General features: G+C 39.3%; 2 protein-coding genes, 1 long non-coding RNA gene and 1 other non-coding gene across 7 annotated transcripts; 3 read left to right on the forward strand and 1 right to left on the reverse strand.

Annotated features, from left to right (window-relative positions):
• The first annotated feature begins 6,035 nt into the window (after window positions 1–6,035).
• ERCC4 (ERCC excision repair 4, endonuclease catalytic subunit) lies at window positions 6,036–21,840 on the forward strand. Its single transcript, XM_059484748.1, has 11 exons — window positions 6,036–6,209; window positions 7,717–7,897; window positions 10,566–10,761; window positions 12,106–12,313; window positions 13,388–13,568; window positions 13,917–14,051; window positions 14,634–14,744; window positions 15,880–16,471; window positions 17,164–17,256; window positions 17,909–18,021; window positions 19,032–21,840. The coding sequence occupies exons 1-11, from the start codon at window positions 6,036–6,038 to the stop codon at window positions 19,763–19,765; spliced, it is 2,718 nt and encodes a 905-aa protein (XP_059340731.1). The 3' UTR covers window positions 19,766–21,840.
• Window positions 21,841–34,751: 12,911 nt separating this feature from the next.
• On the forward strand, window positions 34,752–101,243 carry MRTFB (myocardin related transcription factor B). Of its 4 annotated transcripts, XM_059484484.1 has the most exons (17): window positions 34,752–34,785; window positions 37,762–37,806; window positions 51,504–51,677; window positions 74,834–74,899; window positions 75,878–75,933; window positions 76,497–76,572; window positions 77,088–77,249; window positions 77,760–77,944; window positions 82,035–82,175; window positions 83,248–83,495; window positions 85,066–85,222; window positions 87,360–88,382; window positions 89,711–89,866; window positions 92,147–92,305; window positions 92,597–92,734; window positions 94,101–94,161; window positions 95,828–101,243. In XM_059484484.1, the coding sequence occupies exons 3-17, from the start codon at window positions 51,524–51,526 to the stop codon at window positions 96,364–96,366; spliced, it is 3,321 nt and encodes a 1,106-aa protein (XP_059340467.1). In that variant the 5' UTR covers window positions 34,752–34,785; window positions 37,762–37,806; window positions 51,504–51,523; the 3' UTR covers window positions 96,367–101,243. The 4 variants fall into 4 exon arrangements, with proteins under 4 accessions (XP_059340467.1, XP_059340469.1, XP_059340468.1 ...); XM_059484486.1 differs by lacking the exon at window positions 89,711–89,866; XM_059484485.1 differs by lacking the exons at window positions 34,752–34,785; window positions 37,762–37,806; window positions 51,504–51,677 and adding an exon at window positions 62,267–62,606.
• LOC132081018 (uncharacterized) lies at window positions 87,723–106,348 on the reverse strand. The gene is made up of 4 exons (XR_009419630.1): window positions 106,010–106,348; window positions 105,689–105,891; window positions 102,906–102,996; window positions 87,723–87,869 (listed from the first exon to the last, which is right to left on the reverse strand). It is a non-coding gene; the product is annotated as an uncharacterized LOC132081018 (long non-coding RNA).
• Window positions 105,398–105,469, forward strand: TRNAT-CGU (transfer RNA threonine (anticodon CGU)). Its single transcript has one exon. It is a non-coding gene; the product is annotated as a tRNA-Thr (tRNA).
• Window positions 106,349–144,179: the final 37,831 nt, after the last annotated feature.

The raw sequence follows: 144,179 nt of genomic DNA on the forward strand, positions 1-144,179 counted from the left end.
TACAGATGTGGGGAGATAATAGAGGTAGTTTTTTAATTGCCAAATTATTCACTGTGGTTTTGACAAATGGCTAAGATGGCTGGTCCCTTTCCCAAAAGCACTCAACAAATGCCCTTTGCAGCTCTCTTATAAAGTCACCTTGCACCATTCATCTGGTAAATAAAAATCCTTGGAAAAAATGGAAACAATGAGAAAGCAGTTCCAAGCATATTGAGACAGTTGTAATTGCTATGGAAACCATATCTAGTAATAGTCTTGCTTCAGAGCATCAGAGGCAAATCATGATAAACTGACAGCAAAGCAAAGTGTAACACTGCCTAAGAATTCAAAGTTCAAGATTCAAGAGAAAATTAAACCAGTGCATAGGAAAAGCTTTCATGGCCTCCCATCCTCCAGGTTCCTTTGCAGCACATCTCTGTGGATGAGCACTTTGAGATTGATTTCTGCCCAGGCTTCCCAAATTGCAGCTGAAGCAGCACTCAGGGCTGGCAGCATCGTTACAGGTGTTCCAAAATACAGGGATACAGTTTCTTTAGCCTAGAAGGAATCCTAATGTTATGGCTAGAAAATTTAGGAAGCCTGAAAACATGGAACTCCATTCAAGCAATGGCAATTTTTTCAAGCTCCAAGGAGACTGATAATAGGGTCAAAGAGGGTAATGGGGTCATGGATTCAGAGACCATCAATGACAGCAATTTGCTTTAATGGTTTACCCACCTAAATTAAGGTGGGTAAAATAAGAAGCTACTAATCTTAGACTAAAAAAATCAAATTATTTTAGAATATTGTTTATTATAAGAATATTATCATTATAAGAATATTATGCCTTGCTTTCATTTCTGTATATGAAATATTCTCAATTTATTTGGCTGTGTCTGTACTACACTAACCTGTTAATGGATAGGTCAGAATATTTCCAACACTTCATTTCCTTTCCTTGCAGCAGCTTACCTGCTGATACACCAGAGGTTATCTCCCTACTCTTCCTCATCAACCCCAACAGCTCTTTCTGAGTTTCATCACACCAGTTCTCAAATCTGTGTTCTGAATAAAATCAGACAATGCAAGATGCAAATATCTAACCACTCCAAATTCTGTCCAAAAGTCATCACTGCTGATGTGCCAGCCTTGATTCTCCCTAGGGACATCATTCCCAGAAAGACAACCAGCTCAAATATTGCTGCAGAAGAGCACTGCACCTGCACCACTAACACTCCTTTTGCTGTCTTCAGGGACATCCCCTTCCATTACAACCTCAAAAAGTAAAATTCCACAAACACTTTCATTTATAAAGGCTTACAGTAATAAATCATTATTCTTGTTGTTCATAAGCAACAACTTCTGCTTTTTAAAAAGTTACTTTGTTTGAAAATTCCACACAGCTGCCCATAAATGGTATTTGTGTAATTAGGGTTTGGGTTTATGATCATCTGAATCTTGTCTTTCCCACATTTTTTTTTAATTAGGGTCTTCTAAGCCATAGAAAGCAACCAACTTCCCACAAAAAAAAAATCTATAAACACCCATTTTCTATGCTACAATCAGTTAGATGGGAGCAAACAACTCCATTTTGTCAGGAGAAGCACGGGATGCAAATTTGTGCTAACATGATTCTGATAATCAGAAGGCAAACAAGAACTATTTCTCCTCTAATGCCATTTGTTTCAGCACTAAACCACCAACATTTTTTTACATAAATGTGGACAGGCAGGATGTGACCCTTGCAGACCATCCTGTCATGTGGTCACAGCCTTTCCATGAAAGCTGTTGTCAGTCACAAAGGTGGATTTATCCAACCACAAATCACACCCTGGGCTTTCAGAAAAAAGAGTGACCAAAATTTACAGCAAGTTACACAATCAGCTACACACAAACACTTGTTCACAAGCCAAAACAATGTTTGGTTCTAAAAATTAGTTAAATAAAACCCCCTTTTGTTCATAAAACATAAAGCAATGTAGCACCAATATAGCAAGAACATTAATTTGGCTTCTCTAAAATCAACCATTGGGATATCACCAGAGTTATCAAACTAATGTATTAAAAGTGGCAGGAACATTGACACTTCTAATAACATACATAACATTCTATAGTCATCAATATTTTTTTTCATTTGGGATCAGAAAATACAAAATTTTCAACTAAAATTGAAAAAAGCAGATTTGCATTGCCACTACCACACAACAACTCTGCACTGGCCACAATGCTGCAAGTGTTCCCCATTGCACCATCAACTGCTCCTAAAGAGGCTTTTTGTAAAATTACTTCTATTAAATGAGCACCTAAACATCACTGAGTGAATATGCCCATGGCCCTCAGAAATGTGAGAGACTTGAACACATGGAATGTATTAAAATGTTTCCTCTATCTGATATTTCTGTATATTGCTACAATAAAGAAAACTCTTTGCATTTCATGACTTTTGCATCTAGAAATTATTAAGTAGGATAGTCTACACAGTCACCACATCTATTATTCATATAAGATGCAGAAAGAGGGGGGGGGAAAGTCAAAATTGAGGTTGTTCAGGATACTGAAGTACAAACTATACGTATGTATCTTTGAAGTTTTAAACTTAGCTTTGTATTGTGGAGAAAAAAACAAAAACATCCTGTGGAAAACATTGACAGCTGCTTAAGTCTAATTCAGAGTTTACTTAAATGATACTGAAGACACTTGCTGTGACTTGTGTGGCAATTACACCTAAGGGAAAAAAGGGGGGTTGGTAATTCCAGGGTGTCAGGGCAGGATGAGAACTCACCCTTCCCTCACTGATGCTCCCTATCCATCAGACCAGAGCCCAAATATCAGTGCTTTTATTGCAGTTCATTCTTTACCCAGCAAAACCATGTCACATTTCATTTTTACAATAGCCTCGTTGAAAAAGAATAATTAGGTTTTCTTTTATAGGGGTAATATTTTTTAGCTTATAAAGAATGTTCTCTATGTAGACTGATGGAGAAAAATCAATTTCAGCCAATTACAGATCACAGAAAGTGCCCCCCTCTAAACTGCCTGTTCTGAGAATATGAATAAATGTGGCTGAAACACAGGTCCTAATCAATTTCCAGATTATAAAACACAATTTTTTCAATTTCCAATGTATATCTAAACAAAAGACAAATACTAATATTTCTAAATCCAAACAACAAAGCAAACCATAGACACAAAAAATCCACAAAGTTGGCAATCTCACCATGTTTTTTATAGAAGTTATTTAAATGTTGTTTTTCTTCTCACAGGGAGTCCTCTTCAGCTCTTTACATGACCAGTAATAAAAGTTTATAATTATGGCACAAAAGATCTGTTACTGTCTTCAGCCAAGACTGTTGTCATTACCCAAGAGAGCAGATTAATCACTTAGTCATGATTTTAGCATTTTCCTCTTTCACAGTAATGAGAAAAAACTTGTAAACATTAAAATTTAAAAACAAATTAGTTGTCAAAAGTGTAACATAAAGACTAACATTAACATTGCTGCTCCAAATAACAAGGAGTGAGCCAAACACTGATCCCCTCTGCAGGGATTTGTTCTATTGCACTAGCAGGCAATTAACCTGGCTTGCATTTAGTGTTGATATGATAAAATAAATAGATCTGTTCATGCATTTTAAAAATACACAAGTAAATGTCTTCCTTGGGATGCTGATAATGGGCTGCACTGATCATCTCACATCATCTATCAGTTTGAAAGTAACTTATCATTTGTGTGCTTACTATTTTATATGGAATGAAACTCCGAAAGTTACATTAAAAACATGTTTAAAATGAAAAACAAACCTTGATTGTTGGATATAGAAATGTGTTCATGCACTCCCCTGAATAACATTCTCCCAGCCTATTATTCCCAAATTTAAAATTAAATGAATAATTCTTAGACAAATTTTATTTATCTTGTTCTTATTCAGGTTATTTCTTGTATTTTTATGAATTTTTTTCAATATTAATCTAGTGTTTTACAAATAAAAACTGCACAAAAATAAATTGCAAGATTTAGGCCAAAATTCTGGTCTCCAAAGGTAAGAAATGACAGCCCTCTACTGGCTAACAAATATGTACCCACGAGAAGGACATCTCACAACAGCTTTACATTGATACAACATTTGGCCCAAGTAAAAGTATATAAAAATATATTGAGTAAAAATAAAATTGTGATACAGGGATGCCTGAAATATTTTATCTGGACCATTAGGAAACACTCTGTCTATCCTGTAGGAAACAGTAGAGCAAGGAAATGGCTGAATCCTGAATTATATGGACAATTCTGAATATTGAAATTCCTCAAAGAAGTAACTTTATTGGGCTTCAGTTTCCCATACAGTATTCAAAACCAGCAATACATGTTAATGTAATCATTGTGTTAATGTGCCTTTGTTTTGTTCAATTAAATGACCTGCAGTCCACAAAAATAAAAAGTTGTCCAAAAAAACCCCAAAACTGTTTTTCTGACATTTTTATGGTCTTAAATAAGTTTTAAATGCAAACATCAGAGAGCTTGTTGGCAGCCAGATAAAAATGAGAATCACAGCATGGTATTTGCCACAACAGTTAGCAGTGTGATCCAACTTGCAAAGAAAAAATGGTTTAGAAATCAGCATAAAATTTCATAAACATGAAACATGCATGAGAAAAATCAAGACCCGTCCCCATATTTTATTAATCTTTGCCAGTTTTTAAAGACTTGTTCTCTACTTTGCCCTGAGGACCTGTACTGCATTCTAAAATACAAAGACATACATTGTAAAGAATCTGCATTTTTCCTACATTAATTTAAAATGTTCTTTAGCATAATTCTGACTGTGTGGAAAATTTACAAATAATGCTTTACAAAGTGTTCCTTCATTAACTGCGCTGACTGGAACCGGTGTGCAGTAAAGGAACACATTGGCAGCATGTGCTTTATTTTCCCTCATTAGAAAAACACAGAAACCCAAAGGAACCCTCACTGCAGCTGCCCACAGGTGACAGCGTGAAACAAAGAACTGAAAGTGTTTATTTGAATATATTTGACCGTTGGCTCAACGCCTGATAACGGCATTTTACCCAAAGCAGGGATTATTGACAGACATAACCGGAGTAAATAGGAGTGATGGGAGCATTTAGCGCAGGTTCCCGGGATGGAAGGAGCCCCCCAGCCCTGCACACAAAGCCGGCAGCTTCTCCTTCCCTTTCCAGGGCGAGATCGTGAACCGAGGCCACCCCGGGGGCTCTGAGCAGCCTGGGCCACGGGGAGGCGTCCGTGCCACGGCAGGGCGTGGAACTGGGAGATGTGAGGGTCCTTTCCACCCCAAACCCTTCTGTGATTCCATGATGCTCGGTGAATGGCAGGGGAAGTGTGAGGAGTGCCCCGCATGTCCAGCTGTTTCTGAAAGCAGCTCTGAGGAGCGCCTTCACCCTCTGCACACAAACTGCATCGTGCGCACTGACCGGGGCGGGCACCACGGAAACGGCGAGGGGCCGATGCCTTGTGAGAGGAGTGCTCAGGAGAGTTTGCGTTTGGTGCTTAAAAGAACCCAGTAAAGAATAATGGAATCACAGAATATTCTGAGTAGGAAGGACCCACAAGAACCATCGATCCTGGCCCTGCACAGGACACTCCAACAATCCCGCCCCGTGCCTGAGAGCGGTGTCCAAATGCTCCTGAAGCACTGTCAGCCTTGGGGCCGTGCCCACTGCCCTGAGGGCCCTGTTCAGCGCCCACCCTATGGATGATAAACCTTTTCCTCGTATCTAACCCAAACACAAAATTATTGGAGAGGACCGGCTACCTCGCATTTCCACTCGGCACACACTCTCCGCACGAGGAGAAGCGGAGGCTTATCTGGCCGCAGTGGGAGCCCGTGTGTGGGGTCCCGTCCCCGCCCGCTGTGGGATCCGTGAGGGGACGGACATTTCCCTGAGGGACCCTCCTGCCCGCGCGCCTCAGGACTCCCGCGCGCCTCGGGAGCCCGTCCGTCCTGGAGGACCGCGCGCGGGGCCGGCAGGAGGCGCTGTCACTGAGCGCGCGCACGCGCGTGCGCGGGAGCGGTGCCGCGATGGCGGCGCTGCTGGAGCACGAGAGCCAGATCTTCCTGGAGCTCTTCCACCGCGACGGGCTCGTCGTGTGCGCCCGCGGGCTCGGCATCGACCGCCTGCTGCTGCGCTTCCTGCGCCTCTACTGCGAGCCCGCCAGCCTGGTGCTCGTGCTCAACACCAGCCCCGCCGAGGAGGTGAGGGCAGCTGCCAGCTCCCGCCCCTTCCTCTCCCGGCGCGGCGGGCGCGGCCCGGGGACGGCCGGCGGCTCCCCGGGCTGGCGGGAGGGTGTGCGGGCTCCGGTGAGGGCAGCGCGGGCGCGGGCCGGGCGCTGTGCACCGACCCCGGCACAGAACCACGGAACGGGTCAGGCTGGTCGGGAGCACAGTGCTCATCTGGTGCCGCTTCCCTGCTCAGGCAGGGTCGTTCCAGAGCGCACAGCACAGGATTGTGTCCAGATGGGTCTGGAATATCTGCAGCGAGGGAGACTCCCCAGCCTCTCTGGACAATCTGTCCCAGGGCTCGGGCACTCTCAGGGAAGTTCTTCCTGGTGCTCAGGTGGAACTGCCCGGGCATCAGCTCCTGCCCGTTCCTGCTGTGCCATTGCTGGGCCGGGGAGCAGAGCCCGGTCCCTGCTCTGAGCCCTCCCCGCTCACACTGACAGGCACTGCTGAGGGCTCCTCTGAGCCATCTCCTCTGGAGGCTGAGCAGCCCCAGCTCCTTCAGCCTTTCCTCACAAGAGAGAGGCTCCAGTCCCCTCATTCTCTTTGTCACCCTCTGCTCCCGCAGCTCCCTGTCCCTTTTGTCCTGAGGTGCCCAGAACTGGTCCCAGCACGCCATTGAGCAGAGGGGCAGGGTCACCTCCCTGACCTGCTGGCAATGCTCTTCCTGATGCACCCCAGGATCTTCCAGGACTTCTTGGCCACAAGGCACTGCTGGCTCAGGGACAGCTTGTTGTCCACCCCCAGGTCCTGGGGAAGCTGTCGAACCACGCACATTCAGGATTGCAGCAGTTGGATTTCTATTCCTGCAGCACAATGAAGTCCTAGTAACACTAATGACCTAAAACAAGTACATAACATAAGTAACCAGTAAGGAGAAAGGGATGAAACATGCTTGTCACACTTGATGGGTTTGTCCCTAATTGTACAAAAAAAAGCTGCTCTTTTTCCTCTGGAACCAGGCATCAGGAAGGGGAGGTCTTCGGGAACCTTTTATAGCAACCATAGGTGGATAAAGATCAAAGCTGTAGTTTATAAGATTGAGCTTGATGTATATGATCTGCCTGCTGTAGTCATGACTATAGGTGATGGCACTAAAAGATGATCTCTTCCCAATTCTCTGTTCTTAAGGCAGTATTATAATTGCATTTTCTCTGAAAATGAGATATTGAAATATAAGAAAATGTAAGCTCCTTGAAGTGTCAGTTGCTCATTTTTATGTAAGTACTGTCCAGTTACTATTGACTATGTAGATTTTTTTAATCACCTAGATGAGTTTGAAACTGAAGAAAGTATGTCAAAGAAGAAAAAAATCATAATTATTCTGACTTATTCTAGTATGTTATACTGTCATGTTTTGTCTTTGACAGCTCCTCAAAATTACCAGAGTATTTAAATTACCAGAGTGAAACAAAGGTGCTTCATGGATCCCTTTCTCTGGATACCACAATAATGTCTTGTGTTTTCATTGTGTTTGGTTTAGGAGTATTTTATTGATCAGCTGAGGTCAGATGGAGTTGTTCATCTCCCTCGCCGTGTTACCAATGAAATTGCAAATAATACTCGATATGAATTTTATACACAAGGAGGAGTCATCTTTGCAACCAGTCGGATCCTTGTGGTGGATTTCCTTACTGACAGAATCCCTGCCAATCTCATTACTGGTAAGAGCTTAATGAAATAAAGGTAAGAGTGTTCTGTTTGAAAATACACAAAGCTTAAAAAAAAATTCTATATGAAGAATTCTGCTAACAGATATTGAGGTCGAAGTTATTCCTTTTTTTTTTTCCCCCACCAAGACTGAGGTGAAAGAAGCAAATATGTAGTTCTTTTGTTCCTTTTTTTCCCCTCTCAACTCATTTGATTTATTTAATCATACACTTTAAAAAGGCTTTCAAAGAGGAATAATTGATTGCACTTGATGAAATAGTGTCCTGGGGTCCATTGGACACTGGCCTATCATTAAAACAGATTTTAGATGTCATGCTTTATGAGCCATGCACACTACCTGTATTTTTGCATTAACAAATTACTCCTGATGACTTATCATAAAAAAATACCTTTGTGTTGACAGCCTTGGATGCTATGCAAATACTAGTATTTTGAAGTAATGCTGTTACTGTAATTGTAAAGATTTGGAGAATAACTTGCAACCTTTTTTTGTAGTTATATAGAAGCTATACATGGAAGATGTGAGAGTTACCCTTCTCTTCTCATGTTCTGTTCCCCTTCTCCCCCAGCCACTCTTGTTTTTATGTTCCTGGAAACCCTGTTACAGCCTGGAGAGCTGGAAAAAGAGAGCCAGGGATTTAAGAATATTTTACTGTTTTCTAAGTGTTAACATCTTAATGATTAAACATAGCTGAATATTATATGCTTAGAAGAATGTGATTTTCTGCTTCAGAAGCTGTACCTCCTTCCTTTTAGTCAAGCTACAGCAAGTTCTACTGTAAAACATTTTGAACACTTTTATGCTGGAATCGAAGAACACCAGATTTCTAAGTTCAAAAGAAGTGAATAGATTTTATGGGCAACCTGTGCTAATTTCTCTATTTCTCTTGACTCTGTCCTCTCTACCCTACCAAAGAAGAAGAAGAAAAAAGAAAGATGAAAAGAAGAAATACTGTAAAGTTTTAAAACTGGTGCTGTCCTTTAGTACCACAGAGCTGTGACAGGTTTTGCATTGCCACCAGAGGTCGGTGTGAGAGCAGCTGCAATCGACTGCTGGCTTCATTCCCAGCCTCCCAACACCTGGCTCTGTGTGCCTTGTCTATGTATGAGATGGTACAGCAAAATCTTGTAGTAGTGTTTCATGAGGAGATAACAGCAAAAGCCTTTCTAGGTGTTAAAAATGTTGTTTGTAAAATCAATGTGAATTAACATCTGATGAACTCATAAATCCAGCTAAAGAAAATAAGAAATGATCCCTGCAGTGAAGCAGAATTATTCCTGGTGGTTTTAGCTTAGTAGAAATGATGTACTTGACAGCACAGTGAAACTGATGCAAGTTGCTGTAGTAAAAAGTGGCAAGTTGTTTCTACCAAGGCTTACAGAGCAGATGTGAACTCCCTGCATAAGCAGATGTATGTTGACTAAAAGCAGGAAGGTATTACAATAAACACAGTCTTACTGACCTGTTAGAAATTCTGTCTTTCCTGTCGTGTCCATCTGCGGTCACATCTTGAAAAATTTGGAAGGTGTTCAGAGATGATCATTATTATGTACTGAAAAATTTGCTTTATAGGACAGATTTAACAAATTCTAGATAGAAAAATACCTTGTAGTGGATTATTTCAGGACTTAATTATGAATGGTGAGCAGTTGTATTTTCTGGATGCTTTTTCATTTAGCAAGCAAAGGCATATTAAAACCAATGCCTGTGTGCTGAGTTGAGGAGACTTGTTACAGAAATGAAATGCTCTGTAACTTTATTAGCTTATGTAGGCACAAGGTAAAACCTGTGGTGTTTGATGTCCTTTGCTTCCACTTTAGAAAGGCATTTATGATTCCCCTGGAACAGATACCACATAGGCCTGAATTCAGTAGGGGGAGAGAGAAAATAATGCAATGTGCTGTTTAACATGATTAGCATGAGAAAAAACAAGCCTTGGTTTAGCAGGTCTTGGCTGAGTGAACTGTGAACTCCAGAAATGTTTGCCTCAAACACGTAATTAAATTAAACTCTTGTTTCATTTGTCCTTATTGAAATGTGCTTGATAAGTCTTTTATTCCTACTGCACCTATAGCCATGAAGAAAACTGGTGGTGTACTCATATATTTGATACTTACTGTCCTTGAGTGTGAATATGGGAAGGTAAAGCAAAATAAACGTTTTCAGAAGTTTTTTTATTATGTAAACACTTGAACTGTTGCCAACTAAAGTTACTTGACAAGTCTGTAATTCCAGAATTTCTCTAAACAAAAGAATTCAACTATCACATGTGTTCACTATCTCGAACACATGAAACTTGCTTTGTTGTAACAATGTGTTATGTCATGCATCTGCTTTTCCTGCTTTTAAAGGACTCAAGTTCAGGTTGTGCCTCAGGAGTAGAGAATTTTCCTAGCTAGTAAGTCCTGCCACTAATTCACAAGCTTTTTTTTTTCCTGTTAAAGATGCATTATTAACCCAGTTCTGTTATTTGGCAATTCCATGGTACTGAAACTGAGGAGTCACTTGTTTCAACCCCAGAAAATTTGTTCATTTTAGAAGACTTAAATTCCTGTATTTAAACAACAGTAGAAGAATAAGACAGTTGTGAGGAAAAATCTGTACAAACTTGGACCTTTCTATATTTTTTTTTTAACTTGATTATTTTTTTCTCTTGCCAGGCATTTTGGTGTACAAAGCACACAGAATCATTGAGTCCTGTCAGGAGGCATTCATCTTGCGACTTTATCGCCAGAAGAACAAGCAAGGCTTCATTAAAGCTTTTACAGATAATGCAGTTGCATTTAACACTGGCTTTTGTCAAGTGGAAAGAGTGATGAAGAATCTTTTTGTTGGGAAGCTTTATCTGTGGCCAAGGTGAGGCACTTCTTTACTTCACTGGACATTTACTCTTAAAGGAAAGATGAAAGATGTTACAGTGGGTTTCTAAGAAAACGAGGTGTGTGCAGTCACACTGCTAATCTGTCTTGCCTCCTCTTTCCCAAACAAAACCTTTTCAGTTTTTGACAGAAATAGTCTTAAAGATGCTAAATTTCTGAGAGTGTTTTTGAAAATGGACTTCAATTGACTGTATTATAGGAATGAACCTTATGGCAGAGCTCTCCTGTTAGTCAGCAGAAATTGCAGCAAAAAGTGACATTCTTAACAGTTTAAGAAAAACTTCTCTTACTAAACAAGAGTACTTAAGCCATGAAATGACAGGAAAACAGTCTCTCAGTTCTGCTATTCATGGACGTGTTTGTTTCCAACTGTTATGAAACTCCATGCATCTCTTTCTGCATGTCAAATTATTTTAATTTTTTTACACACCTATGCTGTGTATGAAGAACATTTCTTGATGACTGTTAAAAAACGAATTGCCAAAATGTAGCATGCACGGAGTCTTCCAGGAAGATCCACAAATGGAATGAACACTGATGACCCAGTCAGTGCTTTTGCCCTGGGCAGGGGCTCTGCCCATTTGTTCTGTTAGTCCAGGCTGGAATGTGTTTCACTCCTTCTTAATGACTGGCTCCTCTGCATTGTAAATTCCTGAAGAGTCTTGCAGTATCCCAGGGAAGTAAAAGTGGACATACCTCGAGTAGGAAAGGTTGAGTAGAAACTCTCTAGATTTCCTTCCTTGACTTCCATGAAAAGACCTGGGGCTGCAGGCTGCAGTAAGGGAAATGTGGAGTTGCAGAGGTCAGCAGCCATGGGGCTCCCTGAGCCTCCTCCTGTCAGGAGCAGTCAGGTGGCATCTCTGGATCTGTGCAACTGGAGTGGCTCCAAGGACAGGCTTCCAACAAGGACCTGCAGGTTGGCATTGCCAGCTGGAACATCGTAAAATCTGCTGGTGCAGCTGTGTGATTTCACAGAATTTACGAACCCCTTCCAGTTTCTCCCTTATATGATTTTTTAGGTTTGTTTTAATATTTGTTATGTGTGATGATGATGCAGAATCCAGTGCAGTAATTTTCCGTGGATCATTCACCAGCACTGTAGGCTCACATGACTAGAATGACTACAGTCATAATTGTGGAACAGATGGTTTTCCAAGGCTGTTCATAAGATTGCAGTCTTCACATCAGTAGAAACTGATTTTGGAATAACTTAGTTGTTTACATTTTAAATAATTGTAATTGTAGTTTGTATAAACTTTTGAGTAATTCTAAGTCAAATAAAACTACCCATGTAAATCTTAAGAAGCTGTTTTTCTCTTAGATTTCACATAGCAGTGCACTCGTTTTTAGAGAAGCATAAACCTGAAGTGGTGGAAATCCACGTGGCCATGACCCCTGCTATGCTTGCCATCCAGACTGCAATCCTGGACATTCTGAATGCATGTCTGAAGGAACTGAAACGTTACAACCCAGCTCTTGAAGTAGAAGATCTATCTTTAGAGAATGCTATTGCTAAACCTTTTGACAAGGTAACAATTTTGATTGTTCTGCAGTGTCTAAATAATGGGCTATAGATCTCCAAAGTGCCTGCCATGCAGACAGAAATGTTATTTGCAAAATAAATAACCAGCAGCAGCTGAGTGTTCTCCCATGACATGTTTATTACTGGGACAAGGGGATGGAGTGGTGATGTGACAGTTGTCAGTAGGGTTTTTGATGTATTGGTGTTACTGTTCTTCCTTCATTTCCAAAGTCCCAAGAGTTAAGAACATCCCAGTTCATGGTTATAATAATCGTTGCTGCTGTTATTAAAAAGATAGCTGCAACTTCAGCTCAGAACACTTTGTAGATAAGTATCAGTAATTGCCATACACATACTCCCTTTTTCCTTCTGAATTTCTGGCTTGTGTTTTTTTTCTCTAGTAGGAGAAGCACTGTGTGTACTAGACAATATGTACATGCATGCATCTGCTGTATCTTTAATCATTATGTATGTCAATAACTTTGGGTTCACTGTTATTTTTGACAGATCTGCAATGTGTGGCACACATATGCTTTTGTTAGGGTGAAATCAACTGTCATAGTGCAATACAGTTATTGGTTAACTGATTTAATCTGGATGGAAGGCCTTCTGAACTTTGAATATTTGAAGGTTCTTTCTTGGGCTCTATAAGTTGCACATCTTCATGGTACCTATCTTGATTTTAGAAACTAAATGACATTATAATGGTTTTTTCTGTACCTAAGTAAAGGACATTAGATACTAAATACAACAGGCCAGTACCAGTAAAATAAGGGTGTTTTTTTATAATTTTACCAGTATTTTGTTATTAGATGGAGAGGAAGAAGTTTACTGAAAGCATTAAATTATATATGCTAATTGCTGAAATGCGTTTCATAAAGACATCTATATTATGTTAACTTTGCTAAAATATAGTAACTTATATCAAAACAAATATCTCACCAGTACATATTTATTTTGGTATCTGTAATAACTTTGGGAAACCAGAGCCTGTAAAGTTAAAATGGATTCTCAGCTTGTTAGAAGCTATAATGCAATACTGTATGTTTGACACTCCAAACTTTCCAATTTTAATTTCCAGACAATCCGCCACTATTTAGATCCTCTCTGGCATCAGCTCGGAGCTAAGACAAAGTCTTTGGTGCAGGATCTGAAGATCCTACGTACTTTGCTACTGTATCTAACCCAGTATGATTGTGTCACTTTCCTTAATCTCCTGGAGTCACTGAAAGCAAGTGAAAAAGCTTTTGGTGAGAATTCAGGTAAACATGGAATAACCATACAAGTTAATGCATGAAACGGTGCAGTGTTGATGTTTTTAATTATCATTCCCAAACATATGAAGGTACCTAATTAGGTTTTACACAACCAGCCATAAGGACGTAGGTTTTTATTGACAGATAATTCTTTCATCTTCCCACTTAACTGCTGTTACTTAACAGAGTGAGATTTGCATCACATTTTTGTCATTTATTAAGCTGGTGATTACACAGCAAGCAGGTAGGGCAGGTATTCCAGCTGAAGATCTGGGGCTTTTATTGCAGAGGGTTGGAAGACATAAACATTGCAGATGTCAAACTACTACTGCTTCCTTCTCATTTCCTCCCCAGGCTGGCTGTTCCTTGACTCCAGCACTTCAATGTTTGTGAATGCTCGAGCTCGAGTTTATCGCATTGCAGATGAGAAACTGAATCAGAAAGGCAAAGGCTCAGGCTCTGAAAAACGTGATGTAAAGAAGGAAAATGGTACTGATCATTCCTAATTTCTAATTTTAAGTTTAAGAGTGTCACACGATTCCAAGTGCTTTGCATATTATTACTTGTACTCTGGTTCCCTGCATGAACTTCCACAGCTCAGGATGTCAGTCTGTTAGCTGGGATAAATTGAGATATAATCTTAGTTCCAAAAGCATATGATCAACAACGTAAAAGAGTCACGACGTAGGGATTCTCCTCAGCTTGCTCAGCTGATCACTGGAAGAGCTTTTGTGAAATTGTTCTTGCATTACATTGATGTTTAGCTTCATCTTTATTATCTTATGTGAAAGAGTAGGAGGCTGTGGTTGCTTTTATTAAAAAAATATATTCAGGAGTTTCAGAATTGAAGAATGAGTGAATACTTCAGTGTTTTGCTTCACAAAAGCATTTATCTCCATTTTTAAATTTAAGAGTGTTCTCCACCTGATTAGCATAACAAGTTGCATATGTAGGCTGTTGAATATCATATGTGCCAACAACCATCACACTAATGACATCTAACCACTGCTTTAAAGTCTGAAGGATATTTTGCCTGCAAGAGCTGCTATGTTCAATCTTACTTTCTTTCAGAACTGAAAAGGGAATTGGTTCTAGAAAGTAACCCAAAATGGGAAGCTTTGAGAGAAGTACTGAAAGAGATTGAAAATGAGAATAAGAACAGTGACAACCTTGGCGGTCCAGGTGAGAGAATATGAAACCCTGCAAGTTTTCCATGAATCCTGCTGGTTTGTACTTCTACTTGACCTTGGAGAGAAGGAACTAACCCTTTTCTGTAGTTTTATCAAAGAGCTGGTTTAAATTTAGTAATTTGTGGCCTCAAGATGAGGAATTTCTGTACATTATGTACATAAACTATGTAAAATTAAACTTTTATTAGGTCTTGCTCTAAAAGAGAAATGCTGTTCCTACAGTGCAATACTTTTTAGGAAAGAACCTGCATTATTCTGAAAAAACATTTTAGGTTACATTTCAGAAGTGTACTGATACCTTAGTTCCAAGCCAAATAAAACAGATATGGAGATTTATAATGATTAAGGTGCCATTCACTCATTTCTGAAGTTTGGGTTCAGAACAAAAATAGGGATTCTGTCTTACACCCTTTCTGACTTGCACATTCTTCTTATGCACCTGAAAATTTGCTTTGCATGGTTTGCATATAAATGAGGTAGAAATTAGCAGGCAGGGAAGAGAGTCTAACTGCTTTGCTGCCTTTCCTAATTTAGGGCTTTTCATTCCCTTAAAATTCAGCAAGTTTTATTTTAGGAAATAGTAAGGGTAAAAAAGTGCTCTTTTCTCCCACCCACAGTGTTCTGACTCTGGGTAAGAACTGGCTCTCTCTCCTAGTGTTGTAGGAGTTTATCTGAGTCAGCTTGCAGAGAATTGTTATTCACCAATGTCAATAATACTGTGTGAAACATGTGTTTTGTAGATTCTCGAACACAGCTGACAAATTAGAATGGTCTAAATTAAGTTCTCTCTTATTCCACATCTTAAAAATGAATAGTTGTTCAAGTATGTTTCAACATGCACTGTATCTGCCTCATTTTCAGTGGTCAGAAGGAAAACTTTATGAATTTAGATATTTTAAGAAAAAGGAATGTTGAACTTCCATTAATCTACTCTAATTTTATTTGGTACAAAAAGCCATGTGATTTAAATTCTCTCAAAGTTCAGAGCAACTGTGGCAGCCGTATGTGAAGGCATTTGGCAGGCACAGGGCTTGGATCAGTGCAAACCATTGGCTCGGGAGGTGCTTTAGCTGGATAAGAAGCACAGCATTACAGGCTGTAAACATGGTATTGTTTCTTGACTGCAGGGCAAGTGCTCATTTGTGCCAGTGATGACCGAGCCTGTGCACAGCTCAGGGAGTATATTATTACTGGAGCAGAAGCTTTTCTAACAAGACTTTATAACAAAACCTTTGGAAAGGACGAGAAAGCTGGAGAAGTGTGGATTAACGACAGAAAAGCCACGAAGTCCAAAGGAAATGCCAAACCAGACACAGGGCCTCAAGCCAAAAAAGCCAAGCTGACAGCTTCTTCAAAACAAAATAAACAGAAGAAGCAGCAAGACCGGACTCTAATCCAAATGATAGGGAAAACTGAAGAGGAAAAGAGAGAGGAGGTCGAGGTGGAAGACAACAAAGAATTAAGTGGTAGCCAAGAAAGCAACACTGAAGAGACCATTCCTGAAGATTTTGATTTCAGCTTGCCCTCAGATTGTTACTATGGGATCTTCAAGGACCCACTGACAATTATCCACCCGCTACAGGGCTGTGGGGATCCCTACGCGCTCACTCGGGTGCTGCACGAAGTAGAACCCAGATATGTTGTGCTGTATGATGCAGAACTCACTTTTGTTCGGCAGCTGGAAATCTACAAGGCAAGCAGGCCTGGGAAGCCTTTGAGGCAAGTTGGCTTGGCCAGGGTAATTCTAGTCTGAAAAGAAAAAACTGGAAGTGCACTGTCAGCAGTCAATGCAGAACATGCTGCTGTTCAGTTTCATTAGCTACCTTCCAGTTCCTGTTGAGCCCTTAAGTTTAAACAAAAGCAGAATGTCTGGTGTAACCAAAAGATATTTTTTACTTTCCAGCAGGTATTTAGTCCCTTAACAGCAAAAGCCTATCTGTTAAAAAAAAAGAAACAATTCCAAGATCTCTGCTTCAATGATTTTAGTGGCAGTAGATCATTTTCAGGTGGTGTAGTCTCATTTTAAACCATCTCTGAAGATACGATTTTTAAAGAAAAGGATTCATCTTGGGTTTAATTAATTTTCACATTTCCTGATGTTCATCATGCTGAAGACCAGTAATTCAGAAATTGTAACAGAGAAGCAAGTAAAGGAAACACAGTAAAGAAAATTAGTGTTTGCAGTTATAGCAACTGACAGAAAGATCACCACATTATGTATATGTATTTAATACACCTGGAAATTTCAAAACTCAGTTTTATGAATAAATGTCACATATAGAAAACTTACTATGCGATTAACTAACTTGTCAGGCATTTACTGCTGCTAACCTTAAATTTACTGGTGGTGAATTTTTTAAACTTAATACCAAGTTTTGTGACCTCTTTTTTTTTCTCTTCTATACCTACAGAGTTTATTTCCTCATATATGGGGGCTCCACAGAAGAGCAGCGCTACCTCACAGCTCTGAGGAAGGAGAAGGAGGCCTTCGAAAAACTCATTCGGTAACACAGTTTAACTGCCCTTAGAATTAGGGTTTCATGTAATTCCCCAATACTAATTCAAGTAATTCAATATTAATTCATGTCATTCCCCAACATTTTAAATAGAGTGATGTTCTTAACTGTGTGAAGGCTTTAAATAAACTTTTGATTCAATTCTTTGTCAGATGTAAAGACTACTTTCCTATTGAGAATCACCAAAAAGTCAAAACTTTCCTTTTCAAAGCACCTGGTATTTTGTTCATTAATTTTAGCAGGATTTAATATTAACATAAAGGCTAATCAGCATTGCTTGAATTTTTTCCTAATTGTCTATGAAGTTCATTTGTGTAATTGTGTTTTTGCAGCTAACATTTCTTGTAAGATAATTTCTAAAGCTCTTATAACCTAAGTTAATTGGGGAAACAAAACATTTCCTTAGACTGTATAAGACAGTATTTTTACTGACAGTGCCTTCTCACGGGTTACAGTGCTATTGCTAGTCATTAGTTCCTTTGTAAAAGGAAAAACCTAGAAAGACTCAGAAAATTGCATTTCTGATCGGGCTTGCATTTAGTATTAAACTATATATAATTTTACATCTGGATGAAGGGTATTTCAATCTTCTTTACTCCTGCATTTGCAGTTTTTAGTGTGTTTGTTTGTGGTCCCTTAGAGAGAAGGCCAGCATGGTTGTTCCTGAAGAAAGAGAAGGAAGAGATGAAACAAACTTAGATCTCCTCAGAGACGCCAGACCTGCCTCTGTCTCTGCTGACACACGCAAAGCAGGTGAGCAGCTCCTAGGTCAGCCTTGCAGCCCAGAGCTTCCCAAAAATCCCTGAACTATTGCACCTTAAATCTCCCTCAAACTGTCTGGGGCAGAGACACATTGTACATTGGCTTCATGCTAAAGAAACATTATTTCCTAGTGACAATGAACTGTGGTTTCCTTTGAAAGTACAGGTTAATGAAGTATTTGACCATTAAGATGGATACCATTTGGATTGTTCCTAGACAGATTCTTGGTTATGAGGCTGTCTAGTGCTACTTGTAGGAAGAGAAATTAAAACATAGAAACTGAAGTCTACAGATGGTCAAAGGCGGTGTTGTCCTTGAGCTAGTAAATGATGGGGATTTCTTTTCATCTTGACAAAACATGCTGCCTGGGTAAACAACTGCACATTATGGGTGTGATCACTTCCTTTGTAGTCCTTTTTATTTTGTTGCAATTCCAACCATATTTTTGTTCTTTTCCTCTGACAGGTATGCTATGCCTCTGCTTTTCTTTACTGTTGTTTCTGTAATCCTGCTCTCCTTTGCCACGTGCTCTCTAATCTTTGCTATTACATCTTTTGTGGCCTTGGTGCTGCAGTCTCTTTATGTCCTGGAGATCTGTAGAGCGCACCACATAGTTTCCACAATAAAGTGCTGTATTTCTGTGGGAAAGAGCTAGAAATAAAAGGATCAGCTTCATTATCTTGTTTTGCCTTTTAAAGATTTCCCTGATCCATTTAAATAATTTTCATCTACAGCTTAATCTATTTCATTGTCACCTATACAAAGCTTTCAGCAAGCAGAATGGTAGTTCTATCAAGCTGTAGAGCATGCTCCATAAACTACAGTATATGTTTAAGCAAGTAAAACAGTTAAAAATCAAATGAAGTCTGTATTTATTGTACTGCTGAATTTGAGGTATAACTTAAGATGAGAAGTCCATCCATTGCAGAAGCCTTGGCAGCACACAGGAAAACCACCAGAGCAGGATGTATGGGGATAACTGTGTTTACTTTGCCCTTCAGGTGGACAGGAACAGAAGGGTGTCCAGCAAACCATAATCGTGGATATGCGGGAATTCCGTAGCGAGCTGCCATCCCTGATTCATCGCCGTGGCATCGACATCGAGCCCGTGACTTTGGAAGTTGGGGATTATATTCTAACCCCTGACATCTGCGTGGAGCGCAAGAGCATCAGCGATCTGATCGGGTCCCTGAACAACGGCAGGCTGTACGCGCAGTGCGTGGCCATGTGCCGCTACTACAAGCGGCCAGTGCTCCTCATTGAGTTTGATCCTAACAAACCCTTCTCCTTGATCCCACGAGGCTCTTTACAGCCAGAAATTTCCAGCAATGACGTTACTTCTAAACTGACCCTTCTCACACTGCACTTCCCAAAGTTACGAATCCTGTGGTGTCCCTCTCCCCACGCTACTGCTGAAGTCTTTGAAGAGTTGAAACAAAACCATCCCCAACCCGACGCAGAAACGGCGATGGCCGTCACCGCAGACTCCGAAATTCTCCCCGAGTCAGACAAGTACAACCCTGGGCCTCAGGACTTCCTGCTGAAAATGCCAGGGGTTAATGCAAAGAACTGCCGTGCCTTAATGACCCACGTTAAAAGCATTGCAGAGCTGGTGACGCTGTCCAAGGATGAGCTGGCCAAGATTTTGGGTAATGCTGCCAATGCCACACAACTCTTTGACTTTATTCACTTGACCTATGCAGAGGCACTAGCCAAAGGAAAAAGCAAAAAATGACTCATGAGATTGTTCAACACACAGCACAGATAAGCTTTTCTGGCACAGTACTTTGGCAAATACATGAAATATTTTAATAAATGCCCCCCTAAGATAACCAGCTGTTTCTTGCTCATGCTATTCCATCAGTTTTAATATGTGAGTTAATTATTACTAAAGGCAAGTTTCAAGAGGAAAAAATATTTTTAATAGAGAAATATGAATTATTTTTATTCTTTTTAAAGCACTTTAACCAATTCTATAATATCACTGAATTAACTAAATTTCTAACTGAAATTAGAAATTTCAGTTAGAAAACTGAAATAAATTTCTAACTGAATTAACTAACTTTCACCAAGACCATAAGAATTAAGTGCTAAGACTAACTGATAAAGGTGTTTTCTTGTGAAAGTTATGATGTCTTGTTCAAGCTAAAAATGTGCTGTGTTTTGATTAGTCTGGGTGACCTGCTGCATGATACAACACTGCTTTTGCCATTTTTAATGTCTCACTCTCTGGCAACTGCCACTTTTTGATTGACAGTGATGAAGTTATTTGAAACACATTGTGGTCTTTGCTCAGGAGTTTATTTAGACTATACTGGGACTGAATCCTGAATTTTAGAACATGACCATAAGCCTTTGTCACAGTAAAATCCATTTGTATGCTATGCTCTGCATTTTGCTTGCTTACCCTACTAGCAATTACACTTTTTACCATTACAAAGCCGGTACAGCTCTGTCCTGCTGGATTTTACAGAGTGCTTTCAAAGTGCTTACCAAGTTAGACCAAAGTTAGACCTTTGGTCTAACTGAGTAGAAATTCTGTGGTGCCACAGAGCAACTTAATTTTGAGCGTGCCTTACTTACACTTTTAAGAGGCTTTGTTTTTTACTCAATTTTGATAGCTCTTTCACTTGAAAGTGAAAAATCTGGGTATACCATCAGCACTGTTCCTTTATACCAAAGAATATTTCCTCTTGTATAATGCAGTCATTTTCAAGCTAGGTTTTCCAAAAGTGTTGAAAGTTCTTCCAATATTGGCTTCTTTTGTGTCCTATTGCTCTTGTATTTTTATGTTCCAAATCAACTGTCTGTCAATAACCTCAGTAAAGCCATTGTCACCTACAAGATAATACTTTTAGTGTTTTGTGTAGCATAAAAGAAGGAAATGTTTGTGAATATGTGCATTGTTAAATTATACATTCTACATTGAACTTTGATACAACTGTGTACAAACTGCCATTGCCAAAAGGGTTGGTCCAGTGTTATTCCATGCTAATGTATTTACATTTGTTATTTACAAAACCTTTATCTATGATTTGCACATGTATTTATATGATTCTAATGGGAACAACAGACCAATATTATCTCCTTTGTGAAAGAAGAAAATATTTTTTGTGTTCAGGTTTGGTAAAAACAGTACTGTGAACTTTTAGGTTAAATGTTTATTGTGCATTTTATGTATGAATTATGAATTGTTAACTTTAATCTGTGGTTGAGCTATGACAAATTTCCAAGGGAACATTTTTCTGCAGATGCAAATTTTAGTATTAAATACACCCATAATAAGATTAAAATTTGTTCATTATCTTGTTTTGCATTTGGCTGTATTGATACCCAAACATTTATATTTTTAGTGTGTGGTTTACAATCCAGATCTTTGTGTTTCTATTGCTCTAGATTCTAATTTATTTAGTATGAGAAGAAGTCTTTCCATTTTGACTTTTGTGTATTCAAACTAATATTGTCAGATGTGCAGAGGTTTGAGAATGCTGTAAAGTGGTGCTAAGAGAACTGGAAATCAGAGTAAGATCCAAGTGCCCTGAGTGCATGGCCTTGGAGCCTGATTGAGAAAAGGGCAGCTGAGCAGCCTTGGAGAACAAACATTGCCTCTGCAATGGGGTTAGGGTGCTCCATGAACTGTGGCTTTGGGGTTTTTCACAGATGCTGCCTCAGCTGTCAGTGAGGTTTGGAGTTTTTGCATTGATGTGTATGGGGTGAAAATGAAGGGATAGTAATGGGAGATAAAGTTGTAGCTTTGTGTTGTGTGCTAGATCAAAGTTACATCATGCAATTAAATAATTATTTGCTAAACATTTTAATGAAATTGCCTTTTGATTATAGGTGTGGAACTTTCCTTTTTCCTTCTCTATGCAGGGTTTGCCCCTTTTCTCTAGAACAGCCACAAGTACATGTTGTTGCATGTTATTATTGTTCCTGTGCTTTGGCATTTCACTGCATTAGGTGTGATGGCCAGTGAGAGCTGTGTCCTCCTGGGGCAGGAGGTACAGACTGTGCTCCAAGGGGGAGAGGTCCTGTGTCCTGAAACCACTTACACCTGAAATTATAGAGCCCAAGGCTCTGCCTGAATGCAGTCACACACAGGGCTGGGTGAATGATGAAAACCCTCTCTTCGACCAACAGTCATGGAATTTGTACATCTTGTCATTGCTGATGTTTTAAATTTGTGCTTTTTTATTAAAAAAGCAAACACAAACACCCTCTGCCTTCAGTTTGGGAGTGTCTCAGCTTCTTGCTTGTCCCCAAACCAAGACTCCATGTTCCCAGGTCCCTCAGTAGGTGAAGCCTCTCTGTGAGGCGTTCACATGCTAGAGAGTTGCCAAGTTGCTCCTTTCTGCAACTTCTCCTGGGCTGGGATCACTGACAGTTCTTCTGGAATAACCACACAACCTTTTAGAAGCAAATGTAGCTTGTATTAGCAAATCTATTTAGCCCAGGACCCTTTTATGTGCTTCATAAGTCTTTAATATTTTGTTAACTGTTAGGTACCTTCTTGCACTGAAAATACACATACCAATAGTATCTGCACCTTCTTAATTCTCATGTCTTGATAAGGTTTTGCAAGGAAATACTCAAATGTTATGAGTTTCAGGGCCATTTTTTATTTTGAGTACAAAATGTTGGGAACTCATCTCCCAGACTTTCCAATACAAAGAGGCTGATTGTTTTTTTATTTGAGTTTTGATCTGTATTTTGAAAGCTTCTCCTCAATAAATTAAAGGGAAGAAATATCCTCTGTCAAAGTCTTGAAAACCGTGAAGTAGCTTGGCTGGCCAAGACTTAGCTGAGAGATGGATTCTTACTGAAGTTAGTGAGGGTAACCAGGGCTGTTGCACTGCTATGGTGATTTCTTGTCTAAACAGAAGATGCTGCTGCAATATGTCAAAATGGGCCTGTGTATGTACTAAGTTTAGCATCATTTTTTTTAAAGCATGATAAAATTACCTTAATCCACAACTTCTGTAAAGCAGACTTCCTAGGAATATTTAATCAGGGCTAAATAGGTACCAGTTTCTCAGCTTGCATTTTACCCTAGTTCTGTCTGTGAGAGCTTCCCTCTATAAATTAAAGCATCGTTTTCATTTCTAGGGTCCTCAGTTCCTCATTGTTACTTCTTTTTTCTTTCACCTTAATCATCTCCCATCAAAGAGCAGGAGCCTGGAATTATTAAACAGCTGACATTGTTTCCAAGCTGGCATTTTCAGTCAGCTGTGCAATCTTGTTCTTGCACGCTCAGCTTCTTCCTCAGCTCTCAGAATGGCACTTAGACCATTCTTATTTTTATTGGTTTTTGTTTAAGAAAACACAGTGGCTATGTGACAAAATCTTTGGAACTGACTTGCCTTTTTTAATGTAACCTTTCTCATGTAAGTTCTGATCACAATCAATAGTCAGAGTAAAACCACATGTAAGTCTTCCTGTTTATGAGATGCTAAGGTGCTATTGCCCACAGAAACATGCTAACCTTCAAATTTCAGCACATAAAAACCATCTCCCAAGTGATCCAAAGCCCACGAGTTTTCCCAGTGAAATTGGCACAAGAAGCCTAAACTTGACAAGGCTGCATTTCAGCCCCCTAAAAATAGGCAGCATAATTCTAATCTGAGCTCTTTGCACAGAGCCCTGCAGTTCCATGAGGATACACAGTGGGACATGTGCATTGTCCCTCCCCTGAACATCCTGGGGTGAATGGGGTCTCCCAGCATTGTCCCTCCCCTGAACATCCTGGGGTGAAGGGGATGTCCCAGCAGTGTCCCTCTGAACATCCTGGGGTGAAGGGGATGTCCCAGCTGTGCAGCTGCAGTGGAGATCTGTGAATCCTGTACTTATAGCACCATTTAGCACTGAATTAAGTAACATTTTACAGTTTCTTCATAACTTTTTTCTTGTGAAAATGTAAACTCTTGTGAATTTACTTTATTCTGAGATTCTCTATTCAACTTTTATCTTTCTTCTATTTTTCCTCTGGAATTTTCTGATTTATTTCTTTTTTACATCTCTTATCCTAACCATGACTGTCTGTATTCTTGTCCTTTTGTTTCCCCTCAAGAATGCTGCTTAAATATTGTGGCAATTTGTGATGTCTGTTGAGCACAAAAAACACTGAATTCTTTGCAAGACTGGCTGCATTGGAGCCTTGTCCAGTACTTATGATCAAGGGGATTACATAAAAAGAGTATTGTACTCTGCTTTCATTTTGGCCCCAGCCTTGAGGCGTGTCACATTTGGAAAGCTGACACTCAGGGAAAAGAGAGAAGCAGGTTGGCAGTTCTTGCAACATTAAATTCTCGGATTTGCCTTACATTTCTTTTGAAACAGATTAAAAGCAGTCCAAATAACAGACACAATAAAATCATAATCAGTTGATTTTATAAATTTTTCCCACCCTGGAAAAATTTTGAAGTATTTTTTATAAGTCACAAAATTCTTGGAATCTTATTCATAGATAGCAAAAGTTGGAAATTTTCTTGTGGCATTTATATCCCACAACCATATTTACATATTGCAGTACTACAATTGGCAAGTTCTCAGATCCTGCAAAATCTCTTATTCTATGCTTAAGCATTTACATTAGGGTGTGGGAGATCTGCAACAGCAAAAATATTAACTGCATGTCTTCTACTTTTGTCTAATTTTTCTTTATCCCCTTCTCTAACTCCTCCTATTGTCAAAATATGCTTTATTTCTGCATCATCTTAAATCTCTGAATGCTGAGTGTTAGGAAGAACTCCAGTCTATAAAATCAACATATATTTGTGTTAATCTATCACAATTCTAACTTCTGGAGTCTCTGTAATGCTCTTGTTTCATTTGTTACAGAAGCATTTGGAAATCTATCAATCCATTTTCCCCACAGCCTACACAATGTCTTTCCACCATTGACAGCAAGGGGGGCAGACACTCCTAACAAAAGCTGGCCAGGATGGAAATGTTCAGGTCACCTGCAGCTGTAGCCCAACAGCAAAATCTAGAGACCCTTCAAGAAAAGCCCTGCCCATATTAAATATGAAAAAATACCTAAAATCTGAAGGTAGACACGTCCTGTGCAAATCTTGGTATACGAAACACTGCCTATACAGACAGTCCTTCAGAAAATGAAGATGTCTCAGACAAGCCTTGAACTGCAGCAATAAATCTGGTGTACTATAGTTCATATAACTATTAAAGTTGCCATTTTCTTAAATATTTGCATTATACTGCAAATAACATCACTAGCTGACAGAAATCATAACCAAGTTCTTCTTTTTCACGTTAATATTTACTTGACAGAAGGTCTGAATCACATACTAAGGTATCCAAGTTCTTTTCCACAAAGTACTATTGGTATTAAAATGAGATTTGGGGTTTTTGGTCAGCCCCACCAGCTCCTTAGGGATCTCTGACATATTTCTAGTGGCTTCAATAACTCTTGTGCTATTACCCACACAGGAATTTCAGCTGGGTTCCACAGGAATGTCTGGGGCCATTCCCACCTTCAGCACCTGCAGGGGCACACACAGAGGGCCTGCAGGAGGGGACACGAGTCTCACATCTGCAGTGACCCTGAAAAAGCCAGCTAAGGCCATCCCCCATTCTATATTTAAAACTGTTTGTTTAATTGGTGGAGTGCACCAAGAATAAATAATGAGCTAATTCTGAAGATCATTTCCAGAACAGTCAGCTCAGATTTTTTTTTCTGCAAGTCAGAACTCTTGCCTCTCCTTTGTTTGGGTTTTCTGGATTTTGGTGTTTTTAGTGGTTTCATTATCTGAGGGTGAACAGCTTTGTCTAAATGCAATTGTAGGAACAGTATGATATTTCAAATATGAAGCATTCTGCACATGAGTGAGGTTTTGCAGTGTTTTTTTACTGAATACAAAAATAGTTAAAAGTTCAAATTCTAAAAACTGGATCAAAGATTCTAACCAGATTGGAGATGAAGTTTCTTCCATTAACAAAAAAAAAAAAACCAAACTAACAAACTAAAACCAACCCAACAACAACAAAAAACCAGCAAACCAAAACAAAAGTCAGTTAAGGAATACTGCCACCAGAGTTTTTCCAATGTATTGTACAGACCTTCTTTATCTTCCTTGATAACAGTTAAAAACAAAGAACTTAACTACAAATTTTATCCCAGAAAAGAATTTTAAAAGACTTAAACAGATACAGAAATTCCTTTTTCAAATTTTTCATTAACTTTTTAGCTGTGATGGGTTATAAAGGTTTGATAATAATTTTTTTTAAAACCCTTCTCTTGTATTTTGCTTTGTTCTAATGCACCAGCAGCATCCACAGGTCTCTGTGTCTTCAGTGAGAGCACAGGCAGGGAGATGAGGTACAAAGTAACATACAGAGGTCAGAGTGCAGTGAAATGACTGTCCAGTAACAGAATAGGCTTGCTCATGGGCTTGATGATTAATAATATTAATACAGAAATTAATGACTATGGACATAAGTGGGTCTCATTTAACTTGACTTACTGTGGTTGAAAGAATACAAGCTTTAGTCAAATACCAGCCAGGCACTGTGAGAAGAATACTGTGTCTCTTTGCTAGGTTATAAAATAAAGAACTTAATTCTGTCATGCACTTGGTGTTGTATTCATTTTATCTCACAAACAGAGAGCCAAAAAAACTAAAGGCAAAGGGTTATGCCCAAACTGATAAAGCAAGTCCATGATGAAGTGTGAAATTGAAACTCACCACTGACTCATAGGTCAATTGAACCTTAAAACCTCATTTCCATATGCATTTTTAGCTCTCATTTGATGTTGTTTATTACCAGTTTCAGATGAAATCTTTATTTCTGTAGGAGTGTAGTGATACTCTGAGCAACTTACACTGAAGTTTCTCTTGATTCCTAGCACTGATGCACCAATTCATTCTGTCACATGGAAAAACATTCTGCCAGCTCCAGTGTAGCTTTGAGACACCTATTCCATGGCATGAGCTCAAACATGTCTAGAAGCCAGCTGAATCTTACCTTCTGGGTTGTGTCTAACTACCCTGTGAGACAGGAAAGCTGGGGATTAAGTGGTAGCATGGAGTCAAGAACCAAGAAGTTACTGTTTGCTGTTAAGAGTTTTTCAGTTCAAATCCTTTTTCTAAGAGTAGGTTTTAAATACTCAAGAATACTGAGAAATTCAAGCTGGCAGGCAGGACCCAGTTCAGACCTGGAAAATCTGGATTTCTGAGCAACTGTAATTAGCTTGACCCTTATTTTTAGGGTCACACTGCTTAAACTGGCAGATATCAAAATAGGCTGAGGGCCAAATCAGTTATGATCTGGTTTTATTTATCCAAAAGTCTCATATGGACCTAATTTGCTATTTTGTGTTAAGAAATAATGAGTAAGTAGAAAGGATTACGAACACATGTTTGGCATAGAGAGGAAGAGAGAATGCAGCCATAACTTCAATTTGGGAATGTCTTACTTCATCATAAGCTTAAGTTTCAAAGCTGACACAGGGATTTTGGTACATAATGCCTCATTTTCAACTAATTGCATCTTAACTAAACACTGAAACCTGCAATTTGGAAGCTCAAATTAGCAGCTATATGGTGGTAGTTTTTTCCCAGGTTGTGTGTAGATGCCAACTAGAGGATACAGGCATATGATCAAGTCTTTAAATGTGGTTTTATTAAGTAATAAGAATAATCAATATATGGTGACAGTTCTTACAAAACAGAACTTCTTCTAGTCTGCTGTGTTATCCCGAGTCAATATCTTGAATAATTTACCCTGAAGTTTTCTCTGCACTCTGTAGAGAAAACCAGTACCATTCCTGGAAAGTGCCTTGCTATTCAGCTAATTGAAAAAAAAAAAAAAAAAAAAACCAAAAAAAACCCCCACCACAACAAAATAACAACAAAAAATGTAACTGTTCTAGGTAATTCCCATGCTACGTTGTGTCCAAACTGCATTTGAAAAGTTGAAGTTCCCCCAGGGAAAAGTAAAACCATCCCTGGTGGCATATACCTGTTAAATATAAATGCAAATCACTGCTTCCTTAATTATTTATGCAAATGAATCCTTCAGTTGGGTATGAGATGTTTATCCTTTAAGCCTACCAAGTTGATTAATGACTTGGTCAGCATAAGCCTTGGTTCACAGGGAAGGCATCTGCAGATAAATAAATCAAACACTACTTGCCAATTTATAATATTGTATTTATAGTTACACCCTGTGCATGCTGAATGATGGCAGTGGCACATGAATCAAATGGGTTCTTTACAGCTTCCCAAATGCCACAATCTGCCAATTTCATTAGCAATGCCATAAAATAATTTTTTCAATCTGGGCAATTTCCTAAGGAAATCAAACTTAGAAAAGAAAAGCCACCCCATGCTCTTTGAAAGTATGAAAAAGACAGATGAAGTCAAACCACTGGAGAACAAGGTGTGAGAAGTTGCAGAGGAGGAGATGCACCAAGGGCTGGTGGTGAATGGCAAACAGAGACAGATGTGTGTGCTTAGTGAGACCATCCACAGACACTCCTCAGTCTGAGACTCCTCCCTTCCTTCCCTCCCAGCCACTCTGGCTCCCACTCCCGGGGATCAGCAGGGATTGTGTCCAGCAGCAGCTCAGTGATGCAGAGAACTGCAGCAGCCTGAGCCAGAGCTCTGCATCCCCAGTGTCAGAGTGAGAATGGGGGGTGGCAAAGCTGGGTTACACGGCTGAGCCTTCTCACAGTCCTCATCCAAGGAACAAGCACGACAGGCCATGAAAAGGATGGGACTCAAAAGGCAGAATGAACATGCATAACTAATTTTCAGGGACTGCAAGACAATGTGATCACCTTCAGATTTTCCCCATCTGTTGCTAAGCAGCATTCTTAAGTCACAAGCTTTGCCTTACAAAATGAACAGCAGTCTCCTCACATTTTGCTGCCAAGTTTGCATTTTAACTATATTTCAAAATGCTTTAAAACAAAGATGAGCACTAATCTAGCTGCAATCTTTGGGAAAAGGTTTCAGTTACTACCTGGGACTAGCAGTCCCCAAAAAGGAGTTAGAAAAGCCTCCATCTCACACATACCAAAGGAATTGCTTTCTGCCTCTCATCCCTGAGCTTCACATGAGAAATTGAACTTGCATCACGGAAAAGGCGAGAGTATCACACATTTGGGGTTGTATATTCATTATCAGCCTCAATCTGTATAAACAAGATCTTAGAATTTTCCTGTGGTGGTAGTAAATTAATTGTATTTATTCATTTGATCTGTGCTAAGGACGTTGTTCCAATGATCAAACACCCATTCAATGCTCTGGGCATTCTGACAAAAATTAAAATTAAATCAAGGAGCTCTCTCTGTTAGAAATTCTCTCTCATTTAATTAGAAGTAAAGGGCTGGCTGCCAGTGTTCCCAAAATAATACCAAACATGCCCACTGCAAACACCCTCTCCACAAATTATTCACAGCAGAAATTTCAGAAATCCTCATTCTTGAAGACCAAGAGAAGTAAGTGACAAAGAGTTCAGGATCTTTCAGCAACTGTGGGGAATTAATTCCTCACACTTAGATCCCATATGTCTGCAGTTTAAGCACTCTATACTGTTAGCTCAGTTACACAAAATGAGCAATCATTTTAAAGTGCAAAATGACCAGCAGCTCCATTTCCAATATTCATGAAATGAACAAATCATAAAGCTGAATAACATAGACGATCCTGTGGAGTATGCTCAGCTCTCCAGAGCATGTACCCTCAGCTCTCCAGAAAAACATTTCCCAAAGGGATAGCCCAGAAGTTTCCCAAGTCTCCTTGGCTAACTGCAGCAGCCTTTAGGGCCCCACAGCCAACAAATGCTTCTCACACAGCCCCTGGCCCAAACCCACACACTGGTCTGTGACTTCTGTATCCTTCCAGATGCCTCAGCACTGACCAAAGCACCAATTCGACCTGGTCACAGCCCTGGTTACAAACCCCAACTTGAAGTAGCTGCACTGTTCTGCCACTGATTAAGCCATCACAGGTTTGGCAATGAATATTGCTTACTGAAGAAGATTTTTGTTTCACATAAATTCAGATATAAACAGAATAGCTTTAATGTCCTGGGCATTTATATTCACCTACTGCCTAGGAGTGGCTGGGGATCTCTACCTTGCATCTACACAAGGATATGTCCAAAGCCAAATTTGTTCCACTAGCTCCAGCTGACAGAGCATTCCTCACTCTTTTTGGTATATCTGTAGGAAAGAGATACAGAGAGTGGCTTTGGGTATTTTTTTTTCCTTTTTTTCCTTTCATCTCTTTTTGTCTCTACCAGGTGTTAAGTAAAAGGACAGGGAGCAGGTAACAAAACCTGCAGCCTAGGGGTAGGTAGGTAGGTAGGTAGGCAGACTCCTGTTGCCAACTCAATCTCCTCTCTGCAAGCCTCCAATTTCTGCAAAGCTGCAGGGCTGTGGCTGAGCCACGAAAGAACAGCAGTCTCTGGCATGGGTCCTGTTGCTTAAAGGAGCAGGCAAATGAGGAGAAAAGAGGCATGAGGAGGCTGCAGAGATGGAATACACACATATTCAAAGGTGAGCTTGCATCTACACGAGAGGAAAAACAGGCAGAAAGGTCTGATGCAGGCAAAATGGACTGATAGAGGGGATACAGGCACCCCATAGGGGAAAATAACAACAGCAATAACAAAGAAGTTATTAGGAGAATTAGAGGAAAGAAACTAATGGAAAGACCAAATAAAAATGAAAAAATAGAACTTAAATGCCATTAATAAATGTGCATTTCTTGTGACAGACTATTAAAGCTTCAGTGCAAGACTGATTTTACAGTTAGTATGAATAACCACCGTTTGGCAGTGTTAAAACCGAACGTAATAACAGCCAGTGGTGATCAGCTATATCATTTTCTCAGATGTAACCTGAAGTGTAATGCTGTTTTCTTTTCTCAGAAGCCACTGATGACCTGCAGTGAGCTCCATTCAGCAGGGTCAGCAGGACCATAGCTGGCAATGGAAACCAAAACTGCAGGAAAGCTGCTCTCAGCCATCGAGTCCCTTCTGTAGAATCACTGGGTTCAGATGTTGGCAAATTTCTCCAGGGAATACCAAAAACATTATAGCAGAGATAAGGTCAGCCTGATGTTTCTGTAACATGGATGTTTCAATATCATAATGATTTATAATGCTTATTTAACCGACTAATTTAACTTGTAACCTGGTGAGAGGCTTTCATATTTTTGTTTTGGTTTTAGCTATGATGTTGACAAATGCTGCCTTTTCCTCTTTCATTTCCTTGTCAAATAAGAACTGGTTCTGTGGTTTACACTGAAAGTCCATTTAGTCCAGCATGTCCCCTTGAAGAGCAGCCACAACAGGATACTTCACAAAGACATTCCTGTCCTTTGATTTCTGTTGAACTCAAGGAGTTGTTCCCCCGTGAGAGAACCACCCCTTGTTAACTGTGCTGCCATTTTGTAACTGGAGTGTTAAAAGCTTTTACAAATGCAAATAACGCTGTATCAACAACTCATCCACTTCCCCCTCACTTACAGCCCTTTGGAGAAAGCTCTGCGGAGAAAGTAGTTATTTCTTCCTCGCATAACATGTTTTGTCAATCTTTTGATCTCAGGCCATTAAGGAATATATTGAAACATAATAATTACAAATTATATGACTCCAGGAGAAGCTGTAGTAGTTCTTGCCCTACTTTCAAAGTAGCTTGCTCAACTGCAAGCCAACTGCACTACTATTCTGTAATCTGCAAGTTAGGTGGCAAAATGGTGGTCTTTGCTCAATGAATTTCATCTCGAAATTTAATACCCCCATGGAATATGTAGTTGAACTAATACAGAATATATTATAGTATGCCTTAAATAATGAAGTCTTTATTAACAAATCTAACCACAGTGTTTACATCTCTAGAATAATCAATTCTTTATATAAAGCCTGTACTAGAATTGAAAAGCATAGGTTATTTCTGAATAATTTCTAAAAGATATTTGCATTGTTTCATTAAACAAACAATCCTTCCCTAAAATATGCAGCTTGCCATTCCATGATTAAATACATATTCACTATAAATCACAACAGATGTTTTTATTTGTGCATCAATTGGAATATTAAAATGCTGATATTGTATCATTTATCTGCTTTTCATGTTCTGCATTTTCTAACAGCAGAACACTGGTTTGAAAGCGAGGGGGGGGTCCATCCTTTCACTGCAGAGCATTGCATTGCTCTGCCAGCTTCAACCACTGTACAGTGCTTCTTACCCTTATCCTGCTATAAAAAGGGGAATACAGCATCCATTGTTATTGTTGGAGGCATATGCCAAGGGCTCTTGTTGAACTATTCTGTAAGGAGAAGGAAGTGTTGTACATGTCCATGCCCAAGACAGGAAAGGTGGTGCTCAAAAGTCAAGAACAATTGTGTGCAGCTGGACAATTTCCATGGAGTGATTTTATGGAAGAAACTGTTTATAAGTAGTTAATTGCCACTTTAAATGTGTCTTTTTCATTGACTCCTATTTCATAGAGCACAAATACCTTCAAGAAATGGGCACCATCTGTGTTTTATGTCAAACCCTTTAACACACCTTTGTCTCAGACATTTTTTTTTCCAGGCTTTTCAAGTTCTATAGTATTTTTTAGCAAGGAATACTCCAAGAATGTTCTGCAATATGATCCATGTCTATTTCCTTCTAATCAATGAATGGGCAATGCCCTCTAATGCAGCCATTGGAACTACCAGAATGATCTAGGCTGCATTGCAATATTAAAGAGATTTCCACCTATTGCACAATGCTCTTGTACATTGTTGTTTTTAGTTTGCTTCTGGAATTGGACAAAATCTGATTAGCTAACCATAATCTAGTGAAATATAAGAGAAATTTACACTGTTTTACAAAGCTTAACAAAAAATAACCTTCCAATCCATCTAAAACAATTTGAGCAAGTAATTCTTTCAATGTCAAAGTATCCATCAGTAGTGAAGTGTATTGGAATGGTGTCTTAAAATCATAAGGAATTATAACTGATTCTTTTTTTTTTGTGCCTGTGGTATTGCTGCTGAACAAGTGCACTGAAAAACTCTTTTGGAGCAGGGAACCATGTTTTGCTTGGTCAGCACATAGCATAAGCTCAATGCAGTCTCTTAGCAAGCTCCTGGACATCAGCAAATTGCAAATAATAAAAAAGCTGTATTAGACCATAGCACCAAGTGGCAGCTTAGTACTTAAGTTGTGACCTAAAAAAAAGACAACTCAAAAGCAGGGTTGCACAATACTGGGCCTGATACAGTTTGTACTTACAGAACAGGACTGGCTCGGTATTAGTAAAAGTCAATTTGTTAGATATTTGCTGTGAGCACAGTGTTGCACAATATGTGCAATAAATTACTGCATGCATGCACGATCATATTCTGATCACAAAACAAATGCCTCTGTTCTCTATTGCACATTCTCAAGTGTAAATCATGAGGTTTCCAAAACTTCTTTGAAGAATTTTATCCTCCTGACTGGTTTAATGTTGAATCAAGTTCAGTCACCTCAGACACTGACAGCTAAGCCTGAAGGTGAAATACACGAGGTATGAGTCCCATCTTGTTTGTGAATGTTTGCACAGCCAACATTTGAAGCCATACCCAATCCATCGGCTTCGAATTTCAAATTTGTGCGACTGCAGCACCCCGAGAAGAGACGCTGGCACCCTCAGCTTCCGCCCGCCCGGGACAAAGCCCCGCGGTCGGGTCGGTCCGGCCCGGGACAAAGCCCCGCGGTCGGGTCGGTACGGCCCGGGACAAAGCCCTGTGGTCGGGTCGGTACGGCCCGGGACAAAGCCCTGTGGTCGAGTCGGTACGGCCCGGGACAAAGCCCCGCGGTCGGGTCGGTACGGCCCGGGACAAAGCCCTGTGGTCGGGTCGGTCCGGCCCTCCCGCCAGGGCCCGGTGCCCCCAGGAAGCGGCGGGGCCGCCGCGGCCAAGGCACCTCTGTGAGGGACGGGGCGAATTGCCTGGGCCTGGGGAGCGATCCCAGAGAACTTTCAAAAATACCTGCACCAGGAATAGTGTGGCCAGCAGGACCAGGGCAATGATTGTCCTGTACTTGGCACTGGTGAGGGCTCACCTCGAGTGCCGCATCCAGTTCTGGACCCCTCAGTTCAGGAAGGCCCTTGAGGTGTTGGTGTGTGTCCAGAGAAAGGCAACAGTTTGGGAAGGGTCTGAAGCACAACTCCTATGAGGAGCTGATGAGGGGGCTCAGCATGGAGAAAAATAGGCTCAGGGGGGACCTTATTGCTCTATGAGTACCTGAAAGGTTGGAGGGGTAGGGGTCCAACTCTTCTCCAAGGCAACCAGCGACAGGACACGAGTACACCGTCTTAAACTACGCCAGTGGAGGCTTAGGTGGGACGCGTGAGAAATTTCTTTCCAAAAAGGGTGATTAGACATTGGAATGGGCTGCCCAGGGAGGTGGTGGAGTCACCGTCCCTGGAGGTGTTTAAGGACAGGCTGGACGTGGCCCTTAGTGCCACGGTCTGGTTGACACGGTGGTGTTCGGTCATAGGTTAGCCTCGATGATCTCAGAGTTCATGTCCACCCCCAACGGTTCAGTAACTCCGCACCGGCGACCCCCAGCCCGGCTCTCTGAGGGCGCGAGTGCCCGGATGTGCCGCCCCGCCTCCCGCACGTGCGCGGCGCCAGCGCGCGCGGCTCCCCCGCCCCCGCCCGCGGGCCAACCGCCGGGGCGCGCGCCCGGGGAGGGCGGTCCCGGGCGCAGAGCTCGCGAGAGGAACATGGCCGCGGCGGGCCGGGGTGAGCGGGGCAGTGCGGGCGGGGGGCGCGGGGCGCGCGCGGCCGGGCGCTGCCTCACCGGGACCGCGCCGCACGGGGCGGCCGCGCTGCCGCGCGCTGGAACCGGGCCGGGCCGGGCCGCTGGGCGACAGCGGCACCGCCGCAGCCATCGCCGCCCGGCCCCGGGGTGGGCTGCGCGCCGCCCCGCCCGCAGAGCCTTCCGAAGGAGGTTGCGGGGGGCGGGAGTGCCGAGATCGGCGGCCGCCCCCTCTCTGCCGGAGGCGGGCAGGGTCCCCGCCAGGCCGCAGCCGGGCACACGGTGGGGCGGCCCCCCAGCCCCGCCGGGCCTCTCCGGGCCCCGAGCAGGTGGAGGTGCCGGTGTCCGCACCGCGCCCTGGGACGGCTCGCCCCGGCCCGGCCGTGGCGGATGTGCCCTGTGTTATTCTTTGCTAGGGAGGAGCACTCGCTCCCGGGGGCGGTGCGGGGCTGCGGGCTGCAGGGCGGCGCTGCGGGCCCGGCCCGAGCCCTGCGGGCGTTGAGATGGGAGCGCCTCGCCCGGGGGAGAGCGGAGCCCTCCGTGTCCCCGATCGTGGAGCTGCAGCGGAGGTCACTGGCTGTGAGGAGAGCCGCGACCCTTAGAGCAGGGGCTGGTAACGAGTTCGGCTCGTTTTCTGCGGCATGCCTGGATTTAGATGGCACTCGGTCAGTCCATTTTAGCGTGGAATAAGTTGCCCAGGCAGGTGGTGGAGTCACCATCCGTACGGCGTTTAAAAGACGATGTGGCGCTGGGTGATGTGCTTTAGAGGTTTCAGTGGCAGTGCTGCTTCGGTGGTTGGACAGGGCGATATAAAAGGTCTCTTCCAAGCCTGATGATTCCATGATTCCAGAATGAGCGCTGTTAACAAGTGTATGTATCCCCAGCACCTGCATGCACAGATCCCTTGGCTGGCACTCTCGGCTGTGACATTCTTGGGGACGCGGGCAGCCCGGTGCAGAGCTGTGCTGCCGTGCCGTGCCTTTTCTGCCAGCACGTACATTTGCCTTTGTTCCATTTACGTGGGTTTTTTCTTGGTGTGCAAGTGTGCAGTGCAGAAAACTGCTGTTAGTCAGCCTCAGTGCAGTCAAGAGATACCAGGACTTCTGCCTGCTGCAGGCAATTGCCTGAAATAACGACTACAGGATTTAAAGTGAAAAAATCCTGTTTGTTTAGCTGTAAAGTAAATATCAGGAAAATTATCTTTTTATGAATGTTTCAAAAACACCTCCATAAAGTCTAGTGTGTCAATATGTCTAAAATAGTTAAAGCTTAAACATCACTCACCTTTAAGAAAAAAAGCCAAGATTTCACTGTCCTGTGAGTACAGCATGATCTGAAGTTCTTCTTTATGCAAAGGTGTTCACATTTCTTCCTCATGCTACATCTTTTCCTTTAAGAGAAAAAATGCCCAGGTTTTGAATTAAGTGAGGTTTTAAAGCTTTCAACAAAGGCACAGCTGGAATTTCATAAAATTCTTCTCTTAATGTGTGACATTTTATCTTGTCCCTTTCTAAAGTTTTCTGTCCTGTGTTATTGCTTAGGGCAGATGTGACTTTGTGGTCTAACTTGCATTTAAAACTTGACTAGATTGCTGCCTGGTGATGACACCAGCAAATAAAAACACCTGGAAGCTGAACATCCTTAGTACATTGTTGGGAGTACGGAATATCTTTCAGGATTTGGCAGTATTTGGAGAAGTGTAGAAATCTGAACTTAAAGATGCAAATGAGTTTTTAGAAGCAGTCATACAATAACATTGAAATCACCTTTATATTTACTTTTTGTTTGTCAGATTCTGTTGAATTATAAGGTAGTATCAAACAGCTTTAATAGTGAGGGTTAATACATAGATATTCAAACAAATTTAGTGATTTATATGCATAAAATACTTTAAAAATATCGGATAGGGAATATGCTTAGTTGAGGTTTGGGGTTTTTTAAACAGCGTTTAGATTACTGATGAAATGATGATTGGAAGGAAGAGGGAATATATTTTATCATAGGCCATTTATTTTTGTGGGCCTTTTTGGCTCTTTTTGGCATTTCCATCTTGTAACCTCTTCCTCTTGTGTGTTTTGCTCTGATTTTTTACATGTGCAGCTTTTAACCTCTGTCACTGACATGTACAGAAACCATAACATCAGCTTCAGCCTTTAAAAGAATTAAAAGTAGTCTGATAGGATTCATCTCTGGGATCAAAAGTAAAATTGTGTGGCTGAGCAGTGTCAGGGACGTTCTAAGTCTGATACCTGTGGGTTCAAAGCCAAAGCTGGCAAACTCCATCAGTGTTACTGTATGAAACAGCATTTGATAAATGCCAGATTTAAAAGAACTGATTTTAAACTTTTCTAAATACAGTGAGCAGTAGGTTTCTATTGACTTAATCATATGTGTCTGTATATGTATATATGTACACACACAGTCTAAAGTATTCCAATAAATGAAATGTTGATGTTGGAACAGGTCCATTTGACATAGCAGAAAGGCAAAATGTGGATGGGAACAGTTTCCTTTTATTGTAAACATTCCATTGTATTGGAATCTATAGAAAACTAAAATGCATTTCTGTTGTATAATTGGCACTTGCAGGTGTGAAGACTTGAAGGAACTAGGGCTGAGTTTGTGTACTGCAGTTGAGCTAAAAGGAGCAGACGATGCACCTCTGGTACTGCTGTTCTTGCCAGAGGTAATTGGAAAGACAAATATCATCTTAGAATTTGAGCAGGAGTATGAAAGGTGCTAAAAGATGTGCATGAAGTATATTAAAATCACTTTACTCTCAGGATTTTAACCTAATAACACACTCTTACATCTGAAAACTGCAGAAGCTGAGAAAGCTGAACTAGTATTCTTAAAACTTTAATTTCTCAGGTAGAACAAAATATGTAACTTTTAAAATAACGAATCCTTGACACATCTTTGTGATTTTTGTTTTTCCTTTTTACTTTCCAACCAACCAGGAATGTGCTGAAACAGACACTCTACAAGGGTGCTAGAGATACAAGGTAAGTGCTGTATCTTAAAAATTTTAAACTTTTTAAATAAGTTTTTTTTTAATAAAGCTCTTACGCTATTTTTTTAGTGAGCAGTGTATTCCTTTAAGTTGTGCTTAAGGTTTTATAATCCTGTTAAAATGGAAGGTTTTCCAGGAGATCTGTTCCTATACAAACAGAAATTTGGTTATATGTAGTACTTGTATTACATAAACTGAAGAGCAAGTTATTGTGATTTTATGCTTTGGCCTTTGATGTGAGTGGGTTTTAATCACCTCTTAAGAGTATGATTTAACTACTCATATGTTGATTAAACAATATTTTCTCTTTTTAAAGGGCTGTCATGCTTGCAAGCCTTCATAGATGTTAGCTGTTTTCCACATGTGAGTGGTTTTGATATTAAAACTTCAGCCTGTAGAACATTTTGTTTACTTTTAACAGTTTTTCTGCAGTGACTCAGGCATGTACCAGCACAGCACCTCCAGAGGGACTCCAGATTCTGTGTGGTTTGGTTAAATCAATCCAGTTATAGATGAGGAAAATTCTCTCTCAAAGGGAGTCACCAAGGGTGTTTGCCTTTGCTGATAGTGCTGTTTGAGGAGGTGTTAACAAGGGAAGTCAAGCAGCTCAGTAAAACAAGGAACTTGGGTTATATTGACTAAACATTCTCAGTTCTGGAACTGTGTGCTTCTGGAGTTTGGCTGATCCCTAAATGGTGAAAATTCTGATCCTGCCCTTCCCTCCTCATCTTCTGTGTGGGAAAAAGAGGGTGGGACAGGTTGCCTGATTTTCAGGATAACCAAGACTTAAAGCCTCTTGATAGTTTCCACTGAGGCCTCCTAGATGAACCAGAGCATTGGTTCCACCTCTACAGAAAAAGCAGACACTGCACACGACTGTCATGGCTAGGAGCTGCTGCAGAGACTGGAAGAACATGATGTGCAGAACTGGATATACACAGAAGGGGGTATGTATCTGTACATTGATGTGTTCCAACAAACCCCAGAGCTGTGGTAGGCAAAAAAGCCCGACTAGAAACACTTAAAGCCAGGGGAGCTTCCCCTAACCTGAAGGCAAGGTGTGTGTAGGGCTGTGTGCAGGCTCCATGAAGAGCAGGTTTGATTACACTGGGCAAACCAGTTCACTTTGTGATCTCCTTTAGTGAATCTACAACCTTTGGTTCTTACTGTGAATAAATCTGCTGCCTTTTTAGCTGCATGTCAAAAAAACAAAGATGAACCACTGAAATTAAGACTATTTGCACTTGACAGCCATGAATGTTTGTGGTTGCTTCTTCAGATGAAGAAATGCTTCTTTTTCCATGCTGTGCTGTATTCCTAGCATTGTTTTGAAACATTTTTAGCACCTGAAGTTCAAGAGCCAGAATTGCCCAGTGTTAGTTACAGGATGCAACTTTTTTCAAACTTTCCTTCTGTGGCAAAGATTGATGTCTACCACAAAAATCTGCCATATCCTGAAACTCCAAAGCAAATGCACATTACAGAATTTATTGAAGTATTCAGATTACTGTTATTAAATCCAGATGCTAATGTAACAGTTTTGCACTTGGGCAATAAACTGGATCTCTCTGATTGTTGACTCAGTAGAGAGTATTTTAAGATTTCATATTTGGTACTTGGCTTAAGCATTAATTAAATGTTGGAGAAGGGGCTTTTACTTGGGCATGGTGCCAAAAGCAACAAAGTGAGAGAGAAGTCCTGGTTACACTCAGTTTTGATCTTTACACCAACTAGTGAAACACAAATTAACAAAACAAAAAATAAAGACAAAAAGGACACCCACTGGTTTTCTATCCTTCTGAGTGAATTTATGACATAGGTGGTCGTAGTTACCTACCTGAGAAGGACATGCAGTTGTGTTCATGTTTCCACATGTGTCTAATAAGCCTGCTGGAAGGCTAGGGAACAGTTGCTGAAAACTTGTTTACAAATTCTAGAGACATTAAAATTAGAATCTTAGTCATTCTTTAAATGTAAAAGAGGTAGCTCATAAAAATTCATCAGAGAAACTCATTTAAATGAGTTCAAATTGTTAGTGTATTAAGTTATTTCAGGAGTTTTTGAATGGACTAATAAATCACTCTGAACTATTTTTGAGTGTGTTTTTTCATTATATATCACTTGGTACACTATTTATTTTAGGATTTAATCTTTAAAAATAAAATTTTAAACATATTTTTCCATGGAAAGTACAACTAAGACAGGTACCAAAAAAGAAAAGCCTTAATGTTTGGCTAATGTTTTCCAGTATGTAATTTGTACTCTTTGCACAGTTATACTCTTTATAAGTATACTTGATATATTTATAAGGTTTTTGTTAAAGACTTGTAACCTGTATGAGTTAGGAATGTAGAGAAACAACTGGAAACTTCACCATTTTCTACTTAATGTTTTCAACATTAATTTCATTTGCAGTGTCTGGACTGCAGAAGGTTTTTAATACCCACTTTATGAGGGTAGAGCTCACTTATGGTCTTTCTAATAAATAATTAAAGAGAAGTTACTGCTTCTTGTTTTGCAGTCTTTATTATTTCTGAATTTGTATGGGTTAATTACAGTAATGCTTCTTTATGTTAATGTCAAATAATACAGCAGCACTCAAATACAAAGTACTGAGCAAATACTGTCAGTTTTTGCAAAATATGAACTGTCTCTATGGTTATGGGAATTATAAGTATTCCTGTGTGAATCAAGCCCTAAATAATTCTCTCTATATCTTTCGACAGTTTTAACCAACTTTCTTTGCTTCTGTGAATAACTGAGTGTATTTTGTGATTTCTTCTGGAATCAGATCCTCTCTCCTCTGCCAGATGTTCCACCCTTCCCCTGTTCTGCCAGTTAAACCATTTGATGACTCTTTTACCAGGTCCTGCATCAGAAGCCTAATTTAAAAAAACTTGTTGTGCAAAATTGGTAAAAGAGAAAAGTGGAATCTCTTGGAAGGGGTGAAATGCAGGTGGTGAGAACCTGCTGTGGCCCATAGTTCATCCTGGCTGTGCTGGGAAGGCTGTGGGCAGGAGCACAGGTGGGAATGTGGAGCCAGCCCGGCCCCCAGTGTGACCTGGGGATGGGTGAAACACTGGGACTGCCTCCCTGTGCTGCAGGGAAAGCCACACTCCCAGGAGAGCCCTGGGCACTGTTCTGCACCAGCTGCTCTCCAGTACCTGGGGCAGCTGGGGCCTCAGGGTGGCGCAGGAGAGAATTCCAAGGTGTCTCCCAGCTGCCTGTGGGTTCTTGGCATAGGTGGGAGACTTTGGAAAGCCTAAGCCAAGCCTTGTGCTGGCTGCCTGAGGAACATGGTCAAGAAAAGGTTCTCAAGGAAGGATGGTATACAGAGCATTTTTGATGGGTAAAACTGAGTTCAGGTGATTTAGTGATAGATGGAGGATAGAAGAAAATAGAGAATACAGGACTAGAAATCAGGAAAGTGGGTATTGAAGTAATCTGGGGAAAAAATAACTATTGTCTGACACTAGAAAAAGAACAATGAAAATAAACCAAGGGAAAAAACTCCTTGGCTACAGTATTTATATCTGATACCAGATTACATTTAACAAATATCTTGTATTTTCCAACAGAGTTTCTAATAAAGCTTTGTAGCATCTTTTTAAAATATTTTGAGCGCTGCTCAGACTACAAGAACTACAGAAAGTAAATGTGTGACAGCTGCTAAGTGCAGAAATTTGTAATCTACTGTAAACAATTTTATGTTACCATCTATTTCTTACTTAGTTTTAAACAAGCAGCTTTGTATGGAATGAAATATTGGAACACAATAGTTTAACAGATAAGACTTCTTGAAAACTGGCCTTAGGCAACATAAACTCTCCTGACCCAGAGTTTCTGCCCTATTAGTCCTTAGCTACTTTCAGTAGGGGAGATGGAATTCAAGTTCATTTTAGCTTTGGAGATCGTGAGAAATTGGTTCTTCAAATACTGAGGGCATGGACTGTGGATTATAGCATTAAACTGTTTGGAACATCAGAGTTTTCAGGCACCATACTAATAACATACTTTTTCTGATTATTTTAGAATATGGGTGTTGATCTGGAGATTAGACTTCATCAGTTATGATCTTGGATCTGTATTTATAAAGAAGCAATAAATTATATTCCTTCCTGTGGTCCCACCCTGTTCCTTGTTAGAAGAAATATGTTTGATTTGAAAAGTAAAAATTTGGCTTCTGTTAAGTGAAGAGTGTAATTTTTGTCTTTATCAAATAACTTCTTATGCTGTTAGTCATAATACTATGTGTGTGGTATATTTTCTTGCTTGATTTCCAGTGTTTAGGAGTGTCAGGGCTGGGATTTTGTTGTTTGTTGTGGGATTTTTCTTCCTGGAAGTCTGCTTAACTGTATGGAATTCAGCATTCTTCCAGTCTACATTCTTATTGTTTCTATTAAAAAAACCCCTGACTTTAATTCTTAGGAAGATGCTGTAAGGTATAAATCTAGTAGAAGTGATATAATTGCATTCAGATAGTGACCTTTTGTCATTGCTGTATAAAAATGAGGCCATGTAACACAATGTGGGATTAGAAGTAAGAAACAGGAAAGAATATTGTAGGTGAACTCTTAAGCACTTGGTGTTAATCAGGTAAAGAATGTGCAGTAAATTGCTGCTTGAGACGTACCACAAGTTGATTGATATATTTTTTAATTAAACATGAATGTGTCACCTTCTAAGTTTTCCTTTTGTCCATTAGCAGATTAAATACTAAAAGTTTCATTTTCAGAAGTTGGGAGCAACAAGTTGACTGGTTTCCATGGGAGCTAATTCAGGTTACTGTTTGCATTGTTAATACCTCAGAGTAGCTGTGTTGGTCCAGTCAATATGCAGCAAAAGGTTTGTGTGAGAGAGATTTTCTTAGCTTTCCTAAACTTGTGTGTAGAGACTGCTTAATTGAGGACCTTCTGCACATGTCACTGAATTTCAGCTCAGACATAATGATTCTGATATTTGCAAGATCCCCTAAATTGAAGTTGCTTGTAATCTCTTAATTATGCTTACATTATTTTGAATAAAAGTCTAGGTAGCACTTAGTTTCTTGCTGAATGTAAATAGTGTGTTAAATTCTGTCCAACAGAAATTGATTGCATTTTTAAAGACAAATTTAACTCCGAGTATTACAATAATAAAATAATTACAATAATTAATAGTCAAATTTCAATAATAAAACTTTGCTAATCTTTGTAAAGTGTGTAGATATAAAAATAAGCAAACATAGATTTTTCAAGGAATCTCATCTACTAGAAATGATTGTGCAATCAGTCCCACTTCTGATCTGAGGTAGAAAGCAGCACATTCAATGGGAGGCAGTCCTGCAGTTCCTTCCTCTTTGGTTTGAATCCTTGTGCTTTCCTTGCTTTGTTCAATTCAAGGGCTTGGTTTGCAGGCAGTAAAATAAACAGAGTAGCACCTGCAGCTTAGTCATAAATGGGAACATCTCACAGTATCCAAGCAAACAAATGAAATCATGGAGTCATCTAACCTTCCCTGAATTGCCTTAAGAGCTTTACCCACATTCATTTTTAAGAAGGACCTCTATTTTGGTTATCCAAGGTCTCTGAACACACAGGGAAAGATCATGATCCAATTCATTGATAAAAGTTATGAAGTATTGTCTGAGCTACCAAGTGCCTTTATTATACAAAAACAAGCACTTGCGTTTTGGTTTTGATTTTTTCCCATGTTGGCAACTTCAATTACATAAATAGATTCTTCTGGCTACACTTTGTGTTTGCTGGCCACAGAAAATCATGGAGCACATGGGACCTTACTAATTGCTTTCACAAAGTTCTGTCATAGACCAGAAGAGCTGAAATTGCTTCTGATCAGGTTAATCTGAGTTGATGGCACAATTACTCAAATACTCCTGCAAAGCACTTCATATTAAAACTGAAATTAATAACTTTGGGATTTTTGCTAATCGGTATTCAAATAAGTGGCTTTGGAAGTCATATGTCACAATGTTTCATTGGAAAAAAATATTATTTAAATATGTAGATATTTATGAAGGTGAGAAACTAGGAGAATCATTTGCACACCACACTAATGCAGATAGCTGTTGTTTGGTTGGTTTCTTTGTTTCTTTGCCCTGCTAAATTTAGGTGTAAAACTGACCCTGTGTTGCTTTGTAAACTCAGCCTGAATGTATTTGTTGCCAGTGTTAATGTCAGCTTCTTAAATTAGAGAATTAAAACAAATTTAGAATATTGGCAATCAACATCATCTTCACAGACTGAAAAATAGGAATGTCATATTTAGATTTTTCTGACCATTTGCATACAACTTATTTCCTTATAGAGTAATATGTAAACAAGACACTACTTCATGTTTTGCCTATCTAGTTTTAATTCTTTTTATGAAGCTCTTTATTTTAATAGAACTAGTGAGGATATGTGCTATGACAGCTTTGTATTTATTTAATCAAGTGGAACCAGCTGAACCACTTAATGTTGCCTTAAGAGGAGCATTTTTTATTAAGAATATCCACAGAAAATATGAGATTAAATCAAATTATGTCTGTTCATATGGTGATTAAAAGTAAAAAGTTGTTGAGGACTGTGCCTGAAGTCCTTCACTTAAAACAAGTTATGGGTCAATGTCTTCTACACTTCAGGTATTGTGGCCAGCATTCTGCTTGCTGCTAAGTGCTCTTAGGGAAGATGGATTTAGTAGTAGAATAAATAAATCATTGTCTTCTCTTGATTCAGAGTTTTCAGCATAAATCTTTATGAACTCTGCTGCAAACACTGCAAGTTAACACAGTACAGATTCTGTTTATGAAGTATTGTGTCAGTGGAAGGTGAGTTGAAGGCTGTCCTGGGTTACCAGGGTGGGTTAATGGATGTTTGCTTCATGCCAGTCTTAAACAGCTCTCCAGAGATGAGCATCTCTCGTGCAGGGTGGAATTGCAGAGCAGTTCAGACTTCTCCCTGAAAATGGAGCTTGTTGACTGGGTGGTACCTTTAAGAGGCAGCTAATGTTAGACTTTACTTTTTCTTTGGTCCCTCAGACCAATTTAGTGGTTTTGGTGCACACTGCAGAGTTTCTCAACTGTTTCTTAAAGGAAGATGACATAGTTGAAAAGTTTTATATAATCAGTAAACAATTTAAACATCACTTTTGTCTGAAGGTATGGGTTCTGTTTCAGTGATGACTGTTGTGCATATTGAACCTTTGCTATATTAAGTTCTATTATTATCATTTTAAAGCCCTTGAAATGTGAATACAGAAGATAGTTGTAATCTTTACAATTACTTTAAACATTTGTATGAAACCTTAAAGTATTTAAACACTAAGCTTCACAACATTGCTATGAGGTAGATTCTTCCCAGTGAAGGCTGATGTGTAGCCCAGATTTCACGAACTCTTGTTTGAACAGGTTAGTTTGAGCAGGCAGTAATGTGAGAAAAGAATAGATAAATCATCTCTATGGCCCTGCACAGCGACAGGGTAGGCTTTAGTTTCCCCACACTTTAATGGAGCTGTGGGAGGCTGCCTTTATTCCTCACAGCCCCACACTGCAGGGTAATTCATTTGCACTTAGCAGGGCTCAGCTCCCATTACCAATTACTGTGATTTTTTTTCCTGCCTGGAGGTAGCAGTGGAGGGAATGAATGTATCATCAAGGATTCTCCTGACTCATCCCCAGCCTCTGTCCAGGTACAAGTAATTCTCTATACATTACCTCATGGACCATGTGCATTTGCCACTGTAGCTTATTCATTTTTCATTTTTGGATCAGTCTGAAGACTTAAGATTTAAAGACTTCCTCTGAAGAATTAGTAAAGAGAATCTCAATGTAGCATTGTCATCAAAATATGCAGAAGTGTTAAATGAGTTTCTGGAGGTCTTTTGGTGTCTGTTCAGTGGTATTAATTTAGCTAGAGCAGACAGTTACAAAAATTTAATCTCAGTTGTTTAATAAAAGTGGATATTTTTCTGCGTATCAACCAGTCCAGGAGGACTCTGCTCCTGGAAGAAACACATTATTCCAGGTACTGGAACAGTGGGAAGCGTGACAGGACCTCAGTTTTGTCAGATACTTCTGCACACTGTTTTTTAAAGAAATGAATAGTAATAGTGAGTTTTTCATAATGCGTAGTCCAAGGTGGTTACTCATGGTTAGTCAGCTGCTATTTCTCATCTTTTTCTGCTTTTGTATAATTACCTTCATAAAAATAGCTGTATGATTGGAATCCTTATTGCCCTGTATTTGACCACAAAACTTAATTAATTAGGTTTATCGACATTGTGTTTAACTGTGAGATTGCAGTTTCTCTTTCAATATGGTGATTAAATGTCAGTTTCCATGTCCAAGTTCCCGTGCTGCAGAAAGGGGGTGTCTGTAGGAAGGCGTCAGCCCAGCAGAGGTGAGGCTGTGCTGTCCCATCAGGGTTTGTGCTCCCACAGCCCTTGCTGTGTTTCTGACTCCAGCAGCCGCTGGGGCTGAGGAGTGTCACCCTCTGGAGCACAGCCCCTCTTTGGGGTTGCTCCAGGAGCTGATGGAGATGGAGACTGCAGCCAAGGCATGATTTGTTTGTGTAATTCTCTTTACCCCTGGCTGATAGGCAGCATGCCCAGAGGAGCCATCCTTTAAAAGCCTGTGTCCCTTCCTGTCCTTGCAGTAGTGTTCCATGCCCAGGGCTCCTCTCCGGGAAGTGACTCCTGGAGCTCCCAATTCCCGCCCTCCTCAGTGAGCTCAGTGTTCCCGACTGCTTTGTTTATGTTCAGGTCTGATGTGTGCTGATCCTTGGAAGAAAGGAGACACTGAGCATTCCAAGGCTCTGACCACTGGACTGGACTCATTTGTAGCCCAGGAAGGAAGTTTGCTGTAGGCTTGTGTAGGCATGGGTAGTTCTGCTGATTCTGAAAGCACAGTCCTTGCCCTTCTTCATGAGAGGGGAAGGGGAATTGCCACGTCAGTCTCAGATTGTGACTGCTCACGTTCTCTCAGGTCATTAGTGCCCACTGCTCACTAGAAGGAATATTTAAAACTATAACAGCCCCCAAAGTGCTTATGGGCCTCAGTGTCAGAAAGCACTGTTCCCACTGCACAGATTACCAAGTCTTTCCAGGCACTGACAGGGAGACTAAAAAGCTTAATGCAATGGCTGCCTTGGCAGCTGTTGGTTAACCTGCTGGATCTCACACTTTTTGAGGATCTCTTTTAGTGTTTTCTGATACATTGAAGAAAAAGGTAAGAAAAACAAAACAAACCCAACTTTTGACATTTCTAGTATTCTCCCCACTGAAGATTCTGGTATATTACAAACTGCTAGAGTTTTAAATTTTGCTGAGTTTTATAAATGGAGAAACTGAGTGCTCATGTTCACACCATGATTCTGAAAATCCTGGAGCTGATATTGCTAATATCTGATGCCTGTTAATTCAGTACTGTACTGGGTACAGGTTCCTTGCAGGTGTAAGTGAGCAGTGTTAACGTCAGCCAGTTGACTTGGCCAAAGCTTGAATGCATTGTCATTCCTGAACTGTTATTTTCCAACAGATTGCTAAAATAAAAGCTGGTTTACTACTGAAGTGTCATCCAGATTTCAGAGCTTGTGCCAAATAAAATACCAGTTCTGGTGTCTCAAGTAGCAGGGAGGTATAAGATGATAAGATTTTTCCAAGGAAATACATTTTGTCTTATGAAGATAAAATGTTTAAAAATAAAAGGAGCATTTGTCTTCAGCAGTTAAGAAGATAGCAACCACCTACAATCTGTGAGAACACTTACATAAGGCTCATACATTGTACAGGAGTTCTGGTTTGCCAGTGCTGGAACACTGTTCCTATGTACTTGTCAGGGAAATGTGAACCGAAGCCTCCTAGCAGTGCTGGTGCAGATTCTATTTTGATAATGTATTCTAAAGGCTAAGTAGGAAAATATTTTTTTAAATTTTTACTCTACTATTAAACATTTTGCTGTTTCTATGTTAAAAAAAACAAAACAAAAAAACCCAGCTACCTGTAATAATTTAAGACTATTGGAACAATTGAGTAATGTGATTTTTAGTTTCTGGAAAGAAGTTGGTATTATGCTTTGCAACAGTTCATAAGCAGAAATGGACCAGATGAATGGCTCACACAACTTTAACTTCAGGTGTCTTAGTTGCAAAGAAGGAAGTGGAAACCCCTTGAGTGACAACTGATTGTTGTCAGATCAGCCTGGTATAAAAGGTGCTTTCTTGGATTATGTTAAGTAGAATATTGAAACTTTAGTAGAATGGATTTTTTAAAATTGTATTTTCCTGTACATGTTTTAGCTGTTGAGTTTCAATTATGTTATTAATATACTTTGTGTGTAGATCTACTTCTATTCAGGGGTTACACAGATAATGGTTACCATCTGTGAATGCAGATGGCAAATCTGAAATAATTCTTCAGGATTGAGGAGGCTTCAAACAAATGAGAAAGGGGAGGCAAATTGTTATCTTTAATATAAAATGTGAGAGTATCATGGGCTTTACATTCTAAATCAGAGGTTTCTCAGTTTTGCAGATGGTTGCTGGATAAGGTGTTGTACAGGGTTTGATTTTAAACAAGGTGAATAAATATTTTCTACTATTCATTTTCGTGTTTGGATTGTTGATGTACAAACGGTTGTATTAGAAACATCAGAATGAAATGGCTTTTGAAGACTGGAAATAGATGGGAGATATTCTGCATATATTTAGTTGAGTTTTGTGTGAAGTAAATGCTGCTGGTTGTAGCCTGCACCTGATGCTAAAGCAGCTATGTTCATCTGGAGCTGTTAAAATGAGTGTGCTAGAAAATGGTAATGGTTTGTTATCATACATGCAGCAGTGTAAAAATACGTTTACAGAGATGTTTACAGATGTTTTTTGTCCTCTTTTTTGTTTGTTGTTTGATTGTTTGGAAAGATATTTATAAAAGTTATTTTTAAGTTCCTAAATTAGTTTTTTCAATCAATAAGGAAAACCTTATGCCAAAGGCAAACTATTAATTTCATGGATGCCAAGTTCAGAAAGTTGAGCAGCTGAATGAATTCTTTATTAGATTCTAATAAGCCAAGAGATAAGAAACAAATTAATTGTTTATATTATTGTAAGTCTTCAATTTTCCATCTTTCTAATATTTTTTAGAAGTTCTGTTTATTGATTCAGTAAGGAGCTGTAAGAATCCTAGTGTATATATGCCAGATGTTCATGATGTAGGTCACTGACTTTTTTCCCCCCTACAAAAAAACCCTGGAAATGTTGGGTGGGGATGTGTGTTTTCCTTTCTGGGGAAGGTTAAGAGAATTTGTTGTTCTTAGCTCAGAAATATTTCTGTAGTCTGATACAGCAGCAGTTCATAAGTAATAACAAAAAGAAATGAGAGCAAAATGTGATTTGAGATATGAGTAAAGAATTTGAGGAATTTAGACATTCTGGAGTGTCTTTTGTTCAAAGATTATGTAGCAACATAGCAATAGGGTTGTTCTAAAGTTAAAGGATCGTTTGAGAACATACCTGGGTTTTTAGCAGCCTATCTAAAAGATTTAGGAAAAGGGAAGTGCAGTATCTGGGGCTTTACTGTGAATTGGAAAGTTTAGAATTAGGGTTAGAGTTCTGCACTGGAGAATTTAGGATTTGGAGGTTTCCTAATGATGACATTCATGTATTGTATGAAACCACAGTGAAAATAGGGCCCTGAGAGTCATGATCAGCAGAAGAAATTCTGTGTGAAGCAGGTGGGCAGAGCATTCATGCTGAGGTTACCCACAGGTAGTGAAATCACTTGCTTTGGAGGTTTTCAGAAGCTGACAAGGCAAGTTCCTGAGAGCTGGTAATGCCATGAGATGGGGGGATGGACAAGATGACCTCCAGAAGGTCCCTTCCAACCTGATCTATTAATGTTCAAACCACAGATCAAGCACAAGTCAAACTTGTTTTGAGTTGTGCTGCTCTGCTGCAGTCAACATCATTTAATTGCATGCTGTGTTCTCAGTTGGATCTGGACAATAAACCCACATTTCTGTACATTCCTGAAATAAAAATGAAGGGATGGACATGTTACCAATTCCGCAGTGCAGTGTAGATGTGGTGAAAGTCAAGCTAGTTTCATTCAAAGCATGATGTTTACTTACCTGTCATGGGGGAAAAATTTAGTCAAAGCTAGTCTGCAGCATAACAAATGCTGAGCCTTAGTACAAGAAGGTGTTTCTGTTAATTTCAACTGGTTTAAAAGTATGAATACAGCTCACGTGGCTTCATCTCTCTGAAAAGTGACTCCAAGGCAACTCATAACTAGTAAATTGTGGATAAAATGCTGTGAATATGAACAGATAAGCAGCTGAATTTTCAGTTAAATTCTGCTCTGAAGAGACCTGCTTGGTTAATAATGTACTTAATTTGTATGAGTGAGTGGGAGTTTGAGGAGAGTGTAATGTCAGGAAATCGAGTGAGAGCTGAGTAAATTATGCTTCTAGAAGCTAAGAACAAAGAAGAAAAATCTTGCATAACAGTAAGTTAATGTGTCTTCATTTAATGTGAAAGCTCCAGTTGGTAACTAGGGAAAATAATGAAAAATATGCACTTAACCATGATAATTGTTCTGTTTAGGTGTATGTCAAGCAGTACTTGCTTATATTTCTTATTTTTCAATTCACATTTTCAGAACATCATTCTCTATTCATTTGTAGTGTAGGCCATTCTTTGGTTTGTCATCTTGGTTTTTTAAATATCATGTTAACACTTGAAATATTTTGGTATTGATCATTGAAACATATATTGCATTTTCAAAATTCTGAATACATGCCCCAACACATGTGGTGTTTATATTCAGAATATTTGAAGTTTAAGGCTGAGTATGGCAAGCAGTTGTGTTTCTTAAGAAAAATAATATAAGAGTAACAAAAAATCTCACAATAATAAGACATTTCTTCATTTTTGTGGATCTGAGTTGTTAATATTTCATATCATTCAAGTTTCCAAGAGTCCAGGGATAGGACTTCATTGATGTCCATATTGATTTATTGAAATTTTAATGACTTGATAGTTCTGTGAGGTATAAAAAGCCTGCATCAGTAATTCATACTTCTGTCTCTCCTTACTGTAGATTAAGTACTACACTAATGATAGAAAGGAAGGCTATAGTAAATTGGGACTTTTCTTCAACTATTCAATAAGTAGCTAGTGTGCAGTAAAATTAATTTTAAAATATTGATGGCCAAAATTCCTCCTGACTGGGGAGAATGAGGATTAATTAGTTCTGATATACTCCTTTGGTGGTGTGAAGTCCTCTATAAATACTGACGTTGATTTGGGATCTGAAGGAGAGTTGTGCAGAGCTTGACAATATTAAAAGCCATTTGTATGTTAGCATAATATATTCAGCATTCTCCAATGGAACTTATTGGGGAAAAGGGATGTTGTGGTGATACGCGGGTGGGGACACAGGGTGGGGCACAGGAGCTCTGGTGAGGGTGAGCAGGGGGTGATGTTTCTGTCAGTGTGAGCAGAGGAACTGTCCCGCTTTCTGGAAATTGCCTCGGAATCCATTCCCTGACTGTATTTTTGCCAACCCCGAGATCGGTAGGTAACGTCCATAATTCTGAAGGTGAATTTTGGGTGCCAAGGAACTGCCCACAGCCCAGATGTGAATGCAGAGCAGTGTGTGAGGCGTTTGTCGGTGCTGCCGGAGCACAGAGTGACCAGAGCCGCGTTGTTTCCGCAGAGCGCCGAGGCCAGCCCAGGATGGAGCCCGCGGGGCCGGCGGACGCCGAGGACGAGCCCGGGCCCCCGGCGCGGCTGGCGCCCAGCCCGCACAGCGAGGCCGTGGCACACGAGCTGCGGGGGCTGTCGCTGCAGCCCAACCCCTGCCTGCCGCCCCTCACCGAGCGCAAGAATGGTGAGTGAGGGGTGACCCGGTGCCCGGGGGGGACGGGCGGTGACCGCCAGGGACCCTCCTCGCCCGCTCTTACCGCGGCCAGGTGCTGCGCCGTGCTGGGAAGGCGGTCCCGGGAGCTTCACCCGCCAGGGCAGCTCTTGGAGCAGCAGCAGGCACTCTGGAACCTGCGATGGAGTTGAGGAGATTTTTAAGTTTTAGTTTAATAACTAAGTTTTAGTTTAAAAACTGCACCTGGTGTATACTACAAGTATTGATGAAATATTTTTGAGAGTTGTATTATTATCAGACAAGAAGGGATCGTTTTCTATACTGGGGTTTTTTTCTGCATAAATAATACATCATGGATGTTATCCTGTAAATTTTCATTCAATATTAGAATACTTCTGGAAAAATTGTTTTTTCTTTGTTTTCTGTAAAACTGAAATGGATGAGGTATCTGTGTCTTGTCCAACCTCCAGAGCAGCCAAACTATTGCTCATCTATTAGTTCAGATTTAATAAATTTGGTTAATTTGGCTATAAACAGTTTTTTGTAGAAATGATGAAAGTCAGAAGCAAATTTGAATTTTGAACTTATGGATTCACATTTAAAGTAGTTTTAACAATTTAGTATTTTAACTTTTTACCAAAAAATGGATATGTGCAAGAGTATTTTAGCATGCCACTACTTTATAAAGTCTATAAGCGTAAGAGATTGCAGTTCACAGAAATGCAGGGGCACTTTAAAAAATTCTGAAATGTTTAAAGGTATTTTTGGTAGGATATTTTCATGCAGGAAGCATTATGCTTAGTGTGAGCTCTGGTAGTGATCCTTTAAACCTTTTGTTTACTTCAATGAGTCTTTTGGCAGTAGTCCAGTAGGAGGCTGAACTGTTCTAGTGTTGTTCTGTGGTGTTGTTAAGCTGACTTGCACAAGTTAGTACAGAAACTGTGTTTCCAGCTTTTCCAATGTCACTGCAAGGGTAGGAGGCTTCTGCTCTGGTTTGGTTTTGTTTACCATGGAGGTAATCACAGCATGCCTGGGTGAGCCAGCAGTCACTGGAGCTGTTACTCCCTTCTCCTTTTTCACATTTTCCTCCTCTCCCCTGCCCTCTGCCCCAGAGATCTCAGTCACAGAGCAAAGCAGGAGTAAGAGTTCGGGTGAGCAGAGCTCAGTGGGTTTGCTGCAAATTCTCATGGTTAGCTTAAGCTCCAGTGGAATTACTGTCCCTTGAGTTTACAAAGGAACATTTATATGCTGTGCCAACTCTGTCAAAGAGGTTTTAACTTCCAGCAGAGGATCAATAACAAAACAGTTGGAGTGCATTAGCAGCTTAAGATTTTCTAGTCACTTATTACATGCAGGTATTTACTCCCTGAACAAAGACAAATGGATAATTTTGGGAGGTGGATGTTATATGTCAGTTTCCTGGACTGTCATAATTTTAAGGTTCTCCTATTTCATTTGAGCTGTTTTCAAGTTCATGGCTGTGGGCAATACTAATGACACTAATTTCAGGTTCTCATTAGTCTGCATCTTTCTGGATAATTAGGCAGTACATAGAGTGCATTGATCATGTAAGCATGTGCCCTGTGTATTGCAGTGCTTTTCCATGCCTGTTCTCTGGAGACAACTCTTGCTCCACTTGCTAAAAAGCAGCAAAAGTTCCTATTTCATTGGTTCTGCTCTTCACACTTGTCACCTCCTGAGTGATGACAGAGTGTGTCTGTGATCTCATGACAGCCATGGGTGTACAGTCCCTCTCACGAGCAGTGGGCCTGCTCACGTACATGGAGTTTGGGAAAAGGCTCTGCCTTTGCATCCCTGCCTGAAGGACACCAGGCTGGGTCCAGGATGTGCTTTTTAGGCACAGTGCTGTGTCCTTAGGAAGGACAGCTTGGGGGAAAAGTGACATGGCTGAGGCTCTTTGGAAGCAGGAGGAGAAGACTGATGCTGGGTGTTGAGTTGGGCTCTGGTGGAGGAAGCTGACAAGAGGAGCAGCAGCGTGGCACGGCCCAAGTACCAGTCAGAACAATGTGCTGCCCACATGCTGTACCAGAGTTTCATGAGCTCCTGTCTGAGAGCCAGGAGGTGGCAAGGGAGGGAAGGATAGGCTGTCTGCTGCTGACAGCAGGAGGGTGGATGGGAATGATGCTGCCTGCAGCTTTCCAACCTGCTGTTTCAGAGCCAAGTGATGGGAAGGGATTGCACATGTAGATACCATCAGAAAAAGGAAGCAGTGCATGACCAGAGGTTTTTGTATGCGGAATTAATACTTTTCCAGAGCTGGTGAGCATGCCACTTTGGCTGGAAGAGGGAGCTGTGAAGGGCTGGGTGTGAGGAGCCATGCAATCATTATTTCCAGGTACAAGTAAAATAGAAAGCTCCTTGTGTATTACAGCAGCCTCTCTTGGCTCTGCAGTGGCTTCCTTGACTATCTCATTGTGCCAAACTCTTCTTGTGACAGTGGCTACTAGTTTCTGAAAAAGAGATATGTAAATTGCTCTTGTGCAGTTGTCCTCCACAGGTGGGAGCCTGGTTATATTTTTGAAAAATGAGTGGATAAGTGGCTGGCACCTGTCAGGGCCATTGAGGGCCCTTTGGCTCTGCATTTTGGCCATAAATCCTGTCAGAAGGAGAGTGTGTCCATTCCCTGCCCTTTGTGTGGTGTGGAGAAGCAGTTCTGTTCCAGGCAGTGAGATCTGTGAGGTGTCTGCTCCTCCAAGCTCAAGCCAGCACAGGAATGGGATTGCTTCTGCTTCCCTTTGGGGTTATACAGCTGTTCTCCAGCAGAATTGGGCTAACTGAGAGAAGAACCAAGAGTCTTGGATATTTTGGAGGAAAAAAGTCTTGGGACAGTGAACACTTTAAAGTAAAAGTAAGATTGGTAAAATCTCAATGAGGAGAAAACTGCCCCTGGCTGTGTAAGGACAGGGACACTCAGGAGCAGAGACCCTGAGGCACCGAAGGTCAGGTGAGAATTGCAGCTTCCTGTGGGGCTGCAGAGCTTGTGGGGTACTGTGGGGAATTCAGGGCTAGGTGGAACACACACACACACAAAACCCAACACAAACCCAAACAAAAACAAATACTCCAAATGGTGTATATTGAGTCCTCCTAAGGGACCAGTCAAGTCAGCTGGGAGACACAGTTCTTAAAATAACTGAATGAAATCCACATCCCACTTAACCTAATGGTATTACTTAAATAAATTTGATGATCCAAGGGATTTTTTCTGGCATCTAAGAGTTGTGGTGTATTATTTTGCCTGTTATCTCTTATCTTCCACTCTCCCAGTATGGAGCACTGGTAATGTGCATTCTTGGCATAGTTTTATGGCTTCTGAACAAATTCTCAATCCTCTGTGCAATTCATAGATTTGAACTGCAATTTTGATATTAGGGAATCAGGTGAGATTTGGGACATTCTTCTTGCATCTGTGTATGACAGGTTTTTCTCCATTCCTCTAAGATCAGTGATTAGGTGTGTTTTTCCCCCTTGTATATAGGTAGGTCACTGTGCTTAGAATTTTTCTTTAGAGAGCTGGGAGAGACACAGTGTAGAAAAGATGGCTAGTGGAAAGACTAGAGAATAACAAATGGAAAACTTAGTTCTGATTAAAATAATAGCTTGGCAGGGAATGTAATTGAAAAATCATCTTAAATTCAGCTGTTTCATAATCACTAAGCTGAAAGCAGTGAGATCTGGAAAACAGCATGCAGATATTTTCATTAACAGCACCACCACCAACAATAACATCAACAAACCAAACATAAAAATCCCCCACAAACCAGACCTCAAAGGAAGTGTATCCTGAAAGGCCAATCTAGATAAAGAAGTGCACAATTTCTGTAAGCTTACAGTAGAAATGTGTGTGTGCATTTATAGTGTAGTCATAAATAATGTGTGTATACAGTGGTGGTCCAGAGAGGCTGTGCAATCTCCACCCATGGAAATACTAAAAATCAGCCTGGGCACTGTCCTGGGCAAGCCTGTTCCAGCTGACCCTGCTCCAGCAGGACTTGGGCCAGGGGATCTCAAGATGCTGCTGCCAGCCTCAGTGATTCTGGGATTTGTCTTTCCAATAAGGTTTTAAAAGCCCATGGAACATCCATTGCAAATATTCTAAGAAATAATCTTTGCTAAGAACACGCAGCATATTGTAATTAATGTATATTTGTCTTTATGCTTTGGTGTTTTTGGTAGTGCTCTGTTTTTTGGGGGAGTTTATTTTTGAGGTTTTGTTTGGTTTTTTTAACATGTCAGTAGAGAAAAGCAGAAGTCCCTTGGTCTCCCTGTAAATATTTGAATGTCATCCTATCTGTTCCGAGAGGCGAGCGCAAACCGAGTAGGTACTGATTTCCCAGTGAGTCTGTCTTTGTCACTGGTACTGCCAGTTCCCACAATCCTAGCATTCCCAGGCCATCAGTCAGTGTCTACAAGGAACAATTTTCAAATATTAAAGCATGTGAAAAGACATACAAGCCAAAACTCAGAGATCTCTAGGGACTGTGACCTCTTAAATGGAATATATTCTGACATTTTCACAGGCTACATGAAAGAATTCCAGCAGGGTCATTCCATTTGGTAAACTTCTAAACAAACATTCCATCATTTTAGTTTGATTTATAGATATTATTTTTTTTTAATTATCTGCTTATTGTGAAGAGATTAACACAGGAGACATGACCTGTGACTGACTCAATTCAAGGCATCTGGTATATGTGAAATCCTGTTTGAGGGCTGGCATTTGAGTGATTACAGGAGATACAGAAAGCATGTTTTCCTTTAAAAAGATCACTTGATCAAACTGTCTTATTCTGACCTTTTTTCTTGAAATTCTTTGTGCATAACTAAATGCATAGCTAGAAAAGAATGTTGAGTTAATTTTAAATTCCATTGTATAATTGTTTTAATTTGTTAGAACTAAGTCCTAAGTGCAGATGTTGTCGCTGAAGTGTCAATTTGTGACAGAGCCACTACGAGAAGGTAACAGGGAGCAAACAGAACTGGTGATTGGTGTGCAGCACTTACTGTAGGCAACTTGTGCAAATCAGAGGTAGCACAGTGGATGACTAAATATTGTCCTCTACAGGATATATATATGCAGTTAAATGTAGATCTGTATAGTTAAACATATACAAAAATGCACATTTTAATGTACTCTATATACACATTTTAAAAATATTTATTAATGTAGATGTGTATATGGGTAAGACCAAATGGAAGGTGGTTTTCATTTAAGCAGTGAACACTGCCAACATATGTCCTCCCTTAAAAGGAATTTGTGTGGGTTTTAGTGGGAGTAGAAGAACATGCAGACTTATAAATTTGACATCACTGTAAGTGATTGGTATTTTTCTGGGAAGGGTGACTGAGGTAGATGGTGACCATTATTTGTGTTGTTTGGGTCTTTATTGCCACAATGGTGGAGAATTTAGGCAGAACAGAGCTCCCCCAAAACAATTCTCCTTAATTAATAATTTGAAGTAATGTTCTTAATGTTTATAGAAGTAATAGAATAAGTTATAATAGGGGTTATGTAAACTGATGCTTTAGTTTGTGTAGTCAGAGCACTATTTTCCTATGTGAAGAAACTATTACACCATGATCAAGAACTCGATTATCCTAACACAATATAAAGCACCAAGATATTCATCAAGGTGTATGTAAAGCCAAGGTGAAATAGATATTTGAGTAATTAGGCTTCTTTCCCACTTGAAAATGTTATTATGGTAGTGAAAGAGTTTAAGCACCCAAGGGCATTTGGTTTGGTTTTGTTTTTCTTTTTGATGGGATTGCAAAGGAATGAGTTCCATATGATGTGAAAGTTGGAATGTACTGTTAAAGCAATTGTTGCTTAGTTACTTGGTGTTTAATGAGGCTGTGAAGCAGCTCCCAGTCAGTGATGTCACTCAGCACTTCACTGATGCTTCACCCAGATAAGGATTTGTTGTGAGGGGCAGACAGGCAGGCACTGGGGAGGTACCTGGGGCTGCATTGCTTCCTCCTGTACTTTGGAATTTTAGTTTATATCTACTAGACACTTCCACCTTTGAAATAACACTTGTGCTGTAGGCTGAAGGTTGGCAGAACACTTGGAGTCTGTGCTGCAGAAGAATGGAAGGAACAAGTGCTGATGACCTTAGATGTAAAGCAAATGTTTGTGAAAAACTTGTGCAATACATTGCTCTTAAATGAGATTCTGGCTTATGAAACTGACAGAAATGTTCCATTCTGAGGCCTTTTTTCTTCATTTCACCCACTCTTATGCAGTATATTCAACTGTAATTGAAATTCAAATGAGAGGTACTTCTGCCCTCTGAAAATAATGCAAATTCTAACATTTCATTTTCACTGAAACCAAGAGCTTGTTGTGTGTCTTTTACTTCAGCTTCTGGTTTGGATACACTGATGCAGTTTGTAACAGAGTTCAAACCTGTAACTGAAAAATACAACATGCAGGACTCAAGATTTTCTTTCAGCTGGAAGAGATACTTCGGTTTTGTTGTTTGATAGAAACCAGTCTCTCAGCCACAAGTTTTGTTTCTAGGTCATTATAGGTTTCTCTGTGAGTCTCAGTTTCATTTTGCTATTTGTAATGTTAAAACCAACTCGTTTGAAACAGGTACATGCTCAAATTGCAGAGGTTTTATGTCCAATGTTTAGTTTGGAAATGAGTAGTTCTCTCTATTACAAAACATTCTCCATTTAAATAGTCAGCAGCAGAAAGAGAAGAGGAAAAATTTGCAGTTTGAAAAAGTTTTCTGCCTGTTTTTAACAATGCCATCAATTTCAAATTACAATCCAAATTCCAGCTCACTTTTAGACACTGAACACAAAATCCTTTCAAACTCTGAGTGGAGTTGTAAGATCCCAAGCTTTTTCTGTCCCTAATTTGTATTGTGTAATTCATGGGTTGTTCTATTCACTGTATTACTGCTAAAATAAAGAGTAGTCAAAGAACAAACAAGTTGCTGTTGTTTCACTAATACTTACACTAGAGGATTTTTTGTGGTAGGCCAAAATGGGTGATTTGAGTGGGAAGGTGTTAAGTTCCCCACCTGTAAAGTCACAATTTTAGAAATCATGGTCCTTTAAAACCAACAACAAAAGTAACTGAAATACAAAGCAGTTTTATCTGTCAAAACAATCTTCAAGGCAGATACTGCCCAAACACCAGCAGTGTGTTCAGTGTGTTAGTGTGGTGGTAGTGGTTCATGACAGAAATTCTGCTATTTCATAAGAGCTTAAAAATTTGCCATCAAATTTGAAAGTGCATGAGTAAATCTCAGGAGTCATTGTGGTGCTTTAGCAGTCACAGGTAAGAACATTTGTGAGCCATTCTAGAGGAGTTCCAAATTCATTTCATTTGGCAGGGAAGGAGGAGTCCTTAACTGGCAGGTGGGTGAGCACTGGAGGCAGCAGGCAGCACTGCCTGGCTTCACATGGACCTGCTCATGGAACACCTGGGTACTGGTAGGGAGCAGGGGAATTTGGTACAGGAACATGCTAACAGTGTTTCTGTTCCTTCTGGTACAGCTCTCAGGAATGCTGACCAAGTCCATCATAGGAACTTTTCCCATGTTGCAGTGCTGTGGAGCTGGGAATTGTGAGATGCCTCCAGGTGCCTGTGAAGCTGTCCCAGAGTTTTAGACTTTTCCAACAGACATGATGAGATGATTAGTTTTTCTTTTAAGCCTTATCACTAAAAATATAACAACTATATTGTTGCACACTCAAATAACCAGTAAAACCAAGTTATCAATTGAGCTTGAATTAAGGTGTATTCAAGACTGCTGGGAAAACAAAAGGTTGTTGGAATAGGAATATTTTTTCATGATGTGGGAGACAAATGTTATTCTTCATGCAGAGATTTAAGAGAAACTTATCCCTGAGCAGAATATCCAGATATTCTCCATATTCACAGTATAACTGAATCTGGAGCAGAACTATTTCCTTCTTCAAAGGCATCTTTTCTTTGTCTTCATTTGTTATGTCTGCCCTCACCCAACTATTCCATATTGTATAGCAATATTGGCAATGGCAGTATTTGGTTACATGAAAAATGCACAGCTTCATTTTGACCTTTCATCTCTCCTAGTCTGTACAAGAATTTCCTCATTCTTATTTTTCATAAAATCTGTAATTCCCACTTTTCATACTAAGGATTTTGCGTGTTACTGTTGAGATTTTGATCAGACTTCTTAAAGGTCTTCTAAAATTTTCATCTCTGTTTTAAGCTTGTATTGAACTAAGAGGTGAAATTGAAGCAAAATATGAGGTATAACTTCAAGTAGCTGAAGCAAAAGCACATTGATCTGCTGTGGGGTGGCTACCCTTGGAATGGGGGGGGAGTGGACAGCACTAACTCCTAGCTAAGATCAACTTTCTGAACAAGAGAAATGCTCCTGAAGGCTTAAACTGCTCCCACCCAGCTGCTGTTACTGTGCTCAGCTTTCACCTGAGCACTGGGTACTCTCAATTTATATCAGGCAGTGTAAAGGGATAGGAATGGATAGAACTTCCTTCAGAAATATGGTGTTTGAAGAATGTCTTTCTCTGGCACCTTTAATTACACACTTCCTCATTAGGGCATGGAATTTTTTAAATTTCAAAATACTGTTTTTGAATCAATGGGAAATCAGTTCAGAGTGTGTAAAGTGCACTGTACCCTTTTCATAAAACAATTTGTGCTGTTATATATTGTTATACTGTTAGAATATAATTAATCAATCCAAACAATTAACTTCTCTCTTGGTACAAGAAAAATGTGGAGTTATAATCAGTTATATCAGTAAGTGTGTAATACTCTGTTTATTGACTGTGTCAGAGTTTAATGTGTGTTTAAGTAGTATGTGTTTGTATTCTGCTTGTCTGTTTTATTTTCTGAATGTGTGGAGTTTCTCAACAGTAGTTTTGTTTCTTATGCACAGTAAGTGTTCAGCTGCAGGCAAGTATTCAGCTGAGGAAGTTAATTTGATTTATGAAGGAGCTTTTCCACAGTATTTTTTCCTTGTGTTCAGTAAAAATCACTGCAAAAGCAAATGTATTGGAATAGTCTGTAACTTGTCTTTAGGCAGAACATAATTTAAGCTGATAATTTTTATACAAATGATGTGCAGACAACTGATTTTTAGGCTGGGAGAGTGGCCTCACATCATTCATGCTGCAAAGAGTTTTTTGCCGTATTGTCAGCTCCTTACATGTCAAGAGGTTGCTAAAGCCTGGTGAGCTCACTCCTCCTTGGAGTGTGCAGTTCTGAGCAGATCTAGGTCTCCTTCTCCCAGCAGCAGGCAAACAGGGAGAGGCTTCCAAATCCTGCTGGCTGGGCCAGGCAGCTTCACAGCCCCTGGTGTCACTTGCCCTGGCAGTACACTGTCATGGTGAACAGTCAGTGCTCAGTGGCTGCCTTGTAGAAAGATCCAAAGAGGAAAAGAGGGTTTTTTTTTTCTAGTTTCCATTTCTAAAATTTCTGTGTCTCAATGTATATAGGTATTTTCAAATCTGATTCTATGGAAGTGAAACATTTTATCTGAATGGAGATATCCTTTATAATTTCAGGTTGAAGGATTTAAAATACAAAGTAGAGGTGCAGAAATTGTGTGCAATGATAGCATTTTTAGGGCAAAGGGAAGGGAAAATACACCTGCCAGAGTTCCTAGCTGACATGTAGAGACTCTTAAACATTATGTATAGTTTCTTTTCTCTAAGTACAGGAAATTAAATGCAGACTCGTCTGCTGTTCCCTTATGGCCAATGCCAGGTAATTAGAGGGGATCCATTTCCCTGAAATCTTCCAGGTTGACACTGAAGTTGATGACTCATGTAAGATAAATGGGATATGCTGCAGAGAATGGCAGATCAGAAGCTGTGGGAGGAAATACTCATGAAACTGTTGGGAATAATGAGATGTGTAACTAATGCAAAAAGGAAAATAATAAAATACTCAGGGCTTAGATTTTTACAACAAGGAACAGAGGCTCTCATACTGCAGGAAAGGCATGGAAATAATCACTGGTTTTCCCAGTTACCTCTGCTAGGTACCTGTCTCTGGAACCAGTCCTGGGGTTGATGGGTGGGAAGGTTCCTAACATAACTATAACATTTCCAAATCCCGCTGTGCAGCTTTGTTTACGGGTGAAACTTAATGAGTAATGAATGTGCCGGTCAGGCAAAGATGAAATATTTCTGCTGCCTGCAGCAGTGTTCTGAGGAGTGGGGGCAGGGAAAAGGAAGGGGGGAAAGGGAGAGGGACCTCAGCAGTAGTTTGTCTTAGGTATCAGCGAATGCTCTCCAGCAACTGCTGGATTTATTTTTAACCGCTTGACTCATTCTTTGTCAGATGATTGACCACCGAGCTGCACATTGAACACCAATGTGCAGAGGAAGCGAGCGTAACTCCAGGCACAGGAGGAGTGTCTGCCTGGGAGGAGAGGCGGGCTTTGGGAGTTCGGCTTCACATGCTCGGTGCCCGCGCTGAGAGCGGGCTGCGGGCTCGGAGCGGCCACAGCCAATTGAGCCAATCCGGGGTGGACTAAGCCGAGCTGGGCTGGGCTGAGCCGAGCCGAGCCTGGCCGGGCTGAGCCGAACCAGGGTGGGCTGAGCCGAGCCGAGCCGGACTGAGCCGAACCAGGGTGGGCTGAGCCGAGCCGAGCCGGGCTGAGCCGAGCCGAGCCGGGGCAGCGCCATGGGCGGCGCGGCGGTGCCCGGGCTGCTGCTGCCGTAGGAGCCCGCGGCCGGCCCCGTGCGGAGCGCGCTGCATCGCTGCCCACCGCGGCCTGCGATTTTTTCGGTGCTGGATGTTGCCATTCTAAAGGATTCCCACCATGATTGATAGCTCCAAGAAACAGCAGCAGGGCTTTTCCGAGATCTTACCTGCAGGACATCTTAAGCCACTGAAGGAGAAGGAATGCCTTGAGGGGAACAGCCAGAAAAGTCTCAAGGAAGGTCAGTCACTTGCTGCTTGGGGGACAGAGAATGCAGAAGTCCTGGGCACGTTCAGTTCACCAGCATGCCTGATTTAATGCTGTAGGTCAGAAAGAGTTTTTGTACATTAAATGAGGTATTGTTTTCCCTCTGAAAAAAAACCCTCTAAAAGCTGAATTTATATTTTACCTGGGACTAGAAAAATAATGATGATAGTTTGATAGGAATTGTAGTATGAAGAAAAATGAGCAATCAAGTAGTCTTTTCAGGTTATCACTTAGTGCTGAATTAATGAAGGACTCTGAAATTGTCCTGTAAATATTGCACAAAGCGCTTCAAAATGTCTCTATTGAAATAAATCTAATGAAATAAACATCATTAAATATGGCATGTCAAAATAAAACCCCCCACACCTTTAGTATTAGACATATTGTTACCTCATTTTCAACAGTGCTTTTCTCAGCTCTTTTCTTTCTTTGGAATTCTGTTCTCCCCTTATACTTCAAATTAGATTTGATTCTGGTTTTGAGAAGTGTGCTTTTCAAACCACATTATGTCTTTTAAAATTATTAGATTTCAGCTGGGCATTAAACTGATAAAATGCACGGGCATTAGTTTCTAAAATAGCAGTAGTCCGAGAATATTTGGAATATCATTCAAAGCTAACAAATAGAACTATATGAGATTCATTTGAAGTAATCTCTGTTAGGCTAAGGCAGTAATGCTGCTGAGACGGGAATTGTCTTACTCCTGCGGGCAGGATTCCTCCCGCTGGCCAGAGTGAAGGAGGAGAAGGCAGAGACCTCTGGAGGGCGGCTGCCACCCTGCCCAGAGCCGTCGGACACGGCAGGAGTAACACACCAGGCTCTGGCAGCTCTGGGCTCGGCTCCAGCTGCTTAATCAATAGGACACAAACTGCATTTGTAGTAGACAAAACTCCTGCTTTCCTTTTACAGCACTCTGCTTTGGCTTTTCCTCCAGATATCTCTGGATTGTCTGGTGATTCAGAGACTTCTCCCTTGGTGTGGTGGCAAGAGTTCTATGTGAGATACTGCCTTTATCAGAATTTAAATGCTGGGTTTGTTTGGGGGTTTTGTCCATTTCTTTTTCTAAATTTGGATCTTAATAGTGTTTAAATTGGCAAAAAGATAGCCCATATTCAGTACTAAATTCAGTACTTGACAGGTTAGTTTAATGCCCCCCATTACTTAGCTTTAAATTTGAGCTAGGGAAAGCCCTGATCTTTGTGCAGGGTACTGGTACTGAAGGTGTGTTGGTGATCAGGAAGGTACTGAGAGGTTGGGAAGGTACTGAGAGGTTGGGAAGGTACTGAGAGGTTGATGTTGCTGCCTGTGGCAGTGGCTGAGAGCAGAACTGCTCTGCCTCCCTTGTGGCAGGGAAGTCTTGTCTGGGAGACAGGATGAAAGAAAGGGCCGGCAGTGCCTCTGGCTCGGGGTGCTTTTGCCTCCCAACTCAGAGCAGCCCAGTTAAAGCCCTGCTGCTGCTGCTGCTGCTGCTGCTGAGGCTCTGGGGACAGCAGCGAGAGAAGGGAGCCAGGAGGGTCACAGGGGTGGTCAGTGATGTAGGAAAGAAACAAAACCTGTCTGGGGTAAGCTACCAAAAAATCAAGGGCAAAAAAACATGGCAAAGGCAGCAGGGTGGGTAGTGTAGGTGGGCTGATGAGTAACCACAGCAGTGATTATTGTCTTCAGGCCTCTTCAAGCATGTCAGTTATGGAGAAAGTGGATGAAAGAATGTACATTACAGTAATGATGGTCTGTCAGAGTAGCAAAAAACCTGCAATTATGGGATACTCTGCCAGTCTAAATTCATTAATATTTGAGAGCTTAAATTATTCACTGCATACAAGAAGATATGTTTTCCATAATCACTATCTTTGCTTCCTTTTCTGTGTTTTAGTACCTGTTCTCCATTTTCACTTTCCCCAGTGAATATATCTTATTCTTTTATCTCTCCCAAGTTTGGCAATGTAATGATTAAAATAATGAACCTCTTCTTGAGAGTTTGATTGACTACAGGATCTCCTCTTCCAGCCTTTCCTCCTTCTAAAGCTTAGAAAAACAATCATTTTCTTTCTTGTGGTATATAGAATGAATTATTGAAAACACTCCAAATCTTCTTGATTTACATCTAGAGGGACTAAAACAGAGTTTCATGTTTCCAGTTCATTATGTTATGAAATATGTAGTTCAGACCCTTTATAGATTTTTAAAAATTCAGTTGCAGTTGTTAGTTTAATCCTATTTAAATAATACTACAGGTAACAGATTTTACTTTTTGAAAAACATAAATTGTAGGACAACTTATTTTACAGAACAGTGTCTTCTAAATTAGCTTGTGCCATTCTGTCTCTCTTTTTTTTGCCCTCCTCTTTTCTCCTCCTTTCTTCCTCCTTAAAATGATGTGGTTGGTTTTGCCACGTGAATTATCAAACATTTCTTCCTTAGGACACAAAAATACTTAAAAATATGATATATGAATTATAAAACTTGGAAAAATTAAAAATGTAATTATGTAGAGATCCAATTCAAAAGGTGCCTTTGTTTCATAAGCTACTTTGCACAGGTTTGGTAAATGTAAAAATCCTGAGATAGTGCAGTGCTTATTTCAGCAATGAGTACCTTAAGAGAACTGCAAGGTGCAATATTTTTTACTTAGTATTTCTGTATAAGAAAAGGGATTTTTGGTGGAAGCAAAACCAATAACACTGTCTTCAGCAAATTAATATTAAGGACATTAGCAGTTTAGATTGCGAAGCTGAACTTTTTCTTTCCTTAGGCTATTGATACACATTATAGCATCCTGTAGCATGGGAGGGAATCCTACTGACTTCTTGTAAACAGCTCAGATACTGTTGTTGCATATTGCCTTTTTTGTGAAAAAAGTTCTTACTTTTATCTGTCTGATCAAAATTACCTTTGTTATGAGCAAGGAACAAATATATTTTCTGTCTCTGAGGTAAACCACACAGTGCTAACTAAACAGCTTTTTCAGAAATTCCTGTACCATTGACTGTACCTCCTGCAGCATCTTGTAGCTCTGTCAATTAAGCAACCAAAACACTTGGAAAATTCAAGTGAAAAGCCTTAAATGTGCATACAGTTACTAAGGAATATTCAGTGCCATCAAACAGTGCACCTGTTGGGACCTGGGAATATATCTGGCCTGCAGATTGAAAGGTTTCCAACAGCACTGGAGAGAGTTGAGGAGATCTTGTTTTATACCCTGAGTTGTTTCAGTACAAAGATGGATGAGCTCTATGACCATACAGAACTCCTGAAGACACAGTATTAAACTGGTGAAACAGTTCAGTCTGGTGATTAGCTGGGATTTAAAAGGAGGCTGAATCCCAGTTTGTTTGCACCATATTTTTCATATCATAATCTGAGTTTCAAAGTTACCAGTTGCCTGCAGGCTACTCTAATTTAAAAAAAACTAGCCAGGAAGGAAATTTTATTTCCACCTTGAAACACAGTTTCTTTCCGGGATTTGTAATGCATTTTCAATTTACTGGTTTGTGAGGAACTGGAGACTGGCAAGTGCTGCAAACAGGATACAGGGTGCAATGAGTGGATTTCTCAGGTGTGCACTGGAATTGTCTTTGTGCTGCCTGAGTAACAGATTACAGGTGTAGTCAGGAAGGATTTCTTCCCCTCATCCCTTGCAATCAAATCCATGGTGCATGAGAATTGTTTATTCAACAGACTTCCTGCTATTGCTGGCATGTTGAGTATTGATGACACTCTTGACCTCTTCTGCTCTCCTGCCCTGGCATGATAAAGATCCTGCTCTTGGTTTATTTGGTTTGGTTGGTTTTTATAAAGAAAAAGCATTAAGTTGTGTCATCTGGTGTTTAGAGGTGTTTTTATGACCCCTTATTAGTGTTAGTCCATCAGGTATGTTTCTTGAGACACAGATAATGAGAAAAATACTGGTGAAAAAAGTGTTATTCTTTTGTTAATAAAGGGAGCACTGTAAATTCTGTGTAATGATCCTGCAGGGCTGTACTAAACTCTACCATAAACAGTCTCTTTAATGTCATGGTATAATTGTATGTCGTAAAAGTAAATCAGCACTTACTCCACAGAATTTTCTTCTTCAGTGTAGCACTTAAATTAATAATAAACATATTGTAATACCATTATAATAAACACATGCTTAACTACTTCAATAAACCAAGACTACTATGTACTAATTTGATTTTGTATGTAATATGTATACAATTAGAAGACGATGGTGGCTAACCAAGAGCTTTTAAAAAACTTGCTATGACCAACTATAAGATTTCTTGAAGTTTTTAATAGAAGGATTAGGAGTGCTGCTGCTAAGGGCCAGGGGTATTCCCATCCAACCTTACCCTGCATACTGCCAGCCTCTATCTCCTGTTGGCATTAGGAGTCACACACTGCCAGCCTCTATCTCCTGTTGGCATTAGGAGCCCAAAGTCAGTGGCTATTGCTGAAGAGCATTTCTTTCATGGTGCTGCCAGGCCAGAGCACAGACCTGGCAGGAGGCACCTCTGCCAGTGTGAAAGCAGCAGAAGCAGCTGGGAGTGGAGGGAGGCACAGACCATTGGCTTTTCATTGGTAATCCTGTGTTAGATCATAGTGAGTTATGAAACCACTCTCTGAAAGCACTGTCTGCTTTGCTGCTCTGCTGGGGGATTCTTCTTTCCTGTCACATCCACCACAACACGTGGGAGCCTCAGCCTCCAGTGCAGGGTCCTCCCTAATGCAGCAACTTCTCCATGCCTGTGATCAGCTGGACTCACCCACAGAGCATCTGCAGAGTCTGGAGCTGTCTGCAGCAGAGGTGACTCAGTACCATTGCTCACACCCCCGGCTGCAAGTAGGCAGCTCAGTGCAATCCACCTTGCTCTGCTTTGAATTATTGTGTACTCTCCTGAGCTGGAGAATCTGCTTGGGTGTGCATTTTGTTTGCTGTGCCTAGGAATAGCATGGACAATGGAGGGGGCTTGGCTGGAAATCATCTGTCATCATTCTATGTAATACACTCCAAATTATCACAAAGGAAGCTGTAATAGATGTAGAATTTAAACTCAAGTTTCATGAGCCCCTTCACAGTACACTTTTTGGCTAATAGTGGTATTTGAGGAAATGCAGATTATTTTTAAAAAATCAGAGGTCTGCACTAAGCAGGGTAATACTTGCAGATTTAGAAAATGTTATTGTTAATATACTGAAGTTGTGCAATTTTACAGAAAATGGTAATATAAGCTTTAGTTTGTTAAGACTTCTCACCCAACATGATGATTTTTCTCATTTTAAAGACATAAACAGAATAATGAAAGGTATAGATTTTGCTTTTTACATATATATATATATTCATCCCAGCAGACATCCCAGTAATTTGTTTGAAGGCTTGTGTATGTTCTGGCTGGTTTCTAAGCAACATGTTCCACAGCAATAGGATACAATACAGATTGTCCTATATCCTAGTCATTTAAGCCTCTCAGCTAATGATATTGTTATAGTTCATGTGTTTGTTTGAAATGTTCAGTTTACATGCAGCTCTCTTTGCCATCTAGGTTTTCATTTTGTGCTTTCAGTGGATGCTGTTCCTGCTGGAGCACTCATCTGAGCATCAGCACTGGCTGCAGACAAAAGCTTTAAATCACAGTGGTGTCATTTGAGAGATCTGGATGTCCTGCAGGGCTCCCCTCCAGAATTCTGGAGAGATGATCTGAAATGGCCCTCAGTAGTCTCCTCTCATGTACTTTACATTTACACAGTCCATTTCTAAGCTGAAATGGAAGTATGACCGAATAATTGTTTGAAATGAATATGCAAAAGAGCTGCTTCAACTTTTCTTAATTATATTGGATATAGTCTTAGCAGAAAAATGACTTATACAATAATGGAAAAAAGAACATTAAAATTATATAACAAACCAGTAAGGCTTTTTTTTTAATGAAAGCAAGATAACTAAACCAAATAAAATAGTTCCTTTTAAAAATTATATTCTGGCATACATGGAAGTTGTGAAGGCATTCACTCATGCTTAGATGATGTCTGATACTTTTTACAAGATGAATTGGTGATAAATTATTTTTGTTTTAAAATGAAGAGTATTTAATATGCTGTTGTTACCATCTTCAGGCTGATGGGGAATTAGTACCACAATGTAAAATACATTTTATCTTAAAATTCCATACAGCTTACTTAGAATCATTTCCAACAAATTAAAAGTAGCTATTTTCATGGTTTTCTCACCTCTCCTTTTTTGACATGCTATATAAATGAAGTTAACATTATATTAACAAATTTCTGACTTTGGACTGGTGGAATATGTAATACCATGTGCAAACTACCATGTTCCATAACCTTCCTGAATTATGTACCTCGCATATCACCTGCTCTTTCTTTTACTTACTACACAAAATATACTTTCTGCTATATTTTTTTTATTTGCAGAACAAATATTAGTGGGAAAAAATTAACCAATTTTTAATAGATTAAGTACAATACCTCATCATAGAGCTGAGGGAGAAATCTCAGCTCAGGAGAAAGCAAAACCTATTTCTGGAGGATTAACCTAGCATAAAGTTAGGGTGTGTAGAAAATCCAGACTTTAGGATGTGAGCAGATGGGGTGTGGGGTGCAGGGCAGCAGTGCAGGATGCCCAGAGAGCACTCGGTGCTCAGGTTCTGCAGCTCTGGAGCTGCTGCCCTGTGAGGCTGTGTCCCAGTTCCAGGGCAAAGGTGATGCTGGGATCACTCCCGGTGGAATTCTCTGCTCTGTGCAGTGCCACCCGCTGGTGACACCCTTGCCTTAGGGGTCCAGCTGCTTCAGCCCAGGGGACAGTTCTGTGTCTCCCCGCAGTGCCGGTGCCACTGCAGCCTGTGCCGGGAGCCTCTGCCCGCTGTGCCCCAGCCTCCAGGGGGCACGGGCTGCAGAAAAGCTGTTGGCAGCTGGCAGAGAGAAATGGAGGCTTTCGGTGTCCCAGCTTTGCACTGAAAGGAAACGGCCGCGGTTCCAGCACTGTCTGTTTCCATGGCAGCCAGCCTAGCAGCCTGCGCTGGAGTTTCTGCCGCTCTTGGAAATTTCCAAGGGGTTATGGAGGAATGTTGGACATTACATTTTCTCATTTCCACTTGCAGTTTGAAGTGTTTAAATAGGTAATATCTGTTGGATTATAACTTCAGGAGAATAATGAGATTATTACATACACAACATTAAAAAAAATCTCGATGTGTTGTGTTTCTTCCTGCTGCCATTTGAAAGGACTGTGTGGTGTCTTCTGGACCCTGTGTCCACGGTGAAATGTTTGTTTCAGCTGTGTAATTGAGAAATGGCAACAACTATTTGCTGTTTCATAGTACCTTCTATAAGAAGATTAAAATTTGATCTTAAATTAATAGGCTATGTAATGAACTATGTTAGATGTGGAATTATTAGTGCTGGAACCGCTGGAACTGTGCACAATATGTGTTCTGGTTTTTTTCAAGGCAAGAAACAGTGGTGAAAGCTTGTCAATCAGTGTAGATAGCATGGTTCCTGCAGGACAACTATTGATTTATTTTTGGCCTCTTTACATTCCAGTGCTTGTGATTATGTAGTACTACTTTGAGACTGCTCTTCTATAGGATACACGTTACAGATTCGTAACAGGCATCACTTGCTCAGCTCTGATAAAAGCTGTTTGTTGTGGGTGATTCAATAATACACTTTATTTCGCTCCTTCTGCCACTCACAGCGAGTAAAACATGCCCAGAGAGCTGTTTGCTGCCTTTCCAAGGTGTACAGAACGTGCTGTGTCTCCTCAAGTGCCTGCTTGTGGCACTTCTCCTGCTCTCACCCCCAGAGCGCTTCAGCAGGAGATTGAGAGCTGCTGGTTCTGGTTATCCTCAGTCTCTGCCCTTTGGGGCACACTGTGTGTGAACCTGAGCAGGACTCCTGGGGTGAGAACAGGGCATTCATTGGCTTTATAAAAGTTACTGCTTTACAGAAATTCACTTCCACATAACCAAGTGCATTGGTTAATGGGTGAGCTCCCCTTTCTGCACCACCATCTCCATTCCCTGGTCAGAAGTGTTGATTCCCTGGTGTGCTGACACTGGAAGGAGCTGCCGAGTGGAGCACCAGCCTCTGGCACTCAGCTTTTGTGCTGGCTAAACACTCTCCCTCCAGTGCAGTCACAAGACTTCTGCTGACTCTGAGAGTCAGATAACCAGATGTTCTTACTGTGAGGAGGGATTATGCTTTTTTGTTTTGTCAGTAAGTATTAAATAAGCTATTCAAGCTTTAGTGATCATTTTATTGACTTAATAAAACACATGGAAATTTTGGAATCTCTCCACCTGGTGTTCAAGTGTTAAAATCGTATGTTTAGTTGAAAACAAAAAAGAATATCCTCCCTTCTCCCTCGGTCACAGCAGGAATTGGTCTGACCTCTCTGTGCATGGCTTTTATTCAGAAGCAGTTCACAGACAATTTTTAGAGTTGCAGTGGTGTGAAGGAGGATTCCTGCCAGATAATGTGAAGTGCAAAATATTTGTACTGTCTTTTAACAACTACATTTGCTTAATGGTGTTAACACTGCCCTTCTTTTGCACATGTACTTTAAATAGGAGGAACAGCACTAACAGCATTAATAGTTTTTCAACATATGTAAATATTTGTTAATGTTGTGCCTTCATTTTGGAAATCACTTATGATTTTAAATGTTGTGTAGGTAGCTTCCTGATTTTAAAAGTGTAAAAGTGAAAGGTAAACTATCTGGCAGCAAGCTGAATGGATTTACTCTGATAAGAACCATCTGTAAAACACAATGTTTGAGTAAACACCATTCCAAGGGCAACTTTGCTTTGTAGTACCTCCACCTCCTGTCTTTCGAGTTCTCCCTTCCCCACATTCCATGATGGTTTGTCTGTAAATGTTTCTTTAAAATAAAGGGGAGGGAGAAAAACAAAAGAAGGAAAAATCCAAACCCCGACCCACACTAGAACAAGAGTAAAAAATATATATACATATATAATATATATGTATGTGTGCATATATAGATATAGATATAGATATATAGATATATGTTGTATTTGGGTAATGCTTCAGTGGTTTTTAGATTTTTTGGTGGGTTTTTTGGTTTTTTTTTAGGCTGTCTTCTTATCTCAATCCAGCTTTACTAGATATACCACTTTGTGTGTTACTGACTGTTCTAGAAATCTCTTGCTATGTGGATTTCCATATATATCATAAGTAAAGTCTGTATTAGCTTTAATTACATTAGATTTAAACCAACCTGTGTTCTGTTCTAGATAGTTTCCCACAGAAATAAATGAGCAATTCTTTGCCATAAGTGGAATTCTCATATGGCTCATCCTTGTCTCTGAAGATAATTTCATTATATTTTCCCTATTGAAAACGTGTGATTCAGTTTCCATGACTCCCATCCTCCTGTCAGGCTGGCTGTTCTTGTGAGTCCCCATTTCCTCCTGAGCTTTTCACAGACCTCACTGCTGTTCCCTCCCTTCATACCCACAGCAGGCTCCCCTCCAGTACAGAGAGACACATCTGTGTGTTCCTGCAGAGACAGTGAAGGGTCACTCCTGCCTGTGCTGTGACTCCTGCTCTGACACCCTGACCTGTAACCCAGGTGTGCTCTGACTGTGTGAAGTTTTGCAACTCACAGACAGGTCCTTCTGCTTCATCCTTATAAACAGCTCTGCTTTTTACTTTGTGTCACTGTAGGGGCTGAAAGTATTTTAGATCCTTTAGATCCTTGTATCTCTTTCATAGAGATATCAATATTGGCTTTTTTTCTGATGGATTTGCTTTGGAGTAGCAAAACCTTTTTAGCTTTCCAACTTTAAAAAATAATATGTTTAGGGGTTTTATTCAAGATTGCTTTCTATTTGAAAATTTTCTATTTAATAATGCATTTGACTGCTCAATATTTATCTTTTTAAAAAGTGTAGCTATGAAACGCTTTTTCAACGTTAGTTTTGGAGTTGATTGCAAAAGCAAACATCTGGTTTTCATCCAGCTTGGTTTCTGTTTAACCTTGCTCTGGTCAAGTCAAAATCTTCAGTTATTATCTTATACCATCTTTCTAACTATGAGTCATCTCTTCTTTAGCATTCCCCTGCAGTGCTTTCCTATTAGTCATGCTACAGGCTGTCCTTTCCTTATTATGTAATATATAAGTTCATGATATTTATCTAGTAAGTGAATAACTACATGTTCTATATCTTCTATATCTCTAATTTTCTCACTGTTTCTATGACTTGTCCAGATACAGATGGGACAACTTCAAAATCTTCCCTTATTGCTTTGTAGTGCCCAGTGTAGATGAACAGATGATGGGCAGACAAGTAATGTTATGAGAGACAAAAAGGTTTGTTACATTTTTTCTTAAAAAATGCTAAAGCTTCACACGTGAGCACATAAGGTTTATGTGCAGGTACATTCTTACTGTTCTCTCCCTTTTGCTCTAGTCCCATGTATGTTCCCTTTTTACACTGTACATTGTTTAGGATATGGCTGTGTTTTTAGTCTTTCTGTAAAGCTTAAGCCAAGTATCTGACCATAAATGAAGCCACAAATCATAGATACATTCCTAAACTACACAGCAGGGCTTCCTATCATTTATATTTAGATATAATGTTCAGTATAATATATTCAATAATAATGTTCTTTCCCACTTGTGATTACTAACATTGAAAGCACATCCCTAGCAATGCTTAGGTAGTTATAGCTGAACCAGCTCCACCTACAAAATGGGCTTTATGAGAAGGCTTAGTGAAGAAAAAATTGTAAAAGAAAATTGTAAAGTCTGAACCGATCTGCTGTGCCACAGCCCTGAAATGTTTGTATTTGAACTCTCAATGTTTGTGTGACACAAGAAAATAATGTCCTTGTTTTCAGGACTTGCTATTCCCGGTCTTAATGCCTTAGCCAGAGGAATATCCTTCCTGTACTGCAGAACAGGAAATAAGCTGGTTCCTTTTAAATTCTGGAAACAATGAACTTTGTCCTTAGCTTAATTTTTTAAAAATTACATTCATTTTGATGTTTTGGACAATGCATTAGCTTGTTTTGCTTCCTTGTGAAATACAATAGGAACAGCATACCATAATCATACACCCATAATAAGCTCTCAAGTTGGAATTTCAGCATGTAAATATCACATCTTTAATGTGATTTATACTTTGTCTTAACTGTCCCTTGTTCAGAAGATGAAATTTCAGTTTGGGGTAGTAGCTATATGTGTCAAGGAGATAATGAAGCATTATGATAATTTGATACAGAAACAAGGATATGGGAGGGGTAGAAACAACTTTTTTTCCCCCTTGTTTTTCCCCCTGGCAACAAAAAGCCATAATCTTTAAAAGTATAAAGCTTTAATGTCTACCTCTTCCCCCAGGTTTTGTGGTTTCTGGTGTAGCATTTAATATATGTCACATTGGTTGACACACAGAAATGTGTGAGAAACATTTCATTAAATGTAATGAAAGGTAAGAAGTTACCTCTGAAGCTTTATAAGCTGTTTTTCCACATTTGACAGTACTGGATATATTCTGCCCTTTAAGTAATTATGATAACACATATCTCAGTCAAAAAAACCAACATTTTCTGATGTTCAGAGAGAGAATAAGGTGTGTTCCTGATTGTAACACTTTTTTGTTGTTTTTAAATAAGGCAGATAAAATTCTGCTTAGCTTCAGTTTCTTGTGTTTCAGCAAGGTTTATTTAATGTACTATCAGCCTTTATATTAAAAAAAAAACCTTAAGAAGAAACAATCAGCAAGACACACACAGACCTTTTCTTCTAAAATGCTCTGCACAGTTCATTTCTATTTCAGCCCAGTGAAGTCATGTAAGATTGGCTTAGGACATGCAGTGAGGCTCTGTAATCATTATGGGCTCCAGTTTATGGTTTAAACTCTTTCTACCTCACTGTTTTCTTGATGTAAGCTCAACACTCCTCATGAGGCCTGACTGGTGGGAAAAGTGGATGCACATGGGAAATACAATCCTGGCATCAGGGATGAGATTGAGAGCAAACTCCAGTGGAAGTGGGGATGGAAGTCATCCCTGGGAACTGTTAACAGCAGCTGTTCCTCGGATGGCTCCTGGGGGTTACTGTCAGGGCTGAATACACAGCAGAAAGGATTTCTGAGGTTGCAGTACTTGGTATCATTGGAATGGGGGTTTTGCACTGGATGAGGAGACTGTGCTCACACAGGAATCAATGTTTTCTTTTGTCAGTACTTCAGCTGAGGCTGCAACAGAGACGGACACGAGAACAGCTGGTGGACCAGGGCATCATGCCACGTAAGACTTACACCTAGTAATTTGTATTTCTGTAGTGTTAATTATGAATTGAATATATAAAATTATGAAGATCAGCATTTCTGTGAGATCATTAAAAATTACTTTAGCATTTGAAAAGACTTGTGGGATCCTTTTGATAACCTAAGTGAGCATGTAGTGAATTCACTGTGCTTCAGTGAATTCAAGTGCATCATGTTTCAGTTAAAATAGCCATTGTGACAGAAATGCAGGGATTTGTAGACCTAGTCTGATTCTGCTTCTATTTTCTCTACTTAAATAATTATGACTGATTTACTAAATAAACTGAATTACTTAAATGAGTTGGCATTATTAATAAAACCAGCAGTTTTTAAAGAGTAGAATGACAAAGGTTTCCAAACAAATGAGAGGTGCACAGGAAACATGGAGGATCTCTAAGTGGATAGCACTGAGATGGAGCACTCTACAATTTATGTTATTGCTAGGTTAACAGTTTTTACTCTTTTTGGTTATTTAGTAGCTAGACATCATTCTGTTTTCTAAGATGAACATTTAACTCCTCCACATTTTTCTATATCATTTTTAAATCAACACATCGTTCTTAAGGGAAGGTCCAGTTCTCTCTAATAACAGCAAGTATGAGGTATGGACAGCCAGAAAATTCAGTGGAATAAATTAAATTAAATTGGCATTTTGGCATTCTAAACCTTACCTCACAAAATTTCCACTGTAGGACAGTTTTGATAACTAAACAAACACCTTTGTAGATGGTGAAAAAGTTAACCATTACATGGTAATAATCTGTTAAATATTCCAGGTATTCTATAAAGGAGTATTGCTCATCTCTGCTAAATATAGGTGGATACAACTAGCACAAATCAAATGTAATCCTGCAAGCACAACTCTGAGGTGGTGTTAACACTCATACACACATTCTGGTTAGCATATTTCTTTAGAAAATTATTTCCTGTCCGTTTAACTCTTCCTCTCCATTCACAGCTTTGAAAAGTCCAGCTGCATTCCATGAGCAGATAAAGAGCCTGGAGCGAGCCAGGGTAAACCACTTTGTGTAGACTTGTGATTAACATCTGGAAATGGAGAGTCAGTTTTTTGTGATACTAAATTCTCTGAGTATATGGAAAAATTCTTACCATTACAGTAAAAATGTATTATTATTTTGGGAGAATTTGTTAAAATAAAATATCAAATCTGAGAGGAACTTCTCTGAGCCTTCACAGATCAGTGGGGATTAAATTTATGGGGGGTTAAAACATATGGGGGGTTAACCTCCAATTAAGGATTGGATACTTGGGGAAATTATGCTTCAGCAGTTTTTTTCTATGGCAAATCTATACTATTGTGATTATGTGGTGGTGTGGGATCAAACCAGAAACATTCCCATCTTGTCTGTAGAAGTTGGAAATCCATCAGCCCTGCTTAACTGCTAGGAAAACAGAACAAAGCAGGAGGAACCCCTCTACTGCCTGTGTTCTGACAGTGCTAACCCCCCATCTGAATGAAACTGCAACTATTCATTGATTGGACGTGGCTGATTTGTCAAACTGCTTTGAGTTTTTAAGTGAACAGTAGCTAATGGTGCTTCCTCCTCTCTTTTAAGACTGAAAATTTCTTGAAGCACAAGATCCGGAGCCGGCCGGACCGCTCGGAGCTGGTCAGAATGCACATCCTGGAGGGTACGTGCTCACAGGGGGCATCTGGAGCCTGCTCAGGCTGCTCACAGCAGGGCCTTGCTTCTGCTCTGCCTTGTCTCCCTGAATGACACTGCCTGGGAATTCATTCTAAAGGTTTATCTGCTCTGTTTCTCTGCTTCTGCAGTGTCTGTGGTAGTCTGTATTCTAAATCTGTGTATTAACAGATACATCTATGGCAGTGAAGGTATTCCCAGCAGTGTGTTTATTTGTTTGCTCTTGCATATTGTTCTTGATCTATAATGGTAATTATAGTATCAGATGTGTACATGGAGTGTTTCTATTTCAGTTTCTACTCATGCTCTAAAATGACCTGACAGCCTTATGCTCTCCTCTGGCCCTAAAGAACCTTTAATAAATGTGACTGTTATCCTGTTACCTGTTATACCTGGCTGCTTTTGATACAAGTGGAATGGTTACTGCAAAGACAAGACAATGTTGTTTGTCATGAAATTGGGGAACAAGTGGAACAGAATATTTGAATCAATATATCCTTTTAGAGACCTTTGCAGAGCCTTCACTACAGGCCACTCAGATGAAACTGAAGAGAGCTCGCTTGGCAGATGATCTGAATGAGAAGATTGCTCAGAGACCTGGCCCTATGGAACTGGTAGAAAAAAATATTCTTCCTGTAGACTCCAGCGTTAAAGAAGCCATTATAGGCAAGTAGTAGTCCCACAGCTTCTGTTTGTAATCTGTGTGGCATTGTGGAAAATAAATCATTTAACTCTTGAGGGTAGAGTTCACTAGAAGATAACACATGCTAAGTTTATTACTACTTACTCTTTCAGCTTCTGAGACCTAAACTTTGTTATCATTTAAATAAAGTAGTCCTATTTTTACATGAAACTTTGAAAATACATTTTTTAAAATAAAAATCATTACAAATAATCAAACATCTGTAGCCATCCCTCAGCCTGTCGTAGGTGTCTGCGTGCACCCCACATCTGTTGAATGTACCTTTTAATCTCTTACTAAAACCACTTCTGCTCCACACTTGGTTTTATTGATTTAATATGGCTCTCATATTAAAAACACAATACATACTTAGGTACCATATGTTTAGACTGCTGAAAACTGATCATTTTCCAGCAATTAGCTAATTCTGCCATAAATGTCTAAATTAAATTTGTGCAATTAAAAAAAACATTGTTTCTATGTAAACATTTTAGCAGTTGGACAAGAGAATTACCCTCAAGCTTTGGATGATTTTTCATTTGATGAAGACAGCAGTGATGCTTTATCACCAGATCAACCAGCCAGCCAAGAATCCCAGGGTTCAGCAGCTTCCCCTGGTGAGCCAAAACCAAGTGACTCACCCTCACCAATAACCCCAAATGCTGCTACATCAACACAGGTACAGTTTTTAAATGTTAAGATCTTCATAGTATGCTTTTGGTCTGGCACTGCAGAAGTGGGGCATGGTTTCAAACAGAATGAATACATCTGCTGCTACAAAGGGCTGTCTGGGACTCTCTTTTCTGCTTGGGGGTGTATAGAGTAGAACCCTGGCTTAGCTGGTGGCAGTGATGAAATTCCCATAGGCTGCAGTGAAGCCATAAATTCCCTGAAATTCATTATGACAAGATCTGCAGCTTTCCCAGAAGTTGTTTAAAAGGTCATGGCCATGGTTTACTCCAGCTGTTATTGATTACTTAATGTCTGTCTTCCTTCAGGGCAAGGTCTTGAACTCATTTAGAATGAAACTTTACTGAAAAAACAACAGTTGATGTCAGTTCTGTTACCCTCAGAAAAGTCCACAAAAAAGGTTTCCCACATAATTTAAATATTCTTTCCTATATTATTAAAATACTGCCTAAGGAATTTACTATTTAAGAAATCAAAATAACAGTTATGTTGATTTTTCTGAGGTTTTTAGTATTTCCTCAAGGTACTTACAAAGAAAGGAAAGTAAATGTGTCGTGGCAGATAAAATGTTATCTCTCTAGCAGAGCATCTAAATGTGTGAGGATTTAGAGAGCTGAGGATTTGCTCCTTACTGCAGAAAGTAATGTAAAAGTCAACTGTTAAATAAGTAAAAAAGAGACAGCTCTTGTTTATGCTCCAAAGTCTGTAATGTCTTTATGACCATGGACACCTGATAGCTGAGTGGTTCAGGATCTGGTGTTACTCTCCTTGGTTTTCTTATTATCACAAGAGATGGAAACAGTATTGTAAATTTTATATACAGAAACAATGCTGGATGGAAAGTACAGCACATCCATTGTATTTCATTGTTCCCTAACATACAGGTTAAAATATGAGTTCGGTTTCACATTGAGAGAACATAATTTGTGTTGAATAAATTGAAAAGAAACCACATGAAATTAGATTCCTGAGTAAGGAATTAGGTTCCTAATGGAGAGTTAAATAAAAATACTCAAAGCAATACATGCCAAAAGCTTTTCAAGTAGGAAGCATAAGAGAGATCTGTGATTGCAGAAACAAAAAGCAGGGCACTTGAACTTGATTGAAAAAGCGCTTCAGAAAAACCTTCAAGCCTTTGCTTATGGATTTCATATCACATTACAGCCACTTCTGTGCACACATCTAAAATGAGAAGTTGTTCTTCTGCAGAATAAAACAGATGCTCACCTTGTTGTTCCTTTTGAATTAAAGAATAACAGCACAGCAGGTCTCTACAGGAGACATGTCTGGGAATGGCTCCTTTATTCTTTAATTTCCTCTGATAAATTTTAAATTTTATTACAACAAAGTAAATACAAAAAATACAAAGAAAGTTTTGAATAAAGCAGAGTGCAGCCAGAGTTCTTTTCAAGGCTTCCTCCTCCGCACATTTCCAGACATCAGAGGATGTAACAGAAGTTTCAGAACCTTCAGCTCTTGCTGACTGATGACCTAAAACTTGCTTTAACCCAGTGTACTTGCATCTGGTAAGGATTAGGCATTTTAGTCATACTCTAAACAGATCAAATTGAGGTATTCACAATTCAGAAGATATTAAATAGTTATCTTCAAAACAGCTGAAGAATTTTGCTTGATGGCACAGAATGACTGTTTCCCTAATATATTCTCTGTAGCTTGTTAACCTGCTAGATTCTTGTTGGCATCCAGCAGAAAAGGTACAGAGATCATATTATTTGGAATAGGGATCTGATCAAATTAAATAATGACTAGTTTATGAAGCAATCAGGTGAAGAAGTCAAGACCTGTTAAATCTAAGTTTTTGAATTTAAAAATAAATTATGTGTATGGTTCATTGCTTTATCTAACACTTGCAGGTAAAATTGGGAAGTCTGTAAAAAGCTTTGTGTGTAGGTTAGGATAATGGCTAGTGTAAAGAGAAGTAATTTACTCTCTGGCAAGAGGAAAATGTTTAACACCATGATTTTCATGCAATGTGAAAAGAGGTAATTTGGGGTTTTGGTGGTGCTTTTTTTTGTTGTGCAAGTCCAGCAAAAACAGATACTGTGTAGATATCAGTTGCTTTCCAGAGCAAACACTTGGAAACTTGGAAATAAAAATAGAGACATTTGTATCTTTAGCCTGCCACCAGGCTGGATAGGACAGGCCAGGCATGTGCACAGTGTTTCAGTGACAGGGAGGGCATGGTAAATCTGCTATCTAATAAAGCAAGCATCAGGAGTTGTTCCTATGTGGCTGCAAGACAGGGATCAAACCCACTATTCAGTTGACTGGGTTATGGGCTAGAGTTGCCTCTTGGCAGCTGATGGTTGGGAACACAGTGAGATATCTAAATGAAACATGAAGATAAAATGGAAATTTCTTACAAATTAATTGTGAGCAAAAGTCAGAGAGCTTTGTTCATACAGACTGGCACCTTGGGAACTGCTATCCCAGAAACACAAAAGAACCAGGACATAGAGTTGCAAAATGTGTACTAATCCTTTGTAGTACAGAAAAATACAGGAAAGGTACAGGAAGAAATGAAACAGAAAGTACCTGTCAGACTTCATTATAATGCAAGTCTTGGAATTAATTTGGAAGAAAAAGGATGTTTACTGATAGGAATATAAAGAAGAGGCTTTTATAAAAGGAGCATTGTGCTAGGGGATCTAATTGCTTTCTTAAACAATGGAAGTGCAACTGATGTCATCTGGCTGGATTTATTACTGGATGATATTAAACACTAGGAAAATGAGGATGGAGATTACCAGAAGTGAGCCAGAAAGAGGGAAGTGCTGGCTGAAAGGAAGCTGGTACCAGTGCTCTGTGGGAGTTGATCTGGGACGTTCTGGTTTCATGTTACCGTTAACAACCTTGACATAAGAACAGGTCACCTAACAAAAGTAGGAAGGCACAGTCAGCACACAGTTGGATTGTTATTATGCAAAAAGAACTGGTTGATGTGGCTTTTTGGAGAGAAATGCAATTCCAATAGAATGAACAGTTCTTGGAAAGAAAAATACACAATGCCCCTCTTTCCCATGACAAAGAAATGTGGAAACCTGGGGACTCTTGACTCAAGAGGAAACTGAGGAGGAAGAGAGCTGGAGTGCAATGTTCAGCAGTGGAGTCAGGGAGCTCCTGGGGACATCCTCTGTAAAACTGCAAGCCTGTCAGAAGAGGTGATTCCAGGAGAAGTGCTAATGCCACTGTGTAAGGATGCAGTGACACTCTATGTGGAATATCCTGAACATTTTCAGTTACTTATATCCAAGAAAGACTAATGAAAACTGTTAACACAGTTAACTGTAACAGGAGGATAATCAGAGAATGAAAAATCTATTTCTGAGTAAAGAGTAAAGATTTCTATGTATATCTAGGAACACAGGGGCTGAGATCTGTTTATGTAGAGTCTGTATTCCATCAAGAGGGATATTCACCACAGAAGGAAATAAGTAGGTTTCTTTAAGACCTAAAATCACAAACCAATTTCAGCACAATAAAAATTGGTATGACAAATTTAAGATGAGCAAAGTTCGGGTTTACACTTCTGCTGGCATAAGATATAGAAGAAATGCACCTCCTGGCACAGTCAGAGGTGGGGTTCTGTGAAAATACCACAGGAAGGGTGAAAATGCACCTTCTGTCCTGCTGCGTGATCATTCTGAAGCAAGAAGTTTGTTTGCCTGTTGAAGCTTGACCTTTATGAAAGCAATGCCTTTCAGTACTTGTTTGGGTGTTAAGATTCTCCTTGTATACACAGAAATCTGACTTCACAGACAAAAAATACTGATGGTCTCAATTTTATAGTAATAAAGCAATGTTTTCTTAGCTAACTAAGAAGTCAAAGTAAGAAACCATTTTATTTTATTTGCTGTGTTTGAAGTGTGCCAAAATGTGCCCTTATAGAGTACTTGTACACATGTACAGGAGTTCTGTTTTCACCATTCCTCCAAAAAAGTATTTTGTGAATTTGATGTGATAGTCAATTGTCTTAACGTTTTCACATTATTTCCAGTCACTCAGGCGGTTGACGTTTTTAATGTTTCTCTTTTTCCTTGTATTTTTTTTAATACCAGTATCCACCTTTAACCTCTCCAGTTCCTGAGTTCCTCAAAACTCCCTCTACAATCGAACAGCACGTGACTCGTTCCACTGCTGCAACCACCCTGACCACAACCTCTGTATCTGCAGCAAAGCCTGGGCCAACCTTAGTGAAGGTGGGTTTTATATGGAGGATAACTGAATAGAGAGTCACTGCATTCACAGTCTACCTGCAACCAGTGGTGAGCAGCATTGCTCCTTTTTCACAACTGTTGTCTCAGTTGTTTTAATGTATAAGCAGAATGCATTGTGAGGGAGAAGTTCCTGTACCCTTGTTGGGGATCAGAAGAACATACTCAATTCTCTTTTCTGCACCGACTTTGCCAGCAGCATTGGAAACCTTTCAAATACAGTTAGAGAGGGATTTCTTTTAGATGTCCATAATGTTTCATTTCAGTAACTCCACTGTCTTCAGTTGTGTTAATGAATATTTGTATGTAGACTTCTACTTACCTACATGAAATGAACTCAGTTAAATGTACCAGGATGACCTCTGGCAGTCATTTTCTAATATAAATTTGGCTATATCCTTTGAAATCACTGGATATGTACCAGCTTACTTAATGCAGGACCTTAATTCAGATGTGCCCCAAAAGAGGCTATCTGCGTAGTGAACAGGCATGGATCAACACAGCATTTCTGCTTTGATACCTTCTGTATGATTAGGTAACTGCCTTCAATTTTCCCCTCAAAATAGTTTCAAAGAGCTTGTAAAGGAAGATAGTTTTAATCACTTGAGTGTTGCTAATGAAGATGTTGCTGCCTGTAATTTACAGGAGTGTTTGTCCATGCTTTCAGTCTAGACCTCTAAGTACCTCAGATGTTTACAGATGGAATTTAGAATACTGGCTTTTACTTTCACAAACTGCTAAGTGGCTTTGAATTTAGCTGCTTAAGAAGAATGCCTCTTTGCAATGACAGGTCATGACTAGTAGAATCCTTTAGCTGTGCCAGCTTTGAGAAACCATTCAAAAACTGTGATTTGATGACCCCTACGTGTGCAGGAGATAAGCCAGCTGGAGTATGTTAACCTTCCAAGGATGGTTCATTTGGGGATGTTTTCAAGGACAGTTGTTTTCAGCAGCTCTCTGAAAAAGTGCTCTGGTATGCTGCATCTCTGAGCCATGCATAACTGCTTGAAGTGACATTTGTTGTGGTTTTGTTTCAATCTTTTCCATTCATAAACAGCAAAGCCACCCAAAGAACCCAAATGATAAACATCGGAGCAAGAAATGTAAAGAACCTAAGCCAAGGGTGAAAAAATTGAAGTACCATCAGTATATTCCACCTGATCAGAAAGGTGAGAAAAATGAGCCACAGATGGACTCCAACTATGCTCGTCTGCTACAACAGCAGCAACTGTTTTTGCAGCTGCAGATCCTGAGCCAACAGCAACAACACTACAACTACCAGACAATTCTACCTGCACTGCTGAAGTATGTGAAGCATTGTTTGTGTCCTTTTAAGAAAAAACATATACATCAGTTATAGGCTTAGGGCTTTAGAAGTAAACATGGTTTGAAAACATTAAAGAGAGAGTTGGAACCCAAGAAAACTTTAAATGGTGTTTTGCATCACTGTGGGTATTATTTGCCTTATTTAACAAGGTGTGAGGTTGTTCTCTTGTTAAAATAACCCTGAGGTCTGAGAAGCCTTGAGGTGGTCCTAGTTATTTTTATGACATGGAAACAGAACATCCTACCTGTCAGATGTGTTTTTTCTGACTAAATGCATATTTGAAACTCAAATGCATTTGGGTAAAATCAAGAAAGTTTTGACACCATTTTCACTCAAATGTGAGCTAGGTAGGCAGGAGAGAAGCTTGCAGACCATGTCTTTAAAAAAGACATGCACTATTCCTGTGGGTTTATTTTTTTTACATCAAATTCACAAACCACATCCTTGCAGTTTACAAATAAGACATATCGGTCTTTTTAGATATGATAAGATTTGTCTGTTGTTTATAGCCTCATCTCTAATGCTGGTATGAGTTCCTCATTAGTACTGATCTTTAGCACTTTTACCAGTGAGAAGTACACTCACTGATTTATAGGTAGAAACAGTCAAAAAAATAAATGTTTAAAGAGTTGCCAGCATCCCATAACAAAACAAGAAGTTGACTATCTGCAGAGTTTAATTCTCATTATCTAAGACCAATCTTTTCCTAGAAGTGCTTAAAGTGTAGCATGCCACTGTCACACAAGCCTAAATTCAAATTGACTTTCAGCTATTTTTTTAAAATGAGTTTTCACTGAGTTCTTTTTCTTCGGCAAGTGAGGCTAGAAAAGTTAAAGCTACCATCTGTGGTTGTATTTATAATTACCATGTATCCTAACATTTGGACTGGCGATGTTTCTGCCTGCTTGCCCACGCTTCTTATGTTCCATTTACTGACATTTCAGAAACATTTCTTCATAAATCAGCTGAACGAAATCAAAGAGCTGACTTATGATATCTAGTGTAAATGGTGGAATTTTAAATTTTTTACAATTACTTCAGAATCCTTCTATGAGATTCTTGAGTACAGCTGATAAAAATGCATCATCTTCAAAGTGAACTGCTTTATGTCAGTCCATACTGTGTGTGAACATTGGACATCTATGGAAGGGTTGCATCACAGAGTTCAGTGATGGGAGGGTGGTTATTGATGCCAGACAAAAATCTAACTAATTGCCTTAGCTGGTGATTAATTTGTGTAAATAGAGTTTGCAGTCCATAGTGTTCTTCAGAGATACCATGACAATAATCAAAACTATGAAGCATAAATTGGTATGCTTAACTGCAAAACCAAACCAAAATAGCAACATACTACTCTCTGTTTTCCTGTTTGTTTTGTTTTACTGAAAATACTTAACAGTAATGTGTTAGGTTAAGCATAGATTTGTAAAAAAAGTTAATTTGTTCATTAGTTTCACAGACATGAGATTCAGAATCACAGCCTCTTGATTGAAAACATAATATATTTAGCATTGACTTTCTTGTCCCTTTTTTTCCTATTACTTGAAGGCCACTGAATGACAAACAGAGCAACAATGGGAATTCACCACTGAATACTCTGAACAACAACAGTACACCAACATCAGCTGCCAGCTCACCAAGACAGACCAGTAATGTTCCTAGCAGGAAACCAGGTCCTCTACCTTCAAGCTTGGATGACTTGAAGGTAAAAGATAAGAGGGATTTGTCCAGTCCTGTGCATTCCTGTAATTCATAACTTGTGAACTGTTACTGTTGAGAATATGCCTGGCAATTTGTACCAATGAAAACTGTCCTTTCCTCCTAACTGGTTAGAATAAGAGTGTCTAAGTTTTCACACACAACTCTCCTGGACTGAAATGTTTGATTCCTCATATGCCTATGTTCCAGAACTGACATTTCTTTCCCAAAGAATTAGAAGAGGAGGAATTTCAGACACATTGTAATGGTCCCTCACTATGACACCTTGGGTAAGATGTGAGGTTCACTTCATGTGAAGTTTTTCATCTCAGGCAGATTTAAACACAGGAGCAGTAATTTCCTCCTGACAATTTCAGTGTATCAGTGAAGAGGTTTAGTTAAGCAATATAAATGAAAAGATGCCCTAATACTCTGAGAGGTCACTGCTATAAATAGAAACAGAAATAAGACTATTTATAAAGAGAGAACAGAAAAGATCTTACCAGAGTTCAACACCACATATGAAAATGAATGCTAAATTCCAAAATTTATTTAAGTTATAACTGTTTAGACTGTTCAGCTTGCACTGTGAGGGCATTGCATAGGATCTTGTTCCTTCTGAAATAAATGAGAAGGAATAAAGACAAATCTGAAGCAGCTTGTGGGGGTTTAGGATTCAGCAGCTGTAGGAATGTGCCAAACTTCAGCAGCAGCATAGGGACATCTAGTGGGCAATTAATTCCTTTCTCTCTGCCTTTACCAACGTTTGTGAGGGGTGGGAGGGAGGATTCTTTTAGATTTGAAGGGATAAAATGAAGAAATTTCTGAAGATTGGATTCTCAATGTGGTAATATATTATCCTAAGTTAAAGCCAATCTTTTAATATGAAATAAATCAAATGCAATTCAAACAAAAACATTTGAAATCAGTTTTCCAGTCCTTAAATTTTTAACTAAAAACTTGTGAAGATTTTAAAGTTAATACTAAAGTTAATGGAATTGTGCTTTGCAGTGATTAAAGCTGTTCACTTATCTATTTCTTGGCACAATTTATTGGTATTCCTGCTCATGTGGTAACACTCACATAAGCCTTCCTTGCAGACCTGTTGGTGTTGGTTTTACCTTTGAATCAGCTAAATCAGTTCTGAGTTCAGAAATGAATTGTTGAGAAAAAAAGAGAAAAATTAGAACACACTCTCAAGTGCAGAGGGTACCAGACTGGGGGAAACAGCTGATGGTTATTGGCTAGGGAGTTATTTAACATAAAATTGCTGTGGGTTTTAGAGATGTAAAATATATTGCTGTGATCTTCTCATCATTTCCAAATCAAAAATACCTCCAACTTAAATTCTAGGCCGGCTGAGTACTGAAATACTACTGAGGTCACTACCTTTTGTTCTATTAGAGGTAGCTCTAATATGCAGCTCTAATATGTGGTGCATGTTTATGATAAACAGAAGTCATTCTTTGTGACTACTTTTCTTTAACTGATATTTTGAAATATAGAATCAATTTACATTCAACATATTTGCACTTTACTTTGTCTGTAAGCTTATTGGAAAAAACTGAGAACATTTTTCTGTCAGAAAGCAATTTTGACTGCTTAAACTGTTTTTGTAAAGGAAACACAGATGGCACATAGGGTGACTGTTTGGTTACTAATTAGCAAGAGAGCCTTTTGTGTTTGATGAGTCTATTAAATCATCAGCTGACCTGATAAAGTTTCTCAGAAACAGATCTGTCTGTCCTGATGGTGTAACGAAGGGGCTCAGCGTGCTGCTGCTCACTGCTTTTATCTGCACTGCTGCCATTGTCTGCTGCTTTGCTACAGAGGTTTTTAGCTCAGAACTGGAGCTGTAGGTGCATTTTTTCATGTTGAATATTTATGAAAAAACATCATCAGTTTGCTACTATTCACTGTACAGCTGAACACTGCTAAGATTTTGGCCACTTAAATACTAAAGTAAGTAGGTGGTCATGGCAGTGTGTTCATAGATAATGCATGCTGTCAGAACCCAGAAATTTAATAACTAGCAAATATGGGAATGAAAATAATTTTCATTATTAAGATGTAATAAGAATGCCTATCAGTAAGTTTTAATATTTTCCTTTTTTATTATAGTGTTTTATTTTATTTTATTTCAGGTAGCAGAGCTTAAAATGGAGTTGAAACTGAGGGGATTACCAGTGTCTGGAACAAAAACAGACCTTATTGAGCGTCTGAAAACCTATCAAGATCTTAACAACAATGGGGTTGCTACAAGTACCTCTGTGACAGTGACGACTTCTAGTGGGGCCACAGGTAACACTGGGGAAGTGACTGTGGCATTTCCTGTTGCAGCAGTAAATAAACCAGTGGCTACTACAATATCCAGCTTCCCTACGGAAAAAACACCTACTGCACCTGGCAGCAAAGCAGTAAATACTGAAAACGTCAGCTCTCCCCTGCCTATATCTCCCTCTCCCTCTGAACAGTCCAGTCTAAGCACAGATGACACGAGTATGGCAGACACTTTCCCAGAAATGACCATGATGTCACCATCCCAGTTCCTGAGTACTTCACCCCTGAGGGCAAGTACAAACGAGGATAATCAGAATCACAGCAGTGGCAGCATCTCAACCATGGAGTTTGATGTAGCAGAAAAGGACCGCAAGCTTCAAGAAAAAGAAAAACAAATTGAAGAGCTCAAAAGAAAACTGGAACAAGAGCAAAAACTTGTGGAAGTATTGAAAATGCAGCTTGAGGTTGAAAAAAGGGGACAACAGCAACAGTCTCAGACTTTTGGTAACTCAGCTGCTTTGGAACAGAAGCAGTTCAGTGGTGCTGTCAAAGATGAAAGTGCCCCTGCTGACTGCTCAAGTACCAGTCAGTCTGTCCCTGTGGCCAGCCATTCCTTAGGACAGCCCGTGTACACCGCTGGCCACAATCCAGTTGCCAAAAAGGCAGTTGTTATCAAGCAGGAGATACCTGTGGCCAAAGCTGAACCTCACAATGCCATTTCTCAGTTTTATGTTAGTCCACAGAGGCAGCCACAAACTGCAGTTGTTGCCCAGCCTCAAGCTTTATTAACTACCCAAGGAACTGCCCAGCTGCTCCTCCCACTGTCCATCCAGGGACCCAATGCTGCTACTGCAGTGCAGTTACCAGTTGGAAATATCAAGTTGCAGGTAAGGGTGTTTCTATTTTTTTTATCATGTAACCTGCATGGCAGTATTTCATAACTTAGTGTAAATAGGTAAATGTGCTGCTTGTAAGATTAACTTAAAACTCAGGCTTAGCCTGTTTCTGCTTAAGGGAAACAGTACAAAAGCTTGAGTTGATCTTGTAATACCTGCTTCTAATACTTATTTCTTTGCAACTTTGTTCCTACTCTTTCCTGATAAGCAATTGCCTTACCATGTACTGCCCCCATGCACAATTTGATTTAAGGTAGCATATACCATCATTTTGTTAACTGCAAATTGTAATAGATAGCTACAATCTCAGTACTTTGAGATAGCCCTGTTTGCAAAACATATGTGAACTACCTACTATGTGGTGATGCTTCAATATATTTAAAAATGTGAATGCCAGATTGTACAACTCTCCTGTGGACTTAGAAAAAGAAACCATGGTTGTGCAAATATTATTTCTAGGCTGATTATGGGTAGTGAATAAATACAGCATAAACCACGACAGGCTATAAATACAGATGTACAGGAGTAATCTGACCAAGCTGAATCAGTGTAACCTGTTGGTCTGAACTAGGAATGGTAGAATTAAGCAGTAATGCATTTCCCACTGGCACTGTTGGAACATCCCCTGTCACCCATCATGGCAGCTAAGTATTCTTCCAGCTGCAGTGAGTCCCTGGCTGTTGTGCATGCTGTGGGCCCAGGCTTGCTGCAAGCCTGTGCAGCAGCACATCCACCAACCTTTATGAGGGGTGGAAAATTCTGGTGAGAATGGGCCACAGTCTGCAGTGCAAGAACTCTTCCTAGGAGCCATACACCCAGATCTCCACATGAATTGTTCTAAAATCCTACTAGAATTCTGTCACAACCTTAAGCAGCTTGTCCTGGTATTTTACTTCATTTATACTCCAGAAAGTTTTCCACTATCACTTAAAATTGTTTTTAATGAGTTGGACATACTTCTTGCCTTTCACTGGCCATGAAAAATTACCATGGTCTTAAAAGCAACCTTTTAAGAACCTCAAGCCAGTTCTTACAGTCCTTTCTGACTGATATCTGCTCTCTCTGTGCCCTGTTATTTTTAGCATTTCCGCTGGGCTCTCTCCAGTTTGTCTTTGTCTTAAACTCTGTTGGCAAAATAAACATCACCTTTTAGCTGGGAACTCCCCAGTACCAAACACAGTAACAGTTTGGTTTCCTGTACAGTTCCCACTCATCCCTCCCAGAATACATGTTACTGCTATTCTGCATAAGGTGTGCGATAGATTATGTAACTTAGTGTAAGATACAAATAATTCAAATATTTTATCTTCATCCTTTAGGCTCAGTCACAAGCTGGAATACAGACCCCATCACAAATACCTGCTCCTATTTCTTCCTCTGGCCTGGTGCAGACAGCACCTCAGATGCATGCTCCACAATCAAAACAAAATACCATCACGCAGCACGCACTTGGTCAGAGCCAACAAGTCAGAAAGGTTTGTGGATAGCAATAAACATGAAGATAAATAGTTGTATGATCTAGTTCTAGACAGTGCTTTGGGAATCTTTTTTGTGTTATATACAAATGATCAAGTCACCTAACATCTGTACCATATTTTTCTGTGTGATACAATGGGCTTGTAACTCCTTCTTTTCCCAAATTTTAGTCTGTGTAGGACTTTATTTTTCAGTTGCAGATATATACATAGTCTAAAGACTTTTTATCTTAATGGTACACTTAGGCCATGACTCCTGCTCCATCCTTCCTCACATTTGGCACAAGTGGTGCGTGCCAGGTATATTCCAGTCAGTTTCTCTTATTTGCACTGGCTCTAAATAGGAGATTCTCATAGGCAGTTCTTAAGAGAAAGCTTTTACTTAGGACTTCAAAGATTTATTCTTTTATAGAAGTTAATTCTGGTGTTCTGACTTTCCTTGTTGATTTCATCCCTCCTTATGAAGAAAGCTATGGACTCAGATCCTGAGGATGGTAATTCCAGTGAGTCCAAACCCTACCATACCTCTTCCTAAGGAATGCAGGGGATGGTTCAGAGAGATCCTTCTCTTCCTTCTACCAAAAACAATCAGCTCTGTAATGTCCCATTCCAACACATGTTCTCAGCACTGGATGTACAGTTGTGACTGCCCCTCCAGTCATGTTCATATGGGAACTGATACCAACCCATCAGCACCATTCATCACAAAAGAAAGGCTTTCTCCTCCTCTGAGCCTCTTCTAGACTGACCCCTGTTATTAGGAATGTGGACATTAGTTTTGGACCTTTATTGCATCCTTATCAGTGGACATCAAGGATTTTCAGCCTGCCCCTAGGGACAGATAATTGAGAAACAGCTCAAATTCCAAGATGAAGAGGGTCATTTTTACAGTATATTATGTAACTGTTACATCTCAGCCTTCAAAGTTCTTATTTCAGTTTACAAAAGTGCATCATGAACCCCATGTTCTGCTGTGATTTGGGGATTGTCCCTGAGTAACCTTATCTGCCTGTGCTTGGGCTCTTGTTGCAGATAAGAACTTAACTTAGAGGATGTACAATTGTGCATTGCCATTCTCCAGAGAGCTGGGTAATAAAGGGGGACACAGCTGAAAGAGCATCAGTACTCTTCACACTGCTTGTTCAATCTATGTCATTTCATGGACATTGAGGTTATCCTCCAGGAGTCAAAACTGACATACATCCAAAAAGCAGATTTAATGCAAGTTTTCTGGACTTTGGTGAGGGGCTAATCTTAGCATGTTAATGTAACAGGTCCTATAGAGAAATTTTCCAGTCATCCTGAGGCATGTACTTGTAACAGAGACTGGCAGCTTGCTGCCATTGCTGCCTCCAAGTTCCTTGAAATGTCTGTAGGACATTTTCTCCAGTCCTCCCCACTATTCAGATCAGTTGTCATGAAGACCACAGTTCCCAGCAGAGTTTGCAGCCTGCTGTTGCATTGGTTTTAACATCAAAATGAAAAATATTGATGAGATACAACAGATCAGGACACCCCTCATGCATGCAGCATTAGATCTACATCCATGACCTAAGATTTGTCACCTTTGTTAGAAAGGTATTTGGGAGTGATGCTGAATTTACAACAGCCTTACATGCTGATGCATTCATAGCTTCTCTTTATCTCCCTTTAACTCAAAAGTATGAGAAACAGGATTCTGCTGGAAATCATTTGCAATGAGTATGTGGACTACCAGTTGAAGAAATAAAAGGTTTCATATACCAGTAACCAAACTTATAGTTGATACCCATGTTCATCAGTTTTATCTTTTGCTTTTCCCTCAATCCTCATAGATACCTGTAGTTACTTTCCAAAAAAAATTAGAATTATATGACAGACAAACCATTCTGCCTTAAAACTGGCAGGAGAGGGCAAATTGTGTACAGTTTGTGTCGGGCCAGAAATAAGCTCATGTTATTGACTGTCCACTAGATGGGGAAATCATGGATATTCTATTGAACTGTTCCATACACTTTCCTCATGCTTCCTGGAAAATTGCAGGAAAATGTTTTTAGTAATGAGTGATGAAAGAAAGTATGTCAGAGCACAAAGTTTCTTTCAGAAGCTAACTGTTCTGAATTTAAAAATTATTCCACTTAAAGGAAAAATCAGTATAAATAACATTCAGTTAATAGGGAATTTAAGCAAGCAAGTATTTTTAAAACAAAGGTCCATTTCATTAATGTAATATATCCAATGTTACCTTTCTTTAAAAATAAAAAACCCACAATCTGAGACTGATCTGTTAATTGTTTTCAGGTTTTTCCACCTGCCACATCAAATGCAGTATTTTCCTATCAGACTGCACCAGTTTCAACACCTTCACAATCTTTTATTAATAAAACATCAAACTCTAACATTCACCCTGGTGGTAATCAGGTCCCTTCTGTGCAGAATGGACCTGCTGCTCCCAACAAGGTAAGGATATCCTAACAATCTTCCATAAAGTTCATGTTTACATTATTATTATTCTTATATAACATGTGATTGTTTACATATGGCAGTTCACTCAAGGAAGAATGTTTTGTAGATTAAAATAATGCTGATATGTGCATATGTGTTAGAGGGAGAAATAAACTTATTTTATTTTATCCTCTGATTACATTAATAAGGGGACTGATGTGACAAAATAGAATAATCTGTAGAGCTTCATACATCCTCAATTCACTAAATCACATTATTTAGTCATTATTTTGTTATTTCATGCAGCCTGGGTCTCCATCTCAAGCCCAGCCTTACATTGTTCAGCAGCCCCTCTTCAACAACACAGTGTCCAAGACAAAAGATCCTCCTCGTTACGAAGAGGCCATAAAACAGACCCGCAGTATTCAGCCATCGCAGCGTGAGGTACTTGCCTTCTTCAGGCTCTTAAAAACAAAGCTTTTCTCTGTAATTACCAAAACCATTGCTTGGTTTAGGTTTTGATTTTTTTTGTTTGGTGTCAAGATTTTCTAACATACCCTGTCACTAGTTTCATAACTGTGTTTAACTACAGGACTCCTGTTTCATTATTCTATTATTAAAGCAGCATATATGTAAATAAGTCTTACAGTTCCCAGTGTGTGATACATCTAGTTGGGATAATGCTGCTGGTACTAACAGTAACTAGCCTTCAGATGACTTGTTTTGAGAATGTGGGATACCCAAACCTCACACTTAAGAGAGGAAATAGTTTTGTATTTTCCAAAGTGAGTAAACGTGAGGAGAATGTGTGTGAATGTGTTTATACACACAGGCAAACACGAGCATAGGTGCTTGCTGGAAAAGAGTCTGTACTGAGTGATCTTGGTGAACAGTCCTGTGTAGTGCTCTGCCAGTATGAGTAATAATGAGTATTCCTAATGTTGTGTGTTTCAGAATGCAAAAAAGAATTCCAAAAGATAAAACCTTGTAGCCCCTTGTGTTGGTTGGGTTTTTGTGGTGGCAGATCTGAGGCACAGCAGTGGGTGCCTAATGCCCTTTCCTGTGTCCTTGGCACATGTGGGACATCGCCACAGGGAGGGCACAGAGGTTGTCTTAGGTCACTCTGTCACTACCAGTCAGCCAGGGACTCCCCAGTGGATCTCCTGATGACAAATCACTTCCATCCCTGGAGTACAAGCAATGGTTTAAAACACTTCTTCAGACCTTCATGAAAGTCTCCACTTTTTCTAGACTTTTTGAATGAGTGGGTTTGTGGGGGGTTTTCTTACCTTTTGCTTAAGGTTCAGTTATTTAGGGGATGGCTGTTAAAGATGAGCAGTTCCTGAAAGCTTACCCCCTCCCCCTTAAAAAATAAAAGAATATAAATCTACAAATTGGGAAGAAATCCCAAAGACACCTAATAAAATGCATCTTACATGACTGACATTTACAGGCTATCTCTGAGAGACAGCAGAGCAGGGTTTGCAAGCCCAAAGTGCTGCAGTTGTTACCATCCTGGTACAAAATGGGGTTAGTAACTCTCCTGATCCCTGGCTTCCTGCACCTCTCTCCTAGGTTGCCTTCATGAAGTCTTTGTCATGCTTTTTCCCTATTGCTTTGTACTGAAACCAACTACAGAGATTGCAAATGTCTCTCCAAAGTATCTGTTTTCTAGCTAGACAATTTCCTATTAAGGATTTTAGTCTTTATTATAGGTTAGTACTTACATACTGTTGATGAAAACTAGGAAAAATAAGCATAGGAAAAAATCCCACATGAAAGAGAATAACCCTGTTCTCCTGCACTACAGATTTCCAGTGCACACAGTCAGCAGATGGATGATCTTTTTGATATTCTCATCAAGAGTGGAGGTAAGCTTATTGACAGCTGTGTGATGGAAAGATTTAAAACCTGATCATAAAAACTCACTGCTATCATCAAATGAGAATTCTTTTAGGAACAGGAGTTAGAATCTAGCGAGCCTGAATGAAACTAAATTTTTGAAAGTTTGCTTGGTTCCTTATTAAAAAAAACATTTACCAAAACACATACAGTCAACCTGCTGTGGAACTTCATGGTTGCAAATTAGCTCAGGCAGACCTGTACAATAATCTCTACAGCATTCAAATGATTAAAATAACACTTTAGGTTAGCACATACGTACTTTATCAAAATCGGAAAGGTTGAGCAAGTCCATAACATGTTTATTGAAATTATACAAAGAATAGAGTAAGATAAGAGTTCAAGTATGTTGATAGTAAAATTTCATTAAATATAACCCTGTGTTATCAACTATAAACATCAAAGATACGTTACTGGGAAAAGTGTGCGTGAACTACATGGAGACATTAATGAATAACAATTTTATGTCAGTTAAAATAAGGGAGCTATCAGCAAGGCACTGATAAAACTAAAGTAATAAACAGAGTAGCTCAGCAGTAAAAGGAAGAGGCTTTCAGCCATAATTAGGCTTAGGAGCCCAAGAAGCCATTACAGTAGTGGGAGATGTTGTGCCAAGTGATTCAGTTAAGGGAATGGATTATAACTGCTGTCATGTAAGGATCCTGACAGGAGGGAATGCCAGGGCAGAGGGACTGGTTCTGGGCTACTGGAACACTTCAGCCATATTCTAAATATCAGAGTATTTTTTTTCTTTTTCAATGCAAATTGCAAGGTCACCTGCAGAAAATATGAGTAGACTGAGAAAAGTAACTTGAGTATTCAACAACTCAAGCTAAATTAATGATCATCTTTATGAAAAAAACAAAGTAAAAAAGCATTCAGGGCTGTTGCAATTAATGTAAGTAAGCTCTGCACTGAAAAATGTTTCATTTACTAAGGTACTTCAGGAGAGTGAGAAGGCTGTGGGTTTTTGCTTGGAAAACCAGCACAAAATATATTGTCAGGTATATTTTTTCTGCTAGGAACATCACTTGTGCTAGAGGATTTATTTGCATATTTGTCTGTCTTGTTTTTGGGCTTCATTCATGCCTAAGAATAAATTGGAATTTAGGCTTTATTTCCCCTTATTGTTACTGCCACTGTCTTATATGGAACTTCTTGACAGAAGTGTAGTTTTAGATTCTAGAATTGAGAATAAATGCTTCTTAATCACATCATTTCATCTCATGGGCTCTTAATTAACCAACGTGGACAGTACTAAACAGGGATGAAACTGAAAATTGGTTCTATACAAGGAAATGTGTTAGTTCCATAATTATTCCAGTTAATGAGAAGAACTATAAACATGAAGGAGGTTAAGGTAACATCTAGAGATAAATTCCTTTTTTGATCAATATTCATGCTAATTTGCTGAGCTATCACTGAAAGCAGAACTTTGGGACTTGTTTAAAATACTCTGTGGTTCATGGAGGCCATGCCAGAGTCTGATGTATGTGAATGTGAGTGGAGCAGCACAGTGACTGTTACTGCACTTAATTCACTATGGATGCATCCCAAAATGGGCTGGAATTTCTCTGTAGGGGGCTATTATATCGTTATCTGTTTGAATTCAATAGTGGGCTTTTTTTATTGCAGAGATTTCCCTTCCAATAAAAGAAGAACCATCTCCCATATCTAAAATGAGACCAGTAACAGCCAACATCACTACAATGCCAGTGAACACAGTGGTATCCCGTCCACCTCCGCAGATCCAAATGGCCCCTCCTCCTGTGTCCTTAGAACCAACAACCAGTTTGTCTATCAGTTTGGAAAACCAACTTGAAGCCCTCTTGGATGGAACTTTACCATCAGGTAATGAAATTCCTCAACTGACAAGCAGTAATGAGGACAGAGAGTCATTTTCTTTAATTGAAGACCTCCAGAATGATCTGCTTAATCACTCCAGCATTTTAGATCACTCTCATTCACCCATGGAAACATCTGACCCACAGTTTACTACTAATAATTCTTGTCTGTCTCTTGACCTTCCCGATACAAATTTGGACAATATGGAATGGCTGGACATTCCAATGCCCAGCTCCTCATCTGGACTCACCCCTCTCAGTTCTGCTGCCCCGAGCGTGTTTTCCACTGACTTTCTAGATCCACAAGATCTACAGTTGCACTGGGATTAAGCTATAGCCAATGAGAACACAACCTGCAAGTCTCTCTACACAGAGGTCCATTATTAAACCATTCTGATTGCAGTTAACATAAACTAAGACAGTAATGTTGGGAAGAACAAATGCTTGAAGCTAATTCCTTATTGATTTTCAAGTTTACAACAGCGAATCACTTTATGCACCTATCAGTAATGCAGATCAGGGCCCTCTGGAAGCTGTATTTCACAAGTCAAGAAAGGATGATTGTACTTTGTGATTAAAAGTACCCCAAGGTAAATGTATCACAAATATTTAAGAGAGAAGTTACATCTCTGACTTTGTAATGCTTAAATGAGCAACACAACATGACTAAACTGAGTTCTCTGTATTGACCCAGTGAGCAAATGGCTGGGGGAGGGGAGGTATCACTGCACTTCATTGTTCCTGTGGAAAGCCTGAGCCAGGTTCAGAACTAATTGTGAGGGCAAAGGCAAATAGAAGCACTGGCTGGTTCAGTGAAATTTCATATCTCTAGTCTCTTAATTTGTTCAAATTGTTTTTATATTTTGCTTTTGTGGATTTTAAAACACTTCCCCCATTCTTTAATCATGAGGGAGGAATTTACCTGCATCCAAAGGGATATTAAGTGTAACTGCAAGAAATCCACTGTAGCTAATGCCAGGTAATATTGAGAACACTGAATTTTCTATAGCAATGCTCTGGATTTAATAGCTAGGTTTTAATGTGTATATCAGACAGTTATTTGTATACTCTTTTAACTTTATATAGCTTATTTTTGTGAACAGAGGGGAACACAGTGGTCTTCAAACAAGAGATTATTATAATGGAAGTAAATATCCTATTTTGCTTTGTGTTTGAGGATATTTGTTAGATCATTGAATCCAGTATCTCAATATACTAGAAAAGTTTGAGGAAGTAGAAAAGTTTAATTAATAGTTGTATACTACAATCCTGCAAGCATCTATGCATAATAGTCCCAATGCCCTCAATAAAAGATGTTTGTAGGATGAGATCAAGTTGCAGGGGACAGTGCTGACAGGACAACCATAATTTCTCAGTGAACACTTTGTCTGTTGAACAGCTTTGTCTGCCACTACATAACATCAGGGAAACCAACAGAGAAGCTGCTCAGTGCAAATCCTAAACACCAGGATCAGAATGTACTGTTTGTGATAAGAAGGCATATTGCATATCTGAAACAGAGAATAGCAAAAATTAAGCTCTTACCTCACAGCACAGCACATGAATATTTTTTTGTTGTTTTAAAGCCCATAGTTGTTGTTTTCAGAGTCTATTTTGAAAGGAGTAAGAAAAACAAAAAAATCAAGTAGAACTAATATACTTTGACATTCTATGGTTGTCTCTCAGGTAATAGTTGTTAAATGTTGCCATAGATGATGGAGGCTTATAATCAAACACAAAATTGGAATTTCCTATTAGGGAATTCCTAAATTAAGATAAAAGGAAACACTCCCTGTTTCCTGAAATACAGAAATATTGCATATTTTCTAGTCTGAAAACTGATCTCATTGCATGGTTATTTCCTCACCAACAAGTTTCAAAAATAAAGTTTTGTAGGATTGAATGAAAAAATGCCCCAAAGCTTTTGCCTACTTCTTAGAATAATGCTATGTATCAAAGAAATACTGAAAACAGTAAGTAGCTGTTAGCCACTTAGCAACCTTCACCACATTTTTCAAAAATTAAAACACAACACAATCATGTTAACATCAAACAAATACTTTTGTCAGAAAATGTTACGGAATTAACTGAAAATTTGCATCTCCAGATATAACGCAGTCTGGTTCACTGATATGGCAGAGTTCCATTGGCTTCAGATAAAATAATGGATTTCATCAGTGATTCAGGGTTTGAACTGATACCATATGTTTGCATCATATCAATTACAGCACTTTAAATCATTTTGTACCTTCACTGGTTTTACTGGCCAAGAATTACTGTAATATGAAAGTAATACAAGAAACAATCTTTGGAGATTTTCACTACACACAGTTGAAAGACAGAATTCCTTATTCCTTCTTGCTGTGCCTACAATACTTGAGTACAATATTACATGGGGACTGTCTGCCTTAAGTTTTGATGGTATAGGACTTTTCAGTAACAGTGAACACTTCACATTCAACTTTTTGCATTCCTGTTCATCATCCAATATTGGGAGCTGACACTCTGAGATATGAAGTGCCCTCGGCTGTTACGAGAATAAGAATTAAGGACTCTTGGTCTGATAGGAACAACTCTGAATGAAATATAGTGTTCTGCAGTACTGTCAGTTTATTATGTGTGATACACCAGACATCATACAATATATGTGTGGTTAGAGTTATCCCTTTTTGACCCTGCCTCCTGATTAAATGAGAGGCAAGTAAATTAATTTTTAGAGGACAAATTAACCTAGAGCAACTGTACTGTCGTTTTGGATGTGCATGTAAATACAGCTTGAAACTGGCAAAGTCATCTTGCTACAAAATTACCCTTATTGGCAGTGTAGAATGTTAATTAATCCATAGGAATCTTTGTGCAGAAATAAACCCAAACAGTTGGGATGTCTTGTTATCAGTACGGTATAGCTTTCTGCTCTGAACGTCTATTTGAAAAAAAATAAAAATTAAGGGATCATTTTAGTTTCTGAAGTACAAATATTCTAGTGTAGGGAATGTGTGATTACTTTTCTGTACATTTCAGAATTGTGTATTAAACCTTATATAAAATGGTTTGCTTTAGACTTTGTTCTGAAATGTGATCTGTTTGCCATAGTTGTATATGCCTGTTTATGGCAGAAATAGGTTTTGCTTAGACTTTTGTGTGTGCATGTTTTACATGAAAATTTTTGTAGCACAAATACATCTTAGAAATTTAATTGTGCCTGTGCAGTTTGACTGCACAGAACTGAATCTTTCTCATTAAGAGAACAGTTGCAAAGGAATGCACTGGCACTAAATTTGCCATTTAATGGCTGCAGTATACTAACAGAATGCATCCTATCAAATGTGGTGTTAGTGGGTTCTTCAAAGTAATTAAGAATACCTTTTAATCAGTATGAAAATCAAAAGTTGGTTGTTTACACATCTAGACAGAGAGAGCTCAGACAATGTTTCCCTAGGCTGGTGTTACTCAGGAGGAGTCACATCCTGTGTTCAGTAGAGAAATGGAATTTGCTGCACACTTGTAGTGCCCTTCAGCATCAAGTTACAGCAAGGAAGTTTACAGGCAAAATTTTGTTTAACCTTAGAAATAGTTTAAAAAGCACTGTCATACTCTCTCTGACAATAAAATTAATTTTTGGCAGTTGTTCTCTACAGAAATTTAAAGTGTAATCCAGCAACATGGGCTTGCAGACCTGCAGAATTAGAACTTCAGAAAGCTGAGGCCACAGCTTTTAGAAATGATCACTACTTAATACTGACATTTATTTCCCAGGTATTTCTAAATTCACCAACAAGAGTCATGTTCAGAGAAGATGGTGATCCAAAGAGAAGTGTCAATATTAAACTTTTTCTGTTACATAATCTCAAGCATTCAGGTGCCTCAAAAGTGTAGAAGTGTAGGCACTGTAATCAGAAGACAAGTACAAGCTGCTGAACTATTTTCAAGGCAGAGAAACTGCAATTACAGGATACATTGAACTGGAAGGGCATTATGTAATCAAAACACAGGAAAGTTCACCGATGTAAACAGTTATTATTTGGATGGCATCTTAAGTGTATTGTAAACTTAAAGCAAACTCTATTAAAACTGGAAAAAAATCTTCCACTTATCTCTAATAAATGTTCTGTTGAAACTCTTTGTATTGTGGTCTGTGAAGTCACCTTTCAGTGACTTCTAGACCATACCCTGGGAGGTGTTTTATGTGAGATCTGTGGAACTGAGTTACACATAGTATATACATGGCCAATAAAGAGCATCCATAAAAACCTGAAATAATCTCAAATATTCCTTTGATACCAGTTTGCTAGGAATAAAGTGCAAAAAAGAGACACCTACATCATTCTGTAGTGTCCAATACTGAATAGAAAGTGTTTTTAAGTTAAAAGTTCATAAATGTATTTGTAGAAATCTAGCCAAAAAAAGCCATTCTAGCTATGAGAGCAAATTCTCAAAAAGAAAGCAGGGAATGGTTAATAACTATATAATCATACTATTTTTATAAAATTATACAGCTCAGATATTCAAAAGACAGCCTAAAGTAAATTATAATAATATAAAAATTTAAATAGGAACCAAAGCATTGCCATTTATATTGCCAAAGGAGGCACTTTGTATTTTAAAACATAGGAAATTAAGTCCCCAAAAGTGTTATCCGTACTTTTTTAAAATTAAGGATGTAGATATTTTCAAAGCTGTTTTTGATGTTTAACAGTACAGATTTGTTTTTGTTGTTTGAGGAATTTGTAGTAACTAATAGCACAGGCTTTTTTTCCTGATAGGATTTTCTTCACAGTACTGCTTGCAGTAGAAATAACGCTAACCCGAGTAGGTGTTTCTCTTCTTATTTTCATAGTCATAATTATGTCTTAGCATCTCATTTTGTGAAAAGAAGCAGATAAACACCTGTCTCTGGGGCCCTCTTCATTTAAGCACTACTTTACTAAATGCAAATTATGGCAATCAGGGCGTCAGTTTATGTATTGCCTTTCTAGAACCATGATGCCTTTGTATTTGCTGTTTGCACCCCTAAAATCAATTCCATATGTTTGAATGCCATATGTTTTGCACATTGTACTGTATATATGTAATGCATACTGTATTTTTATATGTGTACTACATTTATCAAATATTTTGTACATAGTGGCAATATTGTAGCTACTGAGGAAATGTTTGATATTTCAGCATTTTTGCTAAGTGTCTCAAAATAAAAAAGGAAAATTGTGTTCATTTGTCCATGGTTACTACTTAAAATGAAAATATCATTCTGAATTTTATGGGTCTGATACATTTGGCCTATGTTCTAACTACCTTTCTCACAAAAAGGAGTAAGAATGAATCTGCACTTCGACAAACTCCAACATAATTATGGTTTGTCTTTAAAATCAGAGCCAAAATCTGTAAGAACAGAGAGTTCCTGAACCCTTGAAGTTTAGGTTTGGATTTCCATTTTTTTTTCAGCAATTTTTAATATAGCATCATTTACTCATAGAATGGCCTGGGTTGCAATGGACCTTAAAGTTCATCTCATTCCCTGCCCTGGGCTGGGACACCTCCCACTGTCCCAGGCTGCTCCAAGCCCTGCCCAGCCTGGCCTTGGGCACTGCCAGGGATGGGGCAGCCCCAGCTGCTCTGGGTGACCACTGCAGTATGTCAGCACCCTCACAGTAAAGAATTTCCTCCTCATACCCAATCCAAACCTACTCTCTTTCAGTTTGAATCTGTTCCCCCTTGTCCTCTCACTACAAACCTCTTGGACTAAACTTTAATACATGATTTTCCCAAATCCTTCCAAGGTTTTCAAGATGTGTTGGGTTGTGAGATTTTGTATTTTTGATTTGCATTCTGCTCAGCTTCTGGAACACCTGAATGCATTTTTTCAGGAGTATGAGCTATGAGCTGTTTGCACAAGCTTCTTTTAAAGATGAAGCTGTTTCATTTAAATATTTAGTGTTACACTTCCCCTTGGGAAGGCAGTCCTGTACTAATCACCCACCCTTTCCTCATTAAAGTCTGTTCTACACTGATAACATCAGAAATTTTGATACTTGGCCAAATATTAAAAACTCCATAAAGTAGTAAGCAGTAATTAAGTCAGTAAAACTGAAAAAATTAAAACCTACTAATAAACACTGTAAATTTCATATAATACCTTTTCTCTTTGAACTTTAACCATTTTAAAAGCTTGTGGGCTGTATGGGCCACAAACTTACCTTTGATATCACACACCAAACACAAATACTGCAAAACAAGTGCAGCACTTTTTGACCATGTATTTGTGCATTAAAGAAATTACAGCTGGAGTATAACAGAGATAAAGCACTTGTTTGGTGCCAGCTGACAGTCTGGGGGCTTGATTGTTTTACAGTGACAAAATATAAACACATAACCTTCTTTCACAAGTTGTGTTCATATTACTATTTGATGTAAACACAAAACAAGGCTTGATAAAACTTGAGATTATGCTGAGTGAACCTCTTCCACAGGCTAAACCTTGATTTTCAGTTAAAACTCAGTTTATTCAAACATGCTCTACAGATGGCCATCAGCACATTTGTCTTGACTCTGTTGCACATTCATTGCCATTTACTCCTGCCTATTGGTTTCTTGTTTATTGTACAGATGTTGCTAGAGGAACATATTCCTTAGAGTATTTGGAGTGTCTCAAGTAGGAGATGTTTCTTTGATGGCAAAGAAGTCACATGGATTTCCCCACACCTCAAAGTATAGTGCAACTTTACCAAGACATTCTTAATGCAAAATCAAAGTAACAAATTAGAGCTGCTGAGAGCCAACAGCCAGGGCCTGGGGTTTTTTCTTCAAGTGTTCATCCATAAATGAAATGAGAAACTCTAAGATAAATACTTCACTTCTTGTAAAAATATTACCTGTGAGTCTCCAGTCTTCTGTGCAGAAAAAGGACTGCAGGGCCATTCTGCCATCTACTGCATCATTCTTGAGCTCCTTCCAAGACAAGTGCTGTGGATTAGAAAGTAAAATAGTGAACAGAAACATTCTTCATACAGCTAAGACAAAGCTCAAGTAGCTGCAACAGCTCCTCAGCATCCCATAGCAAGTCTTTATAAAACTCAATTGCACCACATCTACATAAATAGGATTGTTCCCCTGAGTGTATCTCAGAAGAGTCAGGGAATGTGTTGAAAGGCCTTGTTTTGCACATGGAAACAGACACCAAATCAGCAATAGAGCCCTCTAACACTTCCCTTTTGAAAAACCACGTTGTGTTTAAAAGAAGCTTGTGTCAGAGGAGAACAGCCCTTAATGCACAAGGAGGATTCAGCATGGAGGAAAGGCTTTAACACCCAGCTCTACCAAGGGTAAGGGCCAGCATGAAAGACACTTCCAAACAAAAGTATCCAGACACTGAAAGGGCAATTACAATTTTTTTTAAATCAAGTTAACCTTTTTAATTATAAAAGCTATTGTGACAAATCAGCTCACCATTAAACAACACTTTGTTTAGATAGAAACACTTTCTCGAGGCACACTAAGGAAGTTAGGCCCAGAGAGTAGACAAATTTTTTAAACTTTAATAAGCATTTCCTCTTAATCTAGTTAGAAGATCTATATGAATTCAAATTGAAGTTTCCATCTCCCCATACAGTTATGGAAGAACTTGATCAATAGAAGTTGATTTACCATTAAATACTTTTCCCAATGCCAAGCAAATACATTTATTACAATGTAGTGTATTTGAAGACATAAAACCCACATGAATTCCACCAACAATTCAAATATTCCTTCCACTCACCACAAAATTACCTCTCAGCTCATAAGGATCAAAACCCATTAATAAACACAGATATGAGCTGCACAGGAAGTGTGATGACAAGTTACAACTGGCAAGTATGGCACATAAAAGAGCATATTTTGTAATAAGCAAGTAGGCCAGAAATGGTATATCATCAGTCAAACATGAATGGTTAAAACAACTCCTTTCTGCTGCCAGCTTAATACTAAGAGTAACTCCTTCAGCCAGGGGAGATAAGTGGCTCTCTGAGGTCACCTGTTCATAAACTCACAGGTGTGAGAGTTGAGGGAGGCAGCTTCCACTCCTACACACCATCACACTTTGAAATGCTGCAGTGATTACACTAAGACAAAAGCAGAATACAACAGTGCCGTTCTCATTTCCTAGCTTTCCATAGTCCAGATGAGGGCATGTGATGAACAAGACTAGCAGAAAAATTCCAGCAAGCATTCAGACTGCCAGGCCATCAGTTATGCCCATAGGAACTGAAAAACCAGGTCACTTTCAGGGCAGCTTTACAAGGGCTGACTATCCAGTAAGGTAATTTAAATTAAACACCTTTCACTGCAGGGCAAGCTCATTCAAATCACTCTGTTTAAATACAGGCAGGCCTAGAGTTATCACAGACAACCTAACAAATCATAAGTTTTAAAGAACTAAAATATTTTCATACATTCAAGGCATCAAGCATAACTTTCCATGATGACAGTTCAAAGGATACATAAACATTCCCCTCCTCACTGCAGGGTGGTTCAACTACAGGACCTTTGAAGGTCTCTTCCAAGTGAAGTTATTTTGGTTCTATATCAGCCTTGTAAGGCACCTGCATTACAGCACTACCAAATCAGTGCTCTAATCCAAACCTTTACAATGGCACCTCTGCAATATGTTCACACGCTTCTTCCACAGGAAACCAAAACCACACCAAAAGGAATATAAAGCTTGGGATATCAAGCAACAGTTTCATGGAGAATTTAAACAGACCTCCACAACACATTAAATGAAAACTAAAACCTTTGTTTTCATGTCACACTTGTAAAAATCTAGGAGATCCTGTCTAGAAAATATCTAGTATCTTTTCTGCAATTCATAACACTGAGTTTTTTGAGGGAACAGCTACTGGGCAGCAAGTGTGTTTAATTCAGTATTTACCATTTAGTTATCCCAACGTTTTGAATTCCTGCTTCTCTTCTTGGAAGAGGAAAACTTTAATCCCGCTTTTTTCCCCCTCTCTAAGCCGTGCCGGCCGATGTGAGGCCTCGAGTGCCGCCCCCGGGTACCGCGCCCTCACAGCTCCGGGGCGGACACTGCAGAGGGCGCTGCCCTCAGAACGCCTCCACAGGCGGAGGGAGGCTCCGGGCAGCTCCAAGAGCGAGAGCCAGAGGGAGACGAAGGGAAAGCGAGGGCCAGAACGAGACCGGGAGCGGGGGCAGCCCGGGTCGGTCCCTCCCTCCCGTTCCGCCCCCTCAGCCGCCGCCGCGCCCTCAGCGCCTCAGGTCCGCGCGCCCCCGGCAGGTGGCAGCCCAGGCACGCGCGAGGGCGGGCCGTGGGCAGGCGTGCGGGAGTGGCGCCAGCGATAGAAAGGCGTCAGGAAGAACTCTTAACGCAGGCGCGGTGGCCAAGTGGTAAGGCGTCGGTCTCGTAAACCGAAGATCACGGGTTCGAACCCCGTCCGTGCCTTGGCGGGTCCGCGCCGGCGGGAGCTCCCATCTCATTTTTAGGGGAAGGCAGAGCCCCGGCCCCGGGACCCTCCAGGGAGCGCCCGCGACCCGCCCGGCCCCGGGCATGGCAGCTCCGCAGAGCCGCGGCCGCCGGAGCGCGCTCGGCAGCAGTAGCGCTACGCCCCCGGGCGGGTCCCCGCTCCCCCCGAGCGCAGGTACCCAGCCACGGCTCTCGCACCGGCGGCAGCGGCTCCTCCGGCCCCAGGAAAAGGTTCTGGTCTGTTGTGGTGGATGTCGTGCCAGCTCTGCCTTCACCTCGGTCGTTCCTGCCCATCCCTCAGCGGCTGCATGACCGCCCTTCTCACATCTGCAGGAGCACAACAGTTTTCCTTCGTTTTTCCTTGGATTCTAAGCCTGCTTTCAAGAGACCCTCAGCTCAGCCTGAAGAAACAAAAAATAGTTTGAAATGCGAAAGGCCAAGATGAGTGCTGAGGTCTAGTGGAAGTTATGTCAAACGCTTTTTCCACACAACACTATTGAGGCAAGTGCTGGTGCCTACCTTATCACGCAGTCATTCCTGGGAGAAACAAGTGGAGCCTCTGCAGGATCTTGTTTGAAGAGATCCTCCAGCTCCTTTAAACTCTTGTTTGAAGAGAGCCTTCTCCAGAGGCTGCAGCTATCAAGATCATCCTGTAATCCCCCAGGTCCCTTTCATTAGTTCACCCCACCCTACCACCATGAAATTAGGTATTTATTAATTTGGTTCTTTCTTCTGATTGATAAACCATGAGGTTTCTTCATCTCTATCACTAACCACTTAAAAGGATTATTTGCAATCTGATTAGTCTGTACTTTACATTTCCTATTTTCTAATAGAAAAACCTCCCTGTGACACTGAAAATGGGTAAGGAAAGGGTGCAGTGGTTATCTCACAGGAGCCCAGCAGTGCTCCCCTCCTCCAGTGAAAACAAACACTGAGTGCTTGGGACACAGCTGATCCAGCAGCACCACAAGTGCCCAGGAGGTCCAACTCAGTGACACTGATGGGACCAGCCACCAAACCTTAACACACAGTTAAGGGTTGACAGCACATAAATGCATCCTAACAGTGTAAATAAGAAAAGAATTATTAATTGAAGGAAATCTTTATTGATTCATGTTTGATATTTACTTACCATTTGAAATTTTACTGATCACTGTGTCTACACACTCAATTTTATTCTCTACCTGACAAATCTTCCTCTCATATTCTGCACCATTATTGTCAGGAGTATAAACTGTATATTTGTTGTATGAACAGAAATAAATGTCCTTAACTATTTACACTGGATTTTGTAAATATTCTTACATATTTTTACTTAGGAATACAAAGGACAGTGAGGTACATCCATGTCCCTGAAACTACTTTCACAGGAGGGTTGTGAAAACTCAATGAAAAAATCAAACTCAAGGACAAAACACATATCTGATAAATACTGCTTTCTGTTTACTACAGTGTCACCCTCTCAGGGAGGGTGGAGATGAGCCACCTTGCCACTGATGAGTAAAGCTTTCATAAATTTGTGCTTGTTTTTTGGAAATAATATAGGGCAAAGCCAGGTATGCACAAGAGCTGTGGCTGTGTCCGACCCTCTTAACGATGGTTTGAGGCCTGTGAGTCTGTGTTAGATGACACAGAAATCAGGTAACACAGCCTGTTTTCCAGTTTGCAGACAGAATTTATATTCTGTTGAGCAACACTGCTGAACTATTAGCATGATAACAATGTTGCTAAGTAACATTTTAAGACATGTCTTGTGGTTATCTACTTGAAATTAATTTTGTAATTAGAAAACTATCTGTGCACTCAAAGCCTAGGAGAAACTTGTGCAGACCAGAAACAGTAACTCCAGCAAGAGTTAAGAGGTAGAAATAATTAACATATCACACGGGTCTACTGCCACAGTGGATTCATTTACTTGATGTTAGATCTTTTTTCAGTTTTGCGCTATTTGCCTTCAACTTTCTTCTTTTTAGATGACACAATGCCCAAATTTAAAAATCTCTCCTTTTAGGCCAGGTTTTCTACACCTCTAATCATCCTTGCTACAATCCCCCCAATCCTCTGCAGATGCTACATGTTACTGTTGAAGTGAGCAGCCAGCAAGGATTAGCAGCAGAGCACAGAGAGGGCATTTCCACCCAGCAGGGCTCCCAGGCAGAGGCTGAGCGGGAATTGCATCACACGGCCCAGCAAAGGCCGGGCTGCCATCGCCACCGTGCCCAGAGGGGCTGCCCGGCTGCCAGGGCACCACAGCACACGGGTCACACACTGAGCGGCACACGGGTCACACTGAGCACTGAGGGGCCACAGCACACAGGTCACACACTGACCAGCACACGGGTCACACACTGAGCACTGAGGAGCACACAGGTCACACACGGAGCACTGACGAGCACACGTGTCACACACTGAGCACGGACTGGCACGCGGGTCACATACAGCACTCAGGGGCACACGTGTCACACACTGAGTACTGAGGGGCACATGGGTCACACACTGAGCACTGAGGGGCACATGGGTCACACACTGAGCACTGAGGGGCACACGTGTCACACACTGAGCACTGAGGAGCACACGGGTCACACACTGAGCACTGACCAGCACACAGGTCACACACTGAGCACTGAGGAGCACACGTGTCACACACTGAGCACTGAGGAGCACACAGGTCACACACTGAGCACTGAGGAGCACACGTGTCACACACTGAGCACGGACTGGCACGTGGGTCACACACAGCACTCAGGGGCACACGTGTCACACACTGAGCACTGAGGGGCACATGGGTCACACACTGAGCACTGACCAGCACACAGGTCACACACTGAGCACTGAGGAGCACACAGGTCACACACTGAGCACGGACTGGCACGTGGGTCACACACAGCACTCAGGGGCACACGTGTCACACACTGAGCACTGAGGGGCACACGGGTCACACACTGAGCACTGACCAGAACACAGGTCACACACTGAGCACTGAGGAGCACACAGGTCACACACTGAGCACTGACCAGCACACAGGTCACACACTGTGCACTGACCAGAACACAGGTCACACACTGAGCACTGAGGAGCACACAGGTCACACACTGAGCGCAGACCGGCACACACAGCCCTGTCCCCAGACCAGACCAGGGGATATGAAATTTAAACTCCAAATCTCTGTGGCCACGTGCTTGCCAGCACCGCACCCCTGCAGCCTTGGCTCCCAAGGGCACCTGCAGCTCACTGTGGCACCCACACGCCGGGCACAGAGGGTGACCCAGCAGCAGGGGACCAGGGAATGCCAGGGCAGAATTTGTACTACAGTCATGTGAAATGAGTCTTCTCCATAATTCAGTTTCTATCATTGCATAATTTTAAAAAAAAATCCCTTACACTGTGCAGTGTTATAGTGTTATTGGTGAATGCAGAAGGTGAAGAAAATTTGAAAATTTAATTTAGTTTCATATTCTTTTTCTTTTTTTTTTTTTTTTTGTCACTCTAACAGCCTCTTCCCTGCCTTTTAAATTCAATTTTACTTGTGACAACCAGTATGACCAACAGAGGACAGCACATCCATTTCTTTTAATGATTAAAAGATCCTGAGCTTGAAGCTGCCATTCACTTTTTCACTCAGGAAATGAGAGGGACAGGCAGAGTGGAGCAGTGTGCCGTTAAGTAAGCCAGCCAGATTAAAAAGGCCTTTTTGCAATTAACTAGAGCTGTTTTGAATTCCAGGAGATTACTTAAAAGTAAATCTACTTCTAACCAGGCATTATTGCTAACGAAACACTGTGGGTGCATGTTGGTGAAACCTGGGTCTGTATTTTGCCGCAATTGTTTACTGAGCACTGCAATAACAGTTAAAACACACTTAGGAGTAAAAGCACACTCAGGAGTGTCAGGTAAACTCAGCTAATTCCCTTTCAAAGCTGCTGAAAGACAAGGTGTCTGTAACCAAGTTTTGATTAAATGTGAGTGTTCATAAAACACTGAAGTGAAGCCAACTCCCGTGTTTTTATTGCATTTGATTTGGGGGCAGAGAAGACTCTGCAAGTCATAATGAAATTCAAAGAACAAACTCAAGGATTTCATGTGGCTGAGGGGAATTTCATTAAGAAAATCCAATTAACCTGCAAGAGTTGCACACATTGAAATCTATTATCTTCTCCCAAAAGCTGGCTTTGTGGTTTTTATAGCAACCTTTGCTATTCCTCGATAAATAATGCTTTATTACAAAAGCACTGACATCTTTATATAATTAAGATTATAATAACATCTTCATTTGTCTCTGCTTTGCAAACATTCAATTCTGCTTCCTATGAAACATATGAAATAGTGTTTTTAAAGAAGATATGAGTCAGGATTGGGTGTTAGACACTAGCACAAAGCAAACAGAGATGTAGGAGACACACGAGGAATAATGTGGCTCCTGACAGCGTGCAGGTCTGCGTTTGTCGGTCAGGGCCTGATCCTGTCAATTGCTGAGCTGAATTAATTAAGAGCCTAAGATACCATTAGGTCCATGGGGACTGACAGTGCTCAGCAGTACTCGGTGTTAAAGCCCTTAAATAAAAGCCAAGCTACAAATTCCGATTCATGCGAGTAACAATATTGCACACATCTACAGTGGGGACATGAATTATTCACATCAGTGTAGCATGAAAGATGCAAACGGCAAAGCCTGTTTAAAATAACACACAAACACTCCGTGTTTCTGTGATATGTGGGTTATCATTTGGCCCATTTTTCACTCATATGCACATTCCTTTTATTTGCTGCGTGCATAGGTCTGACATGAGGATGTGGAGAAAATAAATACAGGAGATAGACATCTAATAAATATTATTAGAAAATGAGGAAAGGAGGTTACTGATTAGCATTTTTCCCATATAAAACTATTAGATTGTATCAGAGAAATGTGAGTTAAGTGTTTTACCGTTCTTTATTTTTAACCATTATCTGATCAGAGAAGCATGAAAAGCACTTTATTGCCTTTTTTTTATCCCTGTGCTAGGAGCCCTCTGCAGGAAGTGAAGCTGAATTTCACAAATCTTCCCTTTCTGACGTCTCCCGAATTTCTAGGAATACCCCTTCCCTGTTACTATATTTGGTGGTAGTTTCTAGGAAAAAAAATAATTTTCGGACGGTCTTGGACTCACCACACCTCCTCGCAGAGGACTGTGCGCCCCGGGTCTCCTGGCACGGCCCCCGCGGAGTTGAGGAGCTCACGGCTCGGGCTCACAACTCCCGGCGCAGACTGCACGTCTTTGTAGCACTGTTGGAGGAATGAGCATGGAGAAGGAGTGGGAAGGGGAGAGGTGTCTTTGTGGCAACAATGAGTGAATCTTCTCTAGTTTTTTTTTCCCGGCTGCTGCTCTTTGTTTTTTTGGTTGGTTTTTTTTCTGCACTTTTTTTTTCTTTTTTTCAAGGAAAAGGATCTTAATGAAAGAAAAAAAAACCCTCAGGATTTTTTTTTTGCTCTCCGCTTCCCCCCTCTCCCCCTCCCCTTGATGTGGCCTCTTGTTTAGCTTGTGGCGTGACCGTGATGAAGAAATGTTTCAGGGCGCCTGGCAGGGTGATCTTTTTATGTAATGAGTCAGGATTTTGCCAACGGAAGGAGCCGGCTCGGAGCGAGGACCGGAGGGCTGTCTCCTTTCAAGAACAGGGACCTGCCCGGCGAGCGGCTCCCTGCGCGCGGGATCCCCGCTCGCTGCGGGCGCTGATCCGTTTCCGTTCCCGGCTCTCCGGGGCACCGCCGCGGGCACTGACAAGCGGTGAGTTGCGCTCTCCCTCCGCGCCCCCGCTCCGCGCCGCCCGCGGGGAGCAGCGCGGCCCCGCGACGTCCCCGCCGAGGCCGCAGGTGCGGCCGCCGCCCCGCGCCCCCTTCCGCGGGCAGCCGGGGCCGCGCCCTGCGCGGGGACGGGGCGGCTCCGCGGCGGGCGGGCACCGGGGCGTGCGGGCGCGGCCGAGGCGGCGCGGGCGCGGAAAGGCGCCCCGGGAGCGGCGGCGGCGGCGCCGCGGGGCCGCGCATCGGCGGGCGCGCGGCCCCGGGCAGCTCCCGGCGCGGCCCCGCGCCCACCTGCCGCAGGCCGCGCAGGGTGCGCGCCGGGCGGGGCGCCGGGCCCGCGGGGAAGGGGCGGCTCGCCGCCGTGCCGGCACCCGCGGCAGCTACAGGTGTGCGCTCCCCGCGGTGTGCGCTCCCCACGGCGTCCACCCGCTCCCCGCGGTGTCCGGCCGCCGCTCCCGTCCCGCTGCCTCCGCTGGGCTGCGGCGGCGACTTTCGCCAGGCACAAATAACTCCAAACGCGCGTGCGGACGGGGTCGATACGCACCGTCTGATCAGGTCGTGTGAAAGCCAGAAAAACCTCCTTAATCATCACAGCCGTAAATAAGTAGGTTAAAATGTATAGTCTGTAGAAAGAGGAATTATTTAAACATTTTTACTTCGCCAGAATTTCCATCAACTTCTCTGCGTTTTCCTTTCAACATGTATTATAAAGGTGTTTATAAAGCAGTCCAGCTAGGACAGCATTCTTCAGCTCTGCATTTTGATTATCAAATGTAGAATGAATGTAATAGTGGCTTTTCAAGGACAGTAATTAGTTTCTTTTAAAGTAACTGACAGCATTAACCTACTTCAGCCATCCAAGTGTAAACTATAATGCTTTTAAACATGGATTTTATATAGAAGCTCTGTTGGAATTATAAAGTGAAGATTTAGAATATATGTTCCTTTTGTCTGTGAATTTCCACTATTCCTCTCATCTTTGAATGATCTTATGAAACAATATTGAGGGTAGTAAGATGATGATGTAGAGCTGAATACTTGAGACTATCATTGTTAGTAGGAAGAGACCTGTTTTCAATTAAAGTGAAAATAATTTCTAGTTTATTGTACAAATAACAAATTTAGAATAATGACAGCTATTTCTCTATAATGTGTCAACTTTAATCTGAAATACAGTGAAACATAAATAATAACTTTTTACACACTTTGAGAAGAAGTCTTAATAGATATATTGAGTGCTGGGTCTAATAACTGTTATTCTGTGTCATTTTATAGACACTTAGAAAAGGTACTTCTTACCTGCTTGATAAATAATTCATAAAATATTAATAAAATCAATTAGTATCTGTTAGGAATTCCTGCTGTCCAGAAACAGAAGGAGGATGTATTGCGACTGGGCTGTAACGTTCTCTCTTGATTAGTGTGAAAATTACTGCTTACTCTATAAGCAGTGACTCAGTTGATTGGGCATATCTCACAAAGATACTTTACTTACAAATTGAATCTTGGAAGGCTGTGGTTCCAGAGTCGGGGTTTTGGGGGCGAGATGAGCTTATGTTTTATCCAACTGGCCCACAAAGTCCCGCTTTTGGTGGTCACTTTGTTCTGCAAAAGAAAACAGCACATTATGGCTCTTACATTGGACAGTAAACTTAGTAGTAAACTACTGCTGCATTTAGTGAAGGGCTATTATACACTTTAAATAAATAATCATGTTTTAGCTTTAAAATTGTCTTCAGCAATAAAAAAGTAGATAGAAAATAAAATAATTCTGAAAGTTAAACATAAAAGTTTTCTAACTATTGGTGGTGTTTTTCTCTTAAAAAGACAGCAAAAGCTGAAGAAAAAGTCACCTTTCAAAGGGTGCAATACAGGTGAATTGGGAGAAAAGATGGTCCCTAGAAAAGAGAGACAGTTTAAATCTTGAAAAAAATCTTTTAAACACTGGTAGCATTTGTATTGTCAATCCCCACCTCATTTTTTTTTTTTTTTTTTTTTGCTCACAAAGTATTTAGTTGTAATGTATCCTTTCTGTGTGTCTGTGTGTGTCCACATGTGTACAGTCTTTACCTATTATTCAATTTAAAGACTGCTGATTTTTGTACTGTTAAAAGTTGTGAAATATATTATTGTGAGTAAGGCAGTGTAAACCTGAGCTTGGTAGAGCTGTTTAAGTTCGTGTTACTATTTACATTTTGGTATCAATATTGCAAAGAATTGAAGTATTATTTTACTTAAAAGTTACATAGCTGTACTTTCTTCATGTAGAAAATGCTGAAAACATTTCTAGAAAATGCTGAAAACATTTCTCATGGTTCCAAATACACTGCACAGATATTTAACACTGAATGAACACATGATACACAATGTAATTTATACAGGGTTTCATATATGCAGCATATTCACACAAAATACATGCAGGAGCTCAGCTAGTGTAAATGTGTCTGTCATAGTTTTGACATTTAATGCAGCTAATCACCTGCTTGAGCTACACATAAACATCCAGACATTCACATTGTGATCACATTGTCACTGCAGTCAGGTTAATTTTAAGAGTTGACCTATACAGACTGAATCAATTTGAGTATTCAAGAAGGCCTGGAAATTCAGCTGAAGTGAGACAGTGACACGCTGTTAAAGCAAAGTTGTTGGCATGTGATTTATCTGATGACTATGTGCAGGATCAGTACATTTATGCAAATGAATATCAGGATGAGTTATTCAGTTTTTCTGTAGAATTCTCACATTTTACATTTTACAGCAAAATAATTGCAACAAAAGTGGAATAGGATGTGGCCAAACCTTAGTGCAACAAATTCCTCACTTGTTTAAGACTGAAATCTGATTTGGAGGAGCTTAGGTCAGAACTGTGGTGCTAATATGCTTTTTAGCTACTATTTTCCATGAAAATAATACTGTTCAGAAGCAGCATTTATGAAAGGTTAAATTTTCATAAGCCAATTAAGTTAAAAATGTAACTGTAGAAATTTTTTATTTTTGACTTATACTAGAGTATATTGGTACTTATTTTGTGAATACATTCCAGCCTTGTCCAGTCTTCCTAGTTGTCAGATTTGGATTGGTTTAATTCCTGTGGTCTCTTCTCTAGTATTCTGAGAATGTAAGAGCAGAGAATCAGAGATGAGAAAGTGGATCAATGTGAGGATCTTGCTTTAAGGGAAAAGAAAAACACATCCAAACATCAGCAAAGATCAGCTCTGCTCTGCTGAAATACCACAGTTACTTCTCACCAACTGTTACTTAAAAGCTCTTAAATTAAAATGTAATTTTGTGCAGCTACTTCCAGTAAGATGTAAAGATCACACTTTGTTAATCAGCTATTTTTAGATTATTTTTTAAAATAGATTCTATCTGCTATCTGGCTCTCTACTGAGGATATATAAAATTCACTTGCATTGCTTCTAGCACCAATAACCTAGCTATAGAATTAATACACTATTTAAATGATTAATGAGCAGTGTTAAAGAACACAGTTATGCTTCTGTAGGCCTTCCTCATACAATATTTTTATTCACATTTTTTCCCATCAATAACTTACAGAAAGAGCTCCTGTTTGTCTCTGGTGTGCAGTAGAACAGACAATTTTCTGCTGCTGTAGATATCATGCATATATTTTAAACTTTGAATGTATGTTCATTTTGTATGTGTTACTTAAATTAATGATAATTAGAGAAAACATTGATAGATTTCCTAAACATCTGTGTTATAAAAATTTGATCTATTTCCCTCACACTGGTTTTCCCAGCAGCTTTGCGTGCAGCTTGGGGTGCTGGCCTCAGAGCTGAGACTCCTGAAGTGCACTGTGTATCCACAGTATTAATAATTAAATACTTGGGATCAGTCTATCTTGCCATTTGATATGAAAAAAGAAATTTACAGAAGATAAAAAGTAGATGGTATGTTTGTAATAAAAATTAAATTTTCTTCAGATAAAAATGTGATTAATTATTGAAAAAAATTTAGAAATATCAACCCCAATTATTTATTGCATTTATAATTTACAAAATTGAAAGTCCTACTAGCTGTCTTTCTATTTAGAATAAATTTTAAACTACATTTTTGGAATTACTTTTCTGCATTTTTAAGCAAACCTTTAAAAAACCAGCTCACAAACACACTGAATCAGCAGAGGATTACCAAATGGCCTAATCTGTTTACTTTTGAAATTTTATTGAAAGCAGTGAAAAGATCAGGATCTCCCCTGGAATCCTGTGGCATGGTTTGGAGCTTGCTCTGGGGCCTGTATTTTCTGCAGCAAGGCCTCAACCTTTGACACCTCCTGATCCCGTGTTGCAACAGAAAAGTTTTGTGACTCCCCTCTGATCCAGCCACAGAGAAAGAGACAGAGAGCTACTGACCCCAAGTGTGGAAACTCATGACCTGGAACAATTCAAATTTTGCCTTACTAAAGGCTGCAGAATCAGTTGTCCTTTCCTAGGAAATTATCCAGAGTTTTATCAGGGCAAGAGCACAGACCCCTGAGGTCTGAATTTTAGACTGTGCCTTGTTCTTTGCTCCCTGTTGCAATTTTACACAGCAGCCCTGCTGCCCTGGGGACAACCTGGAGCTCATGCCATGGGAAAGGTCTATGCAAACACAAACCAGTCTGTTCAGACATGTTTTTTAAGGACATTACTCAAAAGATAATTTTACCTGCCTTGGAAATCATATTAGAAGCCTATGAAGCAAAAACAAAACAAAGAAGTGGATTTTTGTAAACGGGTTTAAGAGATGTGGGGAACACGACTGCTGTCACCTGGAAGCTGCAGCTGTAGTGGAAGACTTGGTAGAAAAGTGGTTCAGACCCTGTGGCTTGAGCTTCTGGTGGAATCAATGAATTTAAAGCATCATTTGCCCAATACACAGTGCACATCAGGTATTAACTACACTAATCCCTTGCTGCAATGCCATATTCTCAGTCAAACAGTGCAAACATGTAGGGAATTTGGTAAAGGTATCAACATGGAAAAAGGAAACAAAAATCAGGGGGGTTTGCCTGTTGTCAAAATGCCCAAATAGTTCTTGTTTCCAAGGTTTGGGGGCAAGGGCAATAATTCTGTATTCAAGTGTGAATGGATAGGCCTTTTTCAGCTTGGGAATTTTTTTCAGGACCTTTCCTAAAACACCTACAGAGTAAATGAAGATAATATCAACAGAAATAAAGCCCCATGCATTAGTGAGGTAACTGGCTTTGTGAGGTAGCTGACAGGGCTACACCTTAGCAGTTGGTTCCAGGTTACCCCTGATCTCTGACTCCCTGTTGGATACAAGGCTCTTTAATTACCAACATTTTTTCTTTTAATATTGGAATTGTAATTCTCTACAGATAGGCTCCAGAGTTTTCTTGTGGTTTTTTTTTTTTTTTTTTCCTGTTTGGAGTATACCTGCTCCTAGCTCAGCTCAAAAGAAGTCTCAAAAATTTGAGTCCTATCTGATTTCCTAGTATGCCAAATACTTACATTGTTGATATAAATGAAAAACTTCTAAGCAAAACTATTTTGATATTTTCAGTTAATACTCTTAAATGTAATTTAGCTGTTAATGGGGGAGACTACAATTCAACAGTATAAAGTAGTATTTTTGCTATTTGAAGTATCTCAGCTTCAGTCAGACAGTCCAAATCTTCTACTGCAATCATGGCCTTTCTATATGAACCAATATAAAATAGTATCTGCACACTAATTTTTTAAGTAGAGATTTTCATTTGTAGTTCAGGACAAGAATTAAAAAAGAACACACACACCCCCCCAAAAATATAAAATGTGTTTTGTCATCTACAACAAGGCATGTATTGGCAAGGCAAGGTTGTAGGACAAGGTGAGAAAAATAATTCCAGGATGTTTCAGGACTGGCCCACATGCATCAGGAAAAATAAGTGAATGCAGTAATTGTACTGAAAGGGCATTTCTAGATGTTACACATTGCTGCTGTTAAAAATTTCTGTTTTATGGTCAGCAAAATCTGGCTTTCTGCTTTGATGCCGCTGCTGTTTGTATTACAGCTTTTTTTTTAAATCAAAGGCCTATTTCAAAGCACACAAAATACACACACCTCTGTCAGTAGGTGCCTGGATGCTGCTCTAAGTTAGAAGTATCTCCACTGAATTCAATGGATTTACATCCATAAAAACGCAAGTGAGATCATGTTAAAGTTTCTGGAACCTGAGAAAAGAATTTAGTTAATTTTTCATATTTTAACATGAACAAAGGACAAATGTATTACAACATAGTACTAAATAACATGAAGAATTGAGCATTGCTTTTTTCAACAATATTATTGTTATATTTTATGCTTTGTACTACAAGAATCTGTGAAGGATATGCCTGTTAGGTGCTCTTCAATGGGGGTTGTTTTAAAATAATAACTTTTCACTGGGCATGCCAATTGAATGGGCATAACTTAAAGTTCAAATGTGTTACCTGTTTTACTAGTGATATTTATAAATATGGATAATTCAGCCTACTAAATTGGGATTCCCCTTTGTATTTTCACTCTGACTGGTCCTTCTGTATGTATGGAAAACTGCCCAAACAGTTCATTGGAAAATATCTTAAAGTTCTTTAAAATTAAAGATGTTCTATAATTCTATTATGTATAACTTTCTTCTATAAACTAATGTTCACTCTGTCCATGAAGTATCCTTAAAAATGAGAAATGCAGGTCAGCAGTTAATGATGATTATCCTGGGGTTTTGTTTTGGTGGGTTTTTTGGGTTTTTTGGGTTTTTTTTGGAGAGCTGAAAGAAGAAATCTTGTCCTGTCTTGTCTTCATGCAAAATGTATTTTGCTTCTCAAAAATAGTATTTCTAAGATATCTGCCTCAAAATTCACTTTATTGCATGGACAGAACCATTTTCTCCATCCAGAGCTGATGAATTTGAGGATCCTTGAAAAACTACAGTTTTACTGTCCAGTGGACTAACAGAAAATGATGAAATCCTGAGGTATTGTTGGAAAGTTGTTCTAACTTAAAAATCTTTTCTTTATAGTTTCACTCTTGATGTTCCACAGCATTCACCACTTCCTGCATGGCTTTTAACCGCAGGGAAAATGAGGGACTTTTGGGGGCAGATGTGTTTCCATTACACTATCATAATGCCCCTAAAAATCCTTATTGCTCTTGCAGTATTCTTCTGTATTGCTGGGCCTGGTGAGAACTACTTGAAGACCTAGCTTATAAATACAACTTTTCTCTAAAAACACTTTAAAAACACCACTGAGTTTTATTTTGCTTGTCTTATATTATTTTTAGTTGTGTTTACTGTTGCTTAAAATATAAATGGCAAGATATGCAACCACCTGTTGGTAAATAAATGTCATAAGTCATAAATCCATGGGACATGCTGATAACTGCATGGGATTATGAAGAGGGGTCTGTTTTGGCTTGAGAGTGAGAGCTTCATTTTTTTGGTACAACTAACTTGTTTTTTACGTAAGAATTTAGCATTTATGTATCTGAAAATATGACAGATGTTTTGCAAGCTAACTCAAATGACTGCTGTGAGCCTCACTTAGAATATTTACTGCTTTTGGAAACACACATCAGGTCATTTATCAAATGCATAGATCTGTTCAGTACATTTATTTAAATGCACCAAAATATTAAAATCATGTTTTAATACAGTCTCAAAATAAAATTATGATTATACCTGCAGAAGACATTGTGGTTTGTCAGGTGTTCTATGCTTACTCAGCTCAGAAGGTCTTTGTGTGGCCGTACCTCTTGCTGAGGCTTCTGAGGAAGGCCCAGTCATTGGGAATGCAGTCCTGCCCTGTGGCTCCTCCCAGGAAGGGAGAGATGCCCAGGGGTGTCCCAGGCACAGTTTATTCCTGCTGGGTGGCAGGTTCCCCTGGAGCCTGCAGTGTTTCAGTTCTGGAAGGAGAAGGCAGAACATACACATGTAAACATGGTCTGTTGTCTTGGTCTTGCAGAGCAATACATCATCAGTTTGACATGTGCAGTGCTGGTAACATTTATTTCTGTAGCTTAGTGTGGGGCACACACAGTGCTGTCACTGCTTTGTGTTAAATGTACTCTTCACTTCCCTGACTCATTTAACAGAAATTATAGACGGTGTGCCATGGTCCCTCTGATAGGATCTGCTCCTGTCTCTAAATACCCTTCAAAATATTTGGTGGCATAGGAAAGAAACTAACTGGGTGGATTCACCATACCACTTTTATATTAAAGTTTAATCTCCAGGGAGATGCTCTTCTTCATTCTGCTGTAGGAATGTGTCTCATTTTTCATGCAGCAAAATCTTACAGGTCATGTCCTCCAGGTCACAAAGCAGGCTTGCTGCTATGACTGAGGCTCAGAACTTTTCTTGCCCAGAGAAATACTACAGTTACAAGAAAATTCCTTTCTAGAAGGATGGAATGAGCGGTGTTGAACAATTTTATATTCACAGGTCAAAACATGCTGGAATATGTCCTTCAAATAAAACACTGCAAGATGCAACAGCATTTCAAATTAATGTATAGACAGAGAATAGGAAATGGTCATTACATTAATTTGAAATCTTCATATCAATATTTCAGCACTCCTGTTGGACTACTGATCACAAGATGGTCCCTAGCACCTTCTGACATAAATGGAAGGTGTAACACAGACTGGCTTGAGGTTTACCCAGCCTTTATAATTACAGTTACTTATAAGGTATGAAACGAATTGAACTATTAATATTAGTCGTTAGTAAAAAACTCATTAGAGTTTTTTGCATTTTTCTATTCTAAACATGCCAAGGTGTATGTTCAGCATTCTTTTTATTTCCAAATGACACTCCTAGGTAAAGACTCTGCATCTAATAGAAAATGTTTTTTTAAAAAAGCACACGATAGCAAATAATATATAACTTTAATTTAGTTTTACGCACTTTTATCGCTGAAGAATAGGCATTAGAAAATGAGAGTATAGCATAAGGTTTGAGATGTGTACTTAAATTTCTGAATTCAAATACTTGCTTCAAATAATTTATTTTAAATATTCAAATCATTTGGTATGAAACAGTATGTCACAAAAATCTTTGGATCTGATATAGCCTCAGAGGAATGACTGCAAAACTCATCTGTAAAACTGTCCACTGCAGCTAACAGCACACTAGGAATAGGCTGTGAGTAGGGTTCAGTCAAACATTTTGTAAAAGATAATATTCTTTCTCTGCTTGTTTTCTTAAATATTAGCAAAGCACAGATTTCTATTAGCCTCTTCTTAGAGAGTTTAGTTTCTTTTAATTATAGGGCCAAGAGACATTAAGAAGAACAAGCAAATTGCTCTAAAAGTTAGAACAGTAGCAAGTAGGTAATTTTTCGAGTAGAATTTCCACAGTGGAAAAGACATTAAGTATTTCTTATGTGCCAAGAAATTAGTAATACGAGAATATTTAGATTCTTTTACAAAATGGAAGAGCATTAACAACATTTTAGTTTTTTATTATATATAAAATAAATATAGAATGTAGAATAATATATGAAATATAGAATAAAGCAGAAGAATGTGGCCAGAAGTAAAGGGGAAGGAAGGATTCATCACAGCCTGCAATGGAGCTTTTTTCACTGAATGCTTAGTTATGGAAGCAGAAGTGCATACAAAAATAAGCTCCATGAATAAATGGTCACTACTACATTTGTCAATTATATTAAATTGTTTCAGACTTTGTTAATTTGTTGCCATTTACAGCTGATTAAAGATGGCTAAATGGTTTCATTTTTCCTTAACTTTTGAATGTATACACTTTTATTCCCATATTTAAATAATTAGTGCCAAGATTCTGACTAAAGTGGATCTTTATCATTGTATTATCAACAAGTGCAAATGTCAGTTATGAAGTCCATGGCTGACATAATTTCAGCTATAGCTGGGAGGAAACTGTGTACATACACTTTAGCAACACAAGGAATCAATGAAATTGAATATAAATCATTGAAAGAAACAAGATATTTTATAATCAGACTTTTATCAAGATATGACCTATTTTATACTTAAGAAATTAAAGTAGAAGCTGAAATGTTTTGAGATTATTAATTTCTTCAGTAGTTAGATTTAACAGGTGAGATTACCCAATAATTTACTGAAAAACTGGAATTCTTAACCAAAATTAATTTTGTTGACTACTGGGGCTTGGTTTTTTTTAAAGGAAAAGCCGCTTCAAAATTTTCCTTACTTTTCCAATGACAGATTGTATTTTTATATTCCTTTAAAAGCAAAATCTACAGCCTTGCTGTGACTACTGTTTGAGGCTTTTGGAGATCTCAGCTGTGAGAACAGTGTAAATACCAAACAAGATTGCAGCAGGTTAATTTTGCTTCAGAGGAAGCAATAAGATATTCCTATATGAATCCAGGGAATCTGTGCTAGTCATTTTTGGAGTGCTGAACTAATCCATAACAAAATTATCCCATGACTGCAGTTGGCAATATGGAGAACTGAGGGAGCCCACAAGATCCCCAGACTGTAGTTTGAATCAAATGTGGACTTTGTGATATAATCTGGGCTCATACTCAAATAGTCTAGCTTTAGTATTTTGATAATGCACATAAAATCTTGTTTTATGGATTTATTCTAACTTGTACCAGAACGTCACCTTTTTATTCTTTTAAGACTCTGGGTGTGTCTAAAACAAAAAAGGAAACAAATCCCTTCTTCAAACATATCTGAAATGAAAACATCTCCAGAGTTCTGGTTCCAGTCTGAGCATCAGGATGTGGATGTTTCAGCAGGAGTTCTGTAGTCAAGGTCTAGGCCCTGATTTGCCCTCTGGACAGTGACAGGGAGGTGCCAAATGCCTGAGTGGAACCCAGGTGAGGTCAGGTGGCATGTGCCAGCCTGTGCCAGCCTGTGCCAGCACTTTACCTGTCAGCGGGAGCAATACAGCTGCCACCCAATTCCAGAATGTGTTTTGATCTGGAATAGTCAGCTCTGGCCTTAAACACCATATCTTTCTGTACCAGCTCCATTCCTACCTCGTCCTTTCCAGATTAGCTAGTTCATAAACAGAAAGTTCCAAGAAGTCAAAAAACCCACCCAAAACCAGAGGTAAGTAAAGATGGAGCCACAGCTGCAATTTCCTGATAACAGCCCTTGCAAACCTCCCAGAGGGGGCTGTGAGTGAAAAAGTGACACCAGTTAGGCTGCTCAAGGCTCTGGATTTTCGTGTAAAACAGGACCCAGCCATGCCTGCAGTGTCCCAAAGGCCACCTTTACCAGGCTGTCACAGCACACTGCAGTGTCCTGGAGGCAGTGTCCCAAAGGCCACCTTTGCCAGGCTGTCACAGCACACTGCAGTGTGGTGTCAGTGTCCCAAAGGCCACCTTTGCCAGGCTGTCACAGCACACTGCAGTGTGGTGTCAGTGTCCCAAAGGCCACCTTTGCCAGGCTGTCACAGCACACTGCAGTGTCCTGGAGGCAATGTCCCAAAGGCCACCTTTGCCAGACTGTCACAGCACACTGCAGTGTCCTGGAGGCAGTGTCCCAAAGGCCACCTTTGCCAGACTGTCACAGCACACTGCAGTGTGGTGTCAGTGTCCCAAAGGCCACCTTTACCAGGCTGTCACAGCACACTGCAGTGTCCTGGAGGCAGTGTCCCAAAGGCCACCTTTACCAGGCTGTCGCAGCACCCCCAGATCCGGGGCTGGGGCCGTGCCTGGCAGCCCCCGGAGCCGGGACACCCCGGTCCCTCGCCCTGTGCCTCTGTCCTTTGTGCTGCAGCTGCGGCTGCTCGGCAGGCACAGCACACGGCACTTCTGTCACTGCTATTTTATTTACTTTCATTTGTAGTCAGTTTCACTGACTTTTTCTCAGATGTCACCCACAAGATAGCAGAGATGGTGAACTGTTGCATCTTGAGTTTCATCTCAACCAACTCCCAAAGAGAATTTCCTTTATCACTGTTAATAATGGAACTGGAAAACTGCTTTCAACTCTGGTTGGGAAACAAAGCAGTCATGCTTTAATGACACAGTTTTAACTGATTTCTCTAGGAGTTCATACCAGCAGAGTATTATATATTATATATTATATATATCCTTGAACAGCAATTCCACAGAGTATATTACAATTCCTGTAATAGCAAGTTTTATCTCATTGCACAAAAAACCCCAAAACATTTCTGATGAAGCATGATATTGGGTGGTATTGACATTATTATAAATTTTCATTTTTTTTATGGAGAACATAAAAATATATTTTCCTATTCTGCCTACAGAACACTTGACAATAATTAAGTATTTTATGCTAAGGCACCAGACTATTGCAGTATTATAGCAGAAACATGGAGTTTTAGATATATTGGGAGACCGGGACTTTGTTTCTGTTCTGTGTGATGATTCTGCATCTCCCAGTCCTGATATATGGATTTAACACTCAGGTGTTAAAAAGTTGGAAAGAACAAATAATAAATTCAAGGTGCTGTACCTGATTTTGGAATATTTTTTAGGCTGTAAATTATTGCTGCCAATCTTTAGCATCAGGAATACAGAACAATTTAAGCTGAGAAAAGGCATGAGAACTAAAAAATAGAAGAGTAAAGCAAAGTTTCTAGACTTGCCAGCTGCTCCTTACATCAACTTTCAGTTCTGCTGCTTGCTTTGACTGTAGCAAAAAGATAAACATGTTCTTGTTGCAAGTTAACAAACACTGCCATGCGTGACAATTTGATAAGGGGTATTAAGAGTTGTATCAGGAGTTTATTAGTTCATTTGAGCAAAAGATAAACATGGTAGGAAGTTCTGATGTGCTGCTGAAAAATGAAAAATGACCGGTCAATGCCAAAAACAGTTCTGCGGAAAAAAGTGTTTCTATTCTTAGTGACTGGAGCTTTCATTGCTATAGACAATTTTTCTTTCTGTTTGTAGTAAATTCCTCAATGTGTCTGCCTGCTTTGTAAACTTACACCACTGCTCTGTGGGTCTGTATTTTCAGGTGGTACAGATATAGCAGACTGAATTCTGCACTCACAAGGAACTCTGTTAAAGTCATTGCACGACAGGCAGAATTTGGTTTAGTGACATTTTCTGCTTGGTGTCTTTTCACATTAACAGTAGGTGTTGAGATCTTGTCTCCGTGTTTTTGTCTGTTGTAGTTAGTGATAATAACTAAATACAGTGTATTTAAGTATCCTTTAATTTAGCACTTGCCTAATTAAATTCTTGCCTGATTATTTTTATGATGTAGGCATACATGCCTTGCAACAAATTGATAGTGTTTGACTCTTGATATTGTCACCAAATCTGTATTTGAACTAAGACCTGCCAAAACAAATATTTAAAATCCTGCTATACATCCCCAATGGCACTTCTAGTTTGGCAATGCAGTATAATATAAACAAGGAGAAACAAAGACATAACACAGTGATGTAGGATCAGAGTTTACTAGCAAAACCTGGATGTGGTATATTAATCACAGATGATAAAATAAAAGCAAAAAGTCTTCCTAGATTGCAGGAAGAGACCTATATCCTACACTGTAATGACTTTTTTGTATAATTTGTTTTATTGAACAGTTATTTTACAAAATTTTTGGGGTTTTTTCCCTTACAAAAGTAACCATACTATTCTATAGTCCCTTTCCCCCACTAAGACAGACTTTAAGGCACCATTGACATTTGTGGTATGCCAATTTTTATGGCTCTAGAGAAATAATAATAACACATCTAGGAGAAAATTCTGACATTTTATCTGGCAAATGTTGTTAAACTTTGTCAAAGGCAGAAGAACTTACTTTAATATCCTGTCTCACAATATGGGGTAAAAGGGACAAGAAAATTAGGATAAGATCAAATGTACACGTTAGCAAGATGTGATCAGTGACCAGTCAGGTAATATTTTCAGTTATTTGCAAGGCTTCAATGATTCCCAGATGCCTGAAGTAGGGCAAGGGTAAGGACTAGGAACTTCTGGATTTGATGGTTGCTTGGCACTGTGGAATGTGGGTACCTTTGCCCATTGTATAAGAATTGTGTCCTTTGCCTTGGCTTCCCACTGGGAGCTCAGACTGAATACACTGACAGTCTTTCCGGGCTTCCTTCCTCCCTTACTGAGGGCACAGGCACGGGAGATGCATGTGCAGGATGTTTATGGAAAAGAATAAGAAGTTTTATAGCAACTGAATGCTCATGACAGAGTGTCACACATGCAGATATTTGGTGAAAGTAAACAAACTCCTGTCTGTTTTGAAGGAGAAAGAGTAAGGGGTTTTCCCCCCTCTGTATATTTAGACACTAAATCACATTCTGCTAAAAGGCAGAAATTGTTTATGTGCAGATGCTTGGCTTCCTAGAAAATATTAAATTTTCTTGGTAGCATATTTATTCACCATATTAATATTAGTCAACTAGGGGTTACTATTTTTGAATTTGAACTACTCTGAGGCTAATAGCACAGAAGTATTGCTATTGGCATGTTAAATATTTTCCATTAACTAAATAAGTTCAATAATTTAATAAATTAATTTTTTACTCAGTTATTTATGAAATTCACATATTCAGTTGCTTATTCTGGCTTCCTCTGATTCTCCAGTCTCAAATATTAAAACTTAGACAATGGACCAGACAGTGACACATGTAAATTGAGGGGTGGGATATGGCCTTTATAAAACAGGGCACTAAACTTAGAGGTCTCTTGGTACAGGAGACAGTTCCACTATTAAACAACTGGTGCTAAGAGCAGTTCTAAGATTCAGAATGCGAGCAGTCTGAGAAAATGGTCTATAAGGTGTACATTTCAATTTAATATTTTGTGAAGCTTAAAGCTTCTTGCAGTGCAATGAATTTCCTCCAAAGGGTGTGGTGTTTAACAGCAGCACACCTTTGTGTGACAATCAGCAGATTTTGTCAAAGTCTGTATTGTGATAATCAGCAGGTAACACATCTTATGAAACTACTCTCTACCTTGACTGTGGCATGAAGAAAGCAGGATACTAATGGATCATTATGGGAATTGATGCAGGCCTGTATCATAAATAGTCACCTGTGAGAATGCAGGAACAAGGAGAAACGTCCCAGATGAGCTGGCTGGCTACCTACAGGAGCATCACACTGCCCAAAGAATCAACTCTTTCAACTTCACACCAACTTAGCTGAGGGTATTTCCTAAGATGAATAGATCACATATGGCAAGCACAGAAAACAGACGGATAGCATTTGTCTTCTGAGGTTTAAGAATATTTTGCTTAGTCTGTGCTGTAAGGAGCTAATAAAATGAAGATAAAATGGAAGAGAATATTGTTTGATAACATTTGTCTTATATTGGGTCTGACAGATTCCATGTTTAGGGTTGAATAAAGCTCATATGTCATAAAAGACCACTTCCTAGCACTTAGACTCATTTTCCTGCCTAAAGTAGATTTTTTTTTACTTTTTAAATTGGGTTCTATTGGATTAGGTTGGGTCTCACACATCATTGCAAATGTAATCTACAAAGGCACTTCAAGGACCCCTTTATTTAAAACAATAGGCCAGCAGTAGGATTTTTTTGTTGCTGTTTATTTGTTTGGTTTTTTGGAGGATGTATATTGGAAGCAGGCTCTGATTCAGAAACTCCTGATTTCAGAATGTGCTGTAGAGAATTTGGAGGTGGAGAAGCTGTTCTGAAGTAATGGCTCTAATGTGCACCAGGAGCACTGCACAGGAATTCATCCCAACAAGCTCTGATGTTTATCTCTGCTCAGATAATGCACCTAGTCTGCTCTTACATCATGTATTCCAGTTGTGGTTAGAATTACAAAGAGTTCCTTTGAATTTTAAAAATACTATAGTATGAATTAAGAATCCTCACAGATTATTATGAAACAGACATAAATCTTGCAATATATAAATTGCAAGAAATAAATAGCACCTTTCATACAAAGATGCTATTTAGGTGTACTTGTAGCCTTACTCACCTTGTACAACCCCAAATATAATTTGATCTTCTACATTTAAAACCGTACATTTCCATATTGAAATTGTTTTAATAAGAGATGTGTTAGTTAGGCATTGCTAAACACATATCATGTTCCTGAGTAACAGTTCAGTATTTATTACTGCAGTAAAAGAGCTCCAAGACACAAGAACGGGGTAGCAAAGAGAGGATCTTCCCAAATCCATGCAACCCAAGTACTGTCAGAATCATTCTCTAAGTATGTGTTGCTTCAGTATGTGGTTTTTAATCATTAAAAAGTGCAGTCTTTGTAACTTGAAGATAAGGACTTTAATGAGAATATTTGTGAATGTGTTACTTTCCTGTTACAATACTTGGAACGCTTTGTTAATCCTGTGTGCCCTAAACCAGGACATCCTAGCAAAGCAGCAAATGGAATGTAACCATGAATGGAACTGAAAGACCATAGTCCTTCTCTATGGAAAAAAATACTACAGAGCTGACTGGTAAGTTCTTTACAGAGGAGTATAAACTGAGGAGAGTACTAGAAAGCATTCCTACAGAGCATGACTAGTTTAGTTCTTAGTGAAGTAACAAATTTTAAAAAAATTAATGAATCTTTACTAAGTGATCTTTGATAATATGGGAAGTACATTATATTTAGTCCTATAAATGAAATATCTATTTTTACTTAATTTTTGGATTTACAGCCATATAGATTGTTGGCCAAGGTCTCAATGTAAGTGATTAAAATAATGAGCAAACATTTCAGAATGCAGGTAATGCATTGTAATTGGTTCTGCCTCATGGCAACAAACAATCATTTAAATGATCATTTAACCAGTACCTATTTAGTTATATATAGCTATATATATACATACACTTACAGTTTCCTTTAGGAGATCCAAAGGAAATACCTCTTTTCTATAGAACCCACATTTGAATGTTTGTAGGGTGACTTAACAGCTTAACCCCCCTAAGGATGGTGTCCGGTTTTGTAGGTAAATCCAGATTCAGAGTAGAATCTTTCAAAACTCAGCAAATTCCTCTTTGAGTCCTACCTACCTTAGAGGCTTATCATGTGAGGGGATGAATAACCCTTTGACAGTACCATTACTCTTCACTGATAAATAGTCCTCTTGTTCATCATGGTGCCTAGATTTTAGATACCCAAAGTAAGGAGGGATTAATTATCCTTAAAGTCACTATGTTCCTTAGAGGATTAAAAAAATGAAAAGTCAGCACATTATTTTTCTTACATACAAGATCAGAAGAAATCCTGAAAAAAAGGAGCATTCTAATATTGCCTCATTGTGGCTGCCTATTCTACATATGACACCACTTTATAAACTGCACAAATCTATTCCTGCAACCTACAGGTATTCTGAATGACAAAACAAAATTGAACATCAATATAGAAAACATAATGCATTTATCATGCAGAAATAATCTCCACCTATAAATACATTCTGAATTGAACTAGACAAGGCTAATATCACATGAAAAAAATAAAGCAACTACACATTAAACTCACAGGAAGTGACATGATCAAAGATAAAGTCTAAATGAAAAAAACAGTCAGTAATTATCTCCATAAAATTACTGGCAGTAAGATTTTATGTCATTATTATCATATTGGTAAAACTTTCTACAGTATAAAAGTATACACTAAATATTGTGTTGTAAAAATCCCTGTGGTATGAGTCATAAAAAAATCCCAGCAGAAACAGGTGTCTCTATTACCTGACAGCTCTACAAAGCTTTGAAATCAGAAACTGATCTGCACAACCGTAATTTTAGCATGCCTTTAAATAAGTAGATTTGTGAGACCATTTAACTTATAATGAAATACAGAAAAATGTTCTTTTGACAGAACATTTTATTCTGAGTCCCTATTTCTATATTTCATCCTAAAAATCACTTTTATAAATTACAAGTGTCACATAGACCAGTGTGACTTGAAAAACAAATCGCAATCTATGAAAAGATTCTTGATTTGAATAGGCTGTTTTGCTTTTAAATCAACTGGAAACCCAGACCAAATTCCCTTTAACATATTCAGTGTGCCTAAGCTGATTTTGGTTTCCTTTCAACACAGCAAATAGTACTGGTGACAGGCAAGAACATGAAACTCAAAATATTTTGGCCGTGATTCTTGCAGAATCTGGAGAATTAGTAAGTCTGAAGTATGTGAAACCGGTACAAAAGTGAAGGAATTATCCATGCTTTTCGTGCCTAGTTATTTACCAAAGTGAAATGTTTTTGCTATATTCATAAAGCTAAAATCCCAATTTTTACGACTGTACGGAACAGGAAGGGTCCCTCTCCTATTAAAGGCAGAGTGATTGAACATTGGAGGCTGGAAATGCAGGTTGATAAAAATGGCTGGTGCCTGTCCCAGAGGAGGTTCTCTCTGAACACAGACTCTGATAGCTGGATTAACACACTGAATAAATAAGGATGATGACTTTTTAGATATTGCTAGTGGCAATTTCTTTGTACTAGTTCCTCTGCAATACTCCTGTTGGTTTATGAGGAGAGGACACAACAAATTAACCATAAATCCTATGCTTAATTCCACATTTAAACAGGCTCCTTTGCTGCAGTGGGAGCTGCCACTGCAGTGAGAAATTGTGTGTGACAGAGCAGTGTCCCATGGCTGTGTATCTGTAAATCTCTTTACACAAAACACTGCCTGGGCCAGGCTGTGACCTCAGGGAAGAAGGAGATTGCTTGACTTTCATATAAAAAAGCATGTTGCATGATAACTAGACAATTATTTTTTCATTATTCCAGCAGTTGGACCAAATAAAGAGCTATTGTGATGTAATCCCAGACACACATCTCAGGTACTTGCTTTGAGCTGCAGAACACTGTCAAATGAGTAGCGTAATCCAGAAATCATCTAGGAAAACTGCATTTTGTCCTTAAAACTAACATTCAAATATTGCTTGTAGGTGTTGTTTCACACTTTGTACAACAAATATGTTTCATTTGTACAAATGTACATTTTCACTCAATATTTACACTCTTCATACACATCCATTATTAATGTAACCCTTACTCCCTATTGTAGAATGGATTTTTACCTGTAGCATAAGGCTTATCCATAAGCAACTGCTTGACTAGAATGAATAATGTAAAAAGCATATTTTCAAACCATGACCTACACAAGGAATTTCTAGTGGTTGGTGACAGAAAACAATGTGGTTATAGTTCCCTGTAAAATCTTTCAAGTCTTGGATTGAAGTTTTCTAGCAAAATGTTCACTAGCTTGAATTAATTGTGATAAGCACTTTTTCAGCAAAACAAAGTACACATACACAATTCCATCAGAATTCCTCAAGTCTTTAGCAGCATGAACAAATTGCAATAGGAAATCTTTTCAGGATCAACTGGAAAAGGCAAACTCAGTTGTTAGCTTAAGACTCTGTCCTAAAATGCAATAGTTTAGTTAAAATACATAGGAGAAGCCTTCATGGTGCTCTCTGCACTTGACTTGACTGCAGCCAATACTGTTAATCCTCTAATGTCATAAATACTGTAGGAAAGACATGCTAATAAAAAAGACAGCACTGACACCATTTATCATGTGTAGGAGTATATAAATAATGCAGAAATCTCTCTCGCTTTTACAAGAAAATCAGCTTTACAACAATTTTCTGAGAGAATTGACTATAATTTCACTGCAAAAATATTTATACTCTGAAAATAAAAGTCTTTTTAAATAACCACATGATTTTAATTGTCATTATTATATCTATGTCAGCTTTTAATGAAAGACTTATGGATGTGTCATTAATGTTCCTGCTATCTGTTCTGTTTGTGGGAAGGTTTGATTTAATAATGAAATCTGCTCCATTTGAAAAATGCATTTCAGCCTAATGTCAGAGCTTTGAAAACCTGGATTGGTTCAATATCTAAAATGACTTATAGTTGAGGAAAATGGGTTTTCTCCTAATTAAGACACAATACAATAAGATTGTTCAAATCAACTACTGCTAACAAAAATGCCCAAGTTACATATATTTAAAAAAGATTTAGCAAATAGCTGTTTTCTGATACAAGCCTGCTGCAGAGCACTCTGTAGGGAACCCCACTGTGTGGAATTTAAGGGCACTGGTGGAATTTACAGAGTCCATACACCGCATTCCTAAAATGTTGATAAAGACTGAGTTTCGGTTACATCAAATTTTTAAAGATTGTCAAAATAAATACTGCAAGGTAAAACTCAGCAAAATGCAGCATTGTTTCTACCATAATCTCTATTTTCCAGGTATTTGTAAAATTGAGTTGTTCAGCCCATTTCCTGTTATGAAGAAATCCTTTCTAATTCTGAGTTCTGGATAGTGGCAATACCCATTAAGAAGCAGACAATAACTACAGCATTCACTTTGGCTCAAAATCTAAATCCTAAACCTGTATAACATTGTAGAAGTAGGGTTTTTTAATGTTATATAAATGTGTTATTCTTCCCTGTGCAAACTGTGCTATTGCAAGGAGCCCTGTAATCTTCATTGAACATAATTCAGTGATGGAACTCCCCAGAGGACCAGGACTGCCTGGATACAATGACATGTAGAACTGAGGAATTTTTATTCTTTTTACTCAACAGAAAATAAATAAAAGGATATTTTGCTATTGTTTTACAATGCTTATGGGAAAATTTTAAAAAATCTAACTTTTGTCATAATCCTTGTTTTGCTTATTCTGTTCTTATGGGTAAAATATTCTATTCTGTTATTTAAAGCTATGTTGAAAAGTGAGGTGATTCATGTCTGTGCAAGTGTCAGGATTATGTACATTCTCTATATTTCGATATTCATAATGAGTATAACTTTGGAATGAGAATAAAATATAAATGAAATGCTTTTCCCAATACAAACTCTACAGATTTTTGAAAGACTACATAATCCTCACAAAACTTCTAGGGCCCACTTTTGTCTGTGGCAGACACCTTCTGGCACTTACACTGATTATCGGAATAGATGCTAGTAAATAAAACATCTCTAGCTAATAGTACCAAAGATATAAAGTAGAGTAGTAATGGAACTTGCTGTATGTACTGCTATGGATTATAGTTTTCATTGTATGACTTTTTATTTCAACCACAACTCAACAGGATGGTGAAGAAAAGTGTGAATACAAATGTGACATGTTTTGACTAAGCACAGGAGTGTAACGATGGGAAATTTTTCCTACAAATCATCTCTTTGCATGAAGCTTTAAATGTATTTCCTCCACAGAACTCAAACCAACCCCCTGATGTAATATTAAAGTGAGTGGCCTGTCTTACATCATCATTCCTTAAAACTGCTTTGTACACATGACGGCACGGGAAGGAGTTTGCTGTGACCCCACCCCTGCAGTTCCCACAAAAGCTACCACTGAAACCCTCAAATGCCTGCCAGAAATCTCAGCATTGAGAATTCTAAGGAATTTGCCAGCGTGGTTGTAAAGGAAGCCAAGAGGATCATCAGTTACATACAATGATTACATTTTTGCCTGCTGATATTAATCCATTTTTAAAAAGAAATGTAAGCAATATGCGTTTTACTTTTCTCATGCTTGTGACTGCAAATTTCAGTTAAAAAGTGATGATTTAAGTTACAGCTTTTGTACTTCCATTTTCCCCTTTAATTTGTCAAATGCAGTGAAAGCACTAAAAAAAGGAGAGAAGAATAGAGGTGGCAAGGCTTCTAAATATAACCAAGATTGTTTATGTCAATGAGCTCTGCAAAAGGATAGTGTGTTTATGTGACTGTCTCAGTGAGTTGGTTTGCAATGCTCATTTATGCTGTGCATCCCTTATTGTTGATATTTCAAAGGCCTTTTTTTCCCAAGGCTCTAAACATACATATCAAAAGTTAAAAATTAAACTCAGTTGTGGAAATTGAAATATTGAAGCTGACTGACTCTATCAAGTCAATATTTACTGTTAGAAGAAGGATTAGATTTCATGTCATGCCTCCAAATCTTACATCCAGAATTGTCCACCTACCACACTGTGATAAATGTTCATGTGTTTGGGTTTAAGTGCTTAGATCCCATGGAAGAGCAATCAGGAAAATTACTAAAAATTTTTTAAGAATAACTCAAATGTTGAACATGAAACCCCCACACATTTCATGTTACAATTCTCCTCACTGCCATTTCTCAGGAATGTTCTGATTCATGCCTGTGGAACAGTTTGTGTGCTGCAGTTTAACTTTGTATTTCTGTCGTGGTACCAGCAATGTGCCAAACCAGCGATTCCTACAGCCCGCGTGTTCACTCCTCACCAAACGTGTCCTGTCTGCTCCCATCCCTGCTGTCTGTCACAACTAGAATTTTTTGTAAGATAAGAAAATCCCATTTTTACCACTGGAGAGCCAGGCTGCTTAGGTCACAAGATTCTCCTGGCTTAATGCTGGCGTATGAATCATGAACTTTCCCTAATAAGTACCGGCATTCTTCAGATGATCAAGCCAGCTTACCAAGGCTTCCAGAGCTTTCCACATTCATTATCACCATGGTTAAAGGATCCAAAGTAGCAGCTAATAAGGAATTATTAAGACTGTAAATTGTTTATTCTTACTTTTCCTTTGTGTCTTCTATTCCTCACTCTTATTTGGGTTGATATTGTAAATGGCAATAATACAACTCAGTTAAAAGATAACAACATATGAAAAGGATTATGAAAAATATAAACTGAACTGAAAATTAGCTATATGGATAATTGGAAAGAAATTTGCTTGCTTTCTACATTAGAATGGGTCAAAAGTAAGCTATACATGACCACAACTTCTGTTCAGAAAAAGCTTTTTTCTCACATTAATGATCAGAAAATTGTAAGATAGCCAGACTAATAGTAAACCTCTACTCTAGAAATAAATTACTTCTGCAACTTTTGCAGAAGCACACACACTATTGAGAAGTCATAGTAAATACCATGTGGTTAAGTAAGTATTCTTTTAGAAATAAATAATATCATGACTTTTAAAAGAAAAAGAAACTATTTCTTAGCATTTGAAAGTGGAAACAGAACATTCACTCTAGATTCAGAGTACAGAAAATTGCTGAAATAAGTCTGAACTTCTAAGTACTTTCAATCTGGAAACCTGACGATCCTGGACATCCCAGGAAAATATTTATATTCTTGCACTAAATTCAGACAGTAAGTCTTGTAAAAGTAGAACAATTAAAAGCCTATTATGTTTAGCTACCAAAAATATATTTTTTTTATCTTTTAGCAGGATGAGCGTATCTAAATAAAGATTAGGGAAATTCCTCAAACACTATTTTAAGTGTGGCACAGCATGATAGGGAAAAAGTGTATTTTATATTTGGAATAAAATAAGATTTGTACTTAACTGGCAGTTAATTAACAACATGCATAGGTGGATCAATTCTATATGTATGAATAACAGGACACACCCAAGTCATAGTCAAAAATCCTTTGGGAACTTCTGTGAAGACAGTAAATATTTTTACAATAGCAGATTAAGCCTGAAAATAAAGGGAGAAAGCCCCAAAAGGAAATCAGAAGTGAGTCAAAATCATTAGTGGTTACTCTCATATTTATCATCCAAAGTGAGTCAAAATCAACAGGCATTACTCTCATATTTATCATTCTATAAACTGTACTGTAAGAATGCAGTGAAGAGGAAATGAAGAAAAGAGATTAAGAGAGCAAATCCATCTTTAATATTCTTTCCAAAGAAAGAATATTTGAGAAGAGTACTGAAATCTGAGAAGAATACTACTAAAGAAGCAGTAAATAGAAAGTTCTTCTTTAAGCACTCAAGTGAGTTCTGAAAAAGAACTTAAACCAGTGGAATAACATTCTAGTTTATGTTTTCCAGACAAATCCTTTGAAATCAAATTCAGATACCCTATGTAGATATTTACAAATTTTTAAAATGCATAAAATTATCATAAAGATTCAGTATAGCCCTTTTTTGAGGCATAATTCAGTGACATACTTGAACAAATGAGTAGCTGAACATGAGTCTTGCTTCCAAGGACTTGCATAATTTAGCAACCAGGTTCAGGAAATGGCTGTAAGTAATACCAGCCTGATTCAATAAACTATTTGAAGACACAGGGTACTGAGCATTGAATTTAATGTTTGCGATGTCTGTAAACAGATAAACAGAATCTTGCTCCAGAATGAAGGTGTCTCTGCAGAAAAAGAAACATTCTCTAGTTCTAATAAATGTTTTCCTGAATAATACAGTATACAGGAATCAGGCAGAAAATCTAGCATCTATGGGTAGAGATCTATGCCATTCCTGTCTTAAAAACCATTATTTGTTAGAGATAAGCTCAAGCCACTTAAGAGCTGCAGAGAGATAAGCAACACTTCTGCTAAAAAAGTTACTGAATTTTTTCCAGACTTAGTGAAAAACACTGCAAAGTCTTATAAACACTTCATAGCATCATGCAAAAATTTAGATTAAAATTTTAGGCTATCTCTATGCTGAATGTTTAGAGAAGAAGTTTAAAGTTCTCCAGAAGCTGTTCTGTTTGGTTATTAACTCTTTTTGTCCTGTTCCTCACTACCTCTGAAAATATTTTGGTTTTTTTTTTATGGAAAGGTACAAATCTGCAGAAATTGTTTCACAATTCATATTAAAAAAAACCCAACTCTAAAAGTATGCTTTCAACAAAACACAGCATAACATCGTAACCTAATAAAGTACTGCCCTACTTTCTGATTTGCAGACTTCAAAAAAGGAGTATAAATATTTTACTTTCGCATTGGGGCAAAATTACTTCCTAAGGAAAAAAAAAGAAAAAATTACCTTATCTTGGTACTCTATTCAGTCCTAGAAACTGCAGAACCAGACAGTTTTGAGACGTGACAATGTCCATGGTGCAGATCAGCAACAGGAGCCACATTCAATTGCTGCTCTACAATGGCATTAAGTAATCAGAAAGGACAACAGAAAAGAAACATTTCCAGTGCTGTTTTTTTCCTTTGGATGAAATGAGCTTGTGTAGAGTTACAAAAAGGAACTAAAATTATAAGGCCAGAATATAGGCATGGCATGATCCTAAAGAAGAATCTGTTTCTATCTTCCATATGCTGTACAAGCACAAAAATAATGATGTATCTGAGCAAAAATACTTTCTATTTATGAAGAGAAAATTATTAATAAAACTATTTTGAGATCGCATTAAAAGCAACAATGAAAACAAAATAAAGGTAAGTATATAGCAAAAGCAAGATGGTTTTGAATGCTAGACAGATATGGAAATGATTTCCTAAAACTTCCATCAGTTACTATTAAGTGTGTCATTCTTTGTGGCTCGTCTTTGTCCAGAGAGCTCCATCATTGATCCAGTGCAGATTGTTCATTAATTCTTCATATCATTATATTAAAATATAGGAAAATAAAGATACACAGGGTTTACACCATCTTTCTTTTCAGTCAGCATTTACTTCTCTTATTAGTTTTGTTTACTCTCTCAAAGGGACAAAGAAAGGAGAACAATAGATTTTCTCTGAAAAATACTGCTCTTTATATATGATATCTACTTCCAAGTATTAAAATCAACTTAATATATGCAGTGATCAATAGATATGGACTTCATGGGGCAGTGGGGCAGTAAGGCTACAGCAATTAAACTCTATCATAAGTCACAAGGACTGCTGGTGGCTGTTCTCTTTCTAAGGGTTTTCTCTTGCTTGATATACCAGTAAATTTACATTATAAACCTGATTTTTTCTTACGCATGTAATATATTTTAATATATAAGTTCAGTCAATGGCAATTGCATCAGTTTAACATTCAACATTTATCTCTTCTTCATGACCTTAATTTATCTACCTTATTTATTATCAGATATTGTACATGTATATGCATAGGATTCCTACCACATTACATTCCTGCTTTTGATTTAAAAGCAAATGAGTTAATTTTTTCTTCATAACAAAGAATGCAGCATGTTATTTTTATGTACCACTAAGAGAAAACTGATAAAGAGGAAATGAAGCAGTGGAACAGAAAAACAAAGTGAGAAATGAAATCCAAGTTTCTAATGCAGCGATGTAATGCCAAGAAACTGCTCCAGAGAAAATGAATAACTGCCAGCTTTTCTACCTGTTGCCAAGAAAATGTTGCTGTGTTCACTGATCCTGTAATTAAACTGCGTATGTTCTGAAACAACTTCTTCTGAATTGTGCCATCTTCTGTGAAGGGGGAGGGAGCTTCATTCCCATAATACACCAATAGAAAGATGGTTCTTCTCTAAAAAATTAGGTTGAAGAGCAAGCTTGGTTTAAGCATGTACAAACATTCTTTAAAGAAAAAAAGTAACATTTGGAAAGAGAAATATTATTGCCTACAGACCTTTGAAGGGAAGCACAGAACTGTAATTTGCATCATTCAAAATACTCATGTGCAGGGCAAAAAGTTTTAATAGCTATCCTTTAATGTCCTTAAAAAAAAACAGTGGCCTTGCTGACTTCTACTGTTTTGTCAACATTTTGAAATATGACTTATTAATTGTACTGTCTTATAGCAATTTCTTGCTAGGATTTTTAATAAATTTAAGTTATTGCTATTACCCATGCTGGTCAAGGTATTTGTATACAAGTATGTCAATAAACCAGATCATACATTATACTTCTGTTGCCACATTTTATCTTGTTCAGCCCAATGTTGGTTAACCAAGATTTCATAAAGGCTGACTATATTCTCTTCACCTCTGCTATGGTCTCTGGGATCTTCTGGTAAAGCTTTATTGTACTTTGCACAGCTTTTCTGCATTCCTCATGCTTGTACACTTGATGAGTTAATGAGATGTTGCCTTTTCTCAGCTGAGGCATTCTTTGCTCTGTGGCTGGCTGTGCTAGGCAGGACAATGGCCCTCCCAGACATTTGTCACACAGAAGCATTGAACAGCTGAGATTGTGCAGCCCAATCCCCCTGCTGCAGCAGGTCCACCTAGAGCAGATTGCATAGGATCACATCTTGATTGGATCAAGAGATGTCTGGATCAGCTTATAGAAGTGTCAGAAAGCCCTGGCTTCCAAACCAGTTCCCCAGTGCTCTTCCCCATATACAGTGATAACAACTGTCTGCACGTGCAGGCTGACAGCTTCACTCTGGGCACAGCTGGCACCCACACTCTGCTTCATTTGCAGGAGAGTTGCTTTGTTTTAATTCTGTGTTGGCTTGTTTAGTTGAGGACTAACAGATCAGAGTCATTCACCAGACAGAAAACTCTGCTACTAATCTACCTCCAAAACAAAACTCAGAAGCAGAGCCAGGTCACTCTTACTTTCCTAGCTTGCATCAGTCCTGCTCTCTCTTACTGATATCAGCATTATCCACTGACTTCAGTGGACATGAATATGCCCAGGTGGTCCATTGCTGATCATTGCTTCTAATCCTGACATCAGCTAATTAATTCTTGTACTTCCAAGCCAAGCTTTGGACAGTTTAGTGGAGAATGAACAGTTAGCTGTTGGTGCTGATTCATTATTAGCTGGTATTTCTCAAACTGTCAGCATTGATTCCAAATACATCTCTTCACATTTTCACTGCTGAGCGGTCCACTTGCTATGGACCAAGAAACAAGAGGTTTCCACAGCTGATAACTTGAGTACTTTGATAAACTTGATAAAGTGAGTATAATTTTGTATATATAGTTATAGATAGTATATCTATACTATATACATATATATAGTTATATATGCTTATATAACTACAAGTAAACTTGATAAAATGAGTACTTTTCAACCACTACTAAATGTACAGCAAGAGTAACACAAAAATGTATGTATGTATTTTGACCTGCTGCAAGAAAGGCCAGAAGATGGATGCACAGTTATATTGCACCTGTTCAAAGGAGACCACATTAATATTGGGTTTTCAGCAGCCTTTCCCATTGCCATCAGGAGAGCTCATAAAGCTGGCTAGCAGGCAGAGCTCAGCTTTTGGGAGCTGTTGTTTGTTACAGTGCTGTGCCCCTCCATTTGTGTGTCTGTTCTCGTGCCTGCCCTGCCAGCAGGGCTCACTGCACACTCCCAGGGATACATGTGGAAGCCACCATCTTCACAGAGGTGACATCAGCAGCACAAAGCATCTTGTGTGAGATGTGACGTCTCACAACTTGCGCTGGGTTCTTAATAATAGAATTTGGAGAGGGAAATTAAATCGGGCATACAGCCCTTAAGGTTCCCAATGTATGACCTAGACTGCATTTCCCTAGATGGTTTATGAGAATGTTGAGAGATTTTTCAAAAGGGTTATTAAAATGAAAATATACAACTGCCTATCCCTCATTCACAAGAGCTGCTACCCTGTTGTAGAGGGAAATCCAACTTGATTAACTTGGTGTGTTGTTCACAAATCCATCCTGTTACTCACTTCCTGCTTGTCTTCCAGATGACAGAAAATTATTTTTCCTAGTTTATTCTACATTTTTTTATTTTTATACTTAGTGAAAGAGAAATGAGTTGGATTCTTGAATAAAAGTAGTATTTGCAGTTAAGTTATTGTAGTCTGCAATAGTGAAATACATCTAATTTGATCTAATTTGATTGTTTCTTCATTTTTTCTCTTAACCTTTTATTGTCTTTAACATGCCTGACTATCCTTTACAACTCCAACAGGATAATGATGTAGCAGCTTTGTGTTCTGTCTCATTCCTTTTTGACCATCTCCCACAAAACTCAGTTACATGTTATCTATCCTATTACTAACCATTTTTAAATCTTCCACTTTTTAAACAAATATATTATTAATGGCATTATTATTAAAATATGTTTCTAATATTGCTAATCCTCAAAATAGTTTAAAAATACACAATCAATTCATGCCTAAAATCCTTTGCAATAATATTGTCTTGTGAAAACTCTTCTTTCTATTCCAATGTACAGAAGCAATACCTTTAAAGCTGCACATAGCTTTAAGAAATAAAAGAAATAGCACCTTGAACTTTTTATTTATGACATGTTTTGAAAATTCTGTCAAGCTCTGCAACAGGTGAAATTGCCTTTGAGACTGAAGGCCACACCAAGCTCTTTTAGAGCCATGAAGACATTAAATCATCTTTTTGTGAGGCAGATTGCATACTTGCCATTGTTTTACTGGTCTTATGGGATAAAATTCATTTGCAGGGAGTTTTAGATTTCTTTTTAACATCAATCTACAAACTATAAAAACTAAAGTGTTTTATCTCTATGGGTGTTTATTGTATGTATCACTACATGCACCATTTGGAATATAACAGTAAGGAGTGCTTTTTATGTACTCAAATGCATTAGTTTATAAGGAAAGACTTGACACAGTGTACAGGTTACTTCAGTTGCTTACTTCACTGCACTGATTGCAAAATGCTGAACTCAAACCAGCTCATATAGGATTTGTTTTAATTTCTCTCTGTTGGAAGAAATAAAACAGATTATTTGATCCAAATTCCAATGCTGTGCTCTGACTTTTACATGCCATCTAAAATGTACTAATAATGCCAAAAAATGAAACACTGAATGTTCTTCTATTTATTCTCCATGTATCATTTTCTCATTTGGGGAATCAGGCTCTGAAGTGCTGGCAACTGAAATAATCTGAACCATAAGATTTTGAAAGCTATTCCTTAATATAGACCTTGATTATCTTTGTGGGTGGTGTTTCTTTGTACCTACATGAAAAAATAAAATTGTCATGACTTTTTTTTTATGTTCCACCTACAACCCCCTTATTCTTACTAAAGATTCAGATAGAAGGCTGTGTTTTTCTCCCTAGATTTCCTGATAAATATTAAAAATGCATTTAATCTGTTTAGAAAGATTAATAGGCTTCAATTCTGACAAAGTAATATTGGCACACATTTTTGTTGGGCTTGAATTGTAAAGAATTAACTATTACATTTATAAAGATTTCTGGGCTATTACAAGTAAACACTTTGCTCAATGGATTTAGATGCCAATTTACTAAGTAAATCTGCAGGCTTGTTCAATTACATTTTAGAGTGAATTTAGAGAGAAACAAGGATGAGAAATTCTTTCTGGACAGTGCAAAAGAAAAGGTCTTTCCTTTTTTACTCCTACCACGTATGCATATTTCACAGAGGCTTTCTAAAGAGGACTCTGCCAGCAGCAAATACTAATTTGAAGACTTTCTCTGTGCTTTCTATCATTGTAAGAAAACAAGGCAGAAGAAGCAGGACCATTACTATCATGATTTGGGGGAACTGATTTTTTGTAGGTATGCCAATAAAATTGTTCATCTAAATCTGCACTGTCTGGACAGCCTGGGGAAAGATGGAAAGAAGAAAAGCTGCCTTCCAGAAGTGACTGCTTTGTTACAGGAAAAAGCCTGTAAAGGGCCATTCCCTGGGAACTGCCTTCAGGAACTCCAGAGTAACTAGCTGAGACTAAACAGCCAATATTTAAAAAGGTGGAGTGAGAACATTGTTACAGAAGAGATACAAACTTAATCTCTGAGTTGAGCAAGGATGAGAACAATCAGCTCACAGAAATTACCTGGACACTGGTCCACCAGAATGGATGTTTGAATGCAACTCATAGCTCTGAAATTAATACTGTTTTTGGGTGTCTTTTCCACAGAACTACAGACAGCTGCAAACCAAATGTAAGCCTACAGGCAATGGCCAGTTTGTATGGTGTAGCACATCATGCAGCACTGAAGACTTTCACATCAACAACATTGCTACTAGGAAATTTTTTGTAAGCATAATGGTAGCAAAAACTTCTTTTAAACTAACACTCTTCGAATTTGCAGCTGAATGCAGTTTTCATCTGAATGTGTGTAGGGTAATGTTGGTAATTTCACCTACCTCCATCACATAAAGGATGCAGCTTGACTTATCAAAAAAATTGCTGAGAAGTTTAGACTCACGTTCTTCACAAGTGAGAAACCTTCCTTAACCTTACATTTAAACTTTTTCATTAGGACAATACATAGGAAATACCTCAGATAAATACATGTCACAGTACAACTGTGATTTTAAATCCATACATGCATATAAATAAATGCAACCAAAATGATTGGTAACAGTAATGCCATGTTTTCACACTGCAAAGCTTGTGCCTAGAAGTTTAGAAATCTCACATTAATACTTTAAAACATTCAAATGGCACAGGTCATCTTTACAGCTACATTCTTAGTCTGATTTGGACTGCTGCCTTCAAACTCTGCATAGTCTTAAAGAACAATTTTCGTTATCTGAGAATTCTAAGTTCCTCTAAGAATGGCACTTCCTTTCTAGTGCTTTGGCACTTTAGGGCTACTGTTGTTTGGCTTTAAATCACAAAGCTAAGAGTGTCTCAAATATTCTATGTCATTATTTAATCTATAAATTTTATCAAAGTTTATATGCCGGGAAGCCAGCAAATCTGCTGTTAAGCACCAATAGATCTCTGAAGCCTTAGGTGTTATTTCTGAAAATTACATGCTTACATGATGATAACACTATTTTAAGATGCCCCACCTTCTGAAGGTAGCCCCAGTATGATTCAAGAAAATAATTGTGATTATTTATGTGTGCACACTAAAAGGTACCCAGCCATCCTAACCTTGTCCAGCTGTATCCTTTTAAACAAGTTCCTTTTCGGGTTTCAGACAATACAGCCACTTCCCTCTTGATATTACCTCCCTGCTTTTGTAAACTTCTGACACTTCTCTTTCTGTTCTATTTTCCTCTCAGCAACAGCAGCTCCTTCACTCTGTTTAATTAAAGGAGAATGCTGTGACTAACACAGTGCACGAGCTTAACAACATCCTCAGAAACATCAACTCAAGGACTTTTATATGTTAATTTGATAATATACTATTTTTTAAGATATTGCACACATTCAAGGACAAATAAGATTTCTATTAAGATAATGGATTGAACTACATGATGTGAAAATTGCAAACAGGAGGGAAGGAGCAGTAATGACAACTGGCCATCATTAGACAAGGCAGGGAGCAGCAGGTACCTGTTCAGAGACAGATGCCCTTGAAGTACAGAAAGCCACAAAATAATAATAGGGCAGGTAAAGAAACAGAGCAGATAAACAGGCCTGTGGCAAAAGTGCAAGAGTTACCTCATGGTATTTAGCATAGCATTTGTTTCAAAGTAGCCTGGATATGTCAAGGGGCAGAAAACCTGAGATTATGTAGCACTTCAGTGCTGGAAGCCTTCCGAACCCAAATGTTCCATTTCCTCCTGAACTGTGTGGGTTGGTACAGACAACACAATTATTTGCCTAAACACAGGATAAGCTACAGGGCACAGATGAGCAGCTCAGGTTTCTGACATTTCCTAGTGCCAAGCAAGTACCTGGGAATCACCTTGCTAAATTCATAAAGGTGTAAAATTCTTCCTGCTGCTCTGAGTGATGGAGATAGAAAAATGTGTCAAAAATCATCCTTTAATATGCAAATGCTAGTTTGCTGAAAATGTAAGATAATAAAAGCTTATAGTGATTCACAATTGCTCCAGGAGTTCTTTGGACTACTGGGAGTAACTTGAACTGTATTTTTAAGCAGGAAGTCAGTATTTCTCAGTAAGCATTCCTGATTAGAGTCATAGCTTTGTTTCATTTTTTTTAAACTTTTTTGACCTTTTCTATCTGGGACAACATATTTGTGTTTTGTGAGCTTCCAAGGATGAAGGTTTTATTTCTTTTTTTGCTTTCTCCCAATTCTTGTGTGAGTAGGAGAAATTCTTTGGGAATGAATAGAAGCTATTTGGCCTGCAAAACTTATCCTTTTTTGGTTCTATCTTTCTCCCATGATGTCATGCAGTTATTTTTCTGAATGACTTCAATGTGTTTGCCGCAACAAGTCTGCTATTTTGTAATTATTATTGTACTTTTCATCTTTTTAAAAGGAAAGTTCTACCTTTTCATTAAAAAACCTCAAAACCTACAACAAAAAAAATCCCAAACAAAAGAACTTTTTTTTTCTTTTTTTCCCCCTTTTGGTTCATCATAATATCTAATATAAGATGGTGAGCACTACATGTGTCCTGCAAATATAAACTCCTGCTACAATTTCTGTATTGAGAATCTCTGATAACATCAAGCTGACTG

This window comes from Ammospiza nelsoni, chromosome 17 (assembly GCF_027579445.1).
Source record: "Ammospiza nelsoni isolate bAmmNel1 chromosome 17, bAmmNel1.pri, whole genome shotgun sequence".
NCBI lineage: Eukaryota > Metazoa > Chordata > Aves > Passeriformes > Passerellidae > Ammospiza > Ammospiza nelsoni.

Excerpts from the sequence above, each read along its gene's own strand:
- ERCC4 (XM_059484748.1), top strand. The coding sequence starts at position 6,036 with ATGGCGGCGCTGCTGGAGCACGAGAGCCAGATCTTCCTGGAGCTCTTC. Across the intron at positions 6,210-7,716 it reads ACACCAGCCCCGCCGAGGAG|GAGTATTTTATTGATCAGCT; the intron begins GTGAGGGCAGCT and ends TGTTTGGTTTAG. Across the intron at positions 14,052-14,633 it reads TGATGTAAAGAAGGAAAATG|AACTGAAAAGGGAATTGGTT; the intron begins GTACTGATCATT and ends ACTTTCTTTCAG.
- MRTFB (XM_059484484.1), top strand. The coding sequence starts at position 51,524 with ATGGAGCCCGCGGGGCCGGCGGACGCCGAGGACGAGCCCGGGCCCCCG. Across the intron at positions 77,250-77,759 it reads CGTTAAAGAAGCCATTATAG|CAGTTGGACAAGAGAATTAC; the intron begins GCAAGTAGTAGT and ends TAAACATTTTAG. Across the intron at positions 89,867-92,146 it reads AGAGCCAACAAGTCAGAAAG|GTTTTTCCACCTGCCACATC; the intron begins GTTTGTGGATAG and ends AATTGTTTTCAG.